The sequence below is a fragment of the Aristolochia californica genome, unplaced genomic scaffold (assembly GCF_029961685.1).
Source record: "Aristolochia californica isolate CCGP_79_NKW_82.1479 unplaced genomic scaffold, dmAriCali1.0.hap1 SCAF_4, whole genome shotgun sequence".
NCBI lineage: Eukaryota > Viridiplantae > Streptophyta > Magnoliopsida > Piperales > Aristolochiaceae > Aristolochia > Aristolochia californica.
The window spans coordinates 44098673-44209228 of NW_027182103.1; the positions used below are offsets into that span (position 1 = coordinate 44098673).

The 110556-nt window shown below is 39.8% G+C and overlaps 20 protein-coding genes, 1 long non-coding RNA gene and 2 other non-coding genes across 38 annotated transcripts; 11 read left to right on the forward strand and 12 right to left on the reverse strand.

The window, feature by feature from the left end:
* The first annotated feature begins 1735 nt into the window (after positions 1–1735).
* Positions 1736–7953, forward strand: LOC137962607 (cellulose synthase-like protein G3). Of its 4 annotated transcripts, XM_068809582.1 has the most exons (7): positions 3417–3724; positions 3801–4106; positions 5543–5692; positions 6116–6241; positions 6347–6790; positions 6879–7226; positions 7332–7953. In XM_068809582.1, exons 2-7 carry the CDS (start codon positions 3915–3917, stop codon positions 7872–7874), a joined length of 1803 nt encoding a protein of 600 aa, XP_068665683.1. In that variant the 5' UTR covers positions 3417–3724; positions 3801–3914; the 3' UTR covers positions 7875–7953. The 4 variants fall into 4 exon arrangements, with proteins under 4 accessions (XP_068665680.1, XP_068665681.1, XP_068665682.1 ...); XM_068809579.1 differs by lacking the exons at positions 3417–3724; positions 3801–4106 and adding an exon at positions 1736–2365; XM_068809580.1 differs by lacking the exons at positions 3417–3724; positions 3801–4106 and adding an exon at positions 1736–2365 and having other exon boundaries at positions 6936–7226.
* A 783-nt stretch (positions 7954–8736) lies between these two features.
* Positions 8737–9630, reverse strand: LOC137963419 (probable E3 ubiquitin-protein ligase RHA4A). Its single transcript, XM_068810541.1, has 3 exons — positions 9436–9630; positions 9010–9098; positions 8737–8914 (listed from the first exon to the last, which is right to left on the reverse strand). The coding sequence occupies exons 1-3, from the start codon at positions 9628–9630 to the stop codon at positions 8737–8739; spliced, it is 462 nt and encodes a 153-aa protein (XP_068666642.1).
* A 2034-nt stretch (positions 9631–11664) lies between these two features.
* LOC137963026 (small ribosomal subunit protein bS6c alpha) lies at positions 11665–14772 on the forward strand. The gene is made up of 2 exons (XM_068810205.1): positions 11665–12103; positions 14432–14772. The coding sequence occupies exons 1-2, from the start codon at positions 11756–11758 to the stop codon at positions 14669–14671; spliced, it is 588 nt and encodes a 195-aa protein (XP_068666306.1). The 5' UTR covers positions 11665–11755; the 3' UTR covers positions 14672–14772.
* A 2036-nt stretch (positions 14773–16808) lies between these two features.
* LOC137963740 (uncharacterized) lies at positions 16809–20468 on the forward strand. 2 transcript variants are annotated; one of them, XM_068810921.1, is made up of 4 exons: positions 16809–17204; positions 17287–18543; positions 18749–19782; positions 19936–20468. In XM_068810921.1, exons 2-4 carry the CDS (start codon positions 17307–17309, stop codon positions 20275–20277), a joined length of 2613 nt encoding a protein of 870 aa, XP_068667022.1. In that variant the 5' UTR covers positions 16809–17204; positions 17287–17306; the 3' UTR covers positions 20278–20468. The 2 variants fall into 2 exon arrangements, with proteins under 2 accessions (XP_068667022.1, XP_068667021.1); XM_068810920.1 differs by having other exon boundaries at positions 16809–18543.
* A 2320-nt stretch (positions 20469–22788) lies between these two features.
* On the forward strand, positions 22789–24947 carry LOC137964014 (uncharacterized protein At4g00950-like). Its single transcript, XM_068811277.1, has 2 exons — positions 22789–23556; positions 24677–24947. The coding sequence occupies exons 1-2, from the start codon at positions 22936–22938 to the stop codon at positions 24752–24754; spliced, it is 699 nt and encodes a 232-aa protein (XP_068667378.1). The 5' UTR covers positions 22789–22935; the 3' UTR covers positions 24755–24947.
* Positions 24948–26021: 1074 nt separating this feature from the next.
* Positions 26022–27089, reverse strand: LOC137963420 (uncharacterized). Its single transcript, XM_068810542.1, has 3 exons — positions 27007–27089; positions 26348–26903; positions 26022–26219 (listed from the first exon to the last, which is right to left on the reverse strand). The coding sequence occupies exons 1-3, from the start codon at positions 27087–27089 to the stop codon at positions 26022–26024; spliced, it is 837 nt and encodes a 278-aa protein (XP_068666643.1).
* A 1073-nt stretch (positions 27090–28162) lies between these two features.
* LOC137963934 (uncharacterized) lies at positions 28163–30577 on the reverse strand. 2 transcript variants are annotated; one of them, XR_011115261.1, is made up of 3 exons: positions 30409–30577; positions 28701–28768; positions 28163–28489 (listed from the first exon to the last, which is right to left on the reverse strand). It is a non-coding gene; the product is annotated as an uncharacterized lncRNA (long non-coding RNA). The 2 variants fall into 2 exon arrangements; XR_011115260.1 differs by lacking the exon at positions 30409–30577 and having other exon boundaries at positions 28701–28783.
* Positions 30578–36271: 5694 nt separating this feature from the next.
* LOC137962759 (protein ABIL3-like) lies at positions 36272–39136 on the forward strand. 4 transcript variants are annotated; one of them, XM_068809810.1, is made up of 11 exons: positions 36272–36583; positions 36793–36927; positions 37030–37166; positions 37485–37567; positions 37676–37826; positions 37943–38042; positions 38157–38246; positions 38333–38375; positions 38487–38539; positions 38639–38742; positions 38848–39136. In XM_068809810.1, the coding sequence occupies exons 3-11, from the start codon at positions 37071–37073 to the stop codon at positions 39016–39018; spliced, it is 891 nt and encodes a 296-aa protein (XP_068665911.1). In that variant the 5' UTR covers positions 36272–36583; positions 36793–36927; positions 37030–37070; the 3' UTR covers positions 39019–39136. The 4 variants fall into 4 exon arrangements, with proteins under 4 accessions (XP_068665911.1, XP_068665910.1, XP_068665913.1 ...); XM_068809809.1 differs by having other exon boundaries at positions 36819–36927; XM_068809812.1 differs by having other exon boundaries at positions 36819–36927; positions 37036–37166.
* Positions 39137–40180: 1044 nt separating this feature from the next.
* Positions 40181–40699, forward strand: LOC137963421 (B3 domain-containing protein At3g25182-like). Its single transcript, XM_068810543.1, has one exon. The coding sequence runs from the start codon at positions 40181–40183 to the stop codon at positions 40697–40699; it is 519 nt and encodes a 172-aa protein (XP_068666644.1).
* A 518-nt stretch (positions 40700–41217) lies between these two features.
* On the reverse strand, positions 41218–46973 carry LOC137962676 (uncharacterized). 3 transcript variants are annotated; one of them, XM_068809683.1, is made up of 12 exons: positions 46337–46973; positions 46071–46260; positions 45521–45603; positions 45244–45344; positions 44488–44583; positions 43849–43902; positions 43384–43532; positions 42669–42786; positions 42034–42121; positions 41904–41940; positions 41724–41804; positions 41218–41617 (listed from the first exon to the last, which is right to left on the reverse strand). In XM_068809683.1, the coding sequence occupies exons 1-11, from the start codon at positions 46461–46463 to the stop codon at positions 41756–41758; spliced, it is 1092 nt and encodes a 363-aa protein (XP_068665784.1). In that variant the 5' UTR covers positions 46464–46973; the 3' UTR covers positions 41218–41617; positions 41724–41755. The 3 variants fall into 3 exon arrangements, with proteins under 3 accessions (XP_068665784.1, XP_068665782.1, XP_068665785.1); XM_068809681.1 differs by having other exon boundaries at positions 41724–41940; positions 46337–46972; XM_068809684.1 differs by having other exon boundaries at positions 41724–41940; positions 46923–46944.
* A 74-nt stretch (positions 46974–47047) lies between these two features.
* On the reverse strand, positions 47048–52258 carry LOC137962753 (uncharacterized). 5 transcript variants are annotated; one of them, XM_068809799.1, is made up of 4 exons: positions 51665–51823; positions 49962–50128; positions 48179–49104; positions 47048–47791 (listed from the first exon to the last, which is right to left on the reverse strand). In XM_068809799.1, the coding sequence occupies exons 3-4, from the start codon at positions 49078–49080 to the stop codon at positions 47314–47316; spliced, it is 1380 nt and encodes a 459-aa protein (XP_068665900.1). In that variant the 5' UTR covers positions 49081–49104; positions 49962–50128; positions 51665–51823; the 3' UTR covers positions 47048–47313. The 5 variants fall into 5 exon arrangements, with proteins under 5 accessions (XP_068665900.1, XP_068665899.1, XP_068665902.1 ...); XM_068809798.1 differs by having other exon boundaries at positions 51546–51823; XM_068809801.1 differs by lacking the exons at positions 49962–50128; positions 51665–51823 and adding an exon at positions 52217–52258.
* Positions 52259–53274: 1016 nt separating this feature from the next.
* Positions 53275–55119, reverse strand: LOC137963827 (receptor-like protein 51). The gene has a single exon (XM_068811034.1). It carries the CDS (start codon positions 54999–55001, stop codon positions 53640–53642), a length of 1362 nt encoding a protein of 453 aa, XP_068667135.1. The 5' UTR covers positions 55002–55119; the 3' UTR covers positions 53275–53639.
* A 339-nt stretch (positions 55120–55458) lies between these two features.
* On the reverse strand, positions 55459–61397 carry LOC137962571 (cellulose synthase A catalytic subunit 4 [UDP-forming]). Its single transcript, XM_068809521.1, has 13 exons — positions 61085–61397; positions 60345–60421; positions 60150–60201; positions 59906–60047; positions 59500–59766; positions 58627–58969; positions 58304–58441; positions 57856–57981; positions 57557–57769; positions 57214–57469; positions 56920–57119; positions 56469–56822; positions 55459–56341 (listed from the first exon to the last, which is right to left on the reverse strand). The coding sequence occupies exons 1-13, from the start codon at positions 61269–61271 to the stop codon at positions 55754–55756; spliced, it is 2943 nt and encodes a 980-aa protein (XP_068665622.1). The 5' UTR covers positions 61272–61397; the 3' UTR covers positions 55459–55753.
* A 910-nt stretch (positions 61398–62307) lies between these two features.
* On the reverse strand, positions 62308–66725 carry LOC137962574 (uncharacterized). The gene is made up of 7 exons (XM_068809523.1): positions 66207–66725; positions 65224–65868; positions 64970–65047; positions 63805–64006; positions 63467–63620; positions 62860–63033; positions 62308–62696 (listed from the first exon to the last, which is right to left on the reverse strand). The coding sequence occupies exons 2-4, from the start codon at positions 65291–65293 to the stop codon at positions 63873–63875; spliced, it is 282 nt and encodes a 93-aa protein (XP_068665624.1). The 5' UTR covers positions 65294–65868; positions 66207–66725; the 3' UTR covers positions 62308–62696; positions 62860–63033; positions 63467–63620; positions 63805–63872.
* Positions 66726–67498: 773 nt separating this feature from the next.
* On the reverse strand, positions 67499–68374 carry LOC137962573 (uncharacterized). Its single transcript, XM_068809522.1, has 3 exons — positions 68094–68374; positions 67915–68022; positions 67499–67813 (listed from the first exon to the last, which is right to left on the reverse strand). Exons 1-3 carry the CDS (start codon positions 68265–68267, stop codon positions 67733–67735), a joined length of 363 nt encoding a protein of 120 aa, XP_068665623.1. The 5' UTR covers positions 68268–68374; the 3' UTR covers positions 67499–67732.
* Positions 68375–68575: 201 nt separating this feature from the next.
* On the reverse strand, positions 68576–68647 carry TRNAQ-CUG (transfer RNA glutamine (anticodon CUG)). Its single transcript has one exon. It is a non-coding gene; the product is annotated as a tRNA-Gln (tRNA).
* Positions 68648–69018: 371 nt separating this feature from the next.
* LOC137963962 (chaperone protein dnaJ C76, chloroplastic-like) lies at positions 69019–72142 on the forward strand. The gene is made up of 9 exons (XM_068811191.1): positions 69019–69275; positions 69574–69702; positions 69777–69906; positions 70164–70284; positions 70389–70470; positions 70547–70600; positions 71098–71136; positions 71547–71646; positions 71845–72142. The coding sequence occupies exons 1-9, from the start codon at positions 69063–69065 to the stop codon at positions 71970–71972; spliced, it is 996 nt and encodes a 331-aa protein (XP_068667292.1). The 5' UTR covers positions 69019–69062; the 3' UTR covers positions 71973–72142.
* Positions 72143–75397: 3255 nt separating this feature from the next.
* Positions 75398–76102, reverse strand: LOC137963422 (uncharacterized). The gene has a single exon (XM_068810544.1). The coding sequence runs from the start codon at positions 76100–76102 to the stop codon at positions 75398–75400; it is 705 nt and encodes a 234-aa protein (XP_068666645.1).
* A 16469-nt stretch (positions 76103–92571) lies between these two features.
* Positions 92572–93791, forward strand: LOC137963667 (ribonuclease 1-like). The gene is made up of 4 exons (XM_068810826.1): positions 92572–92679; positions 92801–92956; positions 93048–93240; positions 93323–93791. The coding sequence occupies exons 1-4, from the start codon at positions 92572–92574 to the stop codon at positions 93610–93612; spliced, it is 747 nt and encodes a 248-aa protein (XP_068666927.1). The 3' UTR covers positions 93613–93791.
* A 1720-nt stretch (positions 93792–95511) lies between these two features.
* LOC137963989 (uncharacterized) lies at positions 95512–97215 on the forward strand. Its single transcript, XM_068811242.1, has 3 exons — positions 95512–96150; positions 96263–96364; positions 96707–97215. The coding sequence occupies exons 1-3, from the start codon at positions 96067–96069 to the stop codon at positions 96974–96976; spliced, it is 456 nt and encodes a 151-aa protein (XP_068667343.1). The 5' UTR covers positions 95512–96066; the 3' UTR covers positions 96977–97215.
* Positions 97216–97868: 653 nt separating this feature from the next.
* TRNAP-UGG (transfer RNA proline (anticodon UGG)) lies at positions 97869–97940 on the forward strand. The gene has a single exon. It is a non-coding gene; the product is annotated as a tRNA-Pro (tRNA).
* Positions 97941–100383: 2443 nt separating this feature from the next.
* On the forward strand, positions 100384–102300 carry LOC137963642 (probable WRKY transcription factor 65). Of its 2 annotated transcripts, none has more exons than XM_068810794.1 (3): positions 100384–100708; positions 100822–100968; positions 101405–102300. In XM_068810794.1, exons 1-3 carry the CDS (start codon positions 100566–100568, stop codon positions 101949–101951), a joined length of 837 nt encoding a protein of 278 aa, XP_068666895.1. In that variant the 5' UTR covers positions 100384–100565; the 3' UTR covers positions 101952–102300. The 2 variants fall into 2 exon arrangements, with proteins under 2 accessions (XP_068666895.1, XP_068666896.1); XM_068810795.1 differs by having other exon boundaries at positions 100825–100968.
* Positions 102301–103501: 1201 nt separating this feature from the next.
* Positions 103502–109672, reverse strand: LOC137961883 (ras-related protein RIC2). Its single transcript, XM_068808497.1, has 2 exons — positions 109199–109672; positions 103502–104442 (listed from the first exon to the last, which is right to left on the reverse strand). The coding sequence occupies exons 1-2, from the start codon at positions 109417–109419 to the stop codon at positions 104007–104009; spliced, it is 657 nt and encodes a 218-aa protein (XP_068664598.1). The 5' UTR covers positions 109420–109672; the 3' UTR covers positions 103502–104006.
* Positions 109673–110556: the final 884 nt, after the last annotated feature.

Below are 110556 nucleotides of genomic sequence, written 5' to 3' on the forward strand. Positions count from 1 at the left end.
TCCTTCAATAGTAGACATACCATTTTTTGAGAATAATAACCTTTTTCCTGGAGCACTCTTTAAATATTTCAAGATCCGATAGACTGCTTCCATATGTTCTTCACTTGGTGCATGCATGAACTGACTCACAACACTCACTGCATATGTTACATCGGGCCTTGTTGAACTGTATAGTTGTATAGCGTGATCAGAGAAAATTATATAGCGTGATTGTTTCCTCCGATCCCGTGATTGTATTCTTGATTTTAAGATCTAAATTGATTCTAAAATCGACTTGTAATGTATTATAAATAGCCTCCTAGACGGAGAATAATATATCATCGAAAACTATTATTTGAAGGTTCTATTCAACATGGTATCAGAGCAAGTTGGTCCCGAGTTCGAATCCTACTCCCCCCCCCCCCCCCGAAGGCCGTGATTTGGCCACCAAATTTCCACGGGTATTCCCCGTGCGGGAGAGTGTGGAACCGTATTTGAATCGCTTGGGCCAATCCTTGTATAAGGTCCTGTTGCGTCTCTCACTAATACCTTCGAGGGTTTAGAACAACTGGTTTCAATAGTTTCATTAGCTTACTGTCAGTTTTGTTTTATTGATGTTGAACTTAATAAACCTGTCCGATACTGACCAAAATCTGTGAAATAGTTTAAATCTTATCTCTGAGCCATGTGCATGTAGGCTAAGAATTGGGTTATTGCACGTCTTTTTTGGAATTATTTTCTCGCTATCGGCTTCAAACTTTGGATTCAATCCAAAACCAATCTTATAAATTCTATAAACCAATCAATTCCACAGGATTTGCAACCAATCAATTCCACAGGATTTGCAGCAAATCCGAATTCGAATCCAAAATTTATCAGGAAGATTTTCCATTAGGAAAACTTCCAAAATTTGTGTGACAAATCAGATCGACAGCTTCAATGTCCTTAAAAAGAAAATTATAACGGAAAACGAGAGAGAGAAGACTTCTGATTGTGGATCACCGGATCCATAGATGTAGCAATGGAGCTGGTTTTTTAATTCTTGGACGCCGTAAATGGCTCTGCGACCTGGAAAATAACATCCCGGAAGATAAGACCCGAGGAGCAGCCATTAAAAAACCAGAGATACGAACGAAGGCTATATTCAAGTTTAGAGCTGCATCACCATTCTTCTTGCCCGTAGGGACTATTGCCTTTGTCAATACCGTCTCTTTTTCACTGGGGCTTGTTCGAGCTTTGTTTTTGAAAAACGTAGACGAGGTGTTTGAACAATTGCTCATGTCAGGCTTTGTGGTAGTGAACTGTTGGCCCATCTATGAGGATATGATACTGAGAAGAGACAAAGAGAGAATGCCTCGTCAAACAACAACATCTCCGCCTTTATGGGATCATTTTCCCCCACTTTGTTAGTGTTAGAAGAAGAGTGAGTTTCAGTAAAAACCTAACTGCTAAAAGCTAAAAATAGGGAGATGGCTTCAGTGGTTTGTGAAGTCCATGTCAAACATTATAGTAATGGCCCCTTTTATGTTTCTAGTTAAAACAGAAAATTACCCTAGGCGACTTCTTCTCCTGGAAATGCTGAGAAGGCTTACCTTCTGTAAGAGATGGCTTTATTATTTAGAACATTTTAAAAAAAATAGACACACAAATTTGCGCAAGATATCTGAATGATTCCTCAGAGCGAAAAAAAAAAAACGTCTATAAGAGCGTGCTGCTACTTGGCATGGCGGTGAGTGGTGAAGGCTGTACTCAAGAGTCTCGTCCCTGTATCTGCCTTTTCTGCTCTGTGTGGCTCTGAAAGATGGGAAACCTAAACGAGGGCAAGGCTCTTCCTCTCCACAAACTCGAGCTCGATCCGCGGATCATCCCGAATCGTATTCATGCCATAGTTTACAGTTGCGGCGTCTTGGCTCTGCTCTACCACCACTTTGTCCGCCTCCGGGATGCTCCCTCCCTCTCCTCTTTCTTCATCTTTCTCACCATGCTGGTAGCTGACATCATCTTGGCATTCATGTGGGCCATGAACCAGGGCTTTCGGTGGCGTCCAGTCCGGCGGCAGGAGTTCCCTGAGAACCTCCCCAGTGTCATCAGCGAGTCAGAGTTTCCCAAGCTGGACGTGTTCATCTGCACGGCGGATCCTTACAAGGAGCCGCCCATCGATGTCGTGAACACTGCTCTATCAGTCATGGCCTTCGATTATCCGGCCGAGAAGATATCAGTCTACGTTTCGGACGACGGAGGCTCGGAACTGACTCTGTTTGCGTTCATGGAAGCTGCAAAGTTTGCCAGGCACTGGCTGCCCTTCTGCAAGAAGAACAAGATTGAAGATAGATGTCCGGAGGCCTATTTCGGATCCAACGCTCTCTGCCCCTCGCCGGATCTCAAGGTAACAACTCCATCACTCTCCATTAAAGCAGAATATCTTTGAAATCCTGCCATTTTTCTTTACACTCTGGAAAGTACTGAAATCTTATCTCTTGCTCCCTTGAGAAGTGGCATAATCTAATTGCAATTTGTAGTTCCAGATTTCATTGAAAAGATCAAGTAGTTGTATTTCTCTTTCTATCGCCACTAACTAAAACAGTATACAGACAGCAATGTTGACTAAACTTTATGTCTGTGCTTATCTTTTCATGGTAAAGGACAAAAGACTCAATCATTTTGTTTTCTTTCTTCTCTTCATCTTGTCTCGACATGGAAAAGAAAATGAAGAAAAGTTTGTTTTCTTTTTTATTTTACTTAAAAATATTCTATCAAAACATATAACAAAGAAAAACTCTCTGGGTTTCATTCCATTATTTCTTGTTAGAGCAATAAAAAACATTCTTTTATCCAAATTGTTTGTGAAACAAAATTATCTGATTCTATAAAACCCGCTTAAACACCAGGATTTTGATTAAGTTGGCATGTTTTTCTATGATTTCTCTTATGCTTATTTGAAGTTATATAGTATGAAAGCAAACAATGGAGAGGTCTGCAGTATTAAATGCAGAGTGGTATTTGTTACTCGAATGAAGAACAGGAAAGAAAGGTGGGAGAGGTTTTGAGACTAGATCTGCGAACAAAAAGTTGTGCGAGGCGTTCAGGAGAGTCACTCATCATAGCTAATTTCCGACGACGACTATTCACAGGCAGCTGGGACAAACATATTGGACAATTCCTGCCCACTAGCTCACGTGACTGTGTTAGCTTTAGAAAGCTATTTTGGCCGGAAATATCATAGTCTCTTGTCCTTTTTCTAACTACTGTTTTTTCAGCTTCAATCTATTGAGATTAACTTTATGGATTATAGAGATTAGTGTCAACATTTAGTTCGCAGAAGTTGGAAAAGGTTAAAGAAAATACTATAGAACACTAAACTTTTTGGATAATGAAGGCCATGAATAGAATTTTCTTAAGACGCATCTCTGTGTGAGAATTTGGCCATCAGGGCCTTCTCATGCTGAGACACATCCCACAAAATTCATGGTGCAAGCCATGGCCACTCTCGTATATTTAGACATATATGTTTTTTCGAGTGTCGAGTAGGATGAGTAATGCACCGTTGATCCTCACGCATGACTGTGACATGTACAGTAATGATCCTGGAAGGGCTCTTCCAGCCCTGAGCTACCTTGTTGATGAGGAAATGCGAGGTGTTGCTTATGTGCAGTTCCCTCTTCCATACTGACTGAATAAGCAGGACATCTACGCCTGTGAGCATAAGCTCTCCCTCCTTGCTCAAATTCCACCCCTCTTCCCCAAGGTAGATGACGCAATTGTCTCTTCTATTTTGACGTTTCTTTCTTATGTTACGTTTGTATAATGTGGAATATTTGTAGGCCTCGAATCCTTGGTTTTACTTGTATTCCTGGGAGCATATGGACACGATCTTCTTGACTTCTTAAGTGAAAAAAGGAATGGTACAGCGTTGGCTAAGTGATCAATGACTGTGGATGATCAGAGGAACCTCATCGAAGCTCTTTGCGCTCGTCCAATTTTCCTTCAGATTCATTGGTATCTCGTGGCATGGGTTCAGCTTGACCGTCAAAGTTATTGACGAGGATGGAAACAAGAGATACGAGCAAAGGCTATTCGAGTTTGGAGCTGCATCTCCATTCTTCTTGTCCGTAGGGACTATTGCCATGGTCAATATCGCCTCCTTTTCACTGGGGCTTGTTCGAGCTTTGTTTTTGAAAAACGTAGACGAGGTGTTTGCACAATTGCTCATATCAGGCTTTGTGGTAGTGAACTCTTGGCTCATCTATCAGGCTATGATACTGAGAAGCGACAAAGGGAGAAGGCCTAGTTAAACAACAACATCTCCGCCTTTATGGCATCTGTCTTTGCTGTCTTCTAGCTGCTCCTGTTTTCAGACTTGAAAATAGGATCATTTTTCCCCACTTTGTTAGTGTTACAAGAAGAGTGAGTTTCAGTATAAACCTAACTGCTAAAAGCTAAAAATACGGAGATTTTAGTAGTGGCTTTAGTAGTTTGTAAAGTCCATGTCAAACATTATAGCAATGGCCCCTTTTATGTTTAGAGTAGTTAAAACAGAAAATTACCCTAGGCGACTTGTTTTCCTAGAAATGCTGAGAAGGCTTACCTTCATTATGAGATGGCATGATAGGAGCCTTGGAATTACATGAAAGCAAATCACTTCTTTTGTTATCTGAGTGTTTTGTCTAGTTCTATAAACTGAGTAAAATGTTAAAAAACGTATGGAAAATGAAAGTACTTGTTCCAAAAGTTACTGAGAAAACAGTACATTAACACTAGAAGGATTCCTCTTGCTTTACAAACTTGGATTTTTATTTTACGTTGTTGGTTTTAGTCTCAAATGTTCTTCAACCAATTTTTATCAAGTTATGGTCTATGTTCATTTTGCTGCACATCCATTTGTGTCTTTCACCCTATGCCACCCTTAACTTTTGGAGAGTGTTATGCCTATGTGAAAAAGTATGCTAGTTGTTGATTGATAAATTGTTCAGATGCATGTTCTTCTACGACTGGTGTGAGTGGGAATCTGCTATTTAAATACTATAAAAAACCTAATATAGTCCAGCCATTTGTTTCCAACTTTTGAACATGTGGACACCTTAATTTAAAGGGAGCACTTTCTTATGATTGTTCATCCATGCTTTATTTTTATTATTTTGTTCTTTTATTTTTTGTGAGTATGAACGGAACATGTGGGACTCAAACTACTAACCTTCAAAATACTTCTGATTTGAGACCGTAAAACTTAAGTGAGACATGTCATGGATCACTTAAAAAAAAACTTCTTGCAGGAGGTTTCCACTGGGAAACTTTGGATGTTAGTGTTACAAATCACTTTACTAGTTCTTACTGAAAACCAGTAAAACCCACAAAGCACATGAATCAACAAGATGATCAAATTAGCCAAACCAATATGTTGGTCACATTTTCATGCAAGCTTCATCAACAAGAATTTGGAGCCAGGTTGCAAATATTTAAGTCTTGCTCAAGTGGTTTGAGCAGTTTATAATTGGAAAAGGAATTAATGCCTGCTGTCTATGGAACATTTTTTTAATCATTAATAATAGCTTGACTTTTCTTCTAGGACATCTATGAAAGCATGAGAGATAAGTTAGAAGGTGTGGTAGAGAAAGGGCAGGTCAGTAAGGAGCTTCTCAAGAACAACCATGAACAACAGCTTTTCAGGCACTGGAAGACTGGATTTACTCGGCAAGACCACCCCACAATCATTCAGGTTCTTTCTGACCATTGCTTACCCTTATATGGTGAACTTTTAAATTTCATGCTTGGCAGTTTTGGGTGTCCTAGAGAGAAAGATCATATAGAAAGTGAAAGTTCATTCCAAAGTGATCTACACTTTTTTTTTTTTTTTTTTTTGGTCGTGTATAATATAAGTGCAATAAAGGGTGGAGACATAAATAGGGATATGAAGGTCCCACCTGAACTTTCCATTTCCATATATAAAATTACTGGCATATCCCCAAAAGAATTTACTTTCTCTCACAACATTCCCTGGATTTTCTCTAAGCACTTTCAAGACAAAATCAATCTTTTCCTCTCCTTCCAAGATTCATTTCAGAAGGTTTGATTTTTCTTTCTTCTGGGAGAAGCAGAAGGTTACTGATTGGGATTATACAAATACTGTATTCCTGAGCAGGTTTTGTTGGATAGCAAGAAAGACATGGATGTTACAGGTAGTTATTTGCCAAACCTAGTCTATTTCTCGAGGGAAAAAAGTAGGACCACTAGCCACAACTTTAAGGCTGGAGCTCTCAACGCACTGGTGAGTTGCATTCATCCTTAAGCAAGCTGCCAGTTTTAATTCATATTTGATCAGAACTGCATCATTTACAATAGTGAATGAACTTCTTGCATGGATTTAACTCAGCTCCGAGTGTCTGGCGCCATAAGCAATGCTCCTCTCATCCTCACCCTTGATTGTGACATGTACTCAAATGATCCACAGACTCCTCGTCGTGCCCTATGCTTCTTGGTAGATCCCAACAAGGAGAATACCTCAAATTCCAATTTGGCTTTTGTTCAGTTCCCCCAACGGTTCCGTCAGATTGATAAGAACGACATATATGGCTGTGAACACAAACGCCTTTACCAAATCAATCCAGCTGGAATGGATGGACTTGCAGGTCCTGCTTATGTGGGATCCGGATGTTTCTTTCAGAGACGAGCCTTCTATGGACCACCCTCAGCATCTTTCCAAACAGAAGCAGATGAATCAGAAAGATATACAGATATTGCTTCTGCGTCAGTTCTGCAACTAGCCCATGAAGTAGCAAGCTGCACTTATGAACAGGGGACTAGTTGGGGCACCAAGGTGAACTCTACCCTCGAACTTTTGTTGCTCTAATTCTATTAGGGTGTTTGGTCATATTAACTTGAAACAGTACTACTAACATGTGTAGATAGGGTTGAGATATGGATCCTTATCTGAGGACTTGCACACGAGTTACTGGATGCAGATTGAAGGGTGGAAGACAGTGTTCTGCAATCCTGTGCGTCCGGCTTTCTTAGGGGACGCACCCATAACACTTAACGATGCCTTGAGCCAAAACAAGAGATGGTGCATAGGCCAGCTTGAAGTGGGTTTCTGCAAGCATAATCCTCTTGCCTTTGGCACCAAACACATTTCTCTTCCCATGGCGTTTGCTTATGCTTACTATTCCTACTGGTCCCTCTGGTCTATTCCAATCCTCTCATATGGCCTTCTGCCCCAATTCACTCTCCTCGGCCACTTCCCCTTGTTCCCAAAGGTATGAATACTATAACAAGATTGTCCTTCTGAATCCCTTGCAGCTTTACAGCTTTACATTAATATTTGCTGAAGGAAAGAAACGAAGCCATGACGAATTTTCCAGGTGCTTGATCCTTGGTTCTACTTGTATGCATATTTGACTCTTGGGGCTTATGCCCAAGATCTTGTGGATTTCATCATTGCAAGAGGTGGAACAATCCAACGATGGTGGAGTGACCAGAGGATATGGATGATGAGGGGAGCTTCTTCATTTCTCTTTGCACTCCTTCAGTTTTCCTTAAGCCAAATAGGTATCTCTGGCTTCGGGTTTAATGTCACCAGCAAAGTGGTTGACAATGACCAGAGTAAGCGACATAAGCAAGGCATGTTTGAATTTGGGGTCCCGTCGCCATTGTTCGTGCCACCCGCCACCATTGCTGTAATTAATTTGGCAACATTTATCATTGGGTTAGGCACAGCCCTGCGAGTGGGGTGCTTCAGTGAGATGTTTGTGCAGATATTTATATCAGGTTATGTAGTGGTCAACAGTTTGCCACTGTATGAAGCCATGTTATTAAGAAATGACAAAGGGAAAATGCATATAAAGACCAAGATGATGGCCTTATGTCTAGCATGTGTTGTAATTGCAGTTTCACTCAAAGTCTGAATTTGTTCAAAGCCACTTATGTGGGTAAGGATTCTGTTGTGTTGCCAGATGATATAACTAAGTTGTTTATGAGTCGACACTGAGGACTCTTCTTCCTATTGTATTGATCTAATATAAGGCATCAAGTGAATAGGAGAGACATCTAATGAAAAACATTGAAAACAATTGAAAAGAGAGCATTTTATCACAAGGGACTAAATAGTTCAGTTTGAAAAGGCTATTTAATGAAAGATTGATTCACCATTCTCATGGATTCAAATTACTCGCCTACCAGAGTTTCCATCGTGGCAAGTCCTTCACTTCTAGGAATTCATAACGTTTTAAAAACATAAACTGTGTTAATTTTTACTTCATTAAAGTTCAAAAAATGATGGTCGACAATTCTCAAGGAACAGGGTTGAAGCCTCGAAGGAGAGGACCCCGACTCTCTCAGCCACCACCCTGAGGCCCAAAGGATCAGGTAGAGGTTTGGGAAAAATGATCCTCACTGTGCCAGGAGCAATGGAAACAGAACAATCAAGAGAAGCTCTACTCTGTTTGTCACATTGGATTAGAAAAAACGAAGAGAAGATACCCCTCTAGCACGTATTATATACTCTTATTTACAAAATTTATGTTACAGGATATGTGCTCGTACAGTGGAGCTGGATTTGGAATGCGGTGAGTGAATTTGGTGGCGGTCCAACAAATGAATGGTGGGATTCTGGTCGTAGGCATGGCCTTCCAATGCTGGATCCTTCCAACGCTCCCGAATGCTCAGCATATGTGTATGATAGTTCTTGAATTCTCGACTCTTCTTGCTCTTGGTGGCTCGTTCGGTCGACGGTTGTGCCAGCGGCAGCAGTGGGGGCCGGCGATGGAATTAGAAGAGATCTGGGCAGTGAGAGTTCTTCGTCGGGATGATTGACGCCCGACAGAGTGGGCAAGTGGCATTGGTAACAAGCCAGTGCCGGATGCAATCGACATGAAAGATGTGCTTGCAATGGAGGAGCTGGTGCAATTGCTCTTTCAGCTCAAAATCTCCGAGGCATACACTACATCTGCAGAGTGAAGGTATCAAATTCTGGAACCAATATTAATTGAAAAACAGATTCATGAGGCTGACAGGGCGGAGACAGAGAGATAAGGAACCTACTGGGTGTCCCTCGCTGCCGAATCATCCTCGTTGAAGCTAATCACGGGAAGATCATATCCGAATTCCTTCTCTAATCCCACTTCAAAAGGCTTGAAGGGGTGAAGATGAAGAGAGAAAATTGAAGCTTTCCTTTAGATAATTAAACAAAGAAAGCAGCGAAAAATCAAGATTTTTATGTAGAAACCAGAAAGAAATTTTCGGTAGAATGGGGTATGTTGTCGCTCCTTTCAGTGTAAAGAGAGTATAGATTGATCAATATTGAGAACCAGTCATTTTAAGTAAGACTGAGGTCATGGTGAGATTTTATGGCAACTATACATCAGCCCTCCAGAAATATAAAGCTGAAAATGATGCATAGATTAACATTCTTCTTTGACAGTTAAAATTAAGAGGACAAATAGAAGTAGTTCGTAGGAGAAATGTTACCAAAGAAAGCATCGTCGTTGGAAGCTGCTCCGGAGAAGAAAGGTTGGATGGTCTTCTCCTTTTTAGGTAAAAGAGATAAAACAAGAGGAACAGGATGACGGTGAAGAGAATGGACACAGAGAATATGAAAGTCTGGTACAATTTGAGTTGAAGCAAAGGAGGGTACTGAGTGCTCAGAGAGTGCGGGAGACCCATTCATCTGAAGCTTTTAGATGCAGAAGAGCTAAGAAAAGGAGGCCGCCTTTTTAATGTCTGGAAAAGTGTCTTAAGAAATTGAACAATCAAGGAGGCATCTGATTCATGAGAATTTAAGGAGATACTTTTTCTGTGTAGGAGTTGAGTTCAGAGAGAGAGAGAGTGTTTACATTATTGTGATTGCATTAGATGGAAAGAGAAATAGAGAATCCTTAGTTTGAGCAACTGACGATAATGATATTGTTCTGGTTAATGGGCAGTCAAAAGAAATTCCCTTTTGTCCTAGAAATTAGAAATTTTGATCGATGATTAGGACAAGAAAATAGTTCAAGTTTGACAGCACTTAACAGCGTATCTCAGAGTCAGGCACTTCTCCCAGTTCATTTCTCTTTCCTGGATGACTTTTCAGCTCAGGTTTCAGAAGCTCAGTATCTACTCCGTGGGTCTGAATCATGAAACAGAGATCCACCTCTCACCCAAATTTTCTCTTCTAGGTGAGCTCTCGAATGGCTAAAGCTCATCCGGAACAAGTAACCTGACGCGTGACTTTACATCTGAAAGTCCCAACAGCTACGACCAGGAGGGATCAAGGTAGGTTTAACTCACTATCAGGTCGTTCAAAATCTCTGCTAATGCCGGTACATAGTGGAATCAATGATAGTAAGGCTAAATGTCACTGACAATGTATTTTGTAGCTTAAGCATAATTAATTTGGTTGGTAAAAGCAGAAGCTAACTGCAGACACTCACATCCCACTCTTTGGAGTGTAAGGCTCCGTGTCGAAAAGAATTATAATAAAAGAGGAAATCCTAGTCAGACATTTGGAGTATCTCCTCCACACTGAATCCATTTAACAATGCGATTTCACAAGCATGTATCTTGAACAGTGAGATCATATTGCTCAGAACCAGTACCTAACTGCCAATTTTGTTTTTTTAATTTTTTATGTTTACTGTAATTTACATCATTCATGACCCAGATAATCTTTTCCTCCTGCCTGCTTTTGTTTTCTGCTTATTTCCTTGTTTCATAACCCCACACAGTCCAAACTAGGAGATGAATTTGTATCCATGGTCTTTCCATTTCTTTCCCCTGCTTTGATTTATGATGTCCTGTCCGTGTCCACTGTTTTGTTATGTAATATTCTGCGTCTCTCTCCTCCGCTTTGAATTTCATGTGCTCCAGCTCTTGTAGGTGGGGATCGTATCTTCTCACCGTTGGTGGTGGAGAAAAGAAAAGGGTCTCCGCAGATCACATGGTCAGAGATAAGATTCATTCCTTTCACTCCAGATTCGAACGATCCATCTTCCACTAAATCGCGCTGCTGTATACGTTATCAGTCATCACTCTGGGGCTTCCACCGTCTCAACCTTCCACGTTTTTCCTTTCAACTCGTCATTCAGACTTCAGTGCCGTCGACCTCAGCTTTTTACCAGTCACCTGTGCGAATGAAATGAAATGAATTGAAAGGAATCGCTACCAACAGCGAGCGATGTAGTTTCACATGACAGCACTGCGATGATTGCTCATCTCTATTTCTTTCTCAGTATTCCCACATCCCCAGAGGCCGGTACACGCTTCAACTTTTACTGCCGCATGAGAAAAGGGTGGGAATGGACGAGTGAAACATCTCTTCAGGGTGGCAATCGAACAATCGAACGTTTTTTAGGTTTAAGGTAAATAATATCAATTATCAACCAACTAAAAAAATAATTGACAAGAACAATTACAATAAATGATATTTTCATAAAAAATTATACTAACGAGTTTTAGCTCACGAACTTGGAAAATTTTGAGTTTGATTTAATATACTTAAACGAGCCTTATTTCAAGTTTGAATTCGAACTAATTTAAATAAAAACTGAATTGAACAAAAAAAAATTCAATGGTTTGTGTGATATTTATCTTAGTTGGATGGATAAATAGTACACATTTAGAGCACATCCCCGTAAAAAAAAATATTATATTTTTATTCGATATTTTCCGAATATTAATTCCCTATCTCGGACACACGGCTAACTCTGAAGTATCGGCTGGAGTCGCTGTAAGAGGTTGCTGAGCTGGGTGCGAGTTCTTATCCATTTCGTTCACCATTCTCGGAAGCCCTTCTCTCTCTGCAACAGGCATGGCGTATGGAGCCTTCACTTCGACTCTCACCTCTTCGTATCCTAATATCTTCTCTGGTGTCACCTCTTCGTTTCCCTCTTTTCCCACCAGTGGTCGACTCCGACCTTTTCCGAAAATCAACTGCAGACGTTTTTGCGTCCGTGCCCTAGCCCTGGATTTCTCTGGCTCGTTCTTTGAAAATGGCGTTGGTGAGAACAGGGAACCCCCGTCCGGCTCTTCTATTTCTCTTGAAGAGAAGGAGGAGCCACAATGCCCGCCTGGTCTTCGGCAGTACGAGACCATGGCCGTTTTGAGGCCCGACATGTCCGAAGAGGAACGACTTACTCTCACTGAGAGATATGAAGAGGTAAATGAGTAAGCTTTTTTTTTTTTTTTTTGTTTTACCAAATTTAACTAGGAATATCTGGGGCTATGTATGTGGGTTCTAGGCTGTTATTAGTGTCTATTTTGGATACTTCGTTTCGTCTGCATCTAATTTGAGAGTTGGAGGACGGGCTTCCGTGGACATTTTCGTTAGTCATGGATGAACTACAGGATGAGCAAGTGATGGATAGGAATTATATAATTTACCCAGGATTAAGCCTGAGTTAGTAATGTATGAATTTGGATTGCATAAAATGTGTTATAATTGGCTCTTCAGCAAGCTTCTGGTTGAATTATTGTTTGTGCACTGGATGGATTAGTTCTACCTTGCTTTCCTGTTTAAGACTCCTAAGAATAAAAGGTTGTTGGTGGCTAACGATGGGTGACCATGCATGAAAGCCAATTCATTGATAATAATTACAAACTGAAATGATGTGCAAAGTGCATTATATCGGTCCAACTCATGGTCAAATTCATGCAGAAGATTTCACAGAAACCAGTTTAGCTGCATCTAATCATTACAATGCCCAAATTGGAAGTTCTCCCTTTCTAGTTATTGCATCACAGAAGTATCTGCTGTGATTGGTTTTTTTAGGCCTATTATGAGTATAAATTCCTTTCTAGTAATCATATGCCACTTCAAATTGGAAAATGTTTGCAGTTTTTTGCTTTTTTTCTAGTAACTATTAATTTGAGTAACCGATTGCCATTTGGTCTAGTGGTATTCTTCTTACATTAGGTGTGTCAGGTCGCTAGTTCGAATCATGCCACGCCCCTCTAAAAAAAAAAAAACTATTAATTTGAGTATCTTTTAGTCATAGTAAATAGAAAGAAGGCTTGTTAGGATTCAAGTCAAGACCACTAAATATAGGCGTGCCTGCTAACCATATCAGAGTAGATGGAGTTTCTCATACATTTAATTAGAGAAATATTACTAAAACTTTTCACTTATAATACTGAATGACCTCAGTGTGACCCTTCAAATGAAGGTCAGAGCTGATATCAGCATTCAAAGGTTTTAGAAGCAAATAGATGTCATGAGTGAAGAACATACACTGATATTGGCAGAACTCCATTATGGCAGACCATAGAAATACTGTTTACTTGTACAACCTAATAGATAGGGTACTTCTTGGAGTAAAACGTTATGCTGCTTTTTCGGAGGATTACTTTTCCGGGTGTTTATTTGGTATTGGTGATGACTTTGGATTAAGAAAAGTAACTTTCTTGCTAGGGGAGATTCACTGGAAGGTTTCAAGAGTTATTATGTGCTCTGGAAGTTCTTTTCTACCTTCTCATGTACATGAATGATCTAATTCTATTGAAAAGGAAATAGGGCAGTCAAGTTTAAAGTCATGTAATTCCTTAAGACCTTTCATTTTTTTATTTTTTTTGAACCTGTGATGTTCTGTGCTATTACTCCTTAAAACCTGAGCAAAAAATTACAAGCTATGAGGGAGAAGAAGATCCTCAGACCTTGGGTAAAACAGGGAAGGAGTTCCGCACCAGCAGACGACGCCTAGATACTCCCTCCTTAGTTAAGATGTTGGAGACATTATGGCAGTCCTTTTAGTATGCTGCCATTGTACATTGAGATCATTATGAATATGTAGGATTTCTTCAAATTCATATGAAAATCTCCTTGTGGATCCTGTTGCTGATAGACTACCATGATCCCACATACCAAATGCACAGACCTCTGTACATTCTATGTGCTCTATATTTCTCCCCATTATATAAAGTCACTTTTTACAAAAAGAAAACAGAAATCCTGTTACAGGTCATGGGTGCTGAACTGGAGATTCAGGGGGCACTTGTCTAATATCCCTTGGAGTTAGTGATCTCTGATTTAGTTCCATTATAGATATATTAGTATACCTTCTTGCATACATGATAAGATAATGCTCTTTTACTTTGATTATGTTTGTTAATGTCAGCAAAGTGCCCACTATGAACAAATTTAAAGTTGGAGGATTCAGTTTCTGGTATAAACCAGATTCCTTAGACTTTGATCCTTGTTATGGTTGTGGTTTCTCTCATCTCCTTTGTAAGAGCAGAATATGTATCACAATGTGTCAATGTTCCAAAATTTCCCCCACTTTATATGGTCTGTCACTTGAGGGGAAAAGGGGATTGAAGCAAAAGAACACGGTGCTAAATGGTGTCTATAAATGGATGTGTGGTCTTCCTTTGTCTTATTAAAGTGCACCTAACTGAACTCATTTCTGGGCATCTACAAAGAGTTCCAGAGCATTTATGAGTATTATTTTATCCTCGACTATTCTAAGTCCTACTATGTGGTGATGTACAGTTGCTTGTAGCTGGAGGAGGCATGTACGTTGAGGTATTTAACAGGGGCGTCATTCCATTGGCTTATAGCATAAAAAGGAGGAACAAGGCAGGAGAGACTAACAATTATTTGGATGGCATTTACCTTCTCTTCACGTATTTCACCAAGCCCGAATCTATGACTGCTTTAGAGGCTAGACTGAAGACAGATGATGATGTGATTAGATCGAGCAGCTTCAAGATTAGGAAGAGGAAATACTGAACTGGGATCATACTTTTCTGTTTCCTGTATGATAAGTAAAATATTTGTCCATGTACCAGACAAATTTTGGATTACTTATTAAAAATAGTTGTTCACTTTGATTGGATGGTCTGCGGATATAATGAGACATAGCGAAAGATCCTGAGACTAGAGAGAGAAGCAAGACTAGTGGGAGATTCTACTACATGGCGTGTCTTTCTTAAAAGACCCCACAGCCCTCAATTGGTACCTTTTCTAATTCCCAGGATAGAAGCTCTGTTCTGTTTGTGTCCACCCATGTGCTTCCTATTCAAGAGTGGGACTGCCTGTCCCCTACCTAGTGCCATCATGAGCAGTCCAGACCATACCCGGCCCCCCATCTTTGCATTTGTAGCTCTAAATGGGTCGACTAATCCTGTCACAGTCTACCTTTTCCTCGGTCTTACTCCACTATTTCTGCAAGAATCTGCCCTTTTTCTCATTTTCTATTGCCTTCTTCTCACCTAATACTAGATATATGCTCTGTTCTAGAGTGCTCCGAAGAACGAACCCAATTAAAAAAGAAAAAAGAAGAAGAAAGGTTGTTTGTTAGCTGAAAAAAACTCAGTAACAGCTGCTTTCCTTTGGATTGGTTCAATTCAAGTACAACCGAACTCTCGCAGACGAACTGAAGCAGACCCGATAGAATATCCATATTTAAGAGTATCAAATGCAGTGGGAAGCAGGAACAACTCTGCAAGGCTACATCCTCTTTACATCACTAGTAAAAGAGAGAAACAATTTATCGACTGAAGGTCCTCGTCTACAAAATGTCGTATCTGAGCTGTGTTTGAAAACGATGAAAACTGAAAACAACTTGTTCTGAGTATTGTCTAAATTTGCCCCTGCGGGACTCTTTTACTCTACGACATGCTTCAACCACGAGCCCCTAGGACCTTTCAGCACTTGTACTTCCTAACAAGAAGATAAACTGCCGCCGCTCTGTTATAGAAGATGATTAAGACGTATATTTATTCCGTAGCTGGGACAGTATGGTCTTCTGCTTTCTTATTCTCTGCTTGAATGTGACCTTGCATGATGAGGTTTACATATCAAAAGACACTACTACTTTGTAGTCATCCTGGTACAGTAACCCTCTAGCTATCAAAAGATGCATCTGACCGATGGGAGTTCATCACTGCAAACAGAAGCTCGAGAATTTCTTACTCAAAAATTCTGTTACCTGAAGTTCAGACATGCTACTCACTAACAGCAGCATTGTATCGTCGCACTTTGAAGTCTTAATAAAATCTAAAGGTATGATTTAGAGACAAGAAGTTGTTTCTAATCATTACTCAAGTTAGATCATTGGCTGCTTTAGGCTACACAAAGTCGGAACATACGTCAAAAAAACATCTTTCATGTGGGTCTTATCTTTCCAATGAAAAAGAATCGGTTGCTTTAAACAAAAGCTAACATTCCAGCTTCAATTGGATCCGGCCATCAAGGTCTGAGTTTGAAAAAGCGATGCATTATAAAAAGATAGTGACGTGTTTGAGGCATTGGAAGTAGTTTAGTAGAAGGACGCAGCGACTTTCTCCAACAATCTTCTTCTTTACAGGTTACAGATTAAGAGGCCGAGGAGGAAGAAAGGTGGAGCGACAGACAGGCTCATGGAAACCTGGTCCCGGCGTGGTCCTATCATGAGGAAAGATGGCTCTGACTCGCTTTCATTATTCAGAGAAATGGGAACTGAAAAAGGTGGGAGCTGTGGGGGAACTTTACACTTTCCAGTGGTAGAGACCATTTAATTATAATCGAATGATAAGCTTTCTCAAGCTAATAACTATATGCTTTTCTGGCTACTGAATCCTTTCCTTTGTTCTTCCTCTCTGTCGAGTATGTTGTTACGGCAGTCGAGTTTGGCTGGAGTAATTTAGTGCTACTGTAAGGGATTTTTATCTTTTAGAAGAAGAAAATTTCTTGATTAGTCAATGGCCCTTTTTGATGGATGTTCAGGAGTCTTTTCAGAAACAAGGAGGGCTTCAGTTAAAATGAGCTGTCGCAGGTTACCTAGTCTATTAGTCTAGTGAGAAGCGGGTGAGATGTCCTTTCGGACACTTGATAGTGAAAGAACTGTTTGCTTGTGGCTGAATGCCTCTGGTTTTTCATTCTCACTCACCAGGTCAGCTGTGAATTTATGGCAGCTAAGTAGCTCTCTTCCTCTCTGCAAACGAGGAACAGTTAGCAAACCCATGATTTCCTGCCGGGTATCTGTACTTTGTAAGAGTTTGCCACACTTAATCGTCCAGGGAGCTAGCAGTCGCCACACAATGAAGACATGATTGTAGCGTTCTCCTGCCATGATTTACTCATGAAAAGCGGCTAACGTGCAGAGCTTGTTGCAGAGAAAGCGTTACTTACGCCGGTAAGGCGTTTTCCGTTCTGTGTGCGGTCTTCGAATCCTCCAAAATTAGCCATCTTTCCTGGAGACGGTTGTTATCATGCTTGTTCTGTTGCGATATAAGGCGTTTGTTGCTGTTCGTTTGATTTGAATAGACGCAGAACAGTCGATGTGAGTTTGCTGCAATCAGTTATGTTGTCTCAGTTCCTGTTTTCTGTTAGTTTAGGCTAATTTCTCTTTAATAATTCTGAAGCGCAAAGGTATTGCCGACTGATGGATGCAAAGGTGGTCTCTGCTTCTCGTGTGCCCCTTACAGTAGAGAAAGATGTTAACGCTTATCCGATTTATTTTGGGGTTTCGTGTGCATTCATGGCCCTTCAACTCTTAGAAGAGAAAAGAACGGATTTGGTTGATGGGAAATGGTCGGTTATTACAGACAAAATGCTTCAAGGGAGTGCCCACCTTCTGGGTTTGCTCGTGTGGAAAGCTCAGAGAGGAGAAGCCGAGGAAGAAAAAATCAAGCTATTGAACCGGCTCAAGAAAGCGGAAACGGAAATTGCAGAACTGAGACTAAGGAGAACCGAAGATGGAAGAGCTAATGAGAAAGTCGTTGCCATTTTTGCCTCACAGGAACAAAGCTGGATTTGTGAAAGAAAGAGGCTTCGGCTACAAATTCAGGCTCTTATGAATGCACTCCGCAATTTTGATAACAGGAACAAACAAACTGTGTCCAATTTAAATGAAAAAATTGAAGAGATGGAGGAGGCGATACTATCAAGAGAAAAGGCCTGCGAGGAAGAAAAGAAGAGGAGAAAGGAATTAGAAGAGAAGCTACAAATTGCTGAAGAGGTAGTGGAAGAATTGAGAGAAACCGTGAAGAAAGAAGCTCAAGAACACTCCGCTGAGATTTGGAAGCACAAGACTGCTTTCATTGAGCTCGTCTCTAACCAACGCCAGCTGGAAGCCGAAATGGGTCGGGCCGTTCGAGAGGTTGAAGCCACAAGGCAGGAACTCGATTCGGTCTTCGAGCAGAAAGAAGCAGCAGCAACGATGGTTGAAAAACTGTCAGTGGAGATTGGTAAATTGCAGAAGGATGCAGAGCAGAAGGACAAAATCTTATCGGCGATGCTTAGAAAGTCCAAGTTGGATACTTCCGAGAAGCAAATTTTGTTGAAAGAAATAAAAATTTGTAAGACAAGGAGAAAGCAAGCGGAGCTCGAGTCAGAAAGATGGAGAGCTCGCTGTGAAGTGAGAAATGAAAACCATTTGAGAGGTAAATCGGTGAATAGAAGCGACAACAGATCAGAGAGATTAGTAGCAGCAAAGAAGGAATTCGATTCTATTGATGTTGGGTGCTCGCAGAACCGAAATGGTGTAAACCCTAGAGCACTTCTTCTTGAGTACTTGGAAGCTGATCAGAAGAACGAAATCGAGTCCGTCAGTCCGAAGGAAATGGATGAAACACTAATAGAATATTGTGTGAAATATGCGGATGCAAATGGAGAACTTGGTAAGGTCCAACTCTGAAATTTTCTTTTGCTTTAATACTTGGCTAGTAAAATTTGCATATTCATAGGAAAGATCAACTCTGGTTTTCCGTTCTTGTTGAAATAAAGTGATAATTATATCAAACGCTGCCGTTTTACTTCTTTGGTTTTTCTCTCTGAATTCTCTGTTCTTGTTGGCTTCTTCTCTTTTCTGTCGTTGCTCCATAGCTATATCCACAGAGGTGAAGCAGTTGGATGACTGGATACGCATGGAAACGCAGAAGTATACTTCTATAATTGAGCAGAGGCATTGCTCGGAAATAGATGCATTCGCGGAACAAATGAGACTCAAAGACGAGAAGTTAGAAGTTTTCAGATGGCGTTTGCTGAGCTTGGAGCTAGAATCAAAGCGGCTTCAGTCTCACATTGAAGTGCTTGAAGAGAGTGTAACTCAATTCAGGGAAGAAAACATGAAACTAGAAGCTCTTTTACTGGACAAGGAGAAGGAACTGAAAACCTTGAAAGAGAAATGGACATTATCTTCCCATGGGTCTAGGAAAGACAACGCAAGCTATAACGCGAGGTTCCAATCAGTGGATCCCATGGCCTTATGGTCAGAAGTGAAGATTATAAAGAAAAAACTCAAGGAGAATGGTCCAGACGAACTGGGTACTCTCTGTCTTGAAAATCAACAAACAGACTTGGTGGTCCAGGCAGATGATTGGAAGGGTCAAATAACTACTCTCGCATTGTCAAGTAGTGAATTTGAAGGCCCTAGCACAGAAGGACTGGAAAAAAAAGAAGAGAAAGGTGAGTATAAATCAGCGAAGTTGAGCTTGACCATGCAAGGATCTGAAGAAGAGAAAGAAGTTGTTATGGACCTTAGTCATGACCAAGTGGCGAATTCGCCAAACTGTTCTGGACACGAAACAAAAGCTGATAACAAGTTAACCTCAGATAGCCATTGCATAAAGAAGGAGACATTATGGAAGATGGATCTTCAAGCTCTTGGGGTTTCTTATAAGATTAAAAGACTAAAACAGCAACTTCTTTTGCTCGAGAGGCTGACTGGAACACCTCCTGTCACGAAGCCAGTAAGTAACGAAGAGTCAGGTTATGAACCTGGAAGTTGTGAAATTGGGAAGACTGAGGAGCAGGGGCAGCAGGTGAAAGGTGTACTCTTAATGATCTCTTTGCTCAATAAACAGGTGAAAAGGTATCAAAACCTTGAAGAAAAGACCAACGATTTGTGCAAGAGACTGGTAAGCCTCTGTAACTGCCATTCTGGTCATAATATTTTGAAGGTATCATATAACAAAATGCTACTAGATTTGTTTTCTACTCGAGTAATAGAACAGCATGTTTAATTTCCAGAAAATCTCATCTCTGGTATTATTGGTCTTTTCCTTGAGCAGGAGAATGGGCGGCATGATGGTAGCTCGGATTCAAATCTTGTCCGAGCAAAGAAAGGCACTGAAACACTGGAAAACTTCCTAGAAGAAACGTTCCAGCTTCAGAGATACATGGTTGCAACAGGGCAGAAACTAACGGAGATTCAGTCCAGGATTTCAAGTAACTTCAGCGGTGGTTTGGAAGGGATTGAGAAATGTGAAGGCTTTGACATCAGGCAGTTTGCAGAGAATGTAAGAACACTCTTCAGAGAAGTACAGAGAGGGTTGGAAATACGAATTTCTCGGATTATTGGAGACCTTGAAGGAACATTGGCTTGTGAAGGAATTCTCCACCTCAGAATCTAGTTTGGCCTTCAATTTGAGAAGGTGAGATACAGACAGATAATTTTACATGTATGATTAGAATTAAATAAGCGTTTCAGCAATTTTACACTTTTGATTATGTAAAGAAGGGTTACTCCCTACGGCTTTCTGTGCAATAGAATCAACAAGTTGTTTTCCATCTTGTGGTTATTCTTATGTAGGCTCTTGCTGATGTACAAAGGCTGAGCCAAGAATTCACTGACGTCGAGTTTTAAGTTTTTTTTTTTTTTTTTGTTTTTTATTCTGCTCTGTGTGATTTTGGTTCTGCAACTTTGGACATCTGGTAACTTTCCTTCTTGCTCTCCTCTCTCTCTGGTCTAGCTCTCTCAAGTCTCAACATCTCTCTGTCAAATCCCCTCTTTCTCCATCTTTCTTCTTCTCTCCTTCCACCATTCTTTTTTCTCTGTTTCAACCCCTCACTCTCAGCCTTCCGGCCCCTCATTAGCCGCTCTCTTTGTATTTCTTCTTTTCTTATTCCGTTTCCTCATTCTCAACCCCTCCAGTTGCTTTCTCTTCTTCTTTCAGTCGACCCTCGAGCTACTTTCTCTACCTCTCTTCTTCTCTAAGTCATATCTCTCTTTTTTCTCCCATGACCCTCTGCCATTTTTTCTTTGCATCTCTTCTTCTCTGGATCATCTTTCTTAAGGTTTTTTCTTGTTTTGTTTGTCCCGTTTTCATTTTGCGATTCAGATCTGGATATTATCCTAATTCGAAAATTACCGAGGAAAACAGTTTCGAAATTTTAACTTCAGAAAATATAGTATTTTGAATATCCGAATATTTACGAACAGATCAGATTCGAAATTTCAATATCTGAACCGAATCCGTTCTATTTACAGCCGTCCAGAAAACATCATTGTTCATGACTAAAGATGAGGATTTGGTTTTTTAACGGGAATAGTTTTACATAGGAAAAAAACCTTATCTGTATCTGGGCAAGATCGCAGAAAACTGATTTTGGACAAGAATGGTGTCCCCTCTAGAAAAGAATGGCATTGCAGTCACTGTCCTGGAAAACTTGCTGCCTGCAATTTGCAGTATCGTCCCGAGAAATTCCTTTCCAACATCGACATGGGTGGTTTAGCACCTGCCGGCAGAAACTTTCCCCAAAATTGACAAAACAAGAACGCACATAATGAACCGAGCCGCAGAAACTAAACTCCAACTAGACCAATTGTAACCACCTTTCAGGTGGAAGAAGACAAAGGGCTCCACAAGCAGATCAGAAATGAATAGGATCCTTTGGTCTTGCAGGTTCTGAAGCTGCGAAATGCAATTGCCATTTTGAACGACCAAAAATAAAAAAACAAAAAAAAAACGATTGAGCTATTATCGAAACTATTTTGAGCGATTTCTCCAGAAAACAAAAGTTTTGCCCGCAGCAATGGCTGTAGCCCGCTCCGGCCTTCTGGAAAGGATTGTTACTGTTTGTAGTCAAGTTCTTCGTGGACGCAAAAGTGTTTCTGATGTGACGAATTCGAAAGCTGAAAACGTGAAAAAGATTATTCTAAGTGTGATACGGAAATTGAGGGAGAGTTGCAGCTTTTAAAGCACGACGGGGTGCTGAATGATTTAGTCAAATTCGCCGGCGATCATACGGGTGGAAAGATGAAAAAGTAAGATCGATACAGCGTCACGGCCCATTTCAAGAGAAGAGTCGTCAGAAAGCAGCGACTTCATTTCTAACGTCGCAGTCCCACTTTCATTTTTCCCTCAATGACCAGAGGCTCCGAAAGGCTAGCACGGAAGGTAATTCCGGGTGCCTGAGTTTAATATATTCCACACTCCTCAGCGAACGGAACGGATTTCATCAACGAGGAAATTACCCAGACCCATTTTTTTTTAGGATTCTTCGTTGCCTTGCTGGCTGGCTGTTCGTATCGATCAGAAGTGACGAAGAAGATGTCTGGATTCTGCCATTGTTAGTTCGAGTTAATGGGGTTGGAAATAAATAAGGTAAAGAGGGATTATAATCTCTAATCAATAAATAAAGTAATGAGGTTGGAAATGGTCTTGTCTTTGATGGACGTCATGGCCTTGGATCCCGAAGTAACCTTGAAAAAACGAGAGAAATGATCGCTAGCATCCAATGTCAACAAAAAAAACATTCCTGACGCACAAAAGACACAATCCTTCACCAAATTAGCTTTTCCAATGTCCAAAACAAAAATCCTTTTAATAAAACAATCCAATCCGAAATGCAGCATATAGAACAAACAGAGATGAGTAGGTCCGCCCAGCTTCCGGCTTAAGGCGATCGCATCAATAACGATCAGTCCACTGGCTCACTGCTTTTGCGGTTTGAATTCTTGAAACCCAGTTTGATTCATTCCAATTGTGATAAAACCCAAATTCCGGATTTGCAGTTTTATTTCGGAAAGAACTGTTTTTAGTTTGTGAGGTATGAGAAGGGTGTTATGGGGTATTGAAACCGTGAACGGGAGAAGCTCCCTGAGTGGTGGTGAAAGTCATACTAAATATAACTGAAGAATCAGAGAAGGCCGGCTTTCTTCTCGTGAATAAGAGGCGAGAGGAGCGTTCTGAGATTTCTTTCATTCTATCCCCTTCGAAATTTAATTAATCTTCGCCTGGTTTTTTTTGCTCGGAGAGGGAGACACACGCGGACAGAGAAAGTTCACCATGGGAACCGAACCACATCCAAACCCATCAAACTCCACGCTCAAGCTCTCCTTCTACACACTGCCCAATCAGTCCCCCGAGCAGGCCGGCATGCTGACTCCGCCCCTCCGCCCACCAGCGACCGTCCCCTTCCTCTGGGAAGAAGTCCCTGGCAAGCCCAGAAGCTTCTCCGCCACAGGCGACAACCTCTTTTCCGGCGGGGGCCGCGGTCGTAACTTGGGCCTCCCGCCCAGGCTTCAGAGCGAGGCAAATCTTGTAACCTCCCCGACGACCGTCCTTGATGGTCCTTACATCGCCCGCTCGGCTTCCTGCACCTCTCAGCGTTCCGTCAAGGATTACACTTCGGAGAAAGGACCCGGTTCCAGCTTCTTCCAGTTTCATAGGAAGGAAAAGGATAAGGTGAAGGATAGAATGCTGAGTTTTTGGGGAAAGAGAACTCGTAAGGTCAAAGGCCAGACGGGCGTCGAAAATGGCGGAAGAACTTCTTCGTCAGTGCTTCCTTATTCAGCCTCTGTTAGTCTGGTCGATGACCCAGACGACACGTTTACTGGGGTGAAAATTACAAGGTTTCGAAGGAGCGGAAGCTTTCTGAACATCTCTAACTCCACAAGTCATTTCTGGGTACGTTATTCGGCCGGTCTCTGGCTCGTTTCTTTTTCGTTACACTCTTCGACTATCACTCGCTTCTCTGCCTTCATTCTTTAACAATATAAAGTAGTAATCTTAAAACTTTCAATTCGGGCTATGGAAGGTGCTTTTCAGCTTAATCCTTACAAAGATTTAACGTTTTCAAAGGCTGCTCAAATGATTTCCGTTCTGTATCAGAATTTTTTTCTGCAACTACCAAATAGACTCAAACTCAAAGACTGCTAGATGATAAATCTCTTATATGTCGATTCTTATCTTTATCTCTATCCCTTATATTGATATTCGAATTTTACTATATTGCAATCTCGTGTAAGAAAATTCCTGCTCGTGATATGGTTTGTTGCTTAGAATGTAAAAGGAAGGAGGATTTGTTCAGCTTTTCCCTTCTTTTTTTCTCGTTTAAAGGGTGCCTTAAATCTTTATACAGGCCTATATTAATTTCTGCTAATCTTACCAGCCTGTTCTCTTCGGATAAGTCAAGACCCATGTGGACTTTTTTATTAGACAGGGGAGGGACGATTGACGAGCTGACGTTCAGCTGCCCCTCTTCTTCTTTCTACTTTCTATTATCCCTGCTCTTTTCTTCCTTTCTCCACTCATTCTCACCCCAACTCGCCTGTTTATTTTGGAGATTTATTACATTTCTCCGTCATGCTGTCAAGTTCAGCTCATCCCGAACTTTCTGATACCTTTCCTCAATTCCTCTGCCTCATTAAGTACTCAATCCTCTGGACAATACTTCTTTCTTTCAGATCTTCCGCTGGATGCATATTTTAATATCATGAACAGGAAAGTTAAGAGGTTTTACCGATGAAAATTAGTGAAGTTAATGCCACCCTCTTCCTTCTCGATATGAGAGGGTAAATCGGCAAACATTTAGGAAAAACGTGACACCCAATGTTATTCCGATTACCTGTTTGCTTCCCAGACCAGACATAGACTACAAAGAGCATGTAACGATTTGTTACAGCATCTTCGAACAAGGCTCTGCCACTTCGTCGTTGCCGTTCGTTGCTCTGTATTCAGCTCTGAAGTGTTTTTTCAGTGGGTGAAGTGATCACTGATATGTGACTCTTAACGTAACGCGATGCAGGACACCATCTCTGGAGGCATTAAGCAGGTGGTCCCGTGGAGGTTTGGGAAAAATGCACTCAAGGACGGGCGTCGGTGAGGAATTGAAGATGGACTACAAACGATGGGCTTTCATCGTCTGCTTCTTCCTTTCATCCAAAATTCTCGGCAGTCACAGCCTGCATCAGTCACTGGTTATGCTATCATCTGCTTTCAAGGTCAAACAGACCATTGCTGCTGCACTGAAACTTAACTTTGACGTGTAAATGAGATTATTAGTGTAGCCTAGGCGATTAACTCCATATAGACGGGTCGATGAACTGCACTAAGTGCATTGTAATTCACATAATTTTACTAAAGAATCATCTTTTTCGAATGTCCAGAGAAGCAAAGTAGGGAAACATGTGATAGTGTGCAGTTTCTTTTTTACTTTTAGATTAGAAAGCTACTTGTTTATCACCCTATCTCGCGTTGTCGAATGGGATTCAAGCAGACTTAATCTTTTCATGGGGTAAAAACTCTAAAATGACAAAAAACGGGTTAAGCCTCCCTCCTCAATAAAAAGTACAAATAGACTGAAAATACTCTTATAAATTTCCAACTTCTACACAGTCGTCAAAATTAACACAAAACAGTACTTTGTTTAATATAAAAAATTTCATTTTTTTTTTCATTTTCACTAGCATGAGAAGCCCCTCGTTGCTCCCCTTCCGCCAGCCAGGAATGGAGAGGAGGGAGGCCCCTCCACCCTCCCCACGTCCCTTCGTATCTTTCGTAACTGGTTGCGCTTCCTCCGTTTCTCCCCCTTCTCGGTGATAATATATAACTTTAAAAAAACCAAAGGAAGAGAGAGGCAGGAGAGGAGGGTTGGTCCTCTCTCTCCCCCTCAACCCCTCACCTTTCTGCTGTTAGGAAGGGAGGGAAGCTTGTGCACCCTATCCCGCTTCCTTCTTCTCCATGATAATGAAAAACCGGAAAACAAAAAAAGTCAGTCGTCAAACTAAAATTAATCAAAAATAAAAGAGAGAGAGTAGTGCGGTTTGCCCTCTCCGTCTCCGTCTCCCCCACTGTCTCTTGCCTCCCTTATCCGGGCTGTGGGATTAAGTGCCTCGATGTGGCAGCCACCATCGCACTTAGAGTCTGTGCTAGGGATATTTGCAAACCCTGAAACCGGTGTTCCCACGAGATGCCTCAAAGTACAGAACCAAATGTGCCAGTACATAATTTTGTCAATTTACGGGATCCCTCGTTATGTTCTTCTACTGAGGTTGTATACGGTCCCAAAAACTCCGCAACAAAGAGAAACACGGATTCTCGTATTCAATTTTCGTTCTTTTTCTTGAGAATATGGATGATAATAAATTTAGCTAGGGGCAAGCGGCTATAGCTACGAGTCTTCTCTTCTTGTAGTTTGCTTTGAAGCAGGCCTGTCTCAGTTTCTTTGTCTCCTCCGTCAGTTGCAACTCTGGCCTTTTCTCCATCAACTTCATGTGCTCTTCGAGTCTCTCTATTTCCTCAACTCGTTGCCTGATCTCCCCCAAAGCACCGCTGCTTCTCTTCAGCTCCTGATAAATAAAAAACATGCAGATGAATGTGAATGTATGTGTGCGTGTGTGTATGTGAGAGAGAGAGAGAGGGTTCGTTCTCTTGTAGAAAACCCGACGTATCGTTACCGAACACCGTCTCAGCTTACCTGAACGTTATGAATGAGGGAGTTTAAGCTCTTCATTTTCCTGTGAGGCCATCTTGAGATTCCCAGATCTCTGCATCTCTTCTTTAGAACGGTTAGTCCTACTTTCAACTCTTTCGCTGCTTGTGTAATGGGCACGTAGAAGTACTTGGAGATCTCCTCGAAATCCAATGAATGCGATCTACACTTTCCTTCCGGAGGTTTATCCACTAGTCTACTGCTTTCTGCTACAGGAACAGGAACAGGAACAGTTTCTCCGAAATGACTCCTCCCTCTCTCACTCTCATTTCCATCGAAATGATGTGTTGAAACACTCAAAGAAGCCGCACCAACTAAAGCATTTTCTTTGCTAGATGGGAAGTCCTCATCCCACAAAGTAAAATCAACGTTTAGAGGGCCAAAGTCATATTCCACTTTTCCCGGTGGTAGAATCAAGCTTTCCATCAAATCCATATCGTCCCACCAATAATTAAATGCGTTTATCAGAGGGAAGTCGATAAACTGGTCGAAATAAGAGAAATTATCAGCGTGAACCAGTGGAGGCTCTGGTAATTTACCGCTGCAAGAAGGTTTGAGTTGTAGTCATTAAAACTCAGATAAATAAAAGAGTAGAATCAGACCAGTACAAGACATGACACTTCTCTGTAAATCTACTCTCTTACCTGATGACTGCTGTCTCATAGCAAAAACAGCCAACAGAGAGCGAGCTCTCCATCTTGACCTCACTTGGGAAGCTAGAACCCATTCAGGAAAACAGAAGGCGAACAGCTGCAAGGAACGAGATGTGTTCCTGATTCCCTGTGTTTATAAAGAGAGAAATTGATCGGGGGAAGAACTTGAATGCAGGGGATTAGAGAGGATGCACGACCAGAGGAGGTTACAGAGTGTGATTTTATTTATCGAGAAATCGTAATTAAGATCCATTTACTGCTTAATGATGACCCAATCAACGAGAATGTTATATCCCATTTCACAGATTTAATTCCCAGCTTCATGAATCCCTTCTTATGAAGATGGCCATTCCATTGTGATCTGCATGATGAAAGTCGTCACTCGTGCATGTATGCGGAATATCCACAATTGGAAATTCGTTAGACGTGAGAGTCAGAGAGAAGCGGCTCTTATCACAGTCGGCGGTGAGACCCACCCACTACTAAAGAATTATATTGGTAATACAATTTCATTTAAATGCTCACGGTAAGATCCGATGTTCGATGCAGTGGGAATAGAGTCGTGACTCCTCCCTGTTTCGTTTCGTAAAGCGGATTTCTAATGAGACGAAAGTCTTTGGAGAAGATGGCAGAGATAAAGCAGTGACCGGAGGGGTGTATCACACATGGAGTCTTAATTACGAATTAGGAAGCTAGGGTTTGGTAATTATCGAGAAGACGCGAGCGTTTAATTGGCGATCCCATCGATCGGCGGCCACGGGCTCCATGAATTAAGTTGATAATTATGTACGAGTCAGTTAATGCACGCACGACCCAACCTCCCCTGTGTTCTCGTCTCAACGCCTTTCCATTCTCTGAGTTTCTTTCCTTTTTTTTTTCTGACGTTACGAGCATATTTCAGACCGTCCATTCAGTTCTCCCAGAGCCCAGGAACCGTCATAAGTAAACATAAAATGGCTTCTAATGAAGTCAGTAAAACGAACTCGCAGGTTTCTTCTATCTTTATTTAACACTGTTTATGCATTTTAAAGCATGAGAAAGAAGAACCTTAGCAGGAAACTGCCCCTATTAACGTGGGGGCTCAAGTGTTGGAGTTCTACAGTTGCACAGAAAATACGATGCACACAACCTTTAGAGACAACAAAGCTCACCAAATTCAATCTCTGAAATTAAATTGAAGATTGCATTAGCATTTAGAATTGCACAGAAGCAAAAAACAACATGCTTTATTCCGCTAAGAGGGCAATGATAGTGAACAAGGCTCTTGCCAGGATCCATTCTGAAGTTAAGCAGCTGTTGGTTCTTTAATCACCTCATCACCCAGGAAGCTACCCAGCTAGGTACCCTAACCTAAGGACATTCCCCATATTAAGGATGTTTTGTATCCTTCCAGTAAACAATTGAAGAGAAAACTCATGGTGTCCACTGCTTTCAAACTTCATCAAGGCATATTACCTTTCATACCTGCAACTACCTGCAAATAAAAACAAAAAATAAACGTAAGAGATTAGTAAAATTGAATTTAACGCTTTAATGAGCTTTAAAATCTTACTTTTCATAAAAGAATATAATCATTGTGACACAACTTAATATGTTTAGGATGCAAATATCAATGGACCAGGACCAGTAGAAAAAAAGAGGTCTAAAGAAAGGATATGCAGAGAGCATGAGTAAGTGTAAGTTACATCACTTAAGACAGGTGGTGGAACTTGCTTGGACGATTCCATGGAATCCAGTATAGGTCTGACAACAGCTGGAAGGAACAGGCATGACAAATACAAATGAAAAAAATATAGTCGGACAGATTTTCATGTATATTCAGAAAACTCAGTGAAGATTAAACCTAATGCTTAGACAGCTTTATGGTCTCTCTTAAATCAATATTGGTGTCAAGTAGTATAATTCGTGCCATTTCAAACTTTCTGATATGGTCATGCTAACAATACAGTTAGACTGAAAAGCATAACTACTAAACTGATAACATTTGAAAAGGGAGAATGAAATCATCAAGCAATAAAATGTTTAGTCCATTGTCAAGTCAAAATCATAAGCGTCAATTATATCAAGAGCAAATCAGCATCATTGGGAAAAAATCGACAGAAACACTAGACACAAGTTAACAAAGCCACAAGCCTGGCATATTAGAAGAAAACTAAAACAAATAAGTGTTATAAAAAAATTCTACCAATTCAATGCCTAACAGTACAAGAACCACCATATCCAAAGTGTGTATTCCCCTTGTTTTTCTTTATCTATTGACCATTTAGATAAAATTTCGAGGAGCATTATCTGCATGATTGTTGACTTCTAAATTTTAATATACTAATTCACAAAATGAAAAAAACACCATCAAGTAGTCACTAATTTGTTTGTTGGCATTTTTAACGATAGCCACATAACAGAATGCTTTCAATTAAAGTTGTATTTTGACAGTAAACCCCTTTCTCTGCATATACCGATCAAGTAAACAAATTTATTTAACAGAAAAAGTTGGTAAAAACAGGATCAATGACCAGGAGAACAAGTTAGAAATTGAACCCTAATATTTCCACTTCATTTCAAGGAGCATACGCTTTAAAAGGCTTGGTGAAAAGACATCAATGCCAAAAGCATCAACAGTTCTTTGTAATGCAACTCTTTTGTTAACATGCTCCATCTGTCTGAAATTCATTCTGTTCAGAGTAAGATAACTGTGAATGGAATGCCCTCCAAAAGCCAACTGGCAGTCTTAGGTATATTGCAATAGGAGATTGGCCAGTCCCTTCTCCAGCCCTCACCCTATATCCTGTTCCTCATTTAACATATATTTAAATTCAATCTCTGTTTCATTGGTTCAATGCTTCCATATTTTCCATTGAAGGGATCTTACAGCCAATTTGCAACTGCACCACTTCCCAAGTTTCAATATAAACACGAGTTCGGTCAACACTTGTCATTTTGAATCATAGATGCCTAATACCACCAGGCCAATCTCATTGCACAGACGCAAGTAATTATTCTCCCAGTAAAATCTAAAGAACAAAGAGTGTAAAATTCATTACCATCAAACGAAAAAACACAATAGTACTTCCGAAAGAAAGAATCCACCGCACTCGATCAAGAGAAAATAAAGCAAACGCCTTCAGCAAATAAAATTTCTCCTAATACTAACGCAAACAATTTTTACTAGTTCTTCTAATGTTTACCCAATTTCTTACACAAACACCAGCCAGTCATCTAAGAGTCCCAAGTTCGATACAGGCAGAAATTTCCCACAGTTGAAACAAAGAAATGCAGAGGAAGGGGGAGAAAAAAAGAGAGGAATATCCAGGTGGGCAAACACCCAGATTAAATGGGTAAAGATTTTGAGATGGAGAAATCAAATAAATGAGGTTGAGTGTTTTAGAGCAGTACCAACTCCGGCGATTAGGCACGATGCAGCAACGACGGGTTCTTGGACAACTAAGACCCTGAGCTTGTCCATCACCCCCATGTCTCCTTTGGCTCTTTACTTTGCGATTTGGTTCCTCTCTTCGTGGACCTCCGCAGCTGCTTTATGTGCTCCTCTTCGTTCAGCCCTCGAGGATACTTCAATGGCTATAAATCGCCAATTTCTTTTCTCTTGTTAACGTGCACAAATGTGCACGCAAGCCTGGGGTCTGGGCCTATGGGCCTACTATGGCTGGGTTTGGCGCGGACATGAACTGTGATCAATCGGTTAATGGCTGGTTAAATATAATGCTTTTTGAGTCTACCTAAAATATCTTCCCATTTTGGGGGTGGAGCCCAGGGGTGGCATCGAGCCGAGCCGAGCTTGAATAAATATTTCGAACTTGAACTCGTTCCAAGCTTAGGCTCGAGCCTAATAATTTTAACCAAGTTCGAGCCAAGCTTGATTTAAATATTTTGAACTCGAGCTCGGCTGACCCTAACCTCAAACCTAAAATTATAATCGAATTTGAGCTTAATAATTTTAACCGAGTTCGAGCTCGATCTCTAGTTGAGTTCGAGTTTAACATATATTTAATACTCTATATAAAATATATGTTAAATAAATTATATATAAAATTATGCATACATTTTAAAAAAAGAATGATAGGGGAGTTTCAGGATTGAATTTCAATAATGGATTAGAACGCACCAATATTAATACTTTTTTACTCCAAATGTTATCTAGCTTATTTTTTAATTTTTTAATCTGGCCATAAATTTACTATGGCCTCTTTAGTGCCCCTAGTTGAAAATTTATATTCTAGGAAAAAATAGAAATATTTTTCCTATGATACATATTTCCAAAAAAACCCTTTAAATAATATCCTATTACTATTAGTGACTTATTAGAAAATTACAAGAAATATTTTAAAATTTTCTTAGGAAAGTTAAATGGACCTCTTTTTGCCTATTTTAGGGAAATAAATAAAAATTAATAATCAATCTAATATATTACTATATTTATCGATAAATTTTTATCAAATAAAATTCCAAACACAAAATTGCTATGAAAATTGCCTCATGCTAAAAGTATTACAACATCAACTGTCAAATACTTATTCAAAAATTTTCTATATGGTTTTCTAGCTCATATTGGTAGGAAAATCTTACTTAGAAAATTATATGATTTTTTTAATAAAAATTTTCAATTAGAAAAATATTTTAAAAAATATGAAATACTAATAGTCCCTAAAGACTTATTTCTACAAAAAGGTATTTTCAATTTTTTCAGGAGCCATGAGGAAGAAAGTTTAAGATTTTTTTTTCACTTTATGATCTCTCACATGCGAAATCATCTTTGCGCGCGCAAGGGGGCGGGGAATTATGTCTCCCCTTGCTGGTTTTGGTTTTCCGTCGAGACGTGGAGCGACGCCGAGGGAAAAGCTTTCAGCGGCGCCGGCGATCATCGGGGATAACGACTACGACGGAGGCGGTGGCAACGGAAACAAATGCGAAGGTAGACGAGGGAGAAGAAATTGAGTGGCGGCCACAGAATCAACGACGACGGAAAGGCAAAGGCGGTCGACGAGGCAATTGTCGACGGCAACAGAGGCGGCCACAGCAACGACCGGAGGGGCTCAGAGGTGATGAGGGGAGGAAGAATTTTTCCCCCCTCGCTCTGCTCGGCGCTCCGGTCCTGACTCCCCTGAATCCCGCGCAGCTCGTTAAATTAATAAGCTGACTCATGAGCTTTTTGATCCGAACCTTGATTCGATCAAGCTTGGCTCGTTAATTTAAATGAGTCAATCCCAGATCTCGAACTTCACTCGAGATTCGGGTATACCGAATCAAACCGAGCCACTTGCCAGCCGGCTCAATTCTAAGCCACCCCTAGGTGGAGGGACCAACACAACCCTAGTATTGTATAATTTGGAGTTGTAGAGTCAACATGGTTAAAGGACGAGATGATCTTCAACCACATAATGCCCTTCAACACTTGAAGTCGTTAGTGGAGCGCAGATGAAGCTTCATCTCGATGCAGGGGATGAAGGGTCCTTCATCTCCATGGTTTAATTTCAATCATGTGGAAGAAAACCCTTTTTGATCTTCTTCGAATTGAAGGACGGCCGACGCTCGTATTTTTCCCTCTCTCTCCTCGCACCCCCCCATCGCGCATCGTCATTTTTCTTTTTTCTTCCTCTCTCCCGCGCTCCCTTCCCTCTCTCGTCTCCCTGCGCCCCTGACGTTGATCTCGACCACCATCTCAGTTCCCTCTCGTCTCCGGCCTCAACTCTTGGTCTTCTCTCGGCCTCGCCCTCTCTCTCGCACCCCCTCTCTCGTCTCCGTGACTCCCTCTCTTCTCTCGGACTCGCTCTCTCTCGCTTCTCTCTCTCTATTCCCTCCCGACCTCCCTTTCTTCTCTGTCTTCTCCCTCTCTTCTCCCTTTCGGCCTCCCACTCCCTTCTCTCTCTGGCTAGTCTCCTTTCCCCCGAAAATACCTCCCAATTTGGGTGCGCCTCCAATTACCTCGCATCTCCTGAGACTGTTGGTGAGTTGCCACAGAATCACAGTGCAGGTGACAAATCCCAACCCGGATGCGATCGTGGCCATGGCTTGTTCCTCGGAGCAGGAATTTCTACCTCAGTACAGGGCGAGACTCTACCAATTCCCTCGGTCTAGTAATTTCTGGGATCGCAAAATCGCTTCCAGAGTTGGAGAAAAACTAGGTTTCCATCTCGTGGAAATCGGACTCTGCGACGTTGAAATCAATGTCGAAGAGGAGCTCTCCAGGCCGATGCATCAAAGAAAGAGTGTCATCTCTTTGTTTGATTCCGTCAAAAGATCCGGTGTTCGAGTTTCCAGCACCGAGAAATTGCAAATTTGAAGAAATTTAGGCATAGGGGATGATCCGATAATTTCCTGTTCTGGAATTGTTTAACTAAATCTTGTATTTTATGCTTCTACCATCTATGATTTTTTTGAGCATGAAAGAGCAACATATTTTCTAGCGAAAAAAGGAAAAAATAAGAAGAAAATTAGAAATCCTTCCTCGATGAATCTCTCGCTTCCGAGCTTTACTGGTTATTTTAATGCTTATGTGAAAGTGACTTCAATTTTTTTTTCATTCGCCTCACACCATTAAGTAGGCTCAAGTACGAGGAATCGAATCAAGCAACAACATTTCTTACATGGAAACAAGGCTCATAGATGCTCCTGATACCTGCAGAGAAATTCTGGTGGGAACAAGGTCACAAGCAAGTTCAACCACAGGAACCTACTTATTGTTGTGGGCATTAAAACTTGTCATTTGTTTCTGGGTCTCAACTATGCCATGTTTGTAACTTGACACCATTTTAATGGAGACCGTGTTTAAGAGATTGAACTCTATTTACTGGTTTGACATTTCGATTATTGACAACGGGAGACGGAGAGACGATTTCTTGAGTGAAACACCTCTGGGATTAGGGATGGCAGTGGTGAACCACAAAACCCGTCCCGACCCGATTTACTTGCGGAATAGGTTGATTCAGTCCAGTATATACTAACAGAGTTCAGATATGCTATGTCAAAATATATTATATATTATTAATTAATACAATGCAAATCTATCTTATGTTATTAATATAATATTTTTTATTTACTCTATTGTATTAGCGATTTAATAGTGGTAATTAAAATATTGTTAACTCAAACACTTTGGTTTAATTAGTTTATTTTTATAATTATTAAAATCAATAATTTTAAATTTCTAAGATGAAGATGAAGATGAAGTTGTCTACACTAACACCCTATTTCAAAGATTTCGAAGATGAAGTTGTCCACACTAACATCTATTTCGAATATGAAGATCATGTAGATACATAAGATGAAGATAAAGATCAATTTTTATTTTGTTGACTAACCCCCCCTTAGTCTTTATGAGAGATGCCAACGCCGACAAGGTGCACAGACAAAGGGACAATAACATTAGGATAGTTAATCAACATAAATCAGGAGAAGAAGTTCATCCTGATTATTTAGATAATTCACTAGAACCCCTTAATGGTGCACCACTGTCCGCTTCAAGTGAATGAAACATGTAATTAGGATGAAGCCGCCCAAGGCATAAGTAGTGGAATCAAGAATCTGTAGTATATATGAGTTATCCACTTGAAGTTGACGTGACACATCTCTTCCTCCCGAATTTTTTTCTTCTTCTCCCCCGCTCTCTTCTCCCTTTCTCCCTCCACCCTCTCTCTCCCTCTCGGGCTCCTTCTTTCTCCCTCTCTCTTCTTCCTCTCCCTTCTCCCTCTCGGGGATCACACATATATAAGGAAGGCCGAGGAAAATGAAGGATAGATGAAGGAAGAGGGAGGGATGTCTAGCCTCCTATCGTTTAGATCTAGTTGTCTATGTCCAGGCAATACAGAAACATTCGGAAATCTCTGACGACAACAGTAAAATTTAAAGGGAGAGAAGAAAAGAAGAGAAAGTGGAGGGGCGAAAATCGCCAGTGGAACTTGTCGGAGATGGGAGAGGAGGTAATGAAGAAGAATATTAAGTTAAAAAATACCATGGATCTGTTTTTTTTCCTTTCCATGGAAGGGAGCAACGAGTCGGGGACTCGCTTGATTCTTACACACTGAACCCCCCACCCCACCTACACAGGGAACACAAAAAATGTAAATAACTATTAACATAACACCACAAACACTAATTGGACTATTGCCGTTGATTAGGCAACTTAGTTACTAAAATGGTAATTTTCATTATCAAGTATGTTTTTTAATTTTTAATTATATATATTATTAATAATCTATCTTGTATTTTTACAATAAACTGCAATCATTAATTAATATAATATTTTATTTAATTAATTAGTATATTAATATATTTTAATTTGATATTAAATTACTTATTAGTGTAATAAATCATATTTATTTTGGCTAATTTGGTGTTTAGGTATATATGTTCTATTTAAATATATAAGTTACCCATTCTCTTATTTTGGTTATATTTTTCATTATGAGTATTAACACTAAAAATTATTTTTCGGTGTACTTGAACTCGTCCATACTAAAACCCCAACTTGAATTAAAAATAGTTGTAACCCCCCGGGAAGAAAAATCAAACAATGGGATGCAAGCAAGTAGTTCAATTATAATCACATGGCCAATGTTGGACCAATCTGTACGTTATTGGGATCCATCAGACGCTCCCTATGTTCAAACCCAATTGACAGGTATGAATGCAGGTTTCATACCTTACATTAAATTTATGGGCATTGCATTGCATGCGTCGAGGTAGGTAAATTGTCAATCGGAAACTATCAGAATCCTGACGTGAACCCCAATTTTCTATAGCCAACTACTACTCTGGTTTTAGGTAAGAACTAACTCAATATCAGTACTAGAAGTAGAACCTAATGGAGAGTATCAATGAAGATTTACAGGTATCTGGGAGTCCCATTATCAATCGAGGGGGCCCTAGCACCGGGCATCGGCAGAGTTGTTGAGATGGACCTGACTTTCAGACGGACTTGGGGCTCAAACCCGAACCGAACTCCAGCCACTGCAGGAAGAACTGTAGATAGATTAGAGAGAGAGAGAGAGAAGTCACGGGAAAAGAGAGAAGCTGATCATTTAGAATTCTTCAAAGAGATGTAAACCAAAATAAAGACTGCAACGCGACAACAACCGGGAAAAGGGTTTTCTTTTTCTTTTCGTAAGACGTATGTTTGATGAATTGATTCAAAAGACCCCACTCCAATCCCACCTATTGCAATCATGGAGTGAACCATACAGGAGAAGGAAGACTTTTTTGTTCAAAAAATTGCTCCGGATTCCCGACCTACCGACGTGCCTCTGTTCATGATTTTGTCCCTTCGACGCTCAGCACAGTCAACTGTAAACACTCCCCCCCTTCCACTTCTATCTTTTCTCTCTTCGTATCACCACTCCAGTTCGACAAATGGACGAACCTATCTCTGTCTCTAAGCTATTAAAAAGCGTTCATGGAACTTTATTGCCTTTGATTTCCTGATTGCCCTTTTCTCTCCACAACGTTGGATATTTAGTTCACTGGGTTCTGTAATTGCTACTTGGACGTTTCTAGAATGTACTTGCAGTGAATGGGAAGAGGGTTTGTGACAAAGGCTGCAGGAAGAAACCGAAAGCAGGTTCGCCTTCTTCTTCTTGTAGCTTTTGTGTAAGAATGGAATATCTTGTTATTTTGTTGTTTTTACTCATTTTTGGGATGGGCTTAGGACCCAATTTCAAACTTACCAATATTTGGGATAGGGAAAGAGGGTTTCTTATTCTTTATTGATTGGAGGAGAGCTAATCGCAGTTTCTTATTCCTTTTCTTCCTCCATACCGCAACTTTCAGCTTTAAATGGTTTTTCTGTCCATTAGGAGGAGAAAAGACTGCTGCTATTTCAGCGTCTCCTCCCCCAGCGCCTCCGTATTCTGAAGTTAAGGTTCATGGTTTTGTACTACGGGGGTTTATGTTAGGCAGGAAGAGGTCATTTTCAGCTCTCCTTTTTCGTCTTTCCATTTCTAGTTCTGCTCTGAGCGTGGAAGTTTTTTGAGTATGTTTGGATCGTGAAGTAGGTTTTTGCTGCAGTTGCAGGAAAAGAAAAGCCAACTTAACTCTCAGACGAAAACATGTCTTCATCTTCTTCTGGCTCTATACCCCAAGAAGCATCTACATATGATGAACTCTCCATGCATCAGAGCATGATTTTCTCAGACAGTCTTATGGTAATCAGCTTGATCCTTCTATTTCTGCTTTCTGTTTATAATTCTAAACCGGGTCTTAATTGTTCCATAAACAACTTTCTCGGAAAAGACGTTTTTCTTGTTTTCATTTTCTGAAGTAACGCTTTCATAAGCATCAACTGTCTTATTCTTCCTGAACCGATGGAGCTGCTTACCCACAACGCGAAGCTGCTCTGAATTCGACGAACTGGAGTCTGGAGGCATCTTGTTTGTGTCATTTAAATCCAGCGGAATTTTTATCTACGATGGAAAAGAACGGTTTCTTTCCTTGAATTGACGCTATAATTTGGGAATTTACAGGATTTGAAGAATTTGAGGGCACAACTTTACTCTGCAGCTGAGTATTTTGAACTCTCTTACTCCAATGACGAGCAGAAACAGATGTATGCTTCATCAATTTGATTCTGAATGGCGAGTAGTCATTCATCCTTCAAATAAATTATCAATCCTTCCATTTCCTGAAATTTATTTTTTCCTCTTTTCCCATGTAGAGTGGTCAACACACTGAAAGATTATACCGTTCAAGCTCTTGTTAATACTGTGGATCATTTAGGTTCAGTGACATACAAGGTAAATGGCATATTAGATGATAAAGTTGACGAGGTTTCAGGATCTGAACTCAGGGTCTCTTGCGTTGAACAGGTACTTCAATTTTTTTTATTTTTTTTCTGCAAGCTTTGATATTCATATGTAAATTCTCTGTAAAGGCCTAATGATTTTGCTACTAGAACAATTAACTGTTTGTTTGCCTCTTGTAGAGACTTCGGACCTGCCAACACTACATAGACAGCCAGGGTCTTAACCAGCAATCTCTGGTGATCACTGCACCTAAGTTTCATAAGCGCTATATTTTACCAGGCAAGTTACTCTCCTCCAAAATAAGATAAGTCTCTGCTGAAACAACCCAATGTTTCTTGTGTAACCTGACAAGAGGCTGATGGGTTCTGATTTTTTTTCTTATTTCTTTAATAGAGAAATCCATGAATGGCTCTGCTCATACAGTACCTAAATTTCAAGATATTACCCAAGATGATGCAGATGACTGGCATGTTCTGCGTAGTGGTAGGCTCATAACTTTCTAGTGAAGAAATCTTGTAATATTATGGTGATTTTATCGTTTTTTATGTGTTTTGGGTCTCTTGTTGCAGCACTTCGATCTACAATTAGAGAACCGCCTCCATCTTCTGTCAGGTAAATGAATCATTCTCATAGAATCTGAGACATTTGTTAGTTTTTTTTTTTTTCTGGGTAATTTAGCTTTGTTTTCTTAAAGAGACATGTTTACTTTCTGGTCTCGTGCAGGAAATCACGTTCTCCATCACCTTCCCCTGTACCCAGATCATTTGCTTTCACAGGTTTGCTAATACTTAACAGAACTATGGGTGTCGATTTGTCTTTGCTCATGCATCCAAACTCCTTGTTTTGTGTAACCTGATAAAAATTTGATGTTCCAGAGAAAAGATCAGTATCACCATTGCCCACTTCCCGTCCTCTAGCTCGTTCTGGATCTCTTACTAGTAGATCAACTTCTCCAAACCCAGTTAATTCTGGAAGACGGGTAACCTAATCTCACATAACTAATTCGTTTTATTCAGCTGTGAACTTCAATCAAGTCTCCAGCTATAGCTAGCTCATGTTTTTTTTATCATTTCTCGACGTGCAGTATCCTACAATGACACGAAAATCAGCATCTATGAGACTCCCGGCAGAGAAGGATGGTAAAAAAGAGAGAGATCCAACACCAAGTAGAAGTAAGCGGCTCCTCAAAGCCTTGCTTAGCCGACGCAAGTTGAAAGATGATCCAATGCTGTACAGTTACTTGGACGAGTATTAGCCCCCCTCCCCCAAAAAACAAGAAAAAGAAAAAAAAAAAACGAAGCTGCTCGCAAATTTATACAATGTCAAATGATCTTTGTTATTTTAGTATATCATGGTGACTTGTTGCTGGATGATCTTCTTTGTATCGCTAAACCATAACAGTTTTCACAAGCTGAGTAGTCCTGAAAAGGGTAACTTCACAGCTGAGTAATAGATTATTATTCACTCGCGGATGAATGAGGAGGTAGCAGATGACCTTTTACTGTCATTTAATTTGTAAAATAAAACTTCGTAACCGGTATTAGACAATCAATGGAGATCCTTGGGTATTTCTCTGCCAGTGAACTTTCGTCAAGAGGAGCAGAAAAATTCCCAAAACAGTTCTCATGGTGGCTCTGTTACAGATATAAGAACTATCAATCATCATACTGCAGCGATACGGCCTACCTATAGTAACAGGAATTCAATTACTGGATGCAAGATACGAAGTTCTAACAATGTGAATATCAACAAAATTGCACAGAGAGAACACTGCTCTCGGAAGAAGAGAATATTTGAAATACCAAAATCATATATTAATGAATAGAGATCATAGCGTTTCTAAGCTGCAAGAAAACACCTAAACTAGTCCCTTTCGATTGAGTGAGAACCAGAGAATTAACTGGTCCAACTCGCATTCAAAAGAGGAGTTAAAATAGACGGAGTTGCAGACCCGTGCTTGCAGTTCCCACCGGAAACCCATTCATCAGGGAGCAACAGTGGTTGGAGATGCCGCCGAAGCTCTTACGTAGAAACCAAAGTGCTACGCGTAAATCCCCCGGCAAGTTATATGAATTTAAATTTACTGTAAGCAGTGAGCCCAGATAAATAAATGAAATTAAGTGAAATTTAAAGTAAATATAAATTCAAACAGAATTAAGATTAATTAGGAAAGTATCCAAGAGGTTTCCTAATGCGATACTACTATTCCTGATCTCAAACGGATTCCTTTTCTAAAGCGGAACTTTCTTATTAGAGGATTCCAATTCTTTCCCCAGTTCGAAGTCCGACTACTGAGATGCTGAGGAAAACCTACATATAATTGAGCCAGGCTACTCTCTTTCACTGTCACTGTTTTATTTCGTTCGTTTGATACTTCCTGCAGAGAGCGTTCGAGAAGAAGAGTGAGAGAGTGGGAGATGGTTCGTAGAAGGGAAGAAACGCAGCGCAGAAAGGGCACGGAGGAAGACTTATTGGAGTTTCTTGAAAAGAAGAAGCTTAAGCAAGAAGAGGAAGATAGGGAACCAGAGAAAGAGGTGTTGGAAGCACTAGGGCGGCACTTTGGTGAGTTTACAGTGCCCATATGGCTGGGAGACAAGAAAGCTACGAAGACGGACGTGCACCCACATCACCAAAGGTTCTTCTTCCTGCATTCCATGATTGAGAAGCTCAAACCTCACTTGAAGGCGTGGGAGAAGGGAGAGATTGAACCCGATGGCAGTCCGGGCATCCTCGTCTCGATTATGGATCCGCAGTGCAGTGTGTGGGAGCTCAGGTTGAAGAAGTGGGCTAGTCTCCAACAGTTCGCTTTACTTCAGGGTTGGAAGCAGTTGGTGCAAGCAAACCAGTTGAAAGAAGGACAACTTGTTGGTGTATGGGCATACCGCCATGGCCCCAATAAGAAGCTCGGCTTCATCATTCAACACGTCAGTTCTTGAAAAAAGGGAGGTATTATTCCTCTTATTCTGCAAATATGTAGTTTTTCTTTTGTGACGACGGCAAATACCAAATTGTAAGCCAAGTTTTAAAGTAGGAAGGAACATTGTTCAGGTTAGGGTTCGTATGTTATCACATTCAGACTTGTTCGTATGAAATATATTAATAAAATCCCATACTGTTTGTTCTTCGTGATTTCTTAACCTATTCAACCAGATTGATTTTGGGGATTATTCCACGTCCATCACCCCTTGATTCATGTGCTCTAATTACAATTTTAAAAATAAAAAACAAGAAACGCTCTCTTGCGCCTACGCCAACAGTTTCCTCTGGATCTGGGGATCTTCAGTCTGGCTGAGGAACATTCACTGACGAAGGTTAAGAAATCAAATTCGTAGTACGTGATGCTCTTGCGTATCGTCCGATACATTTAAGTTACGTCGTTTTTTAATCATATACTAATTATGGGCCAGACAGTACGGACGACAATCGTTATATATTTGTCTGTACAATTCGAAAGCCCAATTTGTAGGAGGCATCTTGCTCATCTCGAGTATATTCGACGAAACATGCGTTGCGCAGCCTTCATAGCAGAGAAATATGCGGTAGCATATCCACACACCATCTTCTTCTCCATTTCTCGTTAGCGAGCTCTTCCCTGTAAAGAAACGAAAGCAGGGAACGCAAGGAGGATACCAGGCAAGCTTCTTCTCTCAAGCTTTGCTCTTGTGACTTTTTTTCGTTTTTACAGCATGTCTGCGACTTCTTGACTCCGTTTCTGTTTGGGATGGTGAAACCTGTATTGTGCAGTTTTCCACCAAAGAAAACGGGTAGATTTTATGCTTTCTGCGCTCTTTTTTATCACGTCAGTGTGCGCCTAACTTCGCTTACGGTTCTTCCTGTTCGCGCTATGCAACTGCCTGGGTAGAATTGCATGGTCACGTTAAGAGGGCCAGTTATCTCAGGCGCGATAAGAGAGTGCCTTGATCAAAATCTACGAAGAAAAAGAGTGCTCAATCTGCATACCTTATATTGAAAATTTGGGTTGTCTATAAACTTTATGATTCAGCTGATCCCACTCTAGCTGGCTTGAAACGTCTCAGGATTCTAATTAGGTGCCCCAAAACCATCATTAAGATACCAATCAAGTATAAGAAACACTTGGCTAGTATGGCAATTATACATGTAAAATAACCTTCACCACACCTCTTTAGGGAAACTGATAATCCTGCCACCTGCCGATCTACAACAAAAAAACAATTAAGTCATTGATTGATTCAGAAAAAGTATTCCCAGACTAAAATGAAACAAGATTTCAGCATCATTGTCATCATACCAACTCCATCGCCATGCAAATTTGACCAGTCCTGTAGACTTATTTTTGCCTCTGATGCTCGAATTAAACCACTAAGAGCTTGATTGACCTGAAAGTTTCTCAGCAGAACTAAGTAAAATTCCCTAGTTGTCATTAGTAAAGTGCAGATTGGAAATTTTTCTCAATAAAAATATCTACAGAAGCATAAAAATGTTTGTAAAAGCACCGCTTAGATTACAGTTTAGAAAATCGACCAAATTCATGTCCACACCAGGTCTAACATTGGTCATTGGTGTGAAAATGTGTTCTTCTCAGGGATAGGTTAAGTTGAAGATTTGTCATTGAGTATTCAATCATATGTCAGATCCTACGGTTCATGACCTTCAAAGAGATAGTTTTATACCTCCAAGTCAACACCCTCCCAGCAACCCACTAAAAAGAGAAAAAAGGGAAAGAAAAAAAGGAATGGCAGAGAGTTGTTTTTTTCAGTGTTTAAGCAAAGTGTACTACATAAAACAAAAATACAAAGGATAAATTGAACAGTTAAAAAAAATTAAAATGGATCCAAAAAATTTCCACCTAATCCAAAAACACTTCCAATATGAAAAAGACTTGAGCTTCCTGATCTTGATATGGCAAAAATAAAATCTCTATACCTCCTCAGGTCTCTCATGGCTCACAAGATGTGCTCCCTTTAGTTCGACCATCCTAGCAGCAGGTTGTAGTTTTTCTGCAACTTTTCGTGCATGACATAACCGTGCAATTATGTCATACCTGCATAGTCACAATTTTGGCATCAGCCCTTCCACAACTTTGGGAATACAAACAAAATATAGCAAATTTATGGTGGATAATTCGTCAAAGACAGAGAATAGATACTACTAAAGAGCTAAATATTAACTGTACTGCCTTTTTTCATCATCTTGGGACCAACCACATTTTCTTTTGGAGATTACATCATACTATTTCAAAGAAATGGTTCTGCAACTCAGTTAGCACTATTACTCAAATGGGCTTGGAATGACTTAGAAGCAATGGAAATTTTTTCATTGACTCAATCACTCCTAGACCTTATTGAAAATTTGACATTAGTCCTTAACAGGCTATCACAAAATGTACTGGAGCTTTTGTGACCTGGGACAAATGAGTTGCTGGATCTTGTATGTACAATCATGTATGATTGATTAGTTCCAAAATTCAGATGAATAAACAACAACGTTCCATTTCTGAAACCTTGAAGCAGCAGATGAGATCGTGAATATCTATAGTCAATGTGGTGATCATAACATAATACACTGATGTTTATTCAAAGTGTGCTTAAAAGCTTAATCGGAGGAAATTAACCAAAGACCATTCACATTGGAAGCTAACCTTCCATGAATGACAGAAATAGGAAATCCAGTAGAACGAATTGCTTCCAGTTCTTTGGGTGACAGACTGTGGGTCCAACATGCATTAATTTGACCTTCAAAGCCATTATTAGATTGCATTCCACTGGATGATATAGCTTTAACATATTCCTGCAAGGACAATTAATATGTTTAATACATTAGTTTTACATGCAGAAGAGTAATGGGTACATCATATGCTGGAATGCTAAACCTTTTTTTTTTTTGTGCAAAATCTTAGAATAAGCATGGTTCTCTTTGTTCATGAAAAAAGAGGTGATGGAGGCAATTACAAATGGGATACGACATAGTTAGTATTAACCAATTGGAGTTGAGAGTTTAACGGTTGCAAAGGTTGAGGAACAAAACCTCAGGTGATCCAATCAATATCTTTAGCTGTGATACAATAAGAGATGCATGTTTTACTGAGTTTGATGTTGTTCCTCACATTGTAAAGAATTTTCCTTCTGGTGTCAGAGCCAACATATTCATCAAGATATTCCTGTTCACATAACAAAATAGAAAAGCAATGAGGAGATTGGTGCTTAATTATTTCATTTTTCTTTTCTGACAGATTGAAAAGAACTTTGCTACATGGTCGCTTGCACTGGTCACAGCTCAGGAGCTGCAAGTCTAGATTAATTACAGTGTGATGAATAACTGATCCAGAAAAGAAAGATCTTAGTTTCGTTGCAGTAATTGTACTGCAGAACTCAGTTTCATTGGCCAACTCACAAATTGGTTTCCTGCCATAAGAAAGCCCATTTTTGTACTTCACCAGGTGGATCTTAGAGGGAGGAAGAAGAAGATAATAATACAAGATAAAAAACAGAAGGGATGATTCCTACTTATATCAATCAATAGATGAATTAAAATCATGAAATAAAATATAAAAATACATGTAGAATAGACCGTATTTAAAAAAAAAACACAGTAACACTTTATCACGTGTTTCTGTAAAAACCAGGACAGGAAACTTAGTTCACTATGATCATATCCCACTATTCTTTATTTCTTGGTTCAATATCGCCATACTTTTTCCAAGATGTAAAAATAAAATAAAATTTGAAAAAAAAAAGTAGTTGACCTTCGAATAGTGAGTATCCAAGTCAACTGCAGCCCTTTGCTCAGGTGTCTTGGCTCTTATAAACCGGATGAGAATAGAAATCATTTGCCTGTCAATCTGCAAGACAAAAATCATGTTCAATATATGCTCAATCCATCAAACATTCATCCTATTTCATTCACTTATACATAAAAAAAAAAAAAAAAAAAAAAAAGAGGTTACAAAATAAATTAAAAATATTTCTGTAACATCAGAAACTATCTGCAATCATCAGTGTGATTACTTATTTAAACTCTATAAACAAGTTGTCTATTTCCATTCGTGACAGTGAGCTTTAAAAAAAGTGGAAGGCCAAAAACCAAAGAAAAAAAAGCAGCAGAACTACAGCATGAATAGGTAAATCTCCAAATATGAGATCAGCAAATAGGCACCAGCTACCTGCCATGACAACGTTCTACACAGGTAAGTACCTTGAGTGAGTTTCCTCCAACACCAGGCAAGAAAAGAAAAAGTTCTTTTCGCATTAAAGGAGACTGCACAAATAAATTCCTTATAATCAATGAGCCTCTGAATTTAGAGATAAGAAAGCCACTGATGGGTGCCGACCAGAAACCATATCAGGGGAATGAACATTTTTTTTCTCACAAGTTGGATCCAGAATTTTTTCACCATGTGACTTCCTCACTTAAAAAGATGATCAAGCTTTGAACCTACAACGTACAAATCACATTGCAGAAAAGAAGAAATATTGATTTCTACATGATGCCTAGAAGATACCTTTGGGAAACATTCAAAACCTCCTCCAGTTGCATTTAGTAAAGCCAATGACGATATTCTCTCAGGGACCATTGCAGCTAACTTGCAAGATATCATAGCACCTGTTCTCACAGAAAGCGGAATCAAAACAGAGAATGTCGAATACTGCTGAACTTTCCCGAAACCAATAATTAAAACCTTTGGTTCAATCAAAATAGGGAAACTTAACTGGCTATGTACAAAAAAATGGAAAACAAAGATCTTAAAATGGAAAGGAAAAATCAGAACTTGAGCTCACCCATGGAATGCCCCACAACGTGGGCTTTGATCCAACCTAAATGATCCATTAGAGCCAATGCGTCCTGAGCCATGATGGTGGTTCTGCAAGGCATTCAACACGGTGATATTGATTTAATTGGCAGCAACTAGAAGCAATAAAACCATCCTGGATGAAGCCACAAAGACACAATCGCACTGCTAGAGAGAATTCAGTCTATCTGCTACACAACAAGTTTGTGATTCTGTGAACTTTGTCTAATTGCAGAATTGGGAGTATTATACTCTTTCATTTAGGACCTTTTCAGAATTCAAGACAATTCAACTAATTGCCTAATATCTCAATCACAACAACAAAAGCAGCTAAAATTAAATCCATTTGCACAACAGAAAAGCTGATTACTTTCCACAACAGTAAACTTTTTTTTTTTTTTTTTTTGCCGAAGACTCGAAGACCAGCACGTGACAATTAATAAAAATTTCCCGAGGGAAAACGAGACATACTCGAAGTTTCCATAAGCCAAATAAAAGAGAGAAAATAGAAATTTTCGCAGACGGAACAAAAAACTTACGTATACTCAGATTTCTTTAACGGAATGGAGCTCCGACCCATTCCACGATTATCAAAGGAGCATACCTCAACGCCATCTTCTTCCTCATTCAGGTCATCGGCACAACCACTTCTAACATCTTCATTTGGTTCATCGGTTCCCACCAAACCTTTTAACTGCGGAACCCAGGAGTCATGCGTACCAGCTAGACCTGGAATTCATTCATAGCATAAGCATGAAAATTTGACCAAAAAACCCCGCGGAAGGAAGAACAACAACAAATAAACCTGTAATGAAGAGAACTTTGGTCCTCCCGCGACCATAAATCTGATAAAAAATCCTAATTCCATTATCAGAGGCCGATCTCTCCCCTCCAGCACCTTGCTGACATCTGCTAACGTCGCAAAAAGGCATTTCTGCTCTCAGAGAGCGATCCCACAAAATGCTATCGTTCTCAAGCTTTTCCGAACCTTCTGACTAACGATCTAAAGAGAAAAACGGAGAAAAGGCGCGAAAAGTCGAAGCCACCACGATCGAGCATAAAGGAGGCCGGACCCGGTGGTAGACGTGGAAGATAATGGTTAGGAATGGTCCAACAAAAGGACGATGGAGTCAACTTCCGGAATCTAGAGGGGGGGTTAGTGAGAGGGATTTAGTCGGCGTGGCCGGTCGCGTTATCCAAATATATGTAATTAAAAAAACAGGCTAAAAGCTGATAATAATCGGAATAACGGATTGAGGTGGAATCGTGGATTCTTTTCGCGACGTTTGGAAAAAAAGTTGCTGTCTTCGCCGCAAGAGTTTTTATTTTAGGCTTTGAGAGTAAAACAGGTTTGATCAAAGTGGATGCATTCATTAATTGAACCTACTGACCTTGTCAAAGGAAAGAAATATGAAGCATACAAACAACTTTTCCAGCAAGCCTTATGAATCCGATCCAGGGGCGCTAAGGCTGCACTAATAAGTAGAAAGTTGAAAGTAGAAAGTGCATAAAAAAATTGGCATTAATGAACTTTTTCATGGTCCAATCCAGCTCCAAACTTCCGTCGAATCTTCTGTAAACAATTACAACTTATGTACATTAACATAGCCATGCATGTCAATTCTTATATACAGAAAACAGAAATCTGAACAGTAAATGTGGGAATCCCTAATCCCCAATTCTGATCTTCTTAGAACCATTACAAACTCTGTATGAGAGAAATATACGTAGGGCCACCTTTGTACCAGAGAGAGACGAAGCACAGAACCCCCAAGACATGACCTAGAAACTAGGAAAAAGCCACCCCAATGTCCAACCCAAAAGCAGTCCCGCCCCAACAAGACCCAAACCAACAGCAAAGGCAAGTGCATACCTACCAATATCATATTTCTGTGGCCTCATCTTTCTCCTAGTTCCCTTACGTCCTCCCTTCCTTTGTTTAACCTTGGGAGGCATCCATGGTAAGACAGGAAAGAGAGCAGAGATCTGATGATCCTTGCTCTTCAGCTGGAGGTACAGGGTCTCTAACTGTAAGAGCTGCAGCCACTGCTTGCATGCAAAAAGTTGTGACGTTTGTGTGAAGAATAGCTTCACAATGTGCTCCTTCTCGGTGTAGGCCAGCTGGGCAGCCCTCTCTGCTTCTCTTGCTCTAGTCTGGGAGTGGCGAAGAGCTTCCAACAGTTGAGCTTTGCTTGGATCACTTTCTGTGGTATACATATTTTTCACTGGATCCTTGTTGGTGCTACTATTGTAACTGTCACTGATAGCATTGGAAGATACGAGCAAATAATCAATATGATAAACACGATACATACAGATGTAGTAGAAAGTAGATCACCAATGGTTGCAGGTGGTCCACCATGTGAGCTGAGTGGAATCCACATAAAAGCTAAAGTAATGGACGTGAGTGAATTGATGTTTAAAAGAACCAGAAGGGAAATTTCTAAATAAGGTCATATAATACAGGAGGTGTAACTAATCCATAAAAAAAAAAGCGACAATTAAGGTTCTATAATTTGAAGTTGTTTTCATGCACTTAAAATTGTTTTGCTATACCTCTCCCAAAACATTATAATCCGTAAGTTTCTTCTCTAACACCGGAATTTCAAGCACGCCGAAAAATAATGAAAAAAATAAATAAAAGCACCTGCTAAGTTTTTCTGAATCTTTGAGTGAATGGGCCACCTCATGATATGAGAAATTCTTTTGATCAATACTCTTAGAATCAGTCTTAAGCTCTGAACAATCAACTGAACTGCAGAGTTCGCCACACACCTTTTGATGCAAAGAAGAACAGAAAATTTCATCACAATGGAAACACTCAAGACCAGTCAACGGGCCCCAACTAACATTCATCTTCTGGGGTCGTGGAAGATCACAATTCTCTACATGTTCCAGTGATTTTTGTGCCACCAAAGAAGCCAACTCGTCTTTATCAGCTGTTCGCCACCAAGGTTCTACTTTGTCACCTCCCGTCCATGCAGTTTCCGCATCTGAAAAACACTTTTCAGGACTGTTTGACAGTAAGAGATCTATGGGCTCCCAATCCATCATTTCCTCTTCGAGGTAATGAAGTTCACCTATACCAGTCTTATCATTGAGTGGCTGCCGTGGCCTACAATTCATTGCTTTCAGAGGCTGCACTCCTGCTTCAGTTATCCAAGCTGCCGGGTCTCCCTTGCTTAGTCTAAAATGAGAATCTACACTATATTTGGAAGTGGGGACTTCAGGCCAATCTCTCATAGTTTTGAGCTCAGCATCTGCCACATTTAGTTGTTCATTTCCAACATCTTTCTGGTATGTAAAATTGGGCTGAAGCTGTAGCCACCATTTTGTGTCAGGCGGTAAGTTGGAGTGTGCAGTATTCCAGTTAAGTGGCATAAAATTGGAGATAGGAATGTCAGGCCCACATGGTGCATCTCCATTAGACTCTGGTCTTGATGATGAAGACGAGCAGCAGGCCAACTTTGGAGCTCTTTTAGCATCTTCTTGGACAAAGCAACGGTTTGCAGTACGTTGCCATGCAGCTCTTGCTTCTGCTGCTGCCATTAATTTTCTCTGTCTCTAAGGCATCTACACAGAGAGAAGCATGTCAGACATAATGATAAAGCACAAAGAAACCCCTTCCAAGAACAAGTAAATGATATCTAAAAAGTGAAAGAAAAAAAAATCTTCAAATAGAAAACCTAAAAAGAGAAAAGTATCAGGAGCATATCTCTCCAGTTGAATAACTCATGGATCATATCATAAAGAAAAATCATACGGAGGGAGTGTTTTGTTGTCAATAAATGAAATGCAAATTCCCTACTCTAAAGGTAATAAGCAATATAATGCAGCCAGACAGCAGAACTGCACTTGCAGCATATACTAGTTAAAGATCATCGACAAGCGACTGATAGGTTTAACTTGAGAGTGTGGAATTGCCTTGTCCCATTGATATGAAAGTAAACATCTCTTAGTAGCCATTCATAGTTGTAGCTCTACCTGGTTTGCATCATCTTCTGAACTTACACATGCCTATGGCCTAGATAAAAAAAATTATGTTTCAAAGTTCTCCATGGTTTATTGAGACTTCCAATGGGTAGCCAACAATTTATCAAATATGGAATTCCGTTTTACAAATTCTACAGAAATCCATCTCATCTCTTGTATGTTAACTTCAGTTGTTAGAAGAGCTTCTTCAAGTCTTTCCTCACAAGCTCCATCCATCCCAATTTGGTCATTTCTTACAGCTCGCTATCCATCTATTTGATAGGGTACAACCTAAGGTGATAAATAATAGAAATGAGAAAATGAAACTTTGATCTAATAGTACAAGACATGCTCCACAAATGGATATAGCTCACATTTAATATTTCAATCCATTTCAGGGCATCAAAACAACACTTTATCATGCATTAACATCAAATCAAGAAGAGTTGCCTGGATACCATGCATTTTGTACATTCTCTTTACTGAACAGCATAACCGACAAACTTGAACTTGAAGGTAGTGACATCATAGCACCAATGATCCTTCACCAAGCTTAGTTTCCGATCACAGCGGAAGTTACGCTCACCATGGCCCTTCATAGAGGTTCTCATTGTCGCTAATGTATCTAGCAAATATAATCAACCAAGTTCTTAACCAAATATCCAGTGAACTGAACCAAGATGGATAGGCTTAGACATTAGATGGTGCTTAACTAACTTTTTTCATTCATTCCACAGAATACAGCAAACCAAGAGTACGTAAAATTTGACAGCATTGGTGTGGAAAAGTGTTCAACAAACACCAGAACACAGAGAGACTATAAAACATTTGAAGCTTACTTTAGTAGAATCCCGGTATTGCAGATGAAGGTCGAAAATAAAACTTTGACTAAGAGAAATTCATGGTAACAATTTGTCTCCAAAAAGCCACCCTTCCACCAACAAGAGAAACTGGTTGGTCCTTTCAGATGAAAATTAGCAACTGAAGAAAGCACACTAAAACCAATCTAAAAGTGCAAAGGGAAAATATTATAAAATACTCACTCTTTAGTTGGATGTGGATTTACCTGTAGGTTTCTTCCTTCACTGGAAAGGAAGTGTTCAAGATTTCAAAACTAGACATTTTTCTATGGTAGATTGGTCACTGCTTGATATTTGAGATTAAAGAAACACGTAAACAGCAGGGGCCATAAACAGGTTATAATAGGACAGGGAAAAACTTCTAAGATATTTTTAGATTATTGTCTTTTGCCCACTTCATTAATAATCGGCAGAAGTGACATTTACCACTAAATACTTTAAGTGAAAGAAAATTAAGGCCATTGCAGAAATGATATGATGAAGCTTTTAGGAACTAGATCAACCCAATTTAACTCGAAAAGAAGTCAATGCAGTGAAACACTATAAAGAGCAGATAATCATTTCAAGCCAGTGGAAGATACCAATAGAACTAAATTAATGAGTAAATCCAGGTTTGCCAACAGCCACGTCGTAGGTTGCTCTACCAGTGTATAACAAGTGAAACACAAGTAGCATTCAAGCGCAGGAAACTAACAATCAGCAAGCAACAAAGTTTTGCTGAAATAACAGAAATTGAATCCAATATGCTCACTCCATAAAAAAATTTCCACAGACAGATTAACCAAGCGATACCAGCAAAAACCCAAGAGAAAAAAAAAGTGTTAATGCATACTATCCCAAGCCAGGCAAACACAAGTTAAGAAAAAAAAAAAAAAAAAAGGCTCTCGGGAAGCAAAAAATAATGCACAACAGTTACCATCCAAAGAGAGTTACTTCGTTCACATATTCATCTAAAGCCCTCAGCATAACCAGGTAGAGAATTCACGATAATAAATTAAAATAAATGATTTTTTCAATCATACAACAAAGTTTTAAAATCAATACCATCGTTAGCAAACCTCTTTATAAAGAAATTCCTACGGTAAAAAAACGCTGAACAACTGAAGCTTTCTCGAAACATGCATAATCAACAAAACCCATCTGACAGATCAAAAAAATCCCATGACTTCCACATATAATCACCTTAATTGTTCGCTGATACACAACATCCATTCAACCGCAGAAATACAGAAAGAAGAAAACAGTAAAGCTCAAGAAGAAATCGCCGTCGACCGCAACAAAACATCGTGAGCAGAGAGTACCTGCTACAAAGAGAGAGAATCGGATAAACAAAATCCACGGAACATCGGAATTTATTAGAGTGAGCTGATCACAGCGGTTCCACTGACGCGATTTCTATTTGAGATCCAAGACGAACGAATCCAGAAGAAGAGAGAGAGAGAGAGAGAGAGCTAGACGAGTCAGATCATTAAAGTCAGAGACTCAAACAATTCCATTTTCCGTTTTTTTTAGTTTGTTTCTTTTCGAAGGCTGGTCCCAGTTTTTTGCACCCCGGTGTGCTCCATTTTCCAGAAGCGAATTTCCCCAACTAGCCCTGTTGCTTAGCCGAAAAGATCTCTCAGCCTCCTTGTTCACACTGGAATCTTACTACGAGATCTTTTCTATTTCACTTTTATTTCTATCCTTGTGCTCCCCGATACTGTGTCCAATACGACTTCTAAGTTCTAAGTTCCAACTTGTAAGGTACACCTATCAATGGATCACGATAGAAGACAACAATGGCATAAATCTTGCAATACTAAAAAAGCAGAGGAAACATGCTTGGCGATTTCAGATGAAACAAGCACACTTACATTTACCAGTAGACCACTGAAAGAGGAAAACCCGGGGTTAATACGACTTCAGAGTTCTAAGCTCTGAATTCTAACTTCGAAGCTTCATCTCCATTGATAAAATGGATCAGTATAGAAGACAATAATGGCAGAGATCTGGTAAACTAAAGAAGCAGAGGAAAGCATGCTTGGCGCTTTCCGATCAAACAGCAGTACTTATATTTACCAGTAGCCCACTAAAAGAGGAAAACCCAGGGTCGGGCAAGGGGGGTTCTAGCAAAAGACACAAAAAAAATAAACGTCCGTTTCGCAGTTGAAAAGGGAGGGCATGGAAGTCATCTAAGGGGGCAAGAAGAGAAAAACGAAGTAATAAACTGACAGACAAGTGGTGGGCCCCGCATGTAACGTGGAACGCGGGTGAAGAGCCCACCTGGCCGCGATGACACGACACTATGAAGTAAAAATGGTATTTTTGAATTTTCTGTAGAGAGTAAAAGTAAAAACTGATAAAGAAAAGTAATATTAAAGCAAGTAACTTTAGAGTGAACATTTATATTATTTTTATGTTTTTAATAATTAATTTTGCTTTATCATTAATTAAAGTACGGAAGGACCATTTTCCGAAGCGGCCGGACTGGGACTGGGACTGCCGGACTTCCGGAGAAGAGCCGTTCCAACGTCATTGCTCATGAATTTTCAAATAAAATTTCACCAATTATTAGTATAAGTTTCCTGAACGTTTTAATTTTTTTTTAAATGCTTAATTTAAAAGGAAGAGGAACCATAAGAACGAGGATATTCTACTGTTTTCCATAATTTTCATCGACTGTATATTCCATGAATGTCTTTCATTCTTCACCCGTAAAGTAGAGTTGTCTCAAAACCAAAACTAAAACTGCAACGATGAAAGAATACAGTATCGTGCTCGGATTAATGACATTTGAGCAACCCACAAAAGGAAAAATTAATAACATTTCACCTTAGCCATCACTCGAAATTCAGGAATCCCAAACCACTGTAAGCTCTCGTGAATTCATTACCAAAAAGAATATTATGAACGAAAACGAGGATGGAAGAAAGAAAAGAAAAAGGGTCATCACTCATCAAATTGAGAAAAAAACAGACTTCCAGTCCAAGATAACACTAATTTCAGATCGCACGGAACCAGATCCAGATCACATCATCATCATCATCAACTCCATCCCTTTCTTCCAGTCTAGAGCCAGCCAGCCAGCCAACCAACCTCCCCAAATGAAAGAAACAGAAAGGAGCTCACCCAATGACCCAACAGCCTTAAAAAAATACCAAATCCAGCTGTTTTCTCTTCATTTCTGCCGTTATGTGGCGCTTTCTCTTCCAATCTTAGATGTAAAAATACAAAAAAAACCACTTGAATTTTCACTGTTTCTTCTAATGTCGAAAGATGATTTGCCCCTTCTCCCTTTCAACCGCACCACTTGGAGAGAAGAACCAGGAAAATGATGATGAACACAATAGATGCTAGCGCAATTACAACTCCGAGCACCACTTTGTTGGGTCCATGTCGATGATTCTCCTTGCGCGGGGGGTCACTGTAGTCGGTATCGTCACTGTCATCGGTAGCGTCGGATGAAGAATCAGAAGACCGGGCAGGCGGTGGAGACACCGGAAAACCATCTTTATCACAAGGTGCCAACCCGAGCTTCAGCTTCGGGGAGAAAGTCGAATGGTTGTAACATAGGTTACTGTTCTCACCCACCTTAAAAACTGCCAGCCTCTGTATAAAAGACACATTAAAGGGCATTACCCCCTGAAAGTTATTCCGCTCCAGATTCAGATACTTCAGGTGCTTCATCTCCGAAAGGAATCTGGGGAGCGTCCCATTGAGCTGATTCGAACTCAAATCAAGGTGAACCAAGAAGGGCATGGCAGAGAGGGACTCGGGTACCTGACCCGACAAAGAGTTTCCAGCAAGAGACAAATTCCGAAGAGAAAGCAGATCGCCGAGCGTGGAAGGTACCTCACCAGACAGCTGGTTGGAGCTCAGATTCAGGTAATGGAGCTCGGACAGGCGAGTAATCGAGACGGGCACCCTTCCTCTGAGCCTATTACCCGATAGGTCGATGGATGTGATGTTGAGATGCCATTTTTTCGGCAGGAAACCGGTGAGATTGGTGGAAGTGATGGTCACCGAAGTGAGATGTTTCATGTTGGAGAGGATAATGGCGGGGCCGCTCGCATTGATGGTGACACCAGAAACGGTGAGGCGCGTCAAGTTCTGAAGACGACTGAGCCAAATCCCGGTGAGCGTGCGGAGGCTCTTGATACAAGCGAAAGAGGTGAGAGAAGAAGCAAGGGCGGAAGGCAGGCGAATGGGTTGGATAGGGCAGTTGAAGAAGCCGAGATCTTTGAGAGTCGTCAAAGATTTGAGAGCGGTGGCGGACATTTCCACGTCGTCGGAGCAGTTGATGAGATGGAGAGAGAGGAGATGTCGAAAGGGTTTCGAGGAGTCGCAGAGAGTGGCATTGTTGGGGGAAGGAAAGGCGCAGGGGTCTTTGCCCAGAGGGATGTTGAGAGATTGAAGAGCTGTGAACTGTTTGGGGTCCAATGTGGACGAAGAAGAGGGTGAAGGTTTTGACTTCACCACAGGAGAAGGAGAAGGTGAAGGTGAAGGTACTGGCTTTGTCACAGGAGAAGGAGAAGGCAATGGAGTATCGATAGTGGGAGCAGGGACAGTAGCAGAGAGGGAGGAGGTGAAGAGGGCGTAGGGCAGGACAACAAAGACAAGTTGGATAAGGAAGAAAAGGGGAGGTCTGGGTTCTGCCATTAAAGCCGGTGGACAGTGTGTCGGAGTTAGGAGTGAGGAGAGTGTTGGGAAGACAGGGTACGACGTCCGCGTATTTGAGGGGTTTTAGTTGCGAGAGTCGAGTGCCGAGAGGAGAGGCAGAGAGCAATTTCTTCTGTTTGCCCTTGGCTTTTATTCAAATGACACCAAGTAAGGTTTTTCAGTCCTAAACGGTCTTTGTTGGTTTCCCTTTCGAGTCAACGTTAAAAATAGTTCCACGTATATTAGTAAATACAAATATCTTCTATTTATTTCGATAATTCACGTTCATTTGATCCATTTCCAGTATATCGTAAAATAATCATTCAATATTTTGTTCCCTCGTTACCACTGCATCTTAGAATAAGGTAAACAAGGCTTCTTGATCATCCTAGTACCAGCGTTTTTTCTTGTAGTTGGGGATTTTCGATTTATAATGTAACAAAAACAAACTGATTAATTCAACTTCAACCTGCTAATTGTAAAATATCAGGAACTGGTTTGAATTTGGATACATTTTCATTTCATAACAGTAATACCCACTCAAATCAAGGTGATCAAACAAACTTTAATATGATCTTCAACTCTTACATATCAATTCCGGCAGCTGGCTGAAACTCAACTGACCAAACATGAATCCCCGCTGTTCTCCAGTAAACCAACTCCAACCAACATTTCCATCGCACCAGCACGTCTGAACCTTGGAACTTCATATTGTATCTTCTTCTCGAAATCCTGAAAGCTCAGAAAGTTCTTCAGCAGTCGATAGAAATGCAATTCTGACGAACGTCAGAGCCATCCGAATTACTCAAGAATGGGTCGATCTTCACCCAGATGAGTGAAAAAACAGACGCCAACAGCACTGACCAGAGGATCACGATGGTTGGAGTCCTGTTCTGTCTCCCCATGAGACCCTTGAGGAAAGGATAAAGATGAAGGATCACCCAAAATGCAAAGAACACCTTTCCGAACAGAGGACCCCATGCTTCGTATCCACTGTTCAGAGCATCCGAGAATCCAGCAACAACGCCCACCAGATTGACTACAAGAAGGGTTGTGGGAGGGATTAAAAGTGTGGTCCATTTAAAAAGATAGAGCTCCCCAAAGTCCGAATCCTCAGCAGCTTTGGCTGTCACAGTGAAGTTTGTGTCCAGACCAGCCAGCATTTTCAGGAATCCTTGGAAAACTGCAAAAAGATGAGCTGAAACCCCTCCAATCACCCAGAATTGTTCATTTCGCCACCAATCTTCGATGCTTACTCCACTCCACCGCAGCTCAAGCACACTGGTCAATATGATGGAGATGAAGAGCCCAAGAAACCACACACTAGCAATGTTTGAAAGCTGAAACACTCGAAAAGCAAATAATAAGTTTGAAATCAATTTTATGCATATAATACGTGTAATATTTTCTATATGTTTCATAAGGGAGAGAATAAGATGTGCATGAGCTGCAGAGAAGAGAAATTACAGTTGGAATGATAAATTTCCCTGTAAGCAGGCAGATGGCAGGGAGCGAGCAGTAGGCAATCAGAGGGAGAGATGTAAATGGGTAGACTATGGTGTTTATGTATGAGAATCTCTGCAGCCATTTCAGACGACCACCTCCAAAACCATACCAGAGAGGACAGTGCCTACTAAGGAAAATCTCAACGGATCCCAGGGCCCACCGAAGAACCTGGTGAAGTCGGTCTGAGAGATTGATGGGTGCCGATCCCTTAAATGCAGGCCTCAGGGGCATGCAGTAGATCGACCTCCATCCTCTACAGTGCATCTTGAATCCAGTTAAAATATCCTCTGTTACAGATCCATATATCCATCCAATCTGAGAGAAGAAGAGACCACACAAATGAATGTTATGTTCCCGTAGCACAAAATTAACCTGGAAAGATGGCTATCGCGACTAAACAATAAATGCTGACCTCCTTTCCCCACTCAGTTTTCTCTTCATAACCACAACTGATAACATGAATTGCTTCCTTGATCAGGGTAGATGGGTTTGTGGACTCTGGTACTCCTCCGTACTCCATTAAAGTGGACTCAATGAATACAGAGGACAAGCCAAACGATTTCTCAAAGCTCATTTGAGAGATCAACATTGATCTCTCATACTCATCGTAGTCTGCAAGACAGTCAAGGAACATTATGTCAGCATGCACCAATAACAAGTCAATAATACACTATGATATCAAGAACCTGTGTGAAAGAACACTTACTATTGATCTCTTGGAGGTTAAAAATGGCAGCATTTAGGTCCTCCCTTTTTGAGTCACGGTAGATCTCAGATTGATCTTTTGCAGGTTTCTTAGAGCGGCAGCAGCAACAGCAACAACACCAAGAGCATGATGATGAAGCCTTAGGAAGGGCAGGCAAAGATATGGGACCGTATCCATAAAGTGCTTGTCTATTGAAAACACAACCAGTCCCAACATAAACAGGTCCTTGTATGCCATCAAGTCCTTTCATGTTAATCTGCAAGTGTTGTGTTACTGTTACAACCTGACATTGAATCAACTTTCAAGATAAACAACGAGAAGGGGTGTTCGAGTCGGAACTTACATCAAAGAAGACTATGTTCCGGTTGGCATAACGGTCACTTTTATCAATTCCATCAAATCTCTGAGGGAATTGAATGTAACAGACATCCTTGCCAACCTGCGGGTCCATCATGAAACACATAGCTTCACGAACTGCCTTGCTGTTGTTTACATAGTGATCACAGTCGAGGTTGAGAATATATGGAGCATTTGTGAGGATGGCAGATACTCTGACCTGTTAAGAAGACAACAATTGCAGTATAATAAGGATTGTCTATTAAGTAGAAAAAGCAATGTAGACAAGACGATAAAGAAATTTACCAGGGCATTCATTGCACCAGCTTTCTTATGGTGTTGATACCCTGGTCTCTTTTCCCGAGAGACATAAACCAGTCGTGGAAGCTCATTTCCTTCTATGTCATGTGCACCAGTATGCCCAAGGAAAACCTGCAAATTTTACCAGATCATGCTCTGGAATCAAAATTAACTTACTGAATATCTAAGGAGAATATCTCTTTCTTTAATGTTTTTATAATCACAACCATCCTACATAAGTATCATTTAATTTTTTATTTTTTATTTTTTAATCTTTTCTAATCTTTCAAATATGTACTTTTTGGTCTGGGTAGCCCTTGCAACAAGAGAATGTTTTTTTAGAACAGAGCCATGTTCCCATAATATGTTTTTCATTACCTAAAAACACTCTTTTGAGATACTAAAGTATGCTTTAAATAGGACAGAATAATAAGAACAGTAATAATGAATGAACCTGAATCATGCCAGGATGGTCACGAGGATTGTTTCCAGGCCAAGATGTACCATCTTGCATCGTCCAACCTACCTCTGGTGTTTTTTGAGCCTTTGCCACCAAAGCATTTACCCTCACTTTGTATTCCTCATAATCTCTCTGTAGTCAGATGGAAATCAGTCATAACTGCACCACTTCAATTCATGTTTTTCATACTAATCCTAATATTTTTTTTATGTTGGTTCACTTCATTATCAATTCTGAGTAATGAAATCGGAACTTAAGTAATGATGCATAAGCATTTTAAGTTCAGATACTAGTACTAATTGAATTTAGTAGCGTACTTTCATGGCTCTCCTTTCTTTCACAAAAGATGGTTGGATCTTATCCTTCAAGTAGTCAATCTTTTGTGAGAAATAAAATTCAGGTGCTCGAGGCTCAATGGAGAACTTCTTGCAGAAGGGGACCCATTTTCTTGCAAAGTCAGCTGTTTCAGCAAGAGATTCAAACGAAAGCATGGCTGAACCATCATCAGATACATAGCAGGAGACCTTATCAACAGGGTAATCCACGGCCAGAATTGAAAGCACAGTATTGGCTGTGATCAGCGGTGGTTCTTTCAATGGATCCACAGTACTGACAAAGAAGTCCACAGCAGAAAGTTCAGAGACACCGTCCTTCTCATACCTGGAAAATATGTTAAGAGTGAAGGTCACAGTTAGCTGCAAATTTACAAATCGTTTGTAATCTTTCCCTAAGAGGCAATTATCCATACAGCGACACACGCAAAGTGAGACGGAACTTAACAAGCATTTGTTAGAAGATTGATCACCACATGATTAAATTTTTATTATTAATCACTCGACTAACTCTAAAACTAAAGAGAGATTGATCACCACTTGACTAAGTTTTTATTATTAAGCACTCAACTAACTCTAAAACTAAAGACCCAGTTAAAAACCAAAATCAATTTGCCAACCAACTAAATTCATTTTATCTTTTAGATTTTTGACCTTGCATTCAGTTCTAGTTGGTCATTGAATCAACGTTTGAAATTTTCTTTAGAGCTGGATATATACAATTAAGGGAACCTTGCTGAAATACAAGCAAAAATCTGCTTATGGCTTTATAAATAGGACAAAATCCTCCATCCATGTTGTGAGATACAAATAATAATGCTCGCAATTGTGTGCAGGTTAACGATGTCAGATGCCTACCTTAAGGACAACCTGTCTATATATGTCTCTCTACTGACTGGAGACCACTTTGGAAATTGATCCAACACCCATGAAACAGCAAACCAGATCTCACAAATGATAGACGTGAGCCATAGACCAAAAGCACTGTCAACAGGGTGAGTTATTCTGTAATGAAAAAAGAGTCCAAGAACGATCAAACGCATTATAATCACAACTCTGTATGGAGTGAGCTTGTTGGCCGGAATTGGATAAGTCCTTGAAAGTGGTTCAGCAGCTTCTGCTGACCTAAATACCAAAAATCATGCATCAGTAACTGATGCATACACAGAGATGCATCCTCTACAAAATAAAAATAGAAGCAAAATCTGAGACCACCAGTACCACGTCAGATATCTTAGAACATTAATCAATAATGTGTTCTTACTGTTTCTCTTCCATTTGCTGTTCTGATGGAATTTCAGCCTCCTTAGCAGTCTTAGTAGCAGTCTTCTTCTTCTTATTTTTCTTGTCCTTCCAACTCTCCACCCTGTTCTTCCAGATTGCATTTCCAGGTTCACTAACTGCCTCTTTAAAAGCATATTCAGATTAAGTTAGACAGAATTTAGCATCTAAAAAAGCCAAAATGAAAAAAAAAAAAAAAAAAACACATCCAGTAGCAAGAAATCTACCAGATTCTGCTGCAGATATATTACTTAGGTTTCTGCCATGCCCCCCAGAACTCTGCAAAAGTTACAATGAATCAATTTAAATAGTTTATCATTAAAATAATAAGCCGAGGAAGAAATATATATGTCATTCCTGTAAATGAACCAAACAGAAACAGGCTACGAAGTTCATTAGATATGAGGGAAAAGACCATCTACCTGATGCTCTTGCAGATGAGACGCCATTGTTAAACGTTCTGAGGATACCCCCTTCTCATCAGCAACAACTGAGTCCTCTGGGATCACAAGAGAAGGAAATTGACGATGAGAAACTAAAGCTTGTTGGAACACAGTTTCTAATGCATGATTTCCGGGAGAGTTCTCCAATTTTAAATAATATAAACACTGATATTATCTAAATGAAGACTTGATCAATGCTGAGGCCTCAAATGAAATCCAAAAATTTTAAAATAGTTGGGATTTCTGCAGATAGTTGTTACGGTGTTTAAAACAAGCGGTAATATTCCAAACCCAGAATGAAACTGACAAATATACAGTACGACAAAACAAAAATTCAAGAATGAAGTACGAATAATAGAGCTTTAATAAGTTGAACAAACAGTACGTATAATAAAACTCCGATGAGGTGAAGTAATCAAGCATTAAAAACACAACATCTTTCAATTATTCTTTTCAAGTGACGGTCCTTACCAACTATTATCCAGTAAAAGGAACAAGAAAACACAGTCAAACTTCTAAAAAATAACGCCAAGTTCATCCTAGAAAAATGTTTTATAACAGCCATCATCAGTAGAGGATTCCAATATTTATTCCAGAATCTTTTAGCTACCCAAATAACCGAATGCAGAAGACGAGTTACACAACAAGGTTAACTTTTCAGTGACATTTGACTTTTGGTTTGAGAAGAAAAGGAATCAGCAATGAAACACCAAACTCACCCGAATGATGAATATATGAGGCTCCACATCTCGAGCATCTCTTTGCTCCCTCCTTGAGCTCGAACTCGAGGCAAGAGTGACAAAGTGGAAAGTTACACACATGGCAAGCAATGAAAATCTCCCCGTTGGAAGCAAAGCCAACCGATTCACCACAAGCATGGCACAGGGGAACCCCAGACTCCATCATTTTGGTTCCGATTCAAGAACCTCAATCCCGATAAAGGGGGGGATTGTTCTTCTGAGAAGGAAATGAAGAAGTTGTACACCTATCCTTTTCCCTCTTCCTCTTCCAAGCAAACACCTTGAGACTGCCCAGGGCTCCTTCGCATTCAGGGAGAACTCCCATCATCTTTGTAATAGGTAGGGACGAGTGGTTGGAAGGAGGAGGTTGGGGAGTAGGCATCGTTGCTTGCAGGAAACGGAAAACAAGAGAGATGGGAAGCAAAGCTGTTGTTTTCTGGCTTATTTTGTTTTGAAGTTTGGAAGGCGGGATTTCTAAGCGATTCGGTTGGAGCTGAGACATACCAACCGATTGCCTGTCACTCCAGATTACGGCCCCGCGTGTATTTTCTGCATTTCCCACTTTTCCTCCCCTCTCAGATCACACTACAGAAAATCCATTATGAAGCTCTGCCACCCACTCAAGTTCAATATGATCGGATCTCATGGAGACGTAACAATTCATCAATATGATTGACTGATCATTTTAGAGCGAGAGTGGAACGAGCTGAAAATCGTATTACAATGACTGTTGTTAAGGTAACCCGATTACGGAGTCCATACAATCATACTTCCTAGTTCGTGCAAATAAATATCATCACAAAAATACTTAACAAGTACCAAAAATTAATTAACTACTGCTTGATTGCAGATTTTCCGTATTAGTGATTGGGTTTTCAGTTTTCACAGGTCACAGTCACCCCTTCAAACCAGTCATAGATAACAATGAAACAGGGGAAGGGTGTTTTCTATTTGTTTATTTATCAATTACCCGGGAAGATAGGCAAATAAAAATGAAAAAATTTAAAATAAAACCTGAAAATAATAACGGTAACCTGCAAAAATAAAGCATTATATATACATATAAAATACGTTAAAATTTGAATTTTCACAAATTCATGTAATTTACTACAGACATAATCTATACTAAACCATCTTAGATAAAGACAATTACCAACCTCAAAACAAATGGATATCAGAGTAATTAGGTCTAGTATACTTTATACTCGCATCAATTCAGTTTAACTAGTGAGAAGGCAGTGAAGGAATTGTTAACCATGAACAACTTATCCAAGAAAAGCTAGAAGCATCTATTAATGCTCCAGTCAGTGTACAGAGTTACAGTACGTACAAATAAATCCATGTGAGCAAGACTAAGGTGGATCCTGGCTGATCTCCTAGGCAACAAACAAAATAATGCCACTAATAAACCCATCTTGCCTCTTGATCCGAACATCAGAATTTCTTGTAGCGAGTCTCACTAGAGCACTTTGGATTCGGAACTTGCTTGAAGGAAGTTTCACTTCATTAAATAGTATATACCTTCAAAACTTTATGTGTCACAGACGATCAGATTTTCTGAAACGGCAGGTGTTGTACAAAGGCAATTGATCTGTAAAAGAGGAAAGTTGAGCCAAGAGATAGAAAACTTAACCAGTTTTCGAGAAAATCTACTGGTAAAAGAAGCAGGTGTCCTGAGATAAGAAATGGAAGTGATATCTTAATGGTGCACTGTCATAATGTAGCAGGAATCATAGCATGGCGTCTGACCATACCTCACCAGGTTAGCATGTGATCAACTTTGAATTCAGACATTTAGATCAGAGTGGAACTTAAAAGAGTACTGGTCGCCTGTACTACACATGCGAAGAGACTGCTCCTAGCAAGACATCAAAACACTAAAAAACTCCTCAGAACTAGCTAATGACCCCAGGATGTGGATTGTGAACCTGCAAGCATGTGGTAGGTAGACAAATTTGTTAAAAATAAGGCAGAAACGTGCAGTACAGAAAATCCAGAAGATTGAGATAATTAAATTTGTGCATCTGATAATTCAAGAGATGAAAACAGTAATGGGAGATTATGCTAGCCATATCCTACAACACAATGTTGTCTGGATGTAACTCTCTGGTGAATGAATAAAACTGGATTTTAGGGGCTTATTTCATTCATTCGGTTTTCCCATTCCTGTGGACCAGGTTAACTCTGAACCACGTAAACCTCTAGTATTCTTTTATTTTTATTTTATATTATTTTGCTCAATTCATCACAAAATCTATGAGGAAGGAATGCAACCGTCTCATAAAGCCATAAAAGATCGAGTTTAAAATAAGAAGGATATGACATATGCAACTAGGTAGTCCAAAGAAAAGGATTGCTAACCTTTTTCCTAGCATCAATGCTCAGCGGTAGAAATTCAGGGCAACAGCTGTTTTCTTCAGCGCTTGTATGCTTAGACCAATCGCATACCTTTACAAACGCATTGTTACCACCAGATATGATATACCTCCCTCTCACACCAAACAATGAAAAAGCCCTGAAAATGCCACAGAAAGAATAAATTTATTCAAAACAATTTTCAAAAAGACTCCAAAACGGATGACCCTACTTACACAGAAGATACAGCAGCCATGTGTCCCACGGCACAATCAAACAACAATCTCTTTCCTTGGTTAGGATTCAAGTTATGTTTGCTTTTAGATTGAGAGAGTTTTTCTTACTGTGCAATGAACTTTTTAACCTGGCAAGGGCCTGCTCCGTTTCAAGATCAATCACATCAACAATATCATCACCCCCTAGCCACAGCACAAATTTTCCCAGATCTCTCCAACATGTCCATTTCAGGAACTGCTATTGCATGGACAATAGCTGGATTCAAACATTGGCTTGTATGCAACTTGCTATGATCAGTATCTGGCATACCTTGCCACATGAAAATATAGAACAAAGCTACTTAGATATAATGACAATAAAAAGGATAAAAATAGTTTAAAGAATTAATAATTACAATAATCATGAGAAGCTTTTGACACGAAGCACGATATAACAGTTCATGAAAAAACGCATTGAATCAGTTCTAGCTATAGTTTACTATTTATAGGGAGTATAGTGAAGAAGAAAAAACTTGGTCACCACATAAAGCAGAACCACTATCAATCAGTATTTAGAGCCCTAGAGGTGATTTTCAGTTCAGCTGTCTGGCTTTCAGGCCATGCCCTCAATCCATAATTTACCATCAAATGAGGAATCTAGAATATTAGCAACAATATTTTTCCTTGTTTAAATAATGAAAAAGTGTTGCCATTCTCATCCCACAAAGAGTTCCTAGTGCATAATGGAACAGAAAGAAAAAGACCAATTTAGCAAGAAAATAAAAAAATACACAAATATCTAGCAGGAATACCATATGAAACAAAAAACGTAGTTGCCTACTGATGCCGATATTTATCTCCTTAAATCCTTTGAGCAGTTATTTTGGGTATATTAGGGTCAAAATAGCACAAATGGTTGCTCTTGATACGAATAAAGCAGGGGGTTTTTAGATTGCACCTATGGTTCAATGCCAAATAAGCTGGTTTCGAATGTGTGTGGAAGCCAGGTAAAGTAATACAAAATAAAAACACACACACAGAGATTATTGTTTATGTTAAGGCCTTAGATTCAAGTGAATTGGGTGGAGGAATAGTGTCTAAATAGAACCAATATTCAAACAAAAAAAAAAAAAAAATACTCCAACTATTATTTTTGGCATTGAACCACATATCATGAAACAAAAATATAAAGACACTGACTAATGGTAGGGCATTTGTAGAATAGAATAGCAAAGGCAAAATTATGAATCACTGGAAAGATTGGTTAACAACTAAGAAAAAGGTGCTCTAATACCCAAGTCCAGAACTCTGAGTGGCCGTCCTCTGGAGAAGTCCCACATCACAAACTTTGCATCAAAACCACCGGTTACAGCTGCCAGAAAAGGCCAATGTAAAACATTTCCAAAGGAAGCAGGATCGCAATGTCAAAAAGTTTGCCAAAATACTCTAGAATGTCGTCACAAATAGGAGAGCATCATGAAATAATCTACACATGCCAGATATTGCAAAATCACAACAACCACAGCAGCTTGATAAAGTAGGAAGTACCTTCCCAAGGCCTCCAAGGGAGGAATTGCACACTGCTAAAAATCTTGGCAGATACAGTTAGATAGTTCATAAGTACATACTGAAAAAGAAGATTTCTTTAAAGACATGAAATTGGTGGGGAAGAAAACCTGCAATCACTTAAAAGCAGATTTTTTGGTGATGAAACAACACTTATAAAAGGATACATTTATATGGCTGGCTCTTAGATTCTAGTATAGGCATGCTGGATGGTGTCAATTATCTGCCAAAGAGATCAAAATCAATATAGTGATGGTTGCGACACTGATTTGCATACAATGCTGCAGAGTTCTATTTGTGTCATCTAACGAAGGCATAATAAAAATCAAACCAGAATTGGCTGTTTTAACTGCTTCAAAAAATCTGGAATGAACATCAGGAAATCAGATACAGGTAGACAGCAAATTTGATATGTTCTACATTACGGGAAAAATAAAAACACAAATTTTCTTTAGATGCCTTCATTTTCTGAAAACAAATAACAAGATCTGTTATGTCCAGGCAATTTATCATTTGTTTCTATGGCATACTTGAGCACACTGAAATTCTTAAAAGTAGATGAAATACCTTCACATCACCACTGTCATCATCAGCAGCAAGAAAGAATGACTTGAATCTGAAGGTAACCTGCAAAAGAAAGAGTGAAATTTTTTGGAGTACAAAGTTACATGTAAAACAGAGAAAACACAAGCATCATAATTGATTAACAATTTTCCTACTCCCTGAAAAATGGCAACATGAAGGAGCTGAATAAAATCAAACAATTCAAACTTCTAGAAGTTACGTTTAAATTCCAGAAAATAAATATTGTGAATTTTTGGAGGGAGGAAGGGGAAGACAAAAGACAAAATCCATTTCTCAATCTTCTATGTTTATCTGTTTTATTTGTCTGAATATCTGTAAGTGAATGTGGGTCGATGGGTGGATGCAGCTTTATTCAGAAAGCTATAGGAATCAGAATTTACCTGATTTATCTCGTCCTTGTGATACTTATAATTCTCCAATGGCTTCCAATCAGATGCCTCCAAGATAAAATAGACCTCATTAATGATTAAAAGGGACAAAGTAATAAAATGTGAACAATAGGAACCTACCTAGTGACAGTATATGCGTCGAGAACCAAGTCACTCTATAACAGTATGATATTGCAAGCTAATTTTACTGAGCATCTCTATTGCAACTCATATTGAGCATTACTTTTATAATATGTCAGCATGTAATTGAATGGGGAGAACTTCATCTTATAGAAAACAGGAAAATCGGCTTTGACAAACTGAATAACACAGCACAGAGAAAACTAAGTGCAAATCAAAATCAGCATTGAATTGGTGATGCCCATTCACGATTTCAACAACCATCACTTTGCTTCACAACCATCAGCATTGAAAGCTTTTACCAAAACACACATTCAGAAGAACTGTCATTAAACTCATATAGCAATGACCTCTCATCCTCTTGAGAAGAAGGTGTATCTATAACATAGATTTAGGAACACAAGAGAGAGAAAGGCTAACCTCGCCGCTGGAAACAATGACCCGGGCCTACCACACGATGCGATACAGCAAGTAATGTCGCTTTTGTGCCCTTTCAGTCGTCTTGGCTTCGTCGTCCCGGACATATCTTGCTGCTTGCCGTGGCCTTGTGCGCTTCTTTTCGCATAACCGCTTGTGTGCTCGGTATTGAATTAGAGCGCACGAGTCACGGCTGACTGAGTCGCTCATTCCATCGTACTCACCTTCAAGGGTGGGCCATCGTAGTCGCTTGATAAGTCTAAATATTAAGAGGACTAAATTATGGAAATAAGTTTTCCTAATTACATGCATTGGTGTATCTAATTTAGTTTAGCCATCGAATTTGAATTGAATTACTTAAAAACTTAATTTCTTTTTATTCTATATTTATTTTATATCATACGCATTCATGATTAAATTTATTTTACTATTTAATATTTTATAGAAATAAAAAAGCAAATAACAGTTTAAATAATATATTAGAAAAAGAAAAATTGTGAGATGACACACTGGTAAACAGATGTCTTACTAAGATTTGATTAACCATTGGATCAGGGGCGGGGCCTCCAGTCTACGTTTCGTGATCCAATAAAATCAAGTCCGTCCATCCATGTGATCTACTAAGGTTGAGACACGCTCTCTAGTAAGTAGAAACCGCCAAGAGCGATCTCTTTCAGACATGGGCGACTGTGATCCGTATTCATTCTAGGCGTGTAATGGAGCAATTAAGCAGTGACTCCGCTAAATGATACAGAGACAATAAAATGGAGGAAGATGCTGTTTACGATAAGATGAAGCTTCTATCTTCTATCCGTCTAACTGAACTCATTCAAGTCCAGAGGTTTTACCATGCCCTAAAGAATATACAAAACGTTCACCAGTGCGAACCAGGTCTTCCACTCCAGTTTCTTGTGATTTTGTGGTCCCTAATTGCTCCAAACAGTAGTACCATTTCCTTCAAGGACGAAACCCAGGACAAATCACGGGATGACGAGCTTCTTCCCGGCGTAAATAGTGTCTCCCGTCAGCCCATTGGCCTCCTTGATTGCATCGATCGAAACCTAAAACCACCCATACCTCACACTCTAGCTCAAGAAAATCCAAATAATTTATGTTTAATAGTAGATGGAGAGAAGCAGAAAAGAGCTAAAAAGAAGATTACTCCGTATTTTCTAGAAAGGCCCCAAAGGGTATCCCCCTTTTCGATCTTAATAGTCTGCGGAGCAGCCGGAGATCGTGTTTTCTCTAGAGGGATAGGCATAATCGGCACCTGAACAGAAAATATTATGAACTACGGCGGGAACAAAAAAGAAAGTAGCAGATGTTTCCACGGGAATGTACCTTCGTTTCTGGGAATGGAGAAGACTGATGGCAAACATCCTTTTTGGGGAAGATTGTCTTGAGGATGCTCATAGCGATGCCAGAGAATACAACGAATCCTGCTGTTTTGGCGACGGCGGGCTCCTTGCCTTTGGCGTCATCGTCGTCCACTCCATTAGCCCTGGAATTGGACATTGGTTTCGAGGTCTCCCGTCAGTTCGGTGGCTGAACAAAAACGCAAAACCCAAGTGATTTATTTTCTCTTTGTCGTTCCGAGTCTTCCGACTTCCGAAAAGCGTTGGGTTCAATCCAGGGTCTCGGACGCCATCATGGGCACGGACCTCGCTGGTAGCCTTTCCAGTTTCGTTATAATAAATGTCCATTAGAAGCACTATGTGGGGGTCCTTTGGGATGGAAACGTTGTGTTGCCCATTATTATAGAGTTGTTAGCATTATACCCCTGCAGGCTGCAACGTTTTTTGGGAAAAAAAAAAAAAAAAAGTAGGTTCCACCGAGATTTGAACTCGGGTTACTGGATTCAGAGTCCAATGTCCTAACCACTAGACCATGGAACCAATTGTTGCTTATTTTCATTCCTATTTAAAACAATACCGATAAATAGCGTCTATAGAGGGGACCAAAGCTTGTCCACAAATTTTTTACAATATCGGTAGGTAGAAAGCAGGTTGCGTGGACGCCATGGCACGAGTTCACAACTTTCTCAAGTGAACCGTCAGGTGCGGCCAAGATTCATTTAGGCCGTTGTAGACTCCAATTAGAAATACGCGGCTAAGAACACCATCTCGGCTACACCGTTTAAAATTGCCTCCAATTTCCATTTTTCAGTCCTGGAATAGACCTCTGAATATTCTCCTCCTCAAATAAAACGCCCAAATACAATTTTTCGAATATCTGTTAACGCTTTCTTCTTCCTTTCTTAGGAAATCCAAACCTTCTTCAGATCACCATTTTTTTGCTGCGCAGTGTGTGATGGCTCAATTACTTTCTCCAGTTTGCACGGATACACTTAAATTCCAGAATCCGGTTCTGTTTCACACGAAGGATAGATGGTGGAGGCCTGCAAAAGGCAATCAAGCGATGATCAGTGCAAGACGGAGAGACAGCAGAGTAAAAGCAGCAGTGGAAGACTATTCTGTCGGTCAGAACGAGATATCTGATGACTATTACGCCGTTTTGGGTCTGGTAATTGGAATCATCGGCTATTTTCTTCTCTGTTTTTCTTTCGCTCACACCTATTCTTATGTTTCCTGAGATTTGATGCCCTGTTTGGGTTTCCCGAGAGAGTTGCAGTGAATGGAAATGCTGTTAAGCTATACGTAAAGACGCACTAATACGTTCCTTTTCTTCTTTGCGAATCAATTGGCACTTCAGTGCATCGGTCCTACTGCCTACTGGTGGATTTGTTGCTTTGACTTCGCTTATAAAATTACTGATTATGGAAATTTTATTCTGGTTCCAAATTGCTTGGTATTTTTGCCAGCTGCCAGATGCCACTCCCTCGCAGATCAAGAAGGCGTATTACAATTGCATGAAAGCCTGCCATCCAGATTTAAGTGGAGATGATCCCCAGACCACAAACTTTTGCATGTTTATTAATGAGGTTTATGGGGTAGGACCTCAACTCGATCCTTTTGGATCAAAATTGAAAATGTCGTTACATGATAATGAAGTTCGGAAGCGCAGGTACTCAGCGACCCCGTGCAACGTATGGTTTATGACGAGATTCATGGGTACACGGCTACTGCAATTAACCCCTTCTTGGATGACACCAGTCCGAAAGATCATGCGTTTGTGGATGAATTCAGTTGCATAGGTAGGAGACGATCTTCCTGTCTTTCGAGCAGCATTTATAGAATAACAACAGTCTTTGTCGCTCTTTCCCTAATATCCTCAGTCAACAATGACTTTCTTTGTATAATGTCGTTCTCTTTGCTTCGAGAAATGGTTAAAACTACAACAGTGAAAGCAATGCTATCTGATTAATAGATTTTTAGTGGCTCAAGCAAATACCCAGTTATGTTGACTGCTTGATTTCATAAAATTATACAAATGGAATTCCTGTCTGCGCAGGCTGCAAGAATTGCGCTAACTTAGCTCCAGATGTGTTTCGGATTGAAGAAGATTTTGGAAGAGCTAGAGTCTACTGTCAATCTGGGAACCCTGATTTAGTTCAACAAGCTGTAGAAAGTTGGTAAGTATCATTATTGAAACGCAGCAAGATATCCCAATTGTATCAGAAACTTACAGGAGTCATATTGTTCCTTGAGGGGGCTCATTAGTTTGCCTTTTTGCCAGCCCAGTTGATTGCATTCATTGGATATCTGCTGCACAGCTTTCACTGCTTGACGATGAAATGCGGAGAGTAGAGAGAGTTAATGTAAGAAGTGTAAATTTACTCTGTAATTAGTACACAAAGATAATCTGTTATGAAACATTTCCTTATTGATGCACAGGTGGGATTGATGCTTGCGGGCATGGGAGCCTCAGCTGTTGATGTTTTCAGAATGGTAAGATTCGTACATGTGTTGATTTTCTTTGCCATAGATTTACATTGTTGATCATATTAGGGTGTTGTAACTTGTAATGTGTTGCTTCGTTTTCTAATTTGAAAACAATAGGAGATTATAATAGTTGAAATTAAGCCTAGGAACAAATACAGAAATGAAAAAGAGTGAGCTTAGTGTTGAATCTCAACATAATGTTTAGCAAACATCCCGGCACACATCAAGCTAAGCCAATATTAGCCAATTATAACTTTTTTTTATCTCAGTGAAATATTTAAATACAAAAAATGTATAGCAGGATCTTCAGTTGTTTTCAGATGTACTTTTCACCTTTTTTTCTGATGTACTATTAACTCATCGTTTGTCTTATAGTAACTTTTGCAATCCAATGGACCTGAGTCGGCTGAATAAATCTATTCAGTGTCTTCCAGCCTTCTCATGCTGCTTAGTAGCTTCCCTGGTGTAGCATTTCTTGTAATCGATATTCACTCGTGATGCAGGCAAGCTCTCGTTGGGAAAAGCTTCAAATGAAAGTTCGGGTAATCAGGCTCTCTTAACATTGCTTAATTCAGATATGCATCAAATCGCTGGATTCATTGGTTTCTAGCTTGTGTTCTGTCTTCAATTGTCTTCATTGTATCTAGCAGCGGTAGTTCTTCTCTCTAATTGAAGATTTGATTTATACAAGTTACTCTGGATACCCATTTCTGGCGGATTTAGCTTCTTCTGTGTGACAACTTTGTCCGCCCCTGTTTTCTCTCAAGAACCCAGCACAGAGTACTCCTAATTGTGCTGTTTTCTTTCTTTTTCTTTTTTCCCTGAAAGTAATTGAGTGACAAAGATCTCCTTAATTGGTGGGGCTATCGCATTTTTTTTGGTATTCTATTTCCCAGCGAACTCTTAACTTACCCTGATTTTTCCTTCAATTGATATTGAGCTTCATTTGCAGGATAAAGCCAAGAGGAGGATGGCGAATAAAAAAGGTTCAGAAAAGTCAGGGGCTTATTGGAATAATCTGTGGGGAAAACCTAGAGATTACCAAAATTCTGGTACTGCTTGATACTCAAAGAGTTAATACAGAACTAATATTATCCTGTGTCATTTCTTAGTGTAGATTCTGCTTCTCATCAATTATCTGAGTTTTATTTGGGGCAAAAGTTTCAATCTTGGGCATGTCCGTAGCTGCTTAATAGAGTATGCATCAGAGTCTTTCAGTAAAAATGATTATCAAGTGACTTGGTTGGCAGAGGAAGAAGTGAAAGAAAGGGCAAGGAGAGCCGCAACAGCAGCTAGGAGGTGGAGAGAGTACTCCAGAAAGGGTGCCGACAGACCTCCAACGTTCAAACTCCCCGAGGTCACTGCCGACGAAGACTAATGGCTACCTCATATAGTCCATCTATGAACTTCACAAACAGATGGTAAATTCAAGCCATTACATTTACCAACAAACGAAATATAATTAATTGTAAAGCTAATTACTTATAGAATGTTCTCCTAATCAGCAATTGTTATCTATCATCCAGTGCCATGTAACATGTGTATAATAAATTCATCTGGTTCAAAGCTGGATAAGTATTATGAAACAAAGTCTCTAGTTCATTTCTTTTATAGAGTTAGATTTGGGAACCGTGATGAACAAAATCAGTGACATTTAGCACCAGGCCTCAAAAGCCATTGGCCACATTAAGGGGTGGCTTCAAACCGGGCTGGCTCGCGAGCAGCTCGAGTTCGGCTCGGTGCCGGCTCGGTTTGATTCGAGCTTGAGCCGAACTCGAGTTATGAAATCGGCTCGTTTACCTTAACGAGCCGAGCTCGACTGAAGCCAAGTTCGGTTCGTCGGCTTGCAAGCCGGCTCGAGGTGAGTCGGGGATTGGTATCGGGTCGAGAGCAGGAGCGAGGGGGTAAAAAATTTTCCTCCCCTCGTCACCGCCGAGCCCCTCCCATCGGCTCTTGTCACCACCTCTACCGCCGTTGACAGTTGTTCGTCGGCCGCATCTGTGGCCGTCCGTTCTATTTCTTCCTCTCCTCGCCTTCGCTTCTGTTTCTGTCGCCGCCATTTCCGTCACTGCCGCTTCCGTCGCCTCTGTCGCAGCCGTAATCCCCGATGACAAGTCCTCCCCAGCGCCGTAACCCCCTTCCCTCCTCGTCATCTCGGCGGAAAACTAAAACCAGGGGAGAAATAATCTCCCCCCTCCCCTGTGCGAAATCACGAGATCATAAAGTAAAAAAAAATTCCTTAAACTCTCCTTCCTCATAGCTTTTGAAAAAATTTTAAAATACATATAGAAATAAGTTTCTATGAACTATTAGTGTCTCATGTTGTTTTTAAATATTTTTTAATTGAAATTTCTTATTAAAAATCATATAATTTTATAAGTAAGATTTTCCTACCAAGATGGGGTAGAAAACTGTATAAAATTTTTTTGAATAAATATTTATGCTGTAATACTTTTAGCATGAAGCAATTTTCATTGCAATTTTGTGTTTGACATTTTATTTGATTAAAAATTTATCGATAAGTATAATAATATATTAGATTGATTATTAATTTTTATTTATTTCCCTAGAAGATGCAATAAAAGGTCCATTTAACTTTCCTAAAAAAATTTTAAAATATTTTTTGTAATTTTATAAGTCACTAAAAGTAATAGGATTTTATTTAAAGTTTTTTTTTGGGAATATGTATCATAAGAAAAATATTTCTAGTTTTTCCTAGAATATAAATTTTCATCTAGGGGCACTAAAGAGGCCATAGTAAATTTATGGCCAGATTCAAATATTACAAAACAAAGCTAGACAACAATTGTGAGTAAAAAAGATTAATATTGGTGTATTTTAATCCATTATTAAAATTCAATTCTGAACTTCCCCTATCATTTTTTTTTTAAATGTATGCATAATTTTATATATAATTTATTCGAAACCTTCTCTAAGTGCGAGATCATAAACAAGGAAAAAAAAACTCTTTGTCCCTTCCTCATGACTCTTGAAAAAATTGAAAATATATTTTAGTAGAAATACATTTCTATAGACTATTAGTGGTTTTTTTAATAAATGTTGAAAAGACATTTTTAGTAGAAATATAGGGGACCATTAGTGCCTCATGTTTTTTGAAAATATTTTTCTAATTATATTTAAAAAAATCATATAATTTTCTACGTAAGATTTTCTTGCCAAGATGATTAGAAAACCGTATAGAAAAATTTTGAATAAGTATTTGACAATTGATAATATAATACTTTTAGCATGATGCAATTTTCATAGCAATTTTGGGTTTGATATTTTATTTGATTAAAAATTAATCTATAAGTATAATAATATATTAGATTAATTATTAATTTTTATTTATTTCCTTAGAAAAGGCAATAAGAGGTCCATTTAACTTTCCTAAGAAAATTTAAAATATTTCTTGTAATTTTTAGTAAGTCTCTAATAGTAATAGGATTTTATTTAAAGTATTTATAGTTTTATTTGGGTAATTGTAAATTGATAATGATATTTCATTTAATTTTGTTGTGTTTGATTATTGTATGGAATTTATTCATAATGTTATGCAATGTATGGAGCGTTTATACTATTTTATGGAGTGTATAAACAATTTCATGGAGTGTTTATGGAATGTATAGACAATTTTATGGAGTGTTTATGCAAGTATTATGTATATAGATTATGTCCAATTTTAAATAAAGGTCATACCGAATTTTATATAAGTATTATATATATAGATTATGCTCAATTTTAAGTAAGGGTCATGCCCAATCTTATACATGTATTATATATAGAGGTTATACCCAATTTTATATAGAGGTCATGCCCAATTTTAAATATATGTTGAAGCTTAAAACTCAGTTAAAATTTTTGGGCTGGAACTCATAATAATTTTAGGCTCGATACAAGGTTCAGCCCAAAGTTCGACTCAAAATATTTAAATCCGCTAGGTTCAATGCCACCCCTGTTTAATTCTTCTTTGAAGTCGGTCTCTTGTTGTTAGATTTTAGACGACGTTCGCAAGAGAGCGAGTAACTGTAATTTTGCAGCTGGTCATTTCAGTCCAGGTTTGCGAGTTATGTCTGTGATTAGAATTTAAAGAGGGTCGGAACGGCAATGGCTTCAACGACCTTATTCTAAACGGCACTCTGCCGACAAGTTGCAGGCCGCATGATTCGTTGAGCAAGGCACAAGGACACAGTGTCAACGAATTGGATATCACGGCTGCCTCGGGCCCTACCGATGCTCCACGCGTCGGGCCAAAGAGTTGAGATCCTGTTTAGTGGAGCGACTCGCATATTTGATCAACTCGTTCGGTAAAGTGGGAATGGTGGGTGTGGGTGGTGACGTCACGTCTGAAAATCGTTCCCAGAGATTTTAATTTAATTTTATTATCTTCCTCCCTTGAGCAGAAAGCTCAGAGATGATCTTGAATATGGAATGAGCTACGGATGATCCTGAAATCCAGAGAGATAATTGGACCAAAATGCTCCTTCTAAAATCACGGATAATTAAAATAAATGCAAACCGTTAACTAGTAGATTTTCTGCCCCAAATCTTCGATTCTATTTCTGTTTCTGTATTTACAAAACCCCATTGGGGCGAAAAAGGAAATACAGGAAACGTAAATAAAAAGAGACCGGGAATTCTGTGAATTCAGAGGAATGATAGAGAGGACGTCATCTTACGGCCATCGCAACGGCCGGCGCCTGAGATGATGTTTCGTTTCGTTCTCGGAAAAAAAGAGACGGCAAAGTATTAGAGTCGGTGGAGAATTGTGAATTCAGAGGCGGTGGGGAACAGTGGAGCTCATCATCTCACGACTGAGGCGACGGATTGAGCCCAAATTTTGAGACGGTCCTTCATATCGTTCTCGTCTCCTCCAGATGTGGCGATTATCCAATAATTTCCAGCCGGTTTATATTCTTCTCGACTGATGTCCCAAGCCTCTGATAAGTAGGGTCTAGAAACAGTGGATTGGTCTGCAATTTCGTGCTCTCCATCTTTTTTCCCCAATCTTTGCAATCCAGGCAAAATCGAAATCAGCTTCGAATCAACGTCTTGCTCCGAGAAAGTAAATCCCAAATCCATAAACCCCTTCAGTTCCTCGAATTCAAGATCAGATAAGCTCTTACTCAGCCCCTTCCTTCGCGGCCGAGTAGGTGTCTTCTTTGAATGCGTCCCCGCTTTCTGTCCTCCGTTTACCTCCACCAGCGGCGGACAGGATTCTTTCCCGGAGAGAATGGTATCAAGCCTAGGAGCCTCCAAGACTGAATTCGGAGAAAAAGGATCCGACATGGCATTGAGCTGGTCGCTGAGAGACCGATGATGAAGGCTTCGGAGGCGACCTACTTGGGGTTGCTGTCGCTCATCGGCAGCAGCTGGCGGCGGCGGAGGAGGATCCATCGGATGTTCATCTTTTGCCGGAGAAAGAAAGTAAAGCGGCTGCGTGAGAATATGCCGGTCGAACCAGTAGAAATCAAAGAGGCTCAGCACTTTCTCTTCTTCTCCTCCCATGGCGGTCGAATCCCTCTGAACCCCCTATAGACACCTAGATATTGACTAGGCAGGCAGTCGCCTCAAATTTATACATATATATAGGAGGCATGGTAGCGTGATTCTCCCCGATTTTGTCCAGAATTACTGGTCGTCTCTTGTTGTTTGATTTTAGACGACGAGCGAGTAAATGTAATTAACATTGGAATTTGAAGCATTAAACATTCAAACTAATCAACACGAGTAATCGTGTATATTTAGGGCTTGTTTCGTTGATTTCAATCACGTGTTGTTGTTTTTCTATTCCCGGAATGAGACCTGTACAACGTAGACGGTTGACTGGGAATGAATTAGCCTTAGCTGTCCCCGTTATTACATGCCTACCGCCGATTATGGTTTATTAGACGTGGAAATGTCGGCATCGGAAACTCCGAGTGAAGGGTCTTTTTGTCCGGTCGATGACTCTCTCGTGACCCGCGAGGAAATCGGAAACTTTTAAAACGTGGTTTCGCCAAAGTGTATGGCACGTGTACCTTCTTTTATGAGTGGCACAGGTTTTTGTATCTCCCATATTTTCTCTGTTCTTACCTTTATTTAACTCGTTCTCACGTTGGTACGGAGAAGGAGAATGAGAAGCCATGGCGTCGGACGACTTTTAATACTTGGGCTTTGATTAAAGAAGACACGGAGGTAGGATTTAGGAACGGGAGCAATCATATGTTTACACGAAATGGAACATTCCTGGTGCCGCGGAACGCACACAGGGGCTGACAAGTCCAACTTTCTCTCTTTGGCTGCTCCCTCGATGTGGGCTTCCGTCAAATCTTAGATTGCGCGCTTCCAGGAGGGTTCGGAATGCCAGAAACTAATGGGACTACCACTCCAAGTTTTGGGGCAATGATAAGCATAACAAGTAGAGAAGGCGAAAGCTAGTTAGAAGATTTCACCTCTACCAGAGGACGGTGCCGGTGATGGTGCTGGTGACGACTGCATGCTTGTTTCTCATCGCCATTAAGTGGGAAGGAGTGGATTGCCGGGCAAATCTCCTTTGGCAGTGGACTGAATCATGATCCATTGTGTTGAATCCTGAAGGTGAAGAGGGGCGGGGCTTGTTCACTCTCCTGCCAAAGAAGACGTACCCAGTAATGCACCTGTACATTGTAGCTGCGTCTCGAGTACTCGCAGTCTTGAACACTACAGGTGGCGGCATGGCCAATTATTTATGGCTTGCTACAGTGCATATGCCCTTGCATATACCTATATACTTTCTTTTGTTACTAGTGTTTAGTATTTTATTAATACCCAAGACAGAGAAATAAATTTCATGTCCTTTATACGGAAGAAAAGTCCTTAAATTTCATGAACCCAGCCCAAAGTCGATGTTTTAGTAAGTGATTGTTCTTTCAGTTTTCAGGCCACACAAAAACTCGCTTTCTTGCCTTTGTGCAGAAAGAATGAGAAGGGAACACTTTTGAAAGGAAGATCCGCGGTATGTTCTTTTCGTCGTCCATGGGTCGAGTTATCCGTCATGGCTATCACGTCCTTTAGATGGACGAAGAGGCGGTCCTTTTCTGAAGCAGCTTCCGCCACGTACCGTCGTCTTATGTTGGTGATGAATCACTACTTGTACTCAGGTTTGCCAACATATAAAACAACAGCTCCTAATCCGTTTCTTGGGCCTCCTTTTTACGAATTAAAGTAAAGAATTTTTCAAGGCTGGCGTTGGCATTATTCACACCCCAGAGATTACCTTTGTGGAGTCGATCGAGAAGATATTGCCTTATTCTTCTGTTCTGATATTGATTTTTTCCATTTCGCTATATGTGAAAGACATCTTGTCAAAGATTTGTCTAAATCTTGATGGTTAACAGCTCAAAAGGAAAGAACCTTGGATTGTGATGACGAATAAGCTGGGTTCCACAGCGGCTAGTGTTCTTCAAATATTTTTTTTATCAACCAGAAGCAGACACCCAGTGCTTCCTCGACTAGGGTTTGAAATATGCTTCTGATGTTGACCCTGATTTTGTTATGAAGAAACTCGATTCCTTTATCAACTACGAGATGCTTCACAACTTCAGTATCGCTTTCAAAACAGTCATGCACTTGCTTTCGAGTTTCACCTCATCGCCATTATCAAACAAAACTGGTGCTACATAGGTCTTTAGATGCCTAGTTTAGATCAAATGGGTAGTATCCACAAAGGGAAACGCTTTACTGAAAAGTGAAAAGGAGTACGTGGTTGCAAGGTAGTGAGGAGGAGGTGAGAAGAGGGGGACCAATCGTGAGCCAGAGAAGCTAGAGAGGAATTGTGCCAAGCATATGCCAGGTTAACTTTTTTGTTTTTCCGGCATATCCGGGCCGAGATTCACTGTTGACACGGTATAAGAGGGCGTAGAGGCCTAGCATCTCCATGAACACGAAGCATTGGCCATCAGTGGAGAGGAATACGGTGGTATGAAGTCCAGTGTTGTCGGAATGACAGGTGCAATTTTCCTCTGGCAGAGCGTCCCGCGAGCACAACTGTTCTAAGTCTGCTCTCTGCCAAAGGAGAATTGCCCTGCCATTCTCTCGCACAATCAGTGAAAGAGTTTCTCTTGCTGGCATGCAGAGATTATAAAGCCGAAACTCGAGTATGCAAAAGACGGGAAGTCCTGTTGAGAAACATTACTTTATCCTACTTTAATATGCTTATCCATTATTTAAAGTAACCTGAGAGCTCCTTGACTCGTCTTTTCTCTCTGTATTCAGGCAGGCAAGCTCATCTATGACGACGCAGATCTTCAACAGATTGCATTTGCATGGACGTAGAAAGGTATGGCGACCACGTAATCTGAAAGGAGAGTGGCTATGATATTTCTTCGGAGACGAGGTGTTTAGCCTCGAGTGATTGTGTGTTCTAGTTTTTTTATGTATTTCGCTCGTTTTAGATTCAAACTTTCCGCTTTTCATTTCTCTTTTTAAGCCACAAACTGAAACATTTTCTCGAATTTATATGTTCTTCTGCTTTGTATTTTTTATTGTTCTCCTTGAAATTCATAGAGACTCCTAACGGGTACTGCGCTTATGAATTTCAAGTTGCAGATGACGAAGGTGATATGGTACATTTGGCGATCAATTTCTGAAAGCTTTGAGCGGAGATGCACCGAATCAGCATTTGCAACTTTTAGAAGATTTTCTTTACTGGGTTAAAAAAGAAAGGAAAAATGTGCCCTGGATTTTGAGCTGAAGCTTATGATTCCATGATTGTAAAACCATGAAATAAAGTTTAAATTTCTTATTGTTTATGCTGTTTAGAGGATGAGAAAACTTTCACCCCAATTCTTCTTGTTCCACAAAAATATTATAAGGAATTGAGGAAACTCTTTCCTTTTACTCCAAACTATGATAAGGAATTGAAGAAACAGGTAAAAGAAAAAAAAATATTAGAAATTTTGCAGTAAAAATTAGTTTTTTGGTCATTTTGTCTTCTTGGTCTCATACAATCTTCTCTAATTAATGTAAAAGCCATAAACTACTCAATGCACTAAGAGGCTTATCATCAAATTTGAGTAACACAAACCTAACAACCAACATCTATGTCCTTATCTACAGACCAAGGGAGATAATCAAATCTCTCTTTTGGAGTCTTGCTCGACTTTTTCTCTTGATTCCTTTTACTTTTCGTTCAGTTCTTCACTATAATCAGAGCAGGGTAAAATTGCGCATAGTGATTAAAAAAAATTTGTCCAAGGCATGAAAGAATAATGGAGCAATGACGGTTTGCTTTTCTTCTAGTTGCACAACATAGTAACATCTGCAGTAAGAGTTCTTGACCTTGCAAACCGTTTTGAACTGGTGTCTTGAATTACATCTGTTCATGTTGTGCTAACCCAAAATCATTGTGGATTTTTCTAAGGTTTGTAGTGGTAACAAAGGGACCAATTTCTGTATCTGCCAATTTTCATTGATAGTGGATCTCTCTTCCTCCTCACCTTCCGATGTAGACAAAATTTCTTTTCTTATATTTGATTTATTTTTGGTTCTGTTCGGGTTTTTCCGCTTCCATCCTAACACCAAGTTTTAGTGCTTGTATGGAACCCACATGAAAGAAAAGAAAAAAGAAAGAAATTTAATTTTTATTGTTTGGCAGTAGAGAACCATCGAGAGAAACGAAAATAAGTGAGAAATCTTAGGGTATGTTTGGAATACCATGGAAAAGAAAAGAAAAGGGGAATTTAACCATTATTATTCCAAAAAATAGTTAGTCAATAAAAATTCTCTCACAAAATTATGGAATTTGGGGAGAAAATAAAAGAAATAAAAATTTGAGAGAAACTTTTAATCATCAAAATTATAAAATTTACTAATTTTCTTTTCTTTTTATTTTTTCACATATATCCAAAAAAGAAAAACTATATTTCTCTTTCGCTTTCTCTCTCATTTGCTATGAGCATCCAAACAAGAGAAAAGAAACTTCTTTTCTTTTTCTCTTTCTCTTTTTTTCTCTCCACTTTCTGTGTTTCAAACACATCCTTAAGGAATTAAATCTCGTGCACAAAAATGAAGGATGCATCAAAGTTGTAACTCGTGAGAGTGTGTTCAGATGAAGGATCCAGTATTTCCATTCATGTCTTCAAAGAGATCATCTCAGTGGCATCCTTTTTCAAATAATTAATCTAAAGTTGTTGTTGAGTCATTAATAACATTTAAAAAAAAATTGAACTTTTGATACAATATCTAGCATTACTTTTTTTATAATTTTTTTTTACTTAGCAAAATTTAAACACCGATGGAAACTAGGGTACAAGGTAGAAGAAAAAAATCGAGGGGAGAATATCAAAGATATATCCCTGATCTTCTTTGTCACCGATCACCATCTTCTTTCTTTTATTGTTCTTGCTCACCGAAGTCGTTGCTCTCATGCCTGGCATTATGTAGAAGTGAATTTTTGTTTAAGTCAGGCATCAAACTAATTTCTTGTTTCCGCTTGTACAGTATTACCGTCTGTACAATATTACTGAAGTTAGGCTCTCATACCATGTGAAGTTGGATCCAAAACCCATTCCAAATAGAAAACCTCTTTTTTAACTAATAAATCCAAAAAAAAAATACTTCATATCAAACTATTCTTTAACAATATCAACCTTGGTTGGGCTTGAGTCTCAACTTAAGTACAACCTCGTTTCCCACTTTTCAAAGGAAAAAGAGTATGAACCTAATCTAAACTTAGGTGCACCTAGTTTTTAATTTCACTTTAAATTATTTGAATTGAATAAATTAAAACTAAATTTTTAATATTTCATTCATCCATCTTGATGTTCATTTGATATCTTTCTTATTAATATAAAATTTTAATAATAAAATAAATATAATAATAATATTATAAATATATCAAGATGGCATTCTATAAATCCTTTAACTTTTTAAAAGAAGACAAATAAAATTGGTTTAACTTAGTCCTAATGCCGAAGAAAATATTTAGTTTACCAATTGAATCTGATTGGGCAAATAAGCTTCAAAGTATTTATTATCATGACACTTACTTATTAATCATTATTCTATATAATTCGATTAATTTAGTTACTCCAAGATGTCATTACTCATCTTGTTGTCACCTACGAAGTGGACATGCCACGAATTCAATGTTCCCACGTGAGTTTGAACTATCTTCTTATCATACCCATGGGCTGCCGCAACTCGAGTTAGGAATAGGATTCACCTACCCTCCATATATGTGCTCGTTGCTCGTTCGCCACAACATTTTAGGGAAAAGAAGATGACTTTCGGCATCCAAGCAACTATCCTCATCTTGTTGATCCTGTGCTCTCACACAATGGCCATGATTGCAGCCAAAGATGTTGATTTCATGTATTTTGTCCTTATGGCTACTCTGCCACTTCTTTCGCTTACCCCCACACTGGCATTGCTTTCATTGTTATTAGTAGATTCTATAACCGTCTGTTACATGAATTTGGCTGTAGTGGCTTGGATCGTATTGCGAATAGTCAGAATGTTGCTTTCCAAGTCAGGCTATTCTGAACCTTCATTATCTATTGATAAAGGATTATCTTCACTTAGGTTCAAAAGATAAGATTTTCTTATCTTCCCTTCGGTTTAGGAGATAAAATCTTCATGATTGTATGTTTATTTTCTATTCTAAATTGTATAAATACCACTTTTAATATGGTATCAGAGCAGATCAATTGATCCTCTGTATATGGTGTCTTCCAATTTTTGTTTGAAATTCTCTCCACCCATCACTCCCTCTTTGCATTTCCCTCCAACAATTCAAACTGAACCACCGACCATGCTTCGTGTGAGCAGTGCGCATGCACTTCAGTAGCAGTAGCCTGCTCGGCAGCCTTCTCCCCAATTCCCCCTACTTGCTTCCCTTTTCCCATAAAAAAAAAGTAGGCAGAGAATAGAGAAAAAAAAAATAGAGAGTGTCTTCCATCGCTACTCCACATCATCACTGCCATCACAAAAATATTCATAGTGCCATTACCCATTGCCGCATCGGCCTCCATGGCCGTCTTCCATCATTGGACCCTCAGTGATACACGTCTGTCATTGCTTCTCACTGGAGTTGAGCCATTTCCACCGTTTTTTTATTGGTTCTATTACATAAACCAGCACGTCATCACCAAAATCCACACTTCAATTTTCATCACCATCAATAGTAAATGATTGTCTGCTCACTGTTTCTCAGTTCCAGCTCAATACAAATCTCTCTCCAAATTCAAGCCTCTCCTTCTTGGTTCCAATTCGTCTTTATCAAGTATGATTACCTTGGGTACATTGATTACTCCAAACCATGTGCACCGAAAACTCTCACTAAAAATCTCTCCCCAAATTCAAGTATCTCCCTCTTGGTTCAAACTCGTACTTATCAGGTATGATCTTTTTGGGTACATTAATGGCTCCAAACCCTATCCACCAAAAACCCTCACTACAAATCTCTCCCCAGACTCAAGTCTCTCTCTATTGGCTCAAACTCTTCCTTATTGGGTATGATATCTTTGGGCACATTGATGGCTCCAAACTCTGTTCACCGAAAACCCTCACTGAAAATCTCTTCTATTGGCTCAAACTCTTCCTTATTGGGTATAATCTCTTTGGGCACATTGATGGCTCCCAACCCTGTTCATCGAAAACCCTCACTGAAAATCTCTTCCCATATTCAAGTCTCTCTCATGGCTCAAATTTGTCCTTATCGGGTATGATCTCCTTAGAAAGTCATTGCCACTTTTCACAATATCAATTACTACGAGACAAGATTAACTTCTCCAACCATGACCTATCTTGAGGGGGCATAATAAGGGATTATCTTCACTTAGGTTCAGGAGATATCTTCCATTTGGTTTGGGAGATAAGATCTCCATGATATTATTTATCATTTTTATTATAAATTATATAAATATCACTCTTAATCAATGCAAAGATGTAATTCAGTTAAGTCTCTCATACCTTCTCCCTCAACCAGGTATTTTTAGATCGATCTTCTGGTGGCTAATGGCTAGTTCATTGGTGCGTGATAGGCTTCCATTACTAAACTCGGGGTCAGCCGGCTGATGAGGTTCTAAAGGAGTTTTGACCTCGAAGAATATCTATCTGCATAGCCACTGGCTCAACATCAAAGTGCCCAAGCAGAGTGAACCGCTGCTTGTGGGAAAGTGCTGGGAAGGACTTTGGTGTTTGCTCTCGCCTGTCAGAACTTGAATTTTTGGGTAAAGCAGTGATGCTCAGGTCAAGGAAAGACCCGTTCTTCATTCTAGACGAGAATAGTGAGCGCATGCGATCACTCTTTGGTCTCCGCTCCCCACCCAGCGAGAAGTTGTATAATGCCCTAAGCAGTGGGGTTGGAGTGGATGTAGCACTCGTGAGTAGCCCCAATGCACTGGGTTCAACCGACGCTCGCCGAAGTTCATGTCTGCGTCAACAAAGATGCAATGGACTTCATTCCTAGCCCCGTCCTTCCAAAATCAACTTGCAGAGGCCATGCCGTCTTCAAACCCTTCACCTCCGACATGCTCAAGAACCAGACTCTCGCCAACGCCATCCGAAAGATGGTCCTTGACGCCTAATCTCTGTCCCTTCTGCAGTGCTTTTCCGAAGCCTTGTCTGTTTCTGGCCTGCTGAACTGCTCTAGTTGTTCTAGTAAAAACCCTTGGTCCTGATATGAGCAATTAATGTGCACAAGCCCAGACAACGGAGTAAGATTGGCTCATGGATACATGATGAGGTAATTGCTTTGCATCTGTAGCTAAAGAGCGGAGCATGAATGTCAAGGGAAGAACAAGAGGTAAAGGTCTCTCGACGCCGACTGATCACTCCAAAAAAAAAAAAACACTTGTATTTTCAAACATTTACTACCCAAGACTTTGAAGCTGATACGCAAAAAATCGCAGGTTATTAAAGAACCAGTCGAGATTACAATGAGATTAGGCTTATTTGTAGGCTGTGAAAAGAGAAAATCTTAATATTTACTCAAGAATCCGGCTCTCCTCAATTCTGGCAGTCAAAAGGTGAATAAAAGACATAAAAAGAATTTAAGATAGTGTCCATTCACGAAGGTGAATACGTTTCATTTACTGAACAGATAAGAATCCTTTATTTTCAGAAACTCTCAATTTCTACCCTTGAATAGTCTCTTGCTTGCCTCAGTATTCTTGAAAAACAACATTTCAGGAAGAAAAAAATCCTAATAGCTTGAGTATGAGTCATTCTTAACAACATGTTTATAAGAACAATAACAAAATAGGGGACTACTCAATCAATTGCAAGTACTAATATGTAGAACCAAGTAACAGTTTAACGTATTGCTGAGAGTAGGGGTGGTATCAAATCAAACCAAACTCGAATCTACATTTGTCCGAGCTAGGCTTGATTTAAATATTTCGAACTCGACCCAAGCCTAGCCTTGAGTGTAAAATTGTAATCGAACTCAAGTCTAATAATTTTAACCGAGTTCAAGTTCGAGTTCGAGCCGAATTCAAGGTCCAACCTACATTTAAAACTTTATATAAATCTATAACTACCAAGTAGAAAATGAAAATCTTGAAGCATATATATTGAGCACAGTAACAAACCACCAATAGAACTGCTCACATTCATGACGCGACATCACAAGTTACTAAATGTAACTGAAGTAGTAGACCTAAAATCAATCAAACTACGAAACTTTGTATTTATACTAACCAAAAGGATCCAGCTTATGCAACAAACTGTTTCTGCGGTTTGTGCGAGTGAATTGCTGGGCAAATCTCCTTTGGCACCAGAAGTGAAAGACGTTCAGCATGAGTGGTTCATGCGAGCCTCCTCGCCCAGATGCCAAGGGAGAAATTACCCTGCAATTCACTGTAGCACTGCACTGGTTTACACGAAACGGAAGTTTATCGTTGGCGTATTTATGGTTGGAAACACCGGGGGGATATGCCACTATATAGTCGAATATCCTCATCGTACCCCTTCGTGAAAATTCGGCTATTTAGTGGCAGCTTTCTGCACATATTTCTACACGAAAGAGTGGTCCATGGAGGGTGATATGTTCTGGTTCTATTGCTCACCCTTGTCATGCAGTCTACTTCTTACACCAATAGTCACTCGCCCAGTACGTCGAGGGTGCCCAGTGTAGTGGAATTGTCGAAAGCATATGCTTTTACCACGATCAAGTGACTTTCCTAAGGATTAAAAACAACCACCGAGACAGGTCGACTAGCAAAAGTGAAGATCCCCATTCCTTCGCATGTTCTTTCTTCTATCCTAATCTGTCACGTGAAGCTTTATTAGCTTTTCAATGGCTGCCTGTCCTTGATTGATTGTCTAGAAGATGATTCGATTATGTGGAAGCTCGGATCCGCCATGAAAATGTGGATGAACCACGAACCATGCCACCGATCAGTTCAATAGTGACTGCCAGGTTGGGTACGTATTTTTTTTACTACCGTGTTACATCTGTTAAGCATCGACTGGAAGGTGCTTAACAGTGCAGATTTTTTCATCGACGCCGATCAAGAGCGACATGCCATGTCTTGCATTCTGGGCATGAGATAACTATACCGTAAAAGAAAAAAGGAGGCTCGACAGTGCATATAATTGCTATCTTAAATCTTCTACCTGGACATGAAACCTAGTATTACCATATGAAGTTTACGATTGCAAAGTGAAATTTATTGTCATAATGTACCGTTATTGTGGTTTAAGGCTGTTTCTGATTGTGATACATATCAGGCAACCCAAAATCCAATACATATTTGATAACCCAAAATTCGATATATATTGGCTAATATAGGTATTGTCTTGGGTATAACAGGCCATGCAACTTTGTAGGTTATGGTTTAATACAGAAGTCCATTTTTAAAAATATTGGAATAAAAATTTTAATTGAGTGCTTAATATAAGAAAAATTAAAATATACCCGTTTTGTAATATTAATGGTGGGGACACAAGTATGCCACCAGCCACCTGAGTTTATACTCGGAGGCATCAGGCCCCACTAGAACCCACCACATTGTGGTTGGGTGATTTCCTATTTTTGTAATTTATTATTTATTATTTATTTTATTTTTATCTTCTTGATTTTACTAGATTTATTTGGTAGTGATTTATGCCTTTTTGAATTTTATTTTCTTCTTTATTAATTGATTGTAATCAGATTACTGAGACAAATTGATGATGAATTAAAATTTTCCTAGTGTCTTCCCATCCCCATCTTTATCTTCTTCCTCTCTCTCTCTCTCTCTCTCTCTCTCTCTCTCTCTCTCTCTCTCTCTTTGTCCTCTTTTCTTTCCCAATTTCACCATCAAAGTTATTAAATCAAAACAAAGATGGCATTCCCCATTAGCTTGGTATCAAAGCAAAAAATCCACCGACCACAGCTGATGGAACTGCTGAGCTCCAACACCTTCGACGATCAGCCAATGCTTCAAGACCTTCAAAAGAACTTGCCATCTCCTCTGCCGCCGACAAAAACCGTCTACCTAGTCGACTAACACAAGCATCCATCATCACCATTCCAAACAATACCTTCCAGCTTTTGTATAACCGCAATCATTGATCATCATCATTGAAGAGGTTTGTTAGATCCATCATCAACCACCATAGCCAAAATCGAGCCTCCGGAGTCATCGATTGTGGTTCCCTTTTCTCCCTCCTCGTCACGGGGTTTCAGTTCTGCTGAGATTCGATTAATCAAAAAGACTTGTTAATCAAACCCCTAATGAGGAGCCTAATGCACATGTGCAATTAAGTGATCTGCACGTGCAAAGCATGAAGTTAAAAAAATTAAAAAAAGTCATCACCAGCTTGTTCGATTTAACTCCAATTCCAGCCCCAGCTTATTGTCTTCATTACGTACGTCACTTTGGTCCACCCCAACCCGCCCACCGAGTTATGTCGTTCTCCTATTTAGTATTACACATTTTATCTTAGATTGCGTTAATATTTATTTTTGTGCTGGTAGTTAGTTGTACCAACATTAATTAAACCTCAAAATCCTTATCTCAAAATCCTTTCCAAAGATAGGAAACCACGTTTTGTTTTGTGTGTACTAATTTTACATGTGTACTTTCAATTTTGAAGCTTTGCCAATCGGAGCGATCTTCGTTACTGCTTTAGTTTCATTCTTTCTTTACCTTATTAGTCTATGCACTACTTTAGTTTCATTCTTTTCATTACTTTATTAGTTTGTGCACTCTTGTCTCTATCTTTGTTGATTTGAATTATGATTTAGTCAATGAACCATAAACAAGACACTTTAATAAGCTTAGAGTTTGTTTGGGCTGACTTGCGGAACTCAATGACACATGTATTTACGGAGTGGTCGCATCATATCAAGAAATGCATCATCCTTCGTTATAGACACCAAAGATGATACCCCAAACAAAATTTGGAACAACTTGGCACCATTGTCGATAGGCTCACTACCCTAGAAATTCAATCAGCCAAAGGAAAAAGCCCTGTAGAAGCTAGGTCTCCTATTGATTATGATCTCAAATAAGAGGACTTCTCTCGTGCTCGTCCTCACATATTTCCTCCTTCTAGGAATCATGCATCTTACTCCCAGCACCATGAGGGATCAGAAGACAATTTTGAAACACATAAGAGTTGAGGCCCCTACATTTGATGGTTCTTTGGATCCATTGGTATTTTCCACGTGGTTTCGCGAGATGGACCAATTTTTTGAGTGGTACAATCTATTTGAGGATAGAAAAGTCTGGTTCACGAAAATGAAATTGATAGACACCGCTTAACTTTTCTAGGAAAACATTGAAAGAGATATTGCGAGAAGACACGAGCGTCCTATTACTCATTGGGAGGAAATGAAACTCTAGCTCTAGACAAAATATCTTCCCACTTCCTATAGAAGCACCCTTCTAGATCAGTGGCACAATCTTAGGTAAGGGAATAAATCAGTCACTGAGTACATTGCTCAATTTGATGTGTTTCAAATGTTGTGTTCTATTATGGAAAATGAGGTTATCACTTTAAGCAAGTTTTAAAAGGGCCTAAATGATGACCTTAGACGAGAGATGATGCTTCAAGGTGTCACCACCATGGAGGATGCTTATAATTTTGCACATAATTACGAGTTAGCCTTCAATTTTTCACCCACACGAGGGTCAGACATCTGTACAATGCCTTTTTGGTCTTCCATCACCAGTTTTCAAGTCTTAGGAAAATCAATTTTAGGAGTCCCCCCTAGAGATTGAGTGCAATCTAGACACCCCTCCATTAGGGGCATGAAAATAATTGTCAAAACTTCAATTTAAGGATTCAATGTCATAAGTGTCGAGGATTTGGACACATCGTGTCCAATTGTAGCACTCGAGCCCTTTTTATCAAGTATCCAGAATATCCATAGGAAGACAAAGAAAATGTGAAGTACAAGATTGATCCCACCAACTTTTGATCTCATATATGAGACAGGTGAAGAAAACACAACCATTGTGAATTGTGTTTGGGCTGATCACACTCCCATCAAGAGGCCAAATGTTGTCCGATGTGTGTTCACTCATTTCAAGGAGTTTGATGATTGCCGTCAGACTCTCTCTCACACTTACATCAAGTATAGAAATCAAGGTTGCAAGGTAATCATTGATGGCGACTGTTACATCAATATCATTTCATCCCGCACTGTTGCAAGACAGTTCCACGTCCCAGACCCTATCGAGTTTTGTGGATCGATGACACATCTATTTTAGTCGAGCGTAGGTGTCTGGTTCCCATTCAATTCCTTGAATACAATGAAGATATCTGGTGTGATGTAATTACCATGGATGTGCATCACATCAGCTTGGACAAACCCTAGTTATATGACCAAGATGTTTCCATTTATGGGCGTTGAAATATTTGCTCATTCTTGTTTAACGGAAAGACCATCCGCCAAAACCTGTTCCGTAGTGTAAAACAGAATAAAGCTCCCAAAAGAAAATCTTGCATTTCAACAATCCCAAAGATTTGGAACTTGAAAAATTGCATGAGTTTGCGATTTTTGCAGTGGTAGCTTGGGAGGTGCCCGTGAAATCCTCAGGTGACCCCCAACCTAAAGTTGAGTCCTTCTTATGAGAATTCCAGGATTTCTTTGCCAAAGAGCTTCCAAATACACTATTACCTATGCATGACATCGAGCATACCATAGCTTTGGTGCCAGAAGTCACACTACCAAATTTACCACATTATTGAATGAATCCTGCTGAACATGGAGAATTACTGTGGTAGGTGAATGAACTCTTCTGGAAGGAATTCATCAGGGAGAGTTTAAGTCCTTACGCATTATTGACCTTACTCGATGATACTTGGCGAATGTGTGTGGATAGTAGGGTCATTAACAAAATCATCGTGAAGTATCGGTTCCTAATTTCATGACTGGATGATATGATAGAAACGTTGATGGGTGTCACTATATTTTCAAATATAGACCTTAAAACTAATTACCACCAGATTCGGGTCTACCTGGGAGACGAATAGAAGGCAGTCTTTAAGACAAAAGATGGGTTGTATTAATAGATAGTTATGCCGTTTGGATAGTCAAATGCATCTAGCATTTTTATGTTCATGATGACACTAGTGCTTCAACCATTTCTTAGCAAGTTCATGGTGGTCTACTTTAATGACATCCTCATATATAGCCATACCAAATACCAACACCTTGACTAGCTCCACCTAGTGTGCCACAAACTCCAAAAAAAAAAAAGATTTATGTCAATCTCTATAAATGTTTATTTATGACTGTTCAAGTGGTTTTTTTGGGCTTCATAGTACTATTGCTAGTGTCACTACCGATCCCCAGAAACTTAAAACAATTGTTGAGTGGCATAAACCTTCTACCATTCATGAGGTTCATAGTTTTCATGGTTTAGCAACTTTTTATCGGTGATTTGTCAGATGATTTAGTTCTATCATAGTTCCAATCATAGATTGCATGAAGAAAGGAGAGTTCTCATGGTTGAAAGCAGTCTCTCATGCTTTCCATAAAATTATGAAACGTATAAAAGAGGTGTTTGTTATGAGATTATCTAATTTTATAAGGTTTTCGAAGTCGAATGTGATGCATCAAATATCAAAATAGGTGGAGTACTGAGTCAAGAGTGACATCCAATCATGTATTTTAGTGAAAAACTTAACGACGCCAAACAAAAGTATTCGTCCTATGATAAGGAATTATATGCGCTTCTACAAGTTTTATGTTATTGACGTCACTATCTCCTTCCGCAAGAATTTTTCTTGTACTCCAATCACGAGGCCCTTTGATATTTCAATTCTCAAAAGAAACTTAATTCAAGGCATGGGCAATGGGTTGAGTACCTAAAAGCATACTCTTTTGTCTTGAAACACCAATCCAGGAGTGTGAATAAAGTGGTAGATGTCCTCAAGCGTAGGATTAACTTATTGTTTGATGTGAGTGTGAAAGTTACTAGTTTTGATAAGATCAAAGATGACTACGCTTCTTGCCCCAACTTTTGTAAGGTGTATACTGAACGATGGTGTCTAGATTCAGACAATACTAAAATTTCTCACGAGACACGCCAACAGTTGGATCTAGATTTTTTCGAGTATTATCAGAGCCTCTTGGAGCTACACTGGATGAGGTCAAGATTTGCCTACCCCAGGATAGTTGGTGGGGACACCAGTATGCCACTAGTCACCTGAGTTTACACTCAAAGGCATCGAGTCCCACCAGGACCCACCACATTGTGGTTGGGTGATTCCATATGTTTTTAATTAATTTAATTTATTTTATTTTACTTTTTTCCTCTTGATTTTACGAGATTTATCAATTGGTGGTTTATCTCTTTTTGAATTTTGAATTTTGAATTTATGTTTGTCCTTTATTAATTGATTGTAATCGGATTAGTGAAACATATTAATGATGAATTAAAATTCTCCTTCTAATGTCTTCCCTTCCTGATCTTTCTCTTCTTCCTCTCTAATCTCCTCTTTCTTTGTTTCTCCTCTTTTCGTCCCCAATTTCACCATCGGAGTTATTAAATCAAAACGAAGATAGCATCGCCCATAAATTAATAGCTTGACTTCTATTTTATGGGAAGACTTAGAGTATGAGTTGTTTGAAAAAGATAATTAGAAATAAGTAACAACTGAAGTTTACCATAAATCTATTATAATACCAAAATGAATACTTACTATAAATATTGCTTGGAGTAGTTTTTGGATTATATAATTTATTCCATTATAAGACAAAGCATTAATTTAAAATAAATTTAGTATAGTATTAATATTAGTTTAATATTAGTTATGAGCTTGAGTTTTAAATTTAACATATTAATCTAAAAATATAGGAAATAAAAAAATTGAACACAATATGATCAAGAACAATCATGTGAGAGTATGAGGTACAACTTCCTACATTATAAGTTAATATTGAAAAAATATATTTTATTTATAATTAAAATTTATTTAACATATAATTAAGCCTAAATTTTAGTGCATATTACTATTAATTTTATTTATTTTGAGTTATAATTTTATATTATAGTAGTAACTAAAATATAATACTACATTAAAATTTTATTTTCGTTATAATTGATTGTAATTAAATATTTAATCTAATCATACTTAAATTTAATATAATATTTAATCTTTAATTAATGCTGTAAAGATAAGGACCTTCTTATCTTTTCAGTGACTGCTCTTCACTTTCAAAACTGGACCTTCTTTTATCTCTCTAGTAATCGTTTAGACCCTTAGGACTTGGGAGGGTTGAAATATGACTCTTGATTGACGTCCACAGAAAGATCTTGGGTGATTTCCTTTTCTCACTGTAAAAGTCTATTTCTCCACAAATCTCTACCTTCAGACAGATTGGTTTATTTTCAAGTTATTCAATCCAGAGTCACAACAACAAAATGAGTAAAAAAAAATGAAAAATTTCTATTATCCCACGTGATTCTTATCCATCTTTTAAATCATTCCCACGAGCTTCCGCAGATCGGGTTACTCTTTCCTCTATATATGTGCTGGCTGTCCATCGTCCTCCATCAAAGAAAAAAGAGATGGCTACTCACCTCTCAGCTGGTCTTTTCGTCTTCTTTGTCCTCTGTTCCCACTCAGTCGCAACCATTGCCGCCAAAGATGTTGATTTCATGTATCTTGTCCTCATGGTAATTATTCTCTAATCCCTTCCTCTCTTCGTTTTAGCGTTCGTTGATTCTGCAATATTTTCTACGTTATTGACAACGGTAACAATACTAATTTCGTACTGCGACGTGAATTTGACCGCAGTGGCCTGGATCATATTGCAAACAAGCTAGTTCAGGCTGCTGCTTGCCCAAGTCCGGCCAGCCCGTTCTCGACTTTTTCATCAAGGGCTTGTATCCCGCTTCCAGTGACGGCACCATCCTCTCCAAGTGCCAGAAGATCCCCTTCAATGCCAACCAGGTTCACCTTTTGTTACACAACTAGAATGTCAAACTCTTTCCTGACCAACCTAATCTCTAGTTCTGAAATCTGATTGGTGTAATTGTGGCAGATTGATGACATGAAAGACGACTTGAACAGCTACTGGTCCAACATCAGGTGCCCGAGAAGCGAAGGCCGCTTCCTGTGGAAAAGCGTGTGGAAGAACAACGGTGTTTGCTCTGGCCTGAGTCAACACGACTATTTCCAAAGAGCATTAAATCTCAGGTCCAAGGTCGACCTCCTCTCCATACTAGGAAAGCAGGGTAAGCACACACTCCTCGTCTCCTGTCTTGCTACGGCCATTGATAATCGAAATCTGATTTTGTTGAGTGCATTTTGATGCAGGCATTATCTCCACGGACTACATGGACTACAGTTTCAATACGGTGCTCGATGTGGTAAGCAGCGGGATCGGAGCGAATACGGCGATCAAATGCGGCCACAACGCATGGGGTGAATCCATAGTTTACGAGGTTCATATGTGCGTCGACAAAAATGCCAACGCCATTATTCCTTGCCCCGTCCTTCCAAAAAATGCTTGCGATGAGCGCGTCGTCCTCGGCTCCTTCACCTACGATATGCTCCAGAACATGACCACCGTCAACCCCATCCGGATGCGGATCCTCGATGCATAATCTCGCTCTCTTTGCCCTTTTGGACTGCCTACGTGTCTGTTTTTCTTTGATCCGATGGCTTTGCCCATAGCGTTTGAAGACTCTGCAGAATCTTAGAGAGTGGAGATGGGTAAGAGCAGGCGATATGTAATGGAAATAAATGCTAATAAATATTAAACAAATGAGGTTGTTATATTCGATCCCACGTGTTGTCCGCCTTTACATCAAGCCTACGTCCATACATGACCATGACATCGACTAGTAGTTACCTTGATACCAATCAGACTACAATTACATAAGCAAGCGGCTACAGCCACCTCCATAATGAGTAGCAACCTGTATAAATTGATACGCTCTCACCTTCCTTGAGATTAAACTTGATTTAAAAATAATAATATGTTTTTTAAAATTAATTTTAATCATAACAAATATATCTAAAATATTTATTTTTAAAAATATATTTTAAAAATATTTAAAATATTTTCAAAACATAAAAAAATTAAATTAAATATTTTTTTCAAATATTTAAATATTTAAATTTTAAAACATTAAAAAAATAAAAAAAAATTTATAAATATTTATTCGATGATGTGGCATGATCATGTGGTTTCATGTGGGTGACGTGGCCTCCTTATGCTGTGGAGGGTGACTTTGCGTAAGACTTTTGAGGTGTTTATATGGCGTTACGATGTGGTGCCACATAAGTTATCAAAGCTTATATATCACCTTTGACTGTACACATGTGCAGTAGACGGGTCAAAGTTAGGTATTTGTGCGATTAAGTTTAAAAGTTGGCTACTTATGTTATTATTTTAAAACAATTTGGTAATATACTAAAATTTTCTATCTAATAACATTGTCGGGTGAGCTAGGTTTGACATTTCATGCATTGTAACATAGACATGTGGCATCAAGGTCACTTTATGCTTTATGCTTTTATTTCTACAGAATCATCTTTCTCCCCAAATGGGATAAGAAAGAAAAGCAAAATATGTCGACATTTTTACAAGGGATGTGGTGAACATGCTCTGCGCATTCAGTTATATATGGGGCTATTAGCTCCTGCTTCATCAGTGTGGACCTGATCAGGTGCGGGAGGTGAATCACAGAGTAATTCTCCTCTTGGCAGGAGGATTCGGGGCATCAAAAGTGCCAATTCGGGCGTGAACTCTACCTGCCAAAGGAGAATTGCCGCTCCATTCACCTACATTATGAGTTGTTTTATGAATGGTGATAGTTAGGGTTTGCTTGGACGAGCAGTAGCATTTTAATTTGGTGAGTTGGAAATGGTTTTTTTTTTTAATTTCTTCTCTGCGTTTTATGAACCTTAGCTGCCTTCGTCACAATAGGACACTAATAATCTCCAAGACAGGCAATCTAGAAATGAACAAGTACTGAACCATTTGCCATGTTGCATGTGAGCTTCAAGGCCATGGCCTCAACTTTATGGGACCATGACCAAAGACAGGAAAGTGGAGATTGTAGACGATGAACTCTATATTACCACTACCATTCTGATTGGTTGATCCGACCACTGAAGGTAAGTGTTTTATAGATCTATATTCAGTTCAAAACTCTGAAACTTAGACATATCGGACATATCCAAAACTGCTGCTGTACCCACTCTCCCTGGATAAATAGCCCCCGTAGTTGTCTTTTTCGTTTTTACAGAGCAAAATCCGGGAAAAAAATTCTACAAAGCATTAACCCACTGACAGTATTTTATATCTCCGGCAGGACTGGCAACAAAGAAGGCTTACTAGGGCCTAGAACAGAAGCAGTTAGTGACACTCGCTTTTCAATCAAAAATCCAATTTCCTGAACCCAACATGACCCTTGTTTGCTGGTAGATTGTTGTGAGATCATTTGAATAGGATTCCTTTGACGAAAGGAAGAATGCAAGCAGGTCGAAGAAGGAGACAAAGAGGTCAAATGAAAAGATGAGCCTTCTGGGTTCTCTAACAATGACTAATCAAGCAAAAAGTAAACAGGAAAGGTCAGGAGGCAGTGCTCCTCCGCGACTAGATAAAATGAGAATGAGGCCACAGCACAAAACACCAAAACTCGGAAGCGAGCAACTGGCAACTTCTCAAATCCTACCCCTGTAGACTTGAAGGACGAGTGAATTGACTGGTCGATAGCCAACCGTTTCTTTCTGGTTTAATCCTTGCTGCGCCCTCCCATGCCCTAGATTCCCTTCATACCTTTTTCTTCCCATCTGCGGTCTGGGTTTTGTCCTCCTAGTCGACCGGCCAAAAACAAATGTAAATGAATTATATCTTTCAGACAGAATGTCGCGATCTGAACACAAGGATACTGCAAAAGGAATGGCAGTGTAGAGATACTTTTTTTTTGTTAGCTGAGGGCTTCCAGTGCAGAGCGTGAATATAAAGGAGGAGTGGATCCAGTGCAGCGCATGAAAGTTCTACTCGTGAATTATAAACGGCCGACGACCTCTTTCTGTTTCCAGAGGAGATGAGGACGGTGAGGCGAGTGCGAAGAGGAGTGGTCTTGTGCCGGAACTTTCAAGTCCTTAGATCCATTACCAGCTCAAAATCGGTAATCCTTTCATGGAGCAGCTCAGTTTGATTACTTTTCTGCGTGTTGGTTTCCTTCTATATATAATGCAATATCCACGCAGCTTTCAATTGTTTGCTTTGTGTTCGTCCAGTTGAGAAGAAACTCAGTTATTATGAACGCTCTCAATTATATCAAGGAGCTGAAATTGAAAATGGAGGCAACGAATGAAAACATCAAATGCCTGAGCCGCCAAGTGCGTATGCTCTCTCTTTCTCTCTTTCTCTCACACTCTGCGTCTCTTCTTGCCTCTGATCCCTCCAATATAGCCGCATTTTCTTCAAAGTTCTCTATGGCTACAGATGACTGTACCTACCTCATTGTTTAAGAAAATGTTCTTGGAATACCTGAAAGGGAGAGAACCCAATCTGGATGACCCACCAGATCAGTTACTGAATGATCGCACAGTCATGTGGGCTCAAGAAAATCCGTAATCATGAATAGACTGATTGTCTTGAATGAATGCTCAACCAAGAGCAATCTAAAATAATAATGTCAGAGCGCTTTCTTACTCATCATCTGCTGCTATTGTTCTCAGGAGGTGACCATAGAGAGTGTCGAGCTGGGCTTTCTGGTTCGGGTTTCATGTGAGAAGGGACGAGAATTGCTGGTTACAATTTTGGGAGCATTTGAAGCAGTGGGTCTCAATGTTATTCGAGCCAGTGTTTCATGCAGCAATTCATTTTTCATGGAAGCTATCTGCGAAGCCCAGGACAGAAGCCTGGATGCATCTAGTCTTAAGCAAGCTCTTCTCCAGGAATTGCAAAAAAAGGAGGCGAAATATGATATTGGAAGCTTAAGAATCTAATGAACAGAGATATGACGAAGAAAAATAGACTTCAATTTCTGCTGCCAAGTTCTTTCACTGACTACCCATCCAACGTCAATGGATCTTCAGCATCTGCAACTGGACTCATCCATATGATACTTACTATGGATAGGTCATAAGAGTAGGCCAGATCTAATTCATGGAGTGGCCATTAAAATAATAAATGGAGTTGAATCTGAATCTTTTAACCAAGTTGGTCTGCAAAATTTCCTTGCTCACATGGCCGAATTCATGTGCGTTTTCTCATCATCTTTTGCACATTTAATGAAGGATAAGATAAGAAGTTCAACTGCATATCTCTCATGAGCGAACAGTTTGAATCTCAGAGGTCCGAACAATAAAGAAACATTTTGAAACTTATTAAATTATAAAAAAAAACTGGTGTAATGCCCACGCCGTGTAGCCTATTGACATCTTCTTTCTGAAGCGCTCCACGCTTCGATCAACAATAAATGAAGGATTGCAACTTGAGCATACTCTTCCTAAGCCAGTGACTTATCTTTCGTAATGGAAAAACAAATGCAGCCACTTGCTTAAAATCTTTATAAATGTTCAGTGATTTGCTGAATCGATAATTAAATCTTAAGAAAAATATCAAGGGCATCGCTTTTTGGGTGCGAGAGGTCCCGAATTCAGTTCTCGGAACTTCCAATTTTTGAAAGAACAACAAACCATTTGGAGCCCCTTGTGAGTCTGACAGTGAAGCTCGTTCCATTCTCTTTCTGAAATACTGAGTGAACTGTGACGAAAGATACTGTAATATGATCCAACAACGATTATTTATGCAGTCTGGAACGGAAATTATTTCAACACTCCTCGTTGATTACTATGAGATTAGTGTGTTAATTTCCTATCAGGAATATGTATGGGAGGGCATTTGGTCTAGTGGTATGATTCTCGCTTTGGGTGCGAGAGGTCCCGAGTTCAATTCTCGGAATGCCCCTTGATGTTTTAGGTTTTGGTTGATATCGATCTATACTCATCTATACTCTTATATTACATTAAAGTTTTTATGAGATTTTTCTGTAAGGGCTGGTTTTAATGGTTTACTATAAAGTCTTTAGTAATTGATTGATTCTAATTCTTCAGTGTGGACATTCATTCTCGTCACTCATCCTATTTTTTTTTGTTTTCAATCTTGATTTGTAGAACTTCTTCATGGATTACTATAAGAAGTTTATAAATATATTTTAGTTAAATTATTGACAGATCTCATCGTCCGATTCGAGTTCGATATTAAGAATATTTCAATCATGCTTGCCTACAGTTGACATTGGGTTATTACTAAATGTCTTGTTCATTCATGAGAATCCCACTGAAAAGGCGTAGAATTAGAATTTATAAAATGCAAGATTGTGAAATGGGCATTTGGATGCAAACACTTATTCTCTTCCAGACATGACAAGAACAACTTTTCATTTGCATCAGAAGACTGATTTTTTTTTTTTTTTTTCTCACTAAGATAGGGAATCAATACTGTTCAAATTTCAGATTTGAAATGATCAGGAGCCCGAAAGTGTCTGTCTTGCTTTCATCATCATTTCGAGAGGGTGAAAGTGAAGAGCCGAAACCCAGACAAGTAGAAGCCATGGAATGGTCATTCTGCTCAGTTTTCAATTAAATACACAGTGAATAGCCATTTTCGGTGACCCGCCACCACCAACACAAAACAGGACTGGGGAAATCTCCACCCATTCAACAATTACAAGAGCCACCATCCATCGTAATGGTCGAAGCCAAATCGTGACAAACAGGCCAAAAAAACTGCTCTAGTCGTGCTCATATTTTCAAAAAGAAACAGAGAACAGTCCATAGCAAGCAACCGAAGAGATAATCATCAAGTGGGACCGAGAAAACCAATAAAGAAGAAACCAAATGCCAGAAAGAAGTCTATAAAAGGTGTCGCTCTCACCTTGACCGTCCTGAATTATTTAACGCCTCCGTTAGCCGATCTGGTGATGAAACAATTGATTTTTCTTTTAACTCTACGACTAAATGTGTTCGTTCAGTTAAAAAGGCCGCGTGATATCTCGATCACATTATCTTGGGTTTAATTATCTGAATCCAAAGTCTCGAAAGATAACATAGAAAAGCTATTTTTATTGTGTAAAAACTATAGAAGCAGAAGAAGGAAAAGGGGGGGTGATTAACTCATCTGACAAGAAACAGACGGAAGAAAAAGGAACTCAGAGTATGAGAAGTATGATGGATGGAATCTACGAACCAAACTAGGAAGGAAGTTTGTTGTCTTATCTGTGTGCTATGTTGAAAGAACTGTTCAGAAAGATTGAGTTAATATACTAAACGAAAATTGATAAATCCGCACTGAGAGACTACTGGATGAAGGATAGCTTGAAGAAGTTTCCATTCGGGGAGGTTTGACAATGGAGACATCGATGAGGAGGGAGAGAGAAAGTTTCATGCATTAAAGATGCTGGGGAAAGTCAAGGCTGAGGAAATTAAACAATTTGGAGGCGATTAACATCACACCGTCATCACCTCCATCATACGATGCATAAGGATGCAACAAACGTCCATCCCATCTGAAGCGGAGCAGGAACCGGTCGCTTCACACCCATGGATGATATTTTATTCCTCACACAGTAATCTTTAATCACAGTGCCAGCACAGAAATGGCTTACGTAGTTTTCTGTGCAAGACATCGTCCTCATAAAAATTGGAAGCCCTCCTCCCTTCAGCCGTTTCCTGACTTCTACAGCCACCGTAAACTTTCTCAGCCACCAATTTCCTCCCTGAGAAAAGAAAAACTGCAGCAACAACACGTCTTCTCGCTTCTAACAGCCCGGGGAAAAACTACGCCAGTATTAAACACGAAGAGAAGAGTCGGCTTTCGAGTTTAGACCAACTGGGTCCTCAATCCCCATTGCGCGTAACAAGTGGAAACTCGAAAGTGTTAGAAATGATGGATAATTAGCACGTTGGCCCTAAGGGTCGATCCACTGATCATTTTAATTTGAAGCAGTGAATCGGGATCAATTTCGGGACCGGGTGAGTTGGCCCACGTGCAGGTAAAGTTGTTTATGTACACCGGATTCCAATGAATATACGCGAATAGAAAAAGGAAAACGTGCGACTGCATCTGGGGAAAAGTCGAAGGAGCTGTTGAGATGTTGAACGGAGGAAATTTGAAGGGCTTGGAAGGGAAAGTAAATTAGGAGGGTGGCGATACAGTGTGGACTTAAGAAAAAGGAAGATTTCAAGTTTCCGGTGAAAGGGTGGGAGAGGGGGGTCCTCATGTGGCCTCCCTTCCATTTTGTCTGAATATCTAAAACAAAAGAGTCGCCTTCAGTTGGCAATATTTAGTTTGGATATTTGATCGCACGTCCCTCATAAACTATAAAACTGCCCATCTGTCATCATGACGGCCGATATTAAAAGCCGGCTATGTCTTGGTCCTTCGCTTCTCCTCATTCCAATTCACCCCCATCTTCTCCTGCAGCTTCTTCCCCTCTCTCACAGGATAAGTAGGAGTCTTTTTTAGAGAAGTACTTGAGGTTTTGGACGACGTACCAGACGGAACAGTCTGATTCTCTTTCGATTAAATCGGATGGACGGACGCTTCAGTAGCCCTTTTGTAGGCGAGCGGGAGGAGCCCGCGAGTACGCCGGAGAGCAATAGGGCCGCCGCCTCGACATTCTCTGGCGGCGTTGCGGACGGCAAGTTGAACGCCATTTCTTCGCCCAAGAGAAGGTTAGTGAGTGATAGGATCAGCTTTATATGTCGCCTCCGAGATAAAGAAAATAATTTGCTAATCATTTGCTTTGTGATGATACGAAGAAATCATTTTACCGGTTTTTTTACAGCAGGAGGGCCGTACAGAAGAGAGTTGTGTCCGTACCGATCGCGGAAGTGGAGGGATCGCGGCTGAAGGGGGAAGGAGCTCCACCGTCTGACTCGTGGGCTTGGAGGAAGTATGGACAGAAGCCCATTAAAGGATCTCCATATCCCAGGTAGGCAATCCTGAATCCTGTTTGATCTCTCACAGTTTCTCGGTGCTTCGCCCTCTCCGTTTTCCGAACGATACGATTCAACTGTATCTTACTATCTTGGTCCAAATTTACTGGGAATTCCCTCCACTGCCAGGAGACTGCAGTCCGTGAAATGCACGCGCAATCACTGATGTCAGTGATGTTCTTTTCCTTCTTTTTCCTGTGAGACCGTCACAAATCAATCACTGCGCAATCATGTATGATCGCCTGTTAGTCCAATACTAACACATGTTCTCTCTCTTCGTCTAACAATATGTTCCTAGTGATTCTTCTTCTTCTTCTTTCTTCGAACGACCCATGGTGCCGGATAAACAATCTCAATCCAGCAAAAATCCAGTCGATTAGTCAGTAGTATTTCACTTGACCTGAAAGTTGATTTCCTCGATTTCTCCGACAGGGGATACTATCGATGCAGCAGCTCCAAAGGTTGCCCGGCGAGAAAGCAAGTCGAACGGAGCAGGGTGGACCCCAAAATGCTTGTCGTAACCTACGCTTGCGAGCACAACCATCCCTGGCCCACCTCCCGTAACAACTCCACCTCTTCTTCCTCAGCCGCCGCTGCCCTCGCGGCTGCGCCCAGCACGCCGAGCCCAGCTCCACAGTTCCCGCCAGAGGAACCGGCGGTTTTCTCCAAGGACATCGAACCGGAAGAGAAATTCCCCGATCTGACAGACGACACGCTCATCTCCGACGACTTCACCTGGTTCTCCGACGTTTCATCGTCCCCTGGGAAAGAGGCCGTGTTCCAGAGCCCGATCTGCGGCGGAAGCCACATCTCCGGGGATGCCGACGTGGCGGCGATCATGTTCCCGATGGGAGAGGAAGACGAATCGCTGTTCGCGGATCTGGGCGAGCTGCCGGAGTGTTCGTTGGTATTCCGACGAGGGCTGTGCGAGGGGAAGGAGAGTTTGAGGACGGCGCCGTGGTGTGGGAGCACAGGATAAGGTGACCACGAGACGTCACGCATGCCCTCGTTTGTCTCTTCTCCCCAAAGCGGAATATTAAAATGGAAGAAAAGCGCCGCGTGGACCGTGGTGCCCCATCCGACTTCATAGATGAGGTAGATACAATGAGATGAAACGGAAAAACAAATTCTAAAACAAAATGGATGGGATTTTAACTTTTCTTCTCCGGTTGGAGTCGAGTGTAAAAGTCCAAAATAAAAATCATTGATACTTTAATTTAAAAAAAAATAAAAATCTCCTAGTGGTGTCTTAATCTCCTTGTAATCAGCATCTACCTCCGTCTCCCCGACGGCTCCCCTCTTCATGATGTTCTCTTCTTCTATTTTTTAACGTAACCATTTACCGAAAGTCCATATTCAGTTTCTGGAATGCAGAAAGAAATAAAGAAGAGATCTTTTGCTTATGAACAAGTCTGCTTGAGGATTTCAATCACAGCCCATTTTATATGGTTTAAAAAAACACAGAAAAGAGAGAGAGAGACGACGATCGTATGCAGTTATGGTTATGAAGGTGCGTGTTCGAGGCTTTGAATGAGAGGAAATGATGCAGCCAATCAAGGAGCCATTAAAATGGATTAAAGAAGTCGTAGTAGTGGGATAGTGAGGATACATGTGGGGGAAAGGGGTTGAAGTCAGAGGTTGTTTGCGTACAGGAGGGTAGGTGAGCGGGGCTTTTCAGGCAACCAAACACACGCAAGGATAAGTATATATAGAATAGGAAGAACCCAAGCTGTCCAAGTTGTGATTGCAGGACGAAATGTTAATTACCAGCTTGCAAATGTGTGACATGTGATTCGGGGCAATCAGCCAAGCACAGACGTCATCATTGATTACGTTCTTCGTTATCCACCAAAATGGTTTGTTTTAGCTTCTCAAGGAGGAAAAATACATTGAATTGAAGTAGCAGAGAAGTTAAACGGTTTCAGAGTTATTTGACTTAAAACTAGTCCCGGTTTCTTCCCTTTCCTAGACGACCAGTCTATCTCGAAAGCCCATAATCTAGGCTGAATCCAACTGGGAAAAAGATTTAAGATCCTGGAGAATATCTTTTGGTGGGTTAATGACTTTTCGAGTGCAGCATCTGGCTCTCTGCTGCTTCGTCCGGATAGATTATGTGGCAACCGTTCTCTCAGTTTTGTCTAAATTTGACGTATTGAGACATGCCTGATCATATACGTGCAGGGGGAATCTGTTGCTCAATGGAAACAGTGACTGGTGTATGCTGTTACGATTATTCCATTCCCCTCGTTAGAGCCCCACACGATCGGAATCCTCGTCCCCAAAAAAGAAAAAAGAAAAAAACGGAGGGAGAGAGAGTAACCACGTCGTTTGCGATCAGCCGGAAACGCTACCATTTACCCTCTAATCTCCTGTTACCAAACCTCTTTTGGTCTCTCATCTCATTCTTTTTCTTCTTATTACGCAGGGCCTTGTAGCGGGGGCTGTGGGCAACCGGATTATAAAAACCAGTTTTACTTGATAACAACAAATACTGAACAGGTTTTACTTGATAGAAGCAAATACCTACTCTGTCATAAATATTTTTGTTCCCCCATACAGACAAAAGTGTAGAATAGTTGAAGCAATCTTGAAAAGAAAAGGTTTCGAACTAGTAACGACCAACAATAATAATGGATACGGTTTACACAGGCTAATGTAATCAAGAAAAATCTCCTTGAAAACAACTGGGTAAAAAGTATTGGACTACGTATATGGAGAACTGTCGTTTGCGTGGGACATCATCATCTACTTGACAAAGCTTCCACACCGATTTCACCTTGAAAAGTCCACTTTCCAGAGACAAATACAGCGACTCTTCTGAAACTTGGAGCCATCATTTGAACTAACTAAACCAACAAATGTAACAACCCTGTTCCTATTCAAAAGATCTCCTGTTGTTCAACAAAATAGAAAGTTGGAATAGCTTCCCTCCTCTCTCCTCTCTATTCTAAACAACAATCAAACTGAAAAACCTTCAACAGGAAACCACTGCGTGTACATGAAATGAAATGCAGTGGGCTCGATGTCAAAATCCTCAGGTCGAACAGCAACCCACCTTCTTCAAGGCAGAAACGTCGTCTTTCACATTTATCCGCTCCCCTTTGCTGGGGACTGCAGCTGCTGCTCCCTCATCCCCTGTTTCAACTGCTTTTTTACTCACAATACGGTAAATTTGAGTTAAGACCTCAGCAAAAGCATTATCCACATTTGTAGCTTCCAAAGCAGATGTTTCCATGAAGTAGAGAGATTCCTTCTCGGCAAAAGCTTTTCCATCTTCAGTAGAGACAGCAACAAGGTGGCGTAAATCAGACTTGTTTCCAATGAGCATGACAACTATGTTAGGGTCAGTGTGGTCCCTCAGCTCCTTCAACCACCTTTCAACATTCTCAAATGTAACATGGCGGGTAACATCATAGACAAGTAAGGCACCAACAGCTCCTCGATAGTAAGCACTTGTTATGGCACGGTATCTGAAAAAAAAAAAAAAAAAAAGAACAAAGGTGACACTAATGTTAGGTACGTATGCATACTCAGAATAAACATTTGGAACTTTCCAAACTATAGTTCTGGTTATTTTAACAAAAACAAAGAAAAAAAGTTTCCTCTCCTCTCATATCTAAAGCAATTCTATAAATGTGCCCAAGTATGACATAAAGATTTTTTTTTTCTTTTTTTTTTCTGAATTATTGGTCTTTGGTTCAATGGCCACCCAAGAAAAAAAAAAGTATCCTCTCCTCTCTTATCTAAAGCAAATTCTATATATGCGCCCAAGTATGACATAAAGTTTTTTTTTTTTTGTCTGAAACATTGGTCTTTGGTTCAATGCACCTGAAGGGATTTGTTTGTGAGGTGTTTTGTGTTTGTCTCTGCCGGCCTTTGGGGTGTAGTATGTATGACCAAATTCAGAACAAAGAGTCTAAATAAATAAAAACAAATAATTTTTTTAAGATGGCTAAGTTTGTAAAAAGCTGAACCAAGGCACTTGGTGACCTTCTCAAAATAAGTTTTCACGAGATTTCACTACTCTCCTGGTACAGATCAAAGAAATAAATGCCTACACAACAACACTGCAACAACCCACAAAAACAAGCTAACGTATAAGTTGTAGGTCTATCAACGAAAGAACTTATTAAACCCAAAACTTATAATTTGTGGGATCATACAATGTTACTTTTTTTTTATCCTGTGAATAAGTACCAATGTATTGTCCTTTCACTACCACTAATGGTGTAATCACACCACAAAAAAAAGAACCGCATCCATCCTTAAGTATACATCAACAAAAATCATCCAGACATCCCCAACAAATGCACTACTCTTATATTGTTTGTGTCCACAAAACAAGCTAAGAGATTTTTACTTCTTATTTTCAAATACATTGTGACAATCAAAGACTAAATGACAGAGATAACAGCATTCCTTAGTCGTTATAGACTTTTATGAAAATATAGTGTTACACATTACACAAACAACAGTCAACTGATGTTCAGCAAAGAATACCTAAATTATTTCATACCATACTCAATTGGTGCTCAACCTAGAAAACCTGCTTTGATTTGTCCACTCCTAAGCTTAAAAGAACCAAAGTACAGATCATATAACGTCTAATGTGGTATCAGGTCAGGCTTGCTGGAACCTAACCCGACCCAAAAAACTGGGGACAGGCTTCCAATTCAGCCCATGGGTCGGGAAACGAGGTGGAAAAAAAACCCACCAGATTTTGGGTCAGGGATGGGTTTCCCTCAACCCAACACAAGGGGATTTTGAACTGCCCTGTATAACTTTACATACTATTTAAATGACATATAAGTTATAAAAGCTCTTTACTTTTCTTAAGCATATTTAAGTAAAATTCAAAAAAAATTTAAAGGATGGCTAGAAGGTCGTGTCACAGCTTTTATTTTTTATTGATAAATTTTTTTTTTTTTAACTTCACATTATTCAATGTGAAGTTCTTTGTTATTATATTTTTGCATCTGTTGTGATCGCAGATGTGAAAGTGTTGTGACTTTTTATTTTTAAGATTTTTCATGTCAAACCAATCAATAATAGTATTTTTTATGATGTTCTGTAATTGTTGAATGTCTTTACTTTTGACTTTGACAAAGGGAAGGAGGTCAGCCTTTGAGGGTGGGAATATGGAGATGGAGTGGGGACAGAATCGAGTAAAGAAGAAACAGAGTGGAGACTGGATTGGTTTCTCAACCTTGTTCGGGTTTTTTAAGGGCGGGTTTAGAGGTCAGGATTGGGATCAGGTCCAGGTTTCTCAAAACTCGTCTCCAACCCAAACCGTGCCTACCCCTAATTATTTAAACACCAAGAAAATCTAGTAGAGGAATTCAACTACTGGGATTTCAACATATTCACTGCACCTGATGATTCTTATGATACAAGAAACACAACATCCAAATTAGGAATGTCTAAGAGATGGAACTGCCACAAGTGATTCTGAAGACCAGGAGGGGATACAGGTGACAGTTCACTTGAGATGTATACTCCTTTAACCTTAAGAAGCTAAGAGAAGCTAAGAGGAAAGGATATCAGGCATCAGTAGAGCTACTGATGACCCAGAATCCATGTTACTTTACAAGGCTTAAGCAGAAACTCTTTTTTCCTCAAATTTCGGCTACAAAAATCCTGCTCATGTAGGGGCACCCTTTAACCATGTCATAATCAAGGAAATTAATGCTTCTAATTGTATCAGAAATCCTGCTCATGTTATTAGGGTACCTTTAGCATATCATAATCAAGAAAATAAATGTTTTCTAGGAAATCCACATTCAGGATAGAGAGAACAAATTTTTTTGAAAGAATTTTTGGGAACGCAATCACCAAATTAACACTCTCTCCCTGATACTTCCTCACATAAGGGGTATCATGCCATGCATAAACTCCACAGAAACTGTTATTTTCACTTATGAACTTATCCAGATTTTCATTCTTGGACAAAGATAATCAATATCAATCGCTATATCTAATCAAATCCAAAATCAAATTATGCTCTTCAAGGTGCAATTTTTTAATGCCACAGTTGCTCCAGTCATGGGAAAATATTATTTTGAAGTTAACAAAGTTTTCTACTGTAAGCAACAGCAAGTAAACATAAGACAGGATGTCAGCAACTTCAGATTTAAGTTCTGAAAAGTTCTCTGATAAAGCCATGAATAATTTGTTTAAAAATTTTTACAAGATATTTATACAAATTGAGGAAGAGATGGATGACCACGCTCAAAGCCACTTGTTAAGCTTATTCAAAATTACATAATTTTAGTGGCAGATAACAAGCATTAGAAAAGGATGGCAAATCTGTGCTTCTTAATCATATGATAATTTAATCACTTCGCAGCTTCAATTCTCCTAGAAAAGTTTGTTGTTACATAATTGTGACTCTCCTACCATGGCTTCCTCTCATTTTACCAGCACCATCTAAAGAACTCCTCCCATAGTGGCTCTCAGCTATGGTGTTGAGCTTGGTGGACTTCAAATCACATGAGACCACATCTTCATTTAGCGGAAATCCTGTTCCTTTTCTTTTCAGTGGCTTCTCAAAATCAAAGCCAGCTACACAGACAAATTTTGAATATGGTTTGTAATTGAAGCTATTCCTCCCCAACTAAACACCTCTAACCGTCCACTCATTCTTGCACAAGTCAAGCTACAAAATCATGTGTTGTTACTATGCCTTACAATACCCACATAAATACAATTGACTTTCAAATCCACAAGCTGCGAGCAACTGCAAATATTCTCTACCAAGGAAAATGGAGATCAACAGTGACAACCAGAATGTGGCATTGAGGAGAAAACTGCACTAACTAATAGTAATTCAGATTCTCCGGAATGTAGCATTGAGGAGGAAATGCATCTACCTCCACCTCCACCCTCCCCATCATCAACACTGCTCCACTAACTTTCCATCACACAGTTGCTAATTTATGCATAACAGATTACTTTATTAACTTCTTACACCAAGAGATCCCAAGTTACTCTTGCAAATATAACATGAAACCTGACCAACTATAAGGATAATTCAGATTCTCCGGAATGTGGCATTGAGGAAGAAACTGCATCTACCTCCACTTCCACCCTCCCCATCATCAAAATGCTCCACTAAGTTTTCAGCACACATAGTTGCTTTTTCATGGATCTCGGATTATTTTATTAACTACTTGCACCAAGCGATCCCAACTGAATCTTGTAAATAAAAGATGAACCCTGACCAACTATAAGGGAAATTCGAATTCTCCAGAATGTGGCATTGAGGAAGAAACAGCATCTACCTCCACCTCCATCCTCCCCACCATAAAAAAATGCTCCACTAAGTTTTCAGCACACAAAATAGTTGGTAAGTTATGGATATCAAGTTACTTTATTAACTTCTTGCACCAAGAGATCCCTAGTGATTCTTGATAACATAATATGAACCCTGACCAACTTTACAGGTAATTCAGATTCTCCAGAATGTGGCTGAGGAGGAAACTGCATCTATGTCCACCTCAACTTCCACCCTCCCCCATCATCAAGTCTGCTTCACTAAGTTTCCAACACAGAAAAAATAGTTGGTAACTTATGAATATCAATTACTCTAGTAACTTCTTGCACCAAATGATCCTTGTAAATATAACAGAAACCCTGACCAACTTTAAGGGTAAGCCGCACATAGGTAATGCATGTTCTCAATCTATTAATGAAACAAACAACTCACACTGCTCCAAACCTGGCGTTCTTACAGAGAAGGAGAACTACTTGCTCTCGTATAAAGTGCAGAATTTCATGAGCTTTTTGTCTCTTATTCTTAACGAAACCCTAACTAATAGTAAATGTAGTGTTGCATACGTAATAACGTTGAAACACAACATATACATGGTAGGAGCTAGGCAACAAGCTGTGACGTACAACTACGGGGAAAGAAAATAACCATGACAAAAAGAAGGAAGATGCACTAGAAAGTATCACCATAAAAAAATTAGTTAGCCATAGATCTGGTCTTATTTGCCAAGAAACCCCCCGAGTTCAGCCATATGCACTACACTTAAGACCACGCAAAGAAGCAACTTCAGATCTTGAAATCCCAAATGGATCTTTATATCCTATCCCGCCAATCTTAAAAAAGTAAAAAAAGGCAAATTCATCTTTCTAAGGTTGCTCACCTCCTATAAATGGCAGTAACGGTTGAAAAGAAGCAAGATCAGACACTTAAAGCTGGAGACAAACTCTGAAAGATACCTCTCTTGGCCAGCCGTGTCCCAAATCTGAGCTTTGATAACCTTTCCATCAACGTTCAAGCTCCTGGTAGCGAACTCCACTCCGATCGTAGATTTGGACTCGAGACTGAACTCGTTCCTGGTGAACCTAGAAAGCAAATTAGACTTTCCGACGCCGGAATCGCCGATCAAAACCACCTTGAACAGATAGTCGTAGTCGTCCTCAGCTCTATAAGCAGCCATCTATTTCCTTTTTGAGACAACAACAAGAAGAAGAAAGAAGAAAAATCCAAGAAGAAGAAACGCCCCTTTCGTTATTCTTTCCAATAATCAGAGTCCAATTTTTTTCCTTTTGTTCTTTTAAGAGCTCACTCTCCGCTTCCCTCTGCTTCTTTTTGCAGCCGAAAATTTGAGATTTCTGTCGGCTTGGCTGGATTCCAACGGCGAAGGTAAAGAGGCGGTCTTTTTGGAGGTGACACTGGAGGTCGACAGTGACCGAAGGAAATGACAAAATGACCACAGAAAACAGTGGGTACGTGCAGTTGATTGGCGTGGATAAAGGGTGAATTGAAGTATAGGACTGTTTAGTCATTTCAATCCGTTGGAGGAGCCGCGGAGGCCTAACAGTATGAAGACAAGGGCATGTCGAGTTTCGGACATAACTTGGATTAAAATGGGAACGTAGTCGTTGCTACGGATGGTCTCGCCATCATCCATCGTTGCTACCTTCCGTTTTTGAGCGTTGTCACAACCCCCTCCTCACATCTCCTCTTTCCACGAGACGAGAGGAGATAATAGTAGGGAATGCTGGGTCTTCCTCTTCCCTTTCCTCTCACTAACTGAAATCGAGTTTCGTCGATTGGTGACTAGATTTGGTGGTTAATTATTGGGACTACTTCTAAAACCCCACATGTTGGACGAATATGCTTAGAAATTACCCATAGTCGAAGTGGTCACTTTTGGCCAAACCTGGCTGTGACGGAATCTTCTATTAAAGATGGAAAAACTGGCAAAGGCTCCAATGTATTCGATGGTTTGGCCAGCAGAGTTAAGACTCGTCATAATAGGGGTGTTGTCATGTCCAAAGCAAGCGTTAGCCAACAGAAAACTGGACCAATTATAAGAGTCAAAATATGGATAGAATGGCTGTTTGTGCCGCACCCACCACTCAAGAGCTAGCTCCTTTGCATGGCTCAGGCCCCATCTCACCCGGAAGAAGACACATAGCAAGACATCCCACTGCTGTCTGGCGAGAGGATTCAAGGCCGACTCCTATTACTTAATCTTCTCAGTCATCATTCATGGAGCTTTGAGTTTCTACCTGACAATCAACTACTCGTAAAAAGAGGATTCGTCTTATTTGTTTGTGGAGGATTTGCC

Excerpts from the sequence above, each read along its gene's own strand:
- LOC137962607 (XM_068809579.1), top strand. The coding sequence starts at position 1,781 with ATGGGAAACCTAAACGAGGGCAAGGCTCTTCCTCTCCACAAACTCGAG. Across the intron at positions 2,366-5,542 it reads GCCCCTCGCCGGATCTCAAG|GACATCTATGAAAGCATGAG; the intron begins GTAACAACTCCA and ends CTTTTCTTCTAG. Across the intron at positions 6,242-6,346 it reads CTGGAGCTCTCAACGCACTG|CTCCGAGTGTCTGGCGCCAT; the intron begins GTGAGTTGCATT and ends GATTTAACTCAG.
- LOC137963419 (XM_068810541.1), bottom strand. The coding sequence starts at position 9,630 with ATGGGTCTCCCGCACTCTCTGAGCACTCAGTACCCTCCTTTGCTTCAA. Across the intron at positions 9,099-9,435 it reads CAACGACGATGCTTTCTTTG|CCTTTTGAAGTGGGATTAGA; the intron begins GTAACATTTCTC and ends CACCCCTTCAAG. Across the intron at positions 8,915-9,009 it reads TCGGCAGCGAGGGACACCCA|ATGTAGTGTATGCCTCGGAG; the intron begins GTAGGTTCCTTA and ends TTCACTCTGCAG.
- LOC137963026 (XM_068810205.1), top strand. The coding sequence starts at position 11,756 with ATGGCGTATGGAGCCTTCACTTCGACTCTCACCTCTTCGTATCCTAAT. Across the intron at positions 12,104-14,431 it reads TCACTGAGAGATATGAAGAG|TTGCTTGTAGCTGGAGGAGG; the intron begins GTAAATGAGTAA and ends GGTGATGTACAG.
- LOC137963740 (XM_068810920.1), top strand. The coding sequence starts at position 17,307 with ATGGATGCAAAGGTGGTCTCTGCTTCTCGTGTGCCCCTTACAGTAGAG. Across the intron at positions 18,544-18,748 it reads GGATGCAAATGGAGAACTTG|CTATATCCACAGAGGTGAAG; the intron begins GTAAGGTCCAAC and ends GTTGCTCCATAG. Across the intron at positions 19,783-19,935 it reads ACGATTTGTGCAAGAGACTG|GAGAATGGGCGGCATGATGG; the intron begins GTAAGCCTCTGT and ends TTCCTTGAGCAG.
- LOC137964014 (XM_068811277.1), top strand. The coding sequence starts at position 22,936 with ATGGGAACCGAACCACATCCAAACCCATCAAACTCCACGCTCAAGCTC. Across the intron at positions 23,557-24,676 it reads ACTCCACAAGTCATTTCTGG|GACACCATCTCTGGAGGCAT; the intron begins GTACGTTATTCG and ends AACGCGATGCAG.
- LOC137963420 (XM_068810542.1), bottom strand. The coding sequence starts at position 27,089 with ATGGGTTCTAGCTTCCCAAGTGAGGTCAAGATGGAGAGCTCGCTCTCT. Across the intron at positions 26,904-27,006 it reads TATGAGACAGCAGTCATCAG|CGGTAAATTACCAGAGCCTC; the intron begins GTAAGAGAGTAG and ends ACCTTCTTGCAG. Across the intron at positions 26,220-26,347 it reads CCCTCATTCATAACGTTCAG|GAGCTGAAGAGAAGCAGCGG; the intron begins GTAAGCTGAGAC and ends TTTATTTATCAG.
- LOC137962759 (XM_068809810.1), top strand. The coding sequence starts at position 37,071 with ATGTCTTCATCTTCTTCTGGCTCTATACCCCAAGAAGCATCTACATAT. Across the intron at positions 38,043-38,156 it reads TAAGCGCTATATTTTACCAG|AGAAATCCATGAATGGCTCT; the intron begins GCAAGTTACTCT and ends TTTCTTTAATAG. Across the intron at positions 38,376-38,486 it reads CCGCCTCCATCTTCTGTCAG|GAAATCACGTTCTCCATCAC; the intron begins GTAAATGAATCA and ends GGTCTCGTGCAG.
- LOC137963421 (XM_068810543.1), top strand. The coding sequence starts at position 40,181 with ATGGTTCGTAGAAGGGAAGAAACGCAGCGCAGAAAGGGCACGGAGGAA.
- LOC137962676 (XM_068809681.1), bottom strand. The coding sequence starts at position 46,463 with ATGCCTTTTTGCGACGTTAGCAGATGTCAGCAAGGTGCTGGAGGGGAG. Across the intron at positions 46,261-46,336 it reads CAAAGTTCTCTTCATTACAG|GTCTAGCTGGTACGCATGAC; the intron begins GTTTATTTGTTG and ends AATGAATTCCAG. Across the intron at positions 43,533-43,848 it reads GAAGGAAAATTCTTTACAAT|GAATATGTTAAAGCTATATC; the intron begins GTGAGGAACAAC and ends TTGTCCTTGCAG.
- LOC137962753 (XM_068809801.1), bottom strand. The coding sequence starts at position 49,080 with ATGGCAGCAGCAGAAGCAAGAGCTGCATGGCAACGTACTGCAAACCGT. Across the intron at positions 47,792-48,178 it reads GATTCAGAAAAACTTAGCAG|TGACAGTTACAATAGTAGCA; the intron begins GTGCTTTTATTT and ends CAATGCTATCAG.
- LOC137963827 (XM_068811034.1), bottom strand. The coding sequence starts at position 55,001 with ATGGCAGAACCCAGACCTCCCCTTTTCTTCCTTATCCAACTTGTCTTT.
- LOC137962571 (XM_068809521.1), bottom strand. The coding sequence starts at position 61,271 with ATGATGGAGTCTGGGGTTCCCCTGTGCCATGCTTGTGGTGAATCGGTT. Across the intron at positions 60,048-60,149 it reads TATATCTGCAGCAGAATCTG|AGGCAGTTAGTGAACCTGGA; the intron begins GTAGATTTCTTG and ends ATGCTTTTAAAG. Across the intron at positions 57,120-57,213 it reads TAACCTCCAAGAGATCAATA|ACTACGATGAGTATGAGAGA; the intron begins GTAAGTGTTCTT and ends ACTGTCTTGCAG.
- LOC137962574 (XM_068809523.1), bottom strand. The coding sequence starts at position 65,293 with ATGAACTATCTAACTGTATCTGCCAAGATTTTTAGCAGTGTGCAATTC. Across the intron at positions 65,048-65,223 it reads CCCTTGGAGGCCTTGGGAAG|CTGTAACCGGTGGTTTTGAT; the intron begins GTACTTCCTACT and ends CTTTTCTGGCAG. Across the intron at positions 64,007-64,969 it reads ACTCAGAGTTCTGGACTTGG|GTATGCCAGATACTGATCAT; the intron begins GTATTAGAGCAC and ends TCATGTGGCAAG.
- LOC137962573 (XM_068809522.1), bottom strand. The coding sequence starts at position 68,267 with ATGTCCAATTCCAGGGCTAATGGAGTGGACGACGATGACGCCAAAGGC. Across the intron at positions 68,023-68,093 it reads CTCCATTCCCAGAAACGAAG|GTGCCGATTATGCCTATCCC; the intron begins GTACATTCCCGT and ends TTTTCTGTTCAG. Across the intron at positions 67,814-67,914 it reads GCCTTTCTAGAAAATACGGA|GTTTCGATCGATGCAATCAA; the intron begins GTAATCTTCTTT and ends GGGTGGTTTTAG.
- LOC137963962 (XM_068811191.1), top strand. The coding sequence starts at position 69,063 with ATGGCTCAATTACTTTCTCCAGTTTGCACGGATACACTTAAATTCCAG. Across the intron at positions 69,907-70,163 it reads GGATGAATTCAGTTGCATAG|GCTGCAAGAATTGCGCTAAC; the intron begins GTAGGAGACGAT and ends CTGTCTGCGCAG. Across the intron at positions 71,647-71,844 it reads TAGAGATTACCAAAATTCTG|AGGAAGAAGTGAAAGAAAGG; the intron begins GTACTGCTTGAT and ends CTTGGTTGGCAG.
- LOC137963422 (XM_068810544.1), bottom strand. The coding sequence starts at position 76,102 with ATGGGAGGAGAAGAAGAGAAAGTGCTGAGCCTCTTTGATTTCTACTGG.
- LOC137963667 (XM_068810826.1), top strand. The coding sequence starts at position 92,572 with ATGGCTACTCACCTCTCAGCTGGTCTTTTCGTCTTCTTTGTCCTCTGT. Across the intron at positions 92,680-92,800 it reads TCATGTATCTTGTCCTCATG|TGGCCTGGATCATATTGCAA; the intron begins GTAATTATTCTC and ends ATTTGACCGCAG. Across the intron at positions 92,957-93,047 it reads TCCCCTTCAATGCCAACCAG|ATTGATGACATGAAAGACGA; the intron begins GTTCACCTTTTG and ends TAATTGTGGCAG.
- LOC137963989 (XM_068811242.1), top strand. The coding sequence starts at position 96,067 with ATGAGGACGGTGAGGCGAGTGCGAAGAGGAGTGGTCTTGTGCCGGAAC. Across the intron at positions 96,151-96,262 it reads CCATTACCAGCTCAAAATCG|TTGAGAAGAAACTCAGTTAT; the intron begins GTAATCCTTTCA and ends GTGTTCGTCCAG. Across the intron at positions 96,365-96,706 it reads TCAAATGCCTGAGCCGCCAA|GAGGTGACCATAGAGAGTGT; the intron begins GTGCGTATGCTC and ends TATTGTTCTCAG.
- LOC137963642 (XM_068810794.1), top strand. The coding sequence starts at position 100,566 with ATGGACGGACGCTTCAGTAGCCCTTTTGTAGGCGAGCGGGAGGAGCCC. Across the intron at positions 100,709-100,821 it reads ATTTCTTCGCCCAAGAGAAG|CAGGAGGGCCGTACAGAAGA; the intron begins GTTAGTGAGTGA and ends GTTTTTTTACAG. Across the intron at positions 100,969-101,404 it reads AAAGGATCTCCATATCCCAG|GGGATACTATCGATGCAGCA; the intron begins GTAGGCAATCCT and ends TTTCTCCGACAG.
- LOC137961883 (XM_068808497.1), bottom strand. The coding sequence starts at position 109,419 with ATGGCTGCTTATAGAGCTGAGGACGACTACGACTATCTGTTCAAGGTG. Across the intron at positions 104,443-109,198 it reads GACACGGCTGGCCAAGAGAG|ATACCGTGCCATAACAAGTG; the intron begins GTATCTTTCAGA and ends TTTTTTTTTCAG.